The sequence below is a fragment of the Salmo trutta genome, chromosome 1, assembly GCF_901001165.1.
Source record: "Salmo trutta chromosome 1, fSalTru1.1, whole genome shotgun sequence".
Classification (NCBI taxonomy): Eukaryota; Metazoa; Chordata; class Actinopteri; order Salmoniformes; family Salmonidae; genus Salmo; species Salmo trutta.
In genome coordinates, this window is record NC_042957.1 from 42,581,854 (window position 1) to 42,726,032 (window position 144,179).

Below are 144,179 nucleotides of genomic sequence, written 5' to 3' on the forward strand. Positions count from 1 at the left end.
ACTATGCCTACATAACATTATGTTTCACTGTGAAAACTGTTCTCTCGGGTACACAAATCCAAAATAATACAGGCCTATGCCATTGCAAAATCGAATGCTTCTAACTGAAAGAGTCAACTATATATAGGCCTAGGCTACTTTCATTACCTTATAGCCTACTTGTTGGATGGATTGGATGCGTATTGGTGTCTAGATGTAGGCTGGTTGTCTAGTGATATTGTCGACCATCATCAGGTGATCCAGGAAATAAAAAACAAATACTGATAGAACATAAAGCAAAATAAATGGTCTTCTTCTTGTGGCCACAGACGACACAGGGAATTACAATGCCCACAAGGCACCTTAAAATCAAAGCAATGACTGCTCTAAACAACTGACTGACAAAAGAAAACAATGATAAATCATTGTTTAGAAAAAACATTTAAAAACGGTATAATCTTTGTTAATGATATCATAAATGCGACTGGTGGAGTTATGTCACACATGCAGCTAACAAAAATATATGAAAATGCCTACTCTATCCAAAATTACAACCAACTGACTGCATGCAGCATTACCGCAAAAATGGAGAAGGAAAGTGGAATCGGGAGAAGCTAAGGAACTTCTCTGTTGGCCCTGTATTAAAGACCAAAATTGGTAAAAAAAACGAAACAATCAATTGGCTACCAGATCCATTTAAGGACCAAAAAAAATGACAGCTGTGCTATACAGATTTCAAAATAGTTGGGAAGAGATTTTTGATATGCCGAATACATGGCACATGGTTTATGAACTGATATACAGAACAATGTCAGATTCAAAAGGTAAAGATTTTCCAATTAAATTATTATACAAAATTCTTGCAACAAATAGAATGTTATGGGGTATACAACCATTTCAGCTCTGCAGATTTAGCATCGAAGAGACAGAATCATTATATCACTTGTTTTCGTACTGCTTATGCTTGGTCACAGGTTCAGAAATAGCTGACAAATCACATTTACCTAGTGTAAAGCTAACTCTGCAAATAGCACTGCTGGGTGACTTGAAAAGCCATAGTCATTCTTAGCTAGCCAGCTAGGTGTGTCAACACACACTATGAGTAATGTTAGTTCCTCTTCAATGTAGCTAAACACATTTTGTAGTGTTAGCACAGATAGAACAATGGCCCAGCTGTTTCACAGGAAATATAAATGTGAAGTTTCCTCTCCCTGACAAATATGGTGGAGAGAGGAAGCTCATTGGTTGGCAGTGGGAGATAATTGGAGCGAGATGGAACTGGACATTCTGCTGATTAAACAGTCGATCTCAAAACAGATTTCTGTTCCCAAGACAAGAATATGTTACAAACAGCCTCAGTGGACTAAGTTTTGTAAACTTTACCCTTTGCCAAAGTTTAAAAAATGGGGCTGTTTAGAAGGAGTGCAAGGACGAATTGAGTTATCGCCCATGCACACTTCACAGAGCAGGGGTTCCCTAATGTAATATGATGTAACACAAGAACTAGCTAGGTAGCTTGCTAGGCCTATCTAGCTAAAGGCCTAAACTATAGAAAGCATGATGATGATAACTAGTATAGGGTAACGTAGTGTCTAATGCTAAATTGTCATAGATTCTTCTTCTTTACCATAGATTTCCACATGGTCTCAGACTCTAGGACAAGAAAGAAACAAAGGAGACAGAGACAGAGTTGTTGAATTCCATTGTTACTTGTAATATTAAAAAGGGGAGAAAAAGACAATTAGCTATCTGGCTACTCACCATTCTAAAGGCTACAGATTTGATTCACCACTAGAATAGTTATTTTTATGTTATATACCTTTGTTCAATCTAATTAATCTAATTATTAATCTAACAAAAAAATCCAAATTATTTGTAAGAAATGTAAGGTATTTTTACATGTTGCAATACACTTGACTAAAGTAGAAGCTCATCTATTGTTTGTAGATATTTTCACTTAATGAGTAATTAGTAGTAGGCCCAAGTAATTATATAGAAATGGCTATATCCTATGTAACACCTAGTAATTACATTGTACTTATGCAGATATTACATGTACTCTGTGGTGTACTAGTGTGTTTATTTATTACTTGCATGGCACGTTCAGAAGCAGATTATTAGATTGTCAGGACAAGTAACATATTTGTAGGTACACAATAAATACAAGTAAGTACTCCTCAAGATACACTTCATTTTAACTAGCTAAATTCTGTGTAACAACTAGTAATAAGTGTCTTATTCCTCATCTGGGATGACACTCGTATTAGATCTTTATTTGTAAGCTCAACCAAGTTAACCCAGATGGTATGCTTTATTTTGGGGGCAAGTGCTAGCAACAACGTTGACAGGAGATATATTTTGAACAGTGCACATTGATGGGTGGTAAGCAATTAAAGCCTATTGAACATAGGCTATAATCTCTCGGACACCCAGCGCATCCACAAGGGATCCCAACGTTTGTCACAGTTGTAAATGAATCGGAGCCAGCTGAGAAGAAGCGAAACAATAAGTTGGTGAATTTAGTGGAAACCTGCCCATTTATAACAAGTATGGTAACAAGCATTTGTTGTTACACTTCTGTTATTACAGGGCCCAATTACTGCCAGTTACATGTTGTTATTACACTGTAACTATGAGTTGATACAGTTAACTACAATGCTTGTTACATGTACACTGCGACAAGAACCCCTTAAAAGGAAGTGTTACCGTGTAGGTATTTAGTAGTTTTTTACGTTGAATTATATAATTATTCAGATATCAGACAGAACATGTGATATAAATCTAGTCTGCACGCCACGGGAAAATTCACTTCAAAGCTTTGCTGCCATCTAGTGGAGATAAGGGAATATTTGCGTAGTGAATCATGAGAAACCAAACTGAGAAACTGAACATTTTGTGACTTGAAGGTAGGTGATTGATTTCCCTAATGGGTTCACACCAATAAAATTGTATTTTTCATTTTATGGACATCAAGCTACTCACAACATCAATGCGAACACACGGGACAGCCACTTAGGGTTTGAACAGTGACGTCACAAAGGCAATTGCCATAGAAATATAACTCAAGTTCTAGTTACATGAAGTGTTTTCTAAAATAGGTTTATCAATCGCTTTTCTCACGTATGCAGATCTTGTATCTGTAGGCTGTTGTAGATTCGTATACTTTAAGCATCTTTTTAAGTGCTTGCATCAGCAGCTAAAGTAAGAAATTCAAGAGATCTCATGAGGAATAATGATAAATTATGAGATTAGGGTGAATGATGTTCTCTTGTTTTTAGCTTTTCTCACAAATTACTTTTCTTTTTTTAAATCCAGGTGCGTGTATGATGGATACAAACCCTTACGTGTTAGGGCTGGAGGACCAGCATAGACCTGTAAGTAGCCCACAATGTTTGATTGTTGTAATAGCAGATGCATGGTTTTGGAATCTATCAGGTAATTGACAGCAGTTGATCTCTCTCATCACTTTACTCAAATACAACTGACAGTTTTCTAACCCTTTGCCCATTAATGTAGGTGTTGGGTTACTTGACTGGACTGAGAAATATACCCTGCAAAAAGTCACAAGTTTTGTCTAAAATGGCACCCTATTCACTAGGTAGTACACTGCTTTTGACTAGGGCCTGACTACTTTTGAACAGGTCTGGTCAAAAATAGTGCACTATATAGTGAATAGGATACCATTTGGGATGTAACCGTGAGTGATGATACTGTCCACCTTCAGGCTTCCTCCAGTTCCTCTGGCTGTAGGGAGACAAGTCAGGCTGCAGTGACATCTGGATCCAGAGTCAGTGGAGAGCAGCGTCTTCCGAAACCCAGCAAACAGCGCTCCCAACAGGGCTTCAGTGTACTACAGAAACTGTGTGCGGAGTAAGTTCAGTTACAGTGTATCTACATTACCAGTCAAAAGTTTGGACACACCTACTCTTTCAAGGGTTTTTCTTTATTTTTACTATTTTCTTCATTGTAGAATAAAAGTGAAGACATACACTATGAAATAACACATATGGAATCATGTAGTGACCAAAAAGGGGTTAAACAAATGAAAATATATTTGAGATTTGAAGATTCTTCAAAAAAGCCACCTTGATGACAGCTTTGTACACTCTTGGCATTCTCTCAACCAGCTTCATGAGGTAGTCACCTGGAATGCATTTCAATTAACAGGTGTGCCGTGTTGAAAGTTAATTTGTGGAATTTATTTCCTTCTTAATGGGTTTGAGCAAATCAGTTGTGTTGTGACAAGGTAGGGGTGAAATACAGAAGATAGCCCTGTTTGGCAAAAGACCAAGTCCATATTATGGCAAGAACAGCTCAAATAAGAGAAAGAGAAACAACAATCCGTCATTACTTTAAGACATAAAGGTCAGCCAATCTGCACAATTTCTAGAACTTTGAAAGTTTCTTCACGTGCAGTTGCAAAAACCATAAGCTCTATGATGAAACTGGCTCTCACCAACACAGGAAAGGAAGATCCAGATTTACTTCTGCTGCAGAGGATAAGTTCATTAGAGTTACCAGCTTCAGAAATTGCAGACCAAATAAATGCTTCACAGTGTTCAAGTAACAGACACATCTCAACATCAACTGTTCAGAGGAGACTGCGTGAATCAGGCCTTCATGGTAGAATTGCTGCAAAGAAACCACTACTAAAGGACACCAATAAGAAGAAGAGACTTGCTTGTGCCAAGAAACATGAGCAATGGACATTAGTCTGGTGGAAATCTGTTGTTTGGTCTGATTTGAGATTTTTGTAGGTGAGTAGGTGAACGGATAATCTTTGCATGTGTGGTTCCAACCGTGAAGTATGGAGGAGGAAGTGTGATTGTGTGCGGGAGCTTTGCTGGTGACACTGTCTGTGATATATTTAGAATTCAATGCACACTTAACCAGCATGGCTACCACAGTATTTTGCAGCCATACGCCATCCCATCTGGTTTGCGCTTAGTCTGACTGTCAATTGTTTTTCAAGAGGACAATGACCCAACACACCTCTAGGCTGTGTAAGGGCTATTTGACCAAGAAGGAGAGTGATGGAGTGCTGCATCAGATGACCTGGCCTCCACAATCACCCGACCTCAACCCAATTGAGATGGTTAAAGATGGATCGGACCGCAGAGTGAAGGAAAGGCAGCCAACAATTGCTCAGCATATGTGGGAACTCCTTCAAGACTGTTGGAAAAACATTCCAGGTGAAGCTGGTTGAGAGAATGCCAAGACTTTAAAGAATGTTAAATATATTTTGATTTGTTTAACCCTTTTTAGGTTACTACTGTACATGATTCCATGTGTTATTTCATAGTTTTGATGTCTTCATTATTATTCTATGTAGAAAATTGTTAAAATAAAGAAAAACCCTTGAATGAGTCGGTGTGTCTAAACTTATGACTGGTACTGTATGTATTAACTGTTGTTTTTCATATGTGTAGTTTTTTCTTGTATATAACCACTCAACAAAAGAAGTCCCCCCCCCCAATGTACCCATTGATTTTTGAAGAATAAGTTATAAATGCCTCATGAGCTTAGTTTGACTGTCGTACCCCATCAGAACCCAAGATATATACTTGTTTTACTCTGTTTGTAAACAAAGTAAATGTAATCAAACAGGCGCGAAACATGGTTAAAACTATAATATTGATATCATGGATGGCCAGTCCTTGGCATCCTCTAATTTATGAATTTGAGAGTGGTTACATTTCTCCACACCCATCCCTCAGCTTTTTACTGAAACAGGGGCATTCTGTTTTGTTATTGTTTCTACTGCTGATTGCACCTTTAAGGTATTAGTTATTAGTATAAGATATTAGTTCAGAGGTTTCAGTAACTATCTTTTCAGTCACATTGAAAAAGTTTCCCATGTATCTCATTGCCGACTAAAGCGTTGGTTTTCTCCTTTCTTCAAAATTCAGATTAGTTTGGAAGCCCTGAGTCACGCCTGGAATGGCATCATCGACTGGGTGTTGACCGTGACCACTGAAGTTCTCCTCCCTTCCATCTTCCTGTGCAAAGCTCTGAGAAGCAGATCCACCTCCAGATACTCTAGGACCTCCTCCAGCACTAAGCAGGATCCACAGGATCCACAGAGAAGGACCCCATCAGAGGCCTCGCTGCTACAGGCCCCATCAATATCATCATCAACACCTCAACACTCTGGTACCTCCCCAGAGAGACTGAGTATCATCCGCAAAATGTCCAGCTTCCTTATAGGCCAGGGTGAAGCTACTGTTCCCTTGGATCCCTGTTAGGTGGAGAGGTGAGGACGGAGGCTGAGTTAGAACACATGGCCAGCAGGGTGGTGGCTGTGGTTCTACAGAAGTTCTGGACAATGACATCAGTAGACACCAGCGACCCTGAGATGGGGGCTCTTCTCTCAGGCATTCTCAAGAACATCCCCATGTTGTTGAATTCTGCTGCAGCTGCAGATAGAGAAAGCTCTGAAAGTCGGAGTCCCTTAGAGATAGTTGACATTGGGCAGAGAATCAATCCAGGGTTTTTCCTCTCAGACAAGCACATCAGCTGTATTTGCTCAGACATGGTGACCAGCGCGTACAGCAATGTCAGGTTCTCTGTGTTGGAGGACAAATCTCTAGGCTTCACTGATGACAGAACCTGGTCTCCTCCATCACCGCTGTGTCAGAAGTCCCAGTTCTGCCTGACTGCTGGGGAAGAGACAGACAGAGCTCCCTCTCTCAATGTTCCTCACACTGCAGACAGATGTTAGGGCAGAGTACTGCCTCCTCCTCCTCTGGACGCCTCTGAGTCCAGATGAGCTCCTCAGCCATGATAATCCTCTAAGGTGAAGCAGAGGATTATCATGGCTGTGGAGGAGATAATCACAAAGGGCGGTGAGGACGAAGCCTCTGGATCCACTGAGCTGTGTGAAGCTACCAGGCTCTCACCGCTCCACTCCCACTACCAGCCAGCAACATTTTGTCTGTTGTTCTGCATGGCCTAAAGGACACCATCGGTGCATTTCTGTCCAAAGAGGTCACAAGGCCAGAGTTGGAAAAGGCTATCAGCCAAAGCCTGGTGAACTCTGTGATGGTGACCCTGAAGAGTCTGCTGATGCTGGATGTCCAGGTTCCTGTGGTGCAGGGGGACAACTCCACCCTGAAGACCTCAGAGTAAATCCCACATGGAACCATGGAGATCTCAGAGCTGATCCCAGCTATAACCATGAAGACCTCAGAGCTGATCCCAGCTGTAACCATGGAGACCTCAGAGCTGATCCCAGACAGAACCATGGAGCCCCCAGGGTGTTCCTCAGACATAGCTGTGGATAAGAACCACATCTCCCTCCAAGATGAGGACATGGCTTATGAGGCCAGCATCACCACCACCTCTATCTTCTCCTCCATTGTGAATCTGGTGAATCCCAAAATGGACAGAAGGATCACCTCTTCCAGGGGTGGCTCTCAGTATCCATGCCCCATGCGTGCTTTCCTGGACTCCAAGGACCTAGCGGGGTTCCTTTGCAGCCCAAACCTCTGCCACTTCTCTGAGCAACTGATCTGGCACATGGCGCGACTGATCCTGGAGTCCAAAATGGCGAAGACGACGTCCGTGAGAAAGTGTTTCTCATACCTAACAGTGGCCAACCTGAGTGGAGGCCTTGACCTGTCCACAGAGTGCTGTACTGAGCTCCTCTACAGCTTTGTGGAGGGGGCGGTCAAGAACCTTATGGAGACCTTCCTGAGTGTTCCACCCAACCCTCCTATGGAATCCTTCATGGAGGATTACAGCTGCATGGAAGAGAGGAACTGGGTGGTCTCTCCTGTTCTCTCTCATGGCAGTAGTGTATGTCTGGCCTCTCCCACCCTGAGTGATAATGACTCTACAATCATACAACAGTCAGGTGAAGTGGGCATGGTCAAGCCCAGCTCTAGGAAAACCATCAATGCTCTTCTGTCTGACATGTTCATTGACAGAGTTGGAGAACTTCTCCAAGAGGGTTGTGATGTGGGTGAGGTTGAACAGACTGCTGCCAGAGTTGAAGAACGTCTCCAAGAGTCTTGTGATGATGAGGTTGAACGTACTTCAATCAATGGTAAGATATCTGTACAAGCATATTTGGTTTGATCAACATAGGCCTGTCCATAATGTGTCCGTACAAAGCTAAGATGATTAGTAAGTCAGATTGGCTGTATTAGAAGAATTTTTTTTTAAACTTTAGCAACATGGTATTTATACGATGCACAACCATAGCGCTGTCACATTTCTTTAAGATAAGTGAATGTATAGATTATTGATGGTATCAACATGACATAAGGACACCATTTTCTTTGTGATTTAACTGTTGTGCATTTCCAGATTGCATGATGCCGGACATGATGTCAGAGACTTCGTCTAAGTATTTTCTTGAAGCTGAGGCCACCAATAACGATGTCACTGGCTGTGAGAAGAACCCCAACTCCCTTTGGATGACAGGGTAACTGGATGAGTGCAGAGCTGAATCAGTGGACTCAGGCGAGACAGGGCACAGGACCTCATCCTTCTGGCAGTCATTTCCCAGCCAGGCTTCCTTCAAGGCAGAAGCCTCATCAGATGCTTTCTCACTGGAGACGGTGGTAAAACTCAGCTCTGCTAACAATGCTGCATTAACAGCTGACCGTCAGAACATGGTTGTGACTCAGAGCAGCAGGTCACAAAGGCTGGCGCTGCATCCTCTGCTGCCAGACTGCTGAGGGGACTCCCATTGAGATAGCAACACTATTATCACTATATTTCATAGACAATTAAACATTAAAATACATTGAAATTAAGTATCTTTATTTCAATTAATTGATTAGAGAAATACATTATAGCAAACAAATGAATGTCTGCGGTTAACAGCAGCGTAAGGTGCCTTCAACTCTATCAAAGACATCGAAGTGTCACGTTCACTATCTTCAAACTCCCGATCATAAATAAACCAAGTCGCAGCGTGCATGGAATTCCTCATCTTTTAATGAAGATGAAACTCACCAAACAACAAAACAGAAGAAAAACGAAACATGCCGTTCTGGGCTGCTCACAGGCAGCTACACAAAAACAAGATCCCACAATCACAGGTGGGAAAAGGGCTGTCTAAGTATGATCCCCAATCAGACACAACGATAGACAGCTGTCTCTGATTGGGAATCATACCCGGCCAACAAAGAAATAGAACACATAGAATGCCCACCCCACATCACACCCTGACCTAACCAAATAGAGAAATAAAACGGCTCTCTAAGGTCAGGGCGTGACATGAAATTTCAGAACAAAAGCCAGAAGAAATCTTCCAAGCCTCGTAAAGGAAAGATCTTCAATAATTCAGTGTCACCCCAGCCTGCGAATTTTTCCTAACATAACAAATGCTCACGTCACAGGTTACCTTTTCATTTTGTGTGGAATTCAATTAAATCCATTGTGGTGAATTGTGTTAAACTGTGTACCATTTAAATACAGGTGACAGTAGCTATTACAGGCCTGTCAGAGTACTGATCTCTTGTTGATCTGTAGTTTCAGCTGCTACAGAGAAACACAAGAAGCTCTCCTTTGGCTCCCGCTTGTCCGCTGCCTTCACCAGGTTCTTTTTTGGATGCTGTGGTAGCACGAAGAAGATCAGACAGTAGAGAATAATATCAGCCACAAAGGTTAACACCAGACATATTTCAACACTGGGTTTAAATAGTAAAACCCACATGAAGAAATAAACAAACATAATTGCACTCAAGTTCAACCATACCACAGCTTTTCCTTTATTGATCGTCTCCCGACAAAGTCCACCACATCTACATCAGATCTTTCACAAACAAGCAACAAACAGATAATAATTATATATCCTTAATTACTTAACTGATTAATTTAATCAAAAATCATCACATCAAAAGCATTACAACAATTTTTTTTCAACTCTGTAGTAGCACACAGAGACCAAATAATTCTTACACAATGTCTATATAATTGGTAGTTTTGTCCCATTATCCCAGTTTTTCTTTATAATTGTTGGTCACACTTTATTTGTATAGTCCCATATAGATGAACTACAGATGGTGATAGTATCAACTAAGTAGCTGTTGATAAGCAAATGTCTGCTAAGGTTACGTTTAGGGTTAGGTTTAGAATAAGGGTTAGGGTAAGGGTTAAGGTTAGGGCTAGGTTAAGGGTTAAGTGTAGTGTTAGGATAAGGGTTAAGGTTAGGGTTAGTGCTAGGGTTAGTGGATAGTTAGTTGAAATGTTTTTGTTAGTCATTGAACATCGACTGACCATCTACAACCCATCTACTTGGGACTATCCAAATAAAGTGTTACCTAAATGTTTCGCCCCAGAAAGGTTTGCAACAGTAAAACATGACAAAGTAAATGTTTCCTGATCAGAAAACAATGCCGTACCTCACATAATGAAAGCCGAAGATGTCAGTTCTTTTGAAACACACACACTTTAAATGCATTAATACATATAGACATATGCTATTTTAACAATAGGTACAATATATTATCTTTGTTAATAACATAGTAATATCTGGTTAATAATAATGTATTAAAAATGTTATTTCATACATATATAATTACATGTTGTTCATAATTACACATTTGTTATGTCTGCCACAAAATAAAAACATCCAGTTGTTTTTATAATATCTGTAGTATATACAGCACCAGTCAAAAGTTTTGGACACCTACTCATTTGAGGGTTTTTCTTTATTTTTATTATTGTCTACATTGTAGAATAATAGTGAAGACATCGAAACTACGAAATAACACAGTCGTAGTAACCAAAAAAGTGTTAAACAAATTCGATTTTTCAAAGTAGCCAACCTTTGTCTTGATGACAGCTTTGCACACACTTGGCATTCTCTCAACCAGCTTCATGAGGTAGTCACCTGGAATGCATTTCAATGAACAGGTGTGACTTGTTAAAAGTTTATTTGGGGAATTTCTTCCCTTCTTAATGTGTTTGAGCCAATCAATTGTGTTGTGACAAGGTAGGGGTGATATACAGAAGATAGTTCATATTATGGCAAGAACAGCTCAAATAAGCAAAGAGAAACGACAGTCCATTGTTACTTTAAAACGTGAAAGTCAGTCAATCCAGGAACATTTCAAGAACTTTGAAAGTTCCTTCAAGTGCAGTAGTAAAAACCATCAAGGGCTATGATGAACTGGCTCTCATGAAGACCGCCACAGGAAAGGAAGACCCAGGGTTACCTCTGCTGCAGAGGATACGTTTATTAGAGTTACCAGCCTCAGAAACTGCAGCCCAAATAAATGCTTCAAAGGGTTCAAGTAACAGACACATCTCAACATCAACTGTTCAGAGGAGACTGCTTGAATCAGGCATTCATTGGTCGATTTGCTGCAAAGAAACCACTGCTAAAGGAGACCAATAATAAGATGAGACTAGATTGGGCCAAGAAACACAAGCAATGGACATTAGACCGGTGGAAATCTGTCCTTTGGTCTGATAAGTCAAATTTGAGATTTCTTGTTCCAACCGCCGTGTATTTGTGAGACGCATAGTAGGTGAACGGATGATCTTTGCATGTGTGGTTCCCACCGTGAAGCATTGAGGAGGAGGTGTGATGGTGAGGGGTTTCTTTGCTGGTGACACTGTCAATGATTTATTTAGAATTCAAGGCACACTTAACCAGCATGGCTACCACAGCTTTCTGCAGCGATACCCCATCCCGCTTAGTGGGACTATCATTTGTTTTTCAAGAGAAAAATGGCCCAACAAACCTCCAGGCTGTGTAAGGGCTATTTGACCAAGAAGGAGAGTGATGGAGTGATGCATCAGATGACCTGGCCTCCACAGTCACCCGACCTCAACCCAATTCAGATGGTTTGGGACGAGTTGGACCGCAGACTGAAGAAAAAGCAACCACAAGTGCTCAGCATATGTGGGAACTCCTTCAAGACTGTTGGAAAAGCATTCCAGGTGACTACCTCATGAAGCTGGCTGAGCGAGTGCCATGAGTGTGCAAAGTTGTCATCAAGGCAAAGGGTGGCTACTTTGAAGAATCTCAAATGTACGTTTTGCCTTGAAAAAAACCCCACTCAGTTACACATACATGGATCATTACAAACATTTGGAAACAGAAATCACTAATCAGCTGTTGGCATGAAAGAAGAGATAACAAACACCGGTCAGTCTGAAATCAACTGCTGGTATTCTAGTGCTAAGTCAAATGAGAGGCTTCCGAGCCCACTTTGGGAGAATCTCAAATGCATACTCCTCGCGTCCTCTCTCATCACCTCCTTCGCTTTAACCCATTGGATGAAAAAAACAGAGATCCCACCCCTCTGACTCCAATAGATTTTGAGGACGATAGGAGAGAGGACAGGAGTATGCAATTGACACTCGCTTTGATTTTAAGGACATACACAATGTCAGTTACTAGTGTCAAGCCAGTGTTGGTCACATTTTGGTTGGCAGTCAAGGTTGGTGCATGGGGGTTGGTTATTGGCGGAAAAAGACTTGGCTTTTAAGTTGGTTAAGTACATTGGTCTTCTTAATTAGTGCTTACACGTCATCATTATATAATTTGGTGCCTGCTGATGGAATGCTTAAGAATTTAATTAAATGTTTACTGATTTATCTAGTTTGAGAATTTTCTGCTGTGAACAGTTGAGGACAATATCTGAGTTTGCGCTGGTGATGACGCAGCACATCTGCAACAGCTCAATTTGTGTTAATATGGCGTGTCTATAGTTGTGCTTTACTGTTAGTTGTTCGGTTCCTGTATGTCATACCCTGTCCTTTGTCCTGTATGATGGGATAACCTTTCAGATTTAGCACCGTTAACAGTTGGTTTGGCTTGTTAATTTGGTATAGATATGGCCAAGAGTAGACACCAAACAGTGCCATTTTACATTTGCCAAACAAAGAAAGCTAAACTGGCAGAAAAGGGATGGCAAGCAGGTCCTAGGTCATTGTGCAATGACCAGGCTGTAGTGTTGAGGCCCACAAAACACAGTGGTGTTTCGTAGGACTTCTGTTGTTCAGGTCTCATCACCTATATCATCAGGTGACTATCTAGTCCCTTTGTTTGCCAGAAAGTAGTTTTGCACACCAATTGCATTCCTAACGTTCCTTCTTTAATAAGTGTTGATATATGTGCTAGTATAGGTGTGTATGAGTTCCAAGACTGCATCCATTTCGAATCCCACCGTACCTTCTCCACTGTGCAATCCGGTTTCCGAGCCGGTCACATCTCAGCCACGCTCAAGGTACTAAACGATATCATAACTGCCATCAATAAAAGACAGCACTGTGCAGCCGTCTTCATCGACCTGGCCAAGGCTTTCGACTCTGTCAATCACCGTATTCTTATCGGCATACTCAATAGCCTTGGTTTTTCAAATGACTGCCTCGCCTGGTTCACCAACTACTTTGCAGACAGAGTTCAGTGTGTCAAATCGGAGGGCATGTTGTCCGGACCTCTGGCAGTCTCTATGGGGGTACCACAGGGTTCAATTGTCGGGCCGTCTCTTTTCTCTGTGTATATCAATGATGTCGCTCTTGCTGCGGGCGATTCCCTGATCCACCTCTACGCAGACGACACCATTCTGTATACTTTTGGCCCGTCCTTGGACACTGTGCTAACAAACCTCCAAACGAGCTTCAATGCCATACAACACTCCTTCCGTGGCCTCCAACTGCTCTTAAACACTAGTAAAACCAAATGCATGCTTTTCAAACGTTCACTGCCGGGCACCTGCCCGCCCGACTAGCATCACCACCCTGGATGGTTCCGACCTAGAATATGTGGACAACTATAAATACCTAGGTGTCTGGTTAGACTGTAAACTCTCCTTCCAGACTCATATTAAACATCTCCAATCCAAAATCAAATTTAGAATCGGCTTTCTATTTCGCAACAAAGCCTCCTTCACTCACGCCGCCAAACTTACCCTAGTAAAACTGACTATCCTACCGATCCTCGACTTCGGCGATGTCATCTACAAAATAGCTTCCATTACTCTACTCAGCAAACTGGATGCAGTATATCACAGTGCCATCTGTTTTGTCACCAAATCACCTTATACCACCCACCACTGCGACCTGTATGCTCTAGTCGGCTGGCCCTCGCTACATATTCGTCGCCAGACCCACTGGCTCCAGGTCATCTATAAGTCTATGCTAGGTAAAGCTCCGCCTTATCTCAGTTCACTGGTCACGATAACAACACTGACCCGTAGCACACGTTCCAGCAGGTATATCTCACTGATCATCCCCAAAGCCAACACCTCCTTTGGCCGCCTTTCCTTCCAGTTCTCTGCTGCCAGTGACTGGAACGAATTGCAAAAATCGCTGAAGTTGGAGACTTTTATTTCCCTCACCAACTTTAAACATCAGCTACCTGAGCTGCTAACCGATCGCTGCAGCTGTACATAGTCCATCTGTAAATTGCCCACCCAATCTACCTACCTCATCCCCATACTGTTTTTATTTTATTTACTTTTCTGCTCTTTTGCACACCAGTATTTCTACTTGCACATCATCATATGCTCATTTATCACTCCAGTGTTAATCTGCTAAATTGTAATTATTCGCTCCTATGGCCTATTTATTGCCTACCTCCTCATGCCTTTTGCACACACTGTATATAGACTTTCTTTTTTTTCTTCTGTGTCATTGACTTGTTATTGTGTTATTGACTTGTTTATTGTTTATTCCATGTGTAACTCTGTGTTGTTGTCTGTGTCACACTGCTTTGCTTTATCTTGGCCAGGTCGCAGTTGTAAATGAGAACTTGTTCTCAACTAGCCTACCTGGTTAAATAAAGGTAAAAAAATAAGAAAAATCCAGACTCCCCATCTCTCTCCCAAAGTGTGCACTTGCACACTCCCCATCAAGGGTTGGTGGAAACTCCTTCCAGTCAATGCTTACACCAATCCCATTTTATCCATGATGGGGAGTATGCAAGTGCACACTTTGGGATAAGGGTGGACAACTGGGACACACATAAGTGAATTAAGGCTGCAGAAAATAACCCTCTTCTGGTTAGAACTCTGTCTGATCCCATGGAGGTGGCCAACCAACACTGCACCCCCCCCCCCACACTAAAGGCAAACCGCTTCCGGACACCGACACACACACCGACCATGGTCTCTGAGAAGACTCTCGCTCTCCCCCATACCCTGCCTCCACCTTCCAAGCAATGTTGTAGAACTCTCAAGACTCACACACACAATGATTGCCAACCCTTGGTCCTGTGCCAACCCTTGGTCCTGTCCCACCTTGTTAGCCACCCAAAATCCCTGTCAGGTATTCCAGTCTCAGATCTGTTAGTGCTATCTTGCGAACTCCTACACTGCCTTCAGAAAGTATTCATAGCCCTCAAATTATTCCACATATTGTTGTGTTACAGCCTGAATTCAAAATTGATTAAATGTATTTTATCTACACACAATACCTCATAATGACAAAGTGAAAACATGTTTTAAATTTTTTTTTGCAAATGTATTGAAAATAAAATACAGAAATATTCACACCCCTGAGTCAATACATGTTAGAATCTCCTTTGGCAGCGATTACAGCTATGAGTCTTTCTGGGGAGGTCTTTAAGAGCTTTGCACGCCTGAATTGTACAATATTTGCACATTATTATTTTTTTAATTCTTCAAGCTCTGTCCAGTTGGTTGTTGATCATTGCTAGACAGCCTTTTAAAGTCTTGCCATAGATTTTCAAGTTGATTTAAGTCAAAATTGTAACTAGGCCATTCAGGAACATTCAATGGCGTCTTGGTAAGCAACTCCAATGTATATTCGCCCTTGTGATTAAGGTTATTGTCCTGCTGAAAGGTGAATTTGTCTCCCAGTGTCTGCTGTAAAGCAGACTGAACTAGGTTCTTCTCTAATATTTTGCCAGTGCTTAGCTCTACTCCATTTCTTTTTATCCTAAAAAAGTCCCTAGTCTTGCTGATGACAAGCATACCCGTAACATGATGCAGACACCACCACGCTTGAAAATATAAAAAATGTGGTCAGTGATGTTTTGTGTTGGATTTGCCCCAAACATAACGATTTGTATACAGGACAAAGTTAATTTCTTTGCCACATTTTTTGCAGTTTTACTTTAATGCCTTATTGCAAACAGGAATATTTTTATTCTGTACAGGTCTCCTTCTGTTCACTCTATCCTTTAGGTTAATATTGTGGAGTGCCTACAATGTTGTTGATCCATTCTCAGTTTTCCCCTATCACAGCCATTAAACTCTGTAAATGTTTTAGTCACCATTGGCCTCGTGGTGAAATGTCTGAGCGGTTGCCTTGAGTTAGTTAGGATGCCTGTATCTTTGTAGTGACTAGGCTTTGCATGTTGTATCAATACACCCAATTAATTACTTCACCATGCTCAAACGAAGCACATTTTTACTCCTGAACTTATTTAGGCTTGCCATTAAAAAAATAGGCTTGAATACTCACTTCAGCTTTTCATTTTTTATAAATATGTAAACATTTCTAAAAACATAATTCCTCTTTGACATTATGGGTTATTGTGTAGGCCAGTGACACAAAATTTAAATGTAATCAATTTGAAATTCAGGCTGTAACACAACAAAATATGGAAAAAGTCAAAGGGTTTGAATACTTTCTGAAGGCCCTGTATTTCATCATCACAGCTAACACAAACAGATCTGGGACTTGGATACTTTTAAGACACCCCATGTCCCCATAAAACACAAAAATGTCCCCTTAAACCACCCCTGATGCTGAGTAAGCCCATTCCTGGGCCTTTTCTTCCTCCATTTGCCCTCTGGCTCAGTACTCCTGGCCCTGGTAGCCAGCGGAGCCATCAAAGGCTGGCTCTGTGCTGGCCGCGGGGTCAATGTCGGCGGCGTAGCTCGTGTAGTCAGTGCCCATGGGGGACGCAGCGTTGGGGTCGGCGGTGGGGTCAACATACTCCTGGGAGAAGAGGGCCGAGTCAGCCCCCAGCTTGTACTTCTGAAAGCCCAGGAAGGCCTGCACCGCCTTCAGAGTAGAGAGGGTGTTATGCGGCGGGCGAACAATTGAAAAGGGAATGGGCAATAATATAGAGGCGATAGCAAAACAATGTATGCGTGGAGAAGGGAAGAGGGAGCCCAGACCATAGGGGGCAGCGAGCGATTGGAAAGGGGATGGGCAACAACATGAAGCAATAGCAAAAAAATATGTTGTGGGTGAGGGGGATAAACAAGAAAAGTGGAGACATGGGGTTGTGTGGGTTGGATTTGAATATGACAGATGGGCAGAATGAGATGACACGATAGATGCAACCAATGATAGTGGGGGAGGGGGGGTATATCAGGTAACATGCCATTGATTAAAAAAGGTATGAAGTAAGGTTAGGAGGATGAATGGTAGTTAGATAAGGGTGGGATAATAAGAGAAAAAGAGAGAGGGAATAAGAAGGAAGAGGGGAGGAGGATTAAGTCTGTTAGTCAGCTTTAAGTGGGGAGTGTGAGTAACCTTTCACCTGATCAGGCACTGTCTTTTACTTATTTATTTTTAATACAACAATTTATCATGAATAATAAACATTCACAAATCATCCCGGTGTCATATACAAAGCAAAAATACCCAAACGAAATAAAAAAAGTATTTTAATCCTAACTCATAATACAAGATAACAGACAGATTCACATAGTGGTTGCAGCCAGCTGGACCTGGTAACACTAAATGCATGTTATTAAGCTGTAGTAGTTAGCTACAGCATGTGTGTATGGGGAGCATAAGGCTAGATTAGAGAGAGGAGGTGAAAAGAGATCATAGCTTATCCTTCACTGATTTGTAGTTTTGGCATTGAAATAAAATGTGAACAATTCCTATATATCTAATATATAATCTAACAAGGTTTGGGGTCAAATTGGTATGAACTCTGAACATTTTCTGTAGGGCCACTTTGCATGGTTGGGATCAATCAGGAAATTATTAGAAAGTGATAAAAGTACAATCTAAATTGAATGGTACCATGAAATCAAATTATTTAATCAAAATAATACTTTACATAACAATGAATTGAGACAACCAGCAAAGGTGAACATAGCTAAAATGGTGGATTGAGAACCTGATATGTCAACAGTAGAGTACCACTGTTTTAACCCCACAAAGACACTCATTTTTGGCAATGGTTTGATATCAAGGCACTTTGGAAGGGCAATCTGAATCTAGCAAGCAGATCCTAGCTGTAAACACTAGCCAATCATAGTAAACAAATGCAAGGTACTCCTTCAATATGTTTGGCCATCTAAAGAGGACATCATTCAGACAGCCTGGATGGGAAGTTGGTGTGAGCGAAATAATGTGAGGGTCAGGATATCTATCATTAGGCTAGTGGTGGTGTGGGCTATGGAATGAACAGTTTGTTGTACTCTTCTTCGAACGACACTCTCTTTATCCTCTCCAAGGACAGCAGTGTCAGAGCACCCTAGAGAGAGACAAACAGGTCAGGGACAGTTATGGGATAGAAAGGGTGGTGAAGATGGGTGGTGAGGATGACCCCAATATTCACCAGATACAATCCTTCCATAAAGTTATGTATCATAATAACCTTCTAAGCTTTTTCTAGACTGAGACAGAAACAAAGATTAAATTGGCGAAGAGGTGGAAACTTAGATCTGAACTAACTAAAACAGAGATTAAGCATTATTGTATACAAATATACAGCATAGACAAAGATTAAAATTGAGAAAATTAGGAATCTAAACAGACCCAGAGAAGATAGAATTAGGAGAGAAACATTTAGATCCAGGTTACAAAACTGCAGAAAAACAGAAGACAGTAGACACTTCTAAATATGAAGAAAAAGCAGTGTTAAACAAAGCTAAGTTAAGACTGACAAAGAGGAGCAGAATGTTATGACCCAGCTTCAGACGGATCAGAATTAGATCCTGATGAAGAAGGCAGAGGTGATATGTAACCAATTTAATTGAAGGGGCACTGATGGAAAAATTTGATATGAATACATTTTGCGTAATATACATATTTTCTATTTTGTAGATGCACAAATGGCCATTATGCCAGACAGGAAGGTTGATGAAATGGAGGGCTGTTGTACTGTACGTACCCAGGTGAAGATGGAGAAGAAGGCGAAGGTAATGGCGGCTCGGGCTGCGTCTGCACCCTCCCTTAGAGGGTTGTCCTCCTCCTTGGCAACCTGCCACTGGTTGGCCAGGAAACAGAACCCCACAAACCAGACAAACGACCAGAATGCTACAGGAAGGATGGGGAGAGAGAGAGAAAAAGGGAGGGAGAAATACAAACGGAAACCAGTAATACTATGGGTGGTAAAACTAAAGAAAAAAAATCTGTTCTTGAAATGTAATATCATACTCAGTCATACCACATTACACATGTCATGCCAATAACAGACTGACATGAGTATGTTTGTGCATTATGAGCAACACCACAAAGGCCATGCAACAATATAAAAAAACATATCAACTACTGATTCACAACATATTTTGCAACCATTTTTACAAGCCTCAATAGCCTCACAGTAATCAAAGCCTCAAAAGGTCATAACGAGTATGTTAGGGTTTATCAGCCACACCACAGCTAACCAGAGGGGGGCACCTGTGCACATACAAAATGGCTCCTATAGTACTCAAGTCCGCCAATGTCCTAGAGCTGTGATTCAAATTCCAGGGCTCTGTTCCAATACTATTAATATGCATCCTTATCCTTCTTTAATCCTTTCCTTGAAATAATCACCCATCTGATATAATATAATTGGTGAGAGCAATGCAGTGAAAAGCTTGCTTCTATGCCAATCCAGTCACGTTGGAGTGATTACGTCAAGGAAAGAAGGAGGGATTACACATTTTAAGAGTATACAGACAGGGCCCAGTACGCCTAATGAAGAAACAACACCTTTATCAATGTCCATGTATTGATCAGTGTTTCCTAAGAGTTTAGAAAGGCTAAAGACAAAGGCCACATCCACCTCCCCACCCCTGAACCGAATCTTCACAGAGCACCCAGATAAACCGTGTGCCTCCAAACACACTCCAAACCTCTCAACTAAAACAACCCCTTTCTTTGCTGTTAACGAACACCTCCCGCATCCCCCAGTCAAACTCACACCAACAAGCCAAAACAACATTCTTTCTGTGTGGGGTGAAGTTGTCCATAGACGCTGATCTGTGGTCAGTTTTGCATTTGCCCCAGTAATGGTTAAGGTTCGGATTGGGGGAGGAAAAGCTGTTCCTAAATTGGTGCCTAGGAGAAACTACACCCCAGAGCTTACCAGACACTCCAATGTCAGCAAGCACAGCCTTCTTGCGGTCCTTGACGCTGCTGATCTGGGGGAAGTAGATGTCCAGGACCAGGAAGGCAGCACAGCTTAGGAAAGCCAGGGTTCCCATCCCCACTGCGTAGTTACAGGCATTCTGGTTCCTGTTGAAGATGCAGAACTCCTCAATCTCGTCAGGCCGGTTCACATAGCCCTCGTTGGCTATACAGCCAAAGATCACGATGGAGAAGAGCTGGAGGAAGAAGAGAGGGAGGGTGTGAGAAAGAAGTTGATTGAGGAGAGAGGGTAGAGCAGGGAGAAAAGGAGTAATGCATAGGAGCAAAAGCCTGCAAAATCAGTAGCTCCAGGAGGACAGTTGGCAACTGCTGATCTACAGCATATGGTAGTAAAATCAATGTGGATGGTACATCAATTGCACAAGCTGATCCTTTTTGCACCCTATGTAAATCTGTTATACAGGCATTTGGAAAGTATTGTCATGACGTGACAATCATTAATTCAATGACTTATCTTATCAAATCAATTAACTATGTTTAATTAAATTCAGTAACTTGGGGCACCACGGGAAACTAATTTAACGAGTTATTATTTCCCGAAATAAAAACTCTTATAAGATATATTCATATCTATAGATAAGTCACTTATAAATGTATTTTACCTCATATCAGTCTCATTCTGAACGTCATAATATTCTATAAATCTGCACGAACCCGAGTCTACATGATGACTCAGCTTACACAAATTGACTTAATTATTTATTTACTAACTAACAAAATAATTACACAGAAATACACACAGTATAGGTTGAATTGATTACTAACATAATGCATTGAAAAGTCCCCAGTGCACTAACCCGATATGACGGCTGGTTACACAATGAAAGGGGTGGGGAAAGAAAGAACGGGAGAAGAGGAGACCAAGGAATTCAACTATCGTACATAGTTGAATAATACGCTCATCGTAAATATGGATATTTAGCACCCTAACAACCACTCATTTGGATTTAGAAATGCAATGCAAATATTGACGCTTGTTTGTCTGTCATCTTGCTCTGTTGAAATCGCCCGATCCGTCTGTGACGAATAGTTCGACAGAAAGTCTCTGGATGTGCAAGTCTCTGGTTGGCCGCCAGAGATCACCATGTCCTTAGTAGTTGTAGTAGTAGCTTTCTTCGTTCTGGAAGTGTTCTTTAGACTGGATACATCAGACATTCCAATGATCGTTTGTTAAGATCTTCCTTGTGTCTTTGGTCAAAGTTCTAGCTTTGATCCTCACCCATGAGGGAAAGTCATGACAGCATTCAGACCCGTTGACTTCTTCCACCTTTTGTTACGTTACAGCCTTGTTCTAAAACGTACCAAAAAAATCCTCATCAATCTACACACAATACCCCATCATGACAACTCAAGGACATTCAGAGACTTGTCCCGACACCACTCCTGCGTTGTCTTGGCTGTGTGCTTAGGGTCATTGCCCTGTTGGAAGGTGAACCTTTGCCCAAGTCGGCGGTCCTGAGCACTCTGGAGCCGGTTTTCATCAAGGATCTCTCTGTACTTTGCTCCGTTCAGCTTTTCCTCGATCCTGACTAGTCTCCCAGTCCCTGCCGCTGAAAAACATCCCCACAGCAGGATGCTGCCACCACCATGCTTCACCGTAGGGATGGTGCCATGTTTCCTCCAGATGTGACACTTGGCATTCAGACTAAATAATTAAATCTTGGTTTCAGACCAGAGAATCTTGTTTTTCAGGATCTGAGAGTCCTTTTAGATGCCTTTTGGCAAACTTCCAGTGGGCAGTCATGTGCCTTTTACAGAGGAGTGGCTTCCGTCTGGCCACTCTACCATAAAGGCCTGATCGGTGGAGTGCTGCAGAGATGGCTGTCCTTCTGGAAGGTTCTCCCATATCCTCAGAGGTCACCTCCATGACCAAGGCCCTTCTCTCCCGATTACTCAATTTGGCCAGGCGGCCAGCTCTAGGAAGAGTTTAGGTTGTTCCAAACTTCTTCCATTTAAGAATGATGGAGGCCACTGTGTTCTTGGGGACCTTCAATGCTGGAGACATTTTTTGGTACCCTTCCCCAGATCTGTTCCTCGACACAATCCGGACAATTCCTTTGACCTCATGGCTTGGTTTTTGCTCTGACATGCACTGTCAACTGTTGGGCCTTATATAGACAGGTGTGTGCCTTTCCAAATAATGTCCAATCAATTGAATTTACCACAGGTAGGCTCCAATCAAGTTGTAGAAACATCTCAAGGATGATCAATGGAACCAGGGTGCACCCGAGCTCAATTTCAAGTCTCATAGCAAAGGGTCTGAATACTTATGTAAATAAGGTATTTCTGTTTTCGCTTTGTCATTATAGGGTATTGTGTGTAGATTGATGAAGAAAAACATTTATTTACTCAATTTTAGAACAAGGGTGCAACATAACAAAATGTGGAAAAAGTCAAGGGGTCAGAATACACTGTAGTAATGTATGGCGTCATGCAGAGAAGTCACAACATGATCATATCATCACACTTTGGGGTAAAATGAATCCAGAACCTACAAATCCACAGTCACATTTTCACCCAGTTGTCTACATTCAGATACATGTATGGCAGTACCTGATCTGACACGAGTGTAGATGAAGGAAGATCCTAATGACACGTGAAACAGTAAGCAAAATCAAAACTGGCCCATCTTGCACCAATGCCAGTAACTACATTATAAAACCATCTATCATTATATCAGCATTAAAAACTTCTACTCATTTAATTCACATACATTAGAAAAATTACTCATATACTGGAGTACATCCCAACTGCTTCAATCCAGGTTCAGGCCAAGGTTGATGTTTGTTTTGTTGATGATGAGATGGGATGATATTAGGGGGCTTGTGTATACTACTGCATCTATTGCGCTCAGGCACGTGCAGTTAGGAGTCAACCTGTGCCCAGCATATGCCCCTTTGAACTCCCATTCGACAAGTGCCCTTTTGCGTGGTGCTATAACTATTATTTTATGTAGAAGGTTTTGTCGTTGTTGTTCTGAACCCATTGCCCGCAAGTCGTGACGTTGTCAAGTTCGCCACCCCCCAACCCATCTGTTGCTTGCACCTGATGGTCTGCCCTGTACTGAGATTGCACACGCCCGGTATCCAAACATGTCACCGTTCGAGTGTGTGTAGCAAGTCAACTAGTTTAAATATCAACAGTGCTGCCTCAGCAGCATAACTTTTGGTTAACACTTGATTTACATCATTATTAATATTTGGTCTGGTTGGCTGATACACGCAGCAGAGAAAGGCAGAAAGACAGAGAGGAGCGGCTGCATCAACGACCCTCGCTCCGACCCAACTCCACCCCTTCCTCAGTCGTCAGCAGCAACCCAGGTAGTCTAGACTAGCTAACCACCCTGTACTAAAATATCCACACAAGACACCATATATCTAGAGTTAGAAGGTTATGAATATTATATTATGAAATGATCTTCAAGAGCATTTATGATAGCTAAATCACAAATCAGCAACAAAAAAAACCCAGCTAGTTAACAAGCAGATTTATATCAATCATCAACATCAATGATCAGCTGATAGCCCTCCCTCTTTTCCCAATGTCAGTTTGAGCACCTGCCCACTGAAAGATCTGTGCACGGCCCTGACTCCACTTGTGGTGTGTGTATAATGTGTGTATTGTGTTCCCCACCACAGGCAACCCCATCCAGCATTAGGCATGTGAGGAGGTAGCGTGGGGACCGTCATGGCAAAGTCCTGAGGTTTTAACAGCTGGCCTCTTCAGACAGCCCTGTGTATGCGCACGCGCGCACATATATGTGTGTATGTGGGAGAAAGAGAGAGCATGCATGCATGAGGGAGTGGGGTGGTGGTGTGACAGAGCGTCTCTGATGTAATACTGTATGTGTTGGTGAGGAGCGAGTGAGAATGCAAGTGTGTGTGGCTGGCAAGCAACCAGATGAGTGAATAAAAACACAATATGTAAGAGAGAAAGCGGAGAGCAGAGAGAGTGAGAGGAAGAAGAATAAAGCCAGAGTAATGGCCTTTAGCCTTCTTTCAATGTGCATCTTTCCCATTGAACTATCATTAGCTGTGCTCAAACTGGCCCACCTTGGTTGGCAGGAACTCCCCGAACACCTCAGGCTCAACAACCTACTGAGTGCTGTACGTTAACTGCTCTTTGACTAAACTAATATTCACATTCAATTTGAATATGCTACTGTCGACACACACACACACACACACACACACACACACACACACACACACAATATATATATATTGTATATACGAACAATATACACTGCTCAAAAAAATAAAGGGAACACTTAAACAACACAATGTAACTCCAAGTCAATCACACTTCAGTGAAATCAAACTGTCCACTTAGGAAGCAACACTGATTGACAATACATTTCACATGCTGTTGTGCAAATGGAATAGACAACAGGTGGAAATTATAAGCAATTAGCAAGACACCCCCAATAAAGGAGTGGTTCTGCAGGTGGGGACCACAGACCACTTCTCAGTTCCTATGCTTCCTGGCTGATGTTTTGGTCACTTTTGAATGCTGGCAGTGCTTTCACTCTAGTGGTAGGATGAGACGGAGTCTACAACCCACACAAGTGGCTTGGGTAGTGCAGCTCAGCCAGGATGGTACATCAATGCGAGCTGTGGCAAGAAGGTTTGCTGTGTCTGTCAGCGTAGTGTCCAGAGCATGGAGGCGCTACCAGGAGACAGGCCAGTACATCAGGAGACGTGGAGGAGGCCGTAGGAGGGCAACAACCCAGCAGCAGGACCGCTACCTCCGCCTTTGTGCAAGGAGGAGCAGGAGGAGCACTGCCAGAGCCCTGCAAAATAACCTCCAGCAGGCCACAAATGTGCATGTGTCTGCTCAAACAATCAGAAACAGACTCCATGAGGGTGGTATGAGGGCCCGACGTCCATAGGTGGGGGTTGTGCTTACAGCCCAACACCGTGCAGGACGTTTGGTATTTGCCAGAGAAAACCAAGATTGGCAAATTCGCCACTGGCGCCCTGTGCTCTTCACAGATGAAAGCAGGTTCACACTGAGCACGTGACAGACGTGACAAAGTCTGGAGACGCCGTGGAGAACGTTCTGCTGCCTGCAACATCCTCCAGCATGACCGGTTTGGCGGTGGGTCAGTCATGGTGTGGGGTGGCATTTCTTTGGGGGGGCCGCACAGCCCTCCATGTGCTCGCCAGAGGTAGCCTGACTGCCATTAGGTACCGAGATGAGATCCTCAGACCCCTTGTGAGACCATATGCTGGTGCGGTTGGCCCTGGGTTCCTCCTAATGCAAGACAATGCTAGACCTCATGTGGCTGGAGTGTGTCAACAGTTCCTGCAAGAGGAAGGCATTGATGCTATGGACTGGCCCGCCCGTTCCCCAGACCTGAATCCAATTGAGCACATCTGGGACATCATGTCTCGCTCCATCCACCAACGCCACGTTGCACCACAGACTGTCCAGGAGTTGGCGGATGCTTTAGTCCAGGTCTGGGAGGAGATCCCTCAGGAGACCATCCGCCACCTCATCAGGAGCATGCCCAGGCATTGTAGGGAGGTCATACAGGCACGTGGAGGCCACACACACTACTGAGCCTCATTTTGACTTGTTTTAAGGACATTACATCAAAGTTGGATCAGCCTGTAGTGTGGTTTTCCACTTTAATTTTGAGTGTGACTCCAAATCCAGACCTCCATGGGTTGATAAATTGGATTTCCATTGATTATTTTTGTGTGATTTTGTTGTCAGCACATTCAACTATGTAAAGAAAAAAGTATTTAATAAGATTATTTCATTCATTCAGATCTAGGATGTGTTATTTTAGTGTTCCCTTTATTTTTTTGAGCAGTATATATACACACAATATGTCAAAGTTACAAGGTGAACTGAAAGCTGAATACTACTGCATATAACCAGATCCCTTGACAGAAGAGAAAGCAAGGGGGCACTTCATGTTATTACATTCTCAATGCTTTAAGTGCTCACATGCTTGTTAGCATCTCTTCACAATGCCTAGTTCCAACCGTCCAGTATTTACAGTTGAAGTCGGAAGTTTACATACACCTTAGCCAAATAAATTTTAAACTCAGTTTCACAATTCCTGACATTTAATCCTAGTAAAAAATCCCTGTCTTAGGTCAGTTAGGATCACCACTTTATTTGAAGAATGTGAAATGTCAGAATAATAGTAGAGAATTACTTATTTCAGCTTTTATTTATTTCATCGCATTCCCAGTGGGTCAGAAGTTTACATACACTCAATTAGTATTTGGTAGCATTGCCTTTAAATTGTTTAACTTGGGTCAAACGTTCCAGGTAGCCTTCCACAAGCTTCCCACAATAAGTTGGGTGAATTTTGGCCCATTCCTCCTGACAGAGCTGGTGTAACTGAGTCAGGTTTGTTGGCCTCCTTGCTCGCACAAGCTTTTTCAGTTCTGCCCACACATTTTCTATAGGATTGAGGTCAGGGCTTTGTGTTGGCCACACCAATAACTTGACTTTGTTGTCCTTAAGCCATTTTGCCACAACTTTGGAAGTATGCTTGGGGTCATTGTCCATTTGGAAGACCCAGTTGCAACCAAGCTTTAACTTCCTGACTGATGTCTTGAGATGTTGCTTCAATATATCCACATCATTTTCCTTCCCTATGATGCCATCTATTTTGAGAAGTGCACCAGTCCCTCCTGCAGCAAAGCACACCCACAACATGATGCTGCCACCGCTGTGCTTCACAGTTGGGATGGTGTTCTTCGGCTTGCAAGCCTCTCCCTTTTTCCTCCAAACACAACGATGGTCATTATGGCCAAACAGTTCTATTTTTGTTTCATCGGACCAGAGGACATTTCTCCAAAAGGTACAATCTTTGTCCTCATGTGCAGTTGAAAAACATAGTCTGGCTTTTTTTATAGCGGTTTTGGAGCAGTGGCTTCTTCCTTGCCGAACGGCCTTTCAGGTTATGTCGATATAGGACTCGTTTTACTGTGGATATAGATACTTTTGTACCTGTTTCTTCCAGCATCTTCACAAGGTCCTTTGCTGTTGTTCTGGGATTCATTTGCACTTTTTGCACCAAAGTACGTTCATCTCTAGGAGACAGAACGCATCTCCTTCCTGAGCGGTATGATGGTTGCGTGGTCCCATGGTGTTTATACTTGTGTACTATTGTTTGTACAGATGAACGCGGTAACTTCAGGCATTTGTAAATAACTCCCAAGGATGAACCAGACTTGTGGAAGTCTACAATTTTTCTTCTGAGGTCTTGGCAGATTTCTTTTGATTTTTCCAAGATGTCAAGCAAAGAGGCACTGAGTTTGAAGGTAGACCTTGAAATACATCCACAGGTACACCTCCAATTGACTCAGATTATGTCAATTAGCCTATCAGAAGCTTCTAAAGCCATGACATAATTTTCTGGAATTTTCCAAGCTGTTTAAAGGCACAGTCAACTTAGTGTATGTAAACTTCTGACCCACTGGAATTGTGATACAGTGAATTATAAGTGAAGTAATCTGTCTGTAAACAATTGTTGGAAAAATTACTTGTGTCATGCACAAAGTAGATGTCCTAACCGACTTGCCAAAACTATAGTTTGTTAACAAGAAATTTGTGTAGTGGTTGAAAAACGAGTTTTAATGGCTCCAACCTAAGTGTATGTAAAGTTCCCACTTCAACTGTATATGAAGATTGCATCCTTGCCTCCTTTCTTCCATGTTCTGAAATAAAAGAGAGAGTGCTGCTATCTTTATAGCTCATAATTTAAGCATTTCATTGCACAGTTTACACTGTATCCTGTGCTGATGACAAACTTTGATTTGAAAATGCAAAGCGGATAGAGATTTGTTTGTGGACATGATCTTTGGTCAGGATCTGGTTGTAAATCTGTGAATTCACTACTCTGTAGTTGTCTGCAGGTGTGGTCTCGCCTCCTGGTCCAGACACCTACTCAGATATATAATTACCAGGCTAGCAGCACAGCTCTCAGTCCTGTCTGGATCACAAGGCCCCAGCACCTCATAGACGTATGAGAGCAGACATTGTGGCTGGCGCCACGTGGGGTCCTGATCTTGTGATCATCAGCAGCCTTTCATGCTCCATATTAAGCCTGAGGGAATTTAGTGTTTGTGTGTGTATGTTTATCATGTGATCAAAAAATAAACTTATGCATGACTTTCTCAAGATGAGCAGCACTGGCTTTCTGTTACATTTTCACTGCTGCACCACCACCACAGCCTAACAATTAAATGCATCCAATAGATACATGTTGGATTACTGTCAGAGTCCCAGTGTGTGCCTATTAGTGTGCAGGATGTCTTTCAGGCAGGCCTACCAGTCAATAAATCAATCAGACTTTGCACACCATTACAGCTAGAGCCCTTAGCTTTGCTGCAAGTTTCAACCGAGGCCTACAGATGCACTATGCTCTTGCGGTCATAGCAATATGTGAGCAGACTGCACTGGATGCACTCTCTCTCTCTGAATCTGCTTGTGCTAGTCTCCCTCAGTCAGTGTATTCTCCTCCATCATGGAGTACCACTGATACAGATGTTGATTGAGATGTACACAAAGGAGTCCTTGACAAACAAACATGGAAACACACACACACACACACACACACAGGTTGCTGGCCGAGCACCACATTTCTGCCCTCCCCCACAATAATTCCATTTTAATCTCTGTGACCTTGTGTTCACACACACAGAGAGACAGAGGGAAAGAGAGAGAGAGAGAGTGAAAGGCAGAACAACCAAGACTGCCAGATTCTTTCAGTCACGAAACCGGAAGTCTTTCTCCATACTAATGCACACATAAGTACTACCAGGAAACCAGAAATGCCAACTCCCTATTTAGAGATGGCTAGCTGAATATAGGCCTAACATGAAGTTACAGGTGTGCATGTTAATGCATAAGTAGCATACAGCTCAACAAAAACACAGGAGGAAAAGGCACATCTATCCTAGACAAACCAACCATCAAACCCAATTTTTGCTGTGGAAATATCAACAGAACAAATGTTATCAACTGGTTACAGTAATTTCAACGAAACAGTGCGAAAACAGAATGAAAACCGGTTACAAAATGAAAACCGATTGCTAGAGCAAGGTTAGTAATAGCAACTTCAAAACACTAAACAGTGTTTTTGAACACACCACTACATACTACAACCCTGTTCCTGGAAAGCTAAGAGAGGTCCATATTCTCCACTGGTCTTCTCGGAGTAGATTGGCCTCAGCTACTTACATCATAAGCCCTTATAAAATGTCCCAGTCCATCTGTACCTGAAGGCTGTGGTGAAAACTCTGTGCCCAGTAGAGCGTCTAGATCCAGTTGCTGGTTTTGGCAAGAGGAACAACTCAATGACACTAATGTCATCCTTGTTTTGGGTAACTGTATTTGAGCTCCGCTCCAACGAGCCGCATACACACAGAATCAGAGGTCCTCTCCACACTACGGAACAGCAGCTAAATGTCATTCTAAAACTGCACTTCACCTCCACAATAGCAATGCTATCTTTCTCTTCTTTATTATGAGCACTACATTCCCGACAGCGAATCATCGTCACACAAAGAACAAGAAGAAGAGAGGGAAGGAAAGGAGACAGCTAGTCGGGACTGTAGTGCTCATAATAGAGAAGAGAAAGATAGCATTGCTATTGTGGAGGTAAAGTGCAGCTTTAGAATGACATTTAGCTGCTGTACCGTAGTGTGTATATACATTCATGGCACACACACACACACACACACACACATTCAATTCGAACTGTCAAAAGAAAAACAGAACAAATGTTATCAATTTGCTAGCTAAAGAATAACAGAGATCATCCAAAACATGAAAACTAGATCACATTTCACCAGGGCAAAGTCCCAGCAGAGTCTTCTGGCTTATTAGCGCAACAGCTGCTGAGAATTATTAGATACCCTACCAACATAAGACTACTACTAATACTCCACAGACTTCCATTCGATCGACACATTGTGATATCCCTGGCCTCTAGTTAATATGTGAAAAATAAACCTCTGCACACTGGGGCTCTTGGTAACTCCAACAAGGTTTAAGGGGAGTCAATTAACGTGTCGGTCTAATGAGACCGTGGTCAATCAGGGTCATGTTCAAATAAAACAAATCGAATCAAATTTTATTTGTCACGTTTTGTTAAGAACAGGTGTACACTAACAATGAAATGCTTACTTACGGGTAATTTTCCAACAATGCAGAGTTATAGATAAAATGTCATCAAAATTAAATAGTGACACGAGGAATAAATACACAGTGAATAACAATAAAGATAAAAAATAACATGGCTATATAGTACCAGTACCGAGTCTATGTGCAGGGGTACTAGGTAATTGAGGTAGCTATGTACATATAGGTAGGGGTAAACTGACTAGGCAACAGGATGGATAATAAACAGTAGCAGAAACATATGTGGTGAGTGTGAAAGTGTGTGTGTGTGTGTGTAGTGTGTGTGTGTAAATTAGTTAGTGCAACAACAACAAAAAGGTCAACACAGGTAACGCCATTTGATTAGCTATTTAGCAGTCTTGTTTAGTAGTCTTATGGCTTGGGGGTAGAAGCTGTTCAGGGTCCTGTTGGTTCCAGACTTGGTGCACTGGTACTGCTTGCTGTGCGGCATAAGAGAGAACAGTCTGTGGTTTGCAGCAGGACACACTGTAGCAAAACGTTTTGCAACAAAAAACAAAAAGTTCCAGGTGGTAACTCCACATTCAAAAAAACATCTCTCCTTACTGAACATGGTTTGGAAAGCAAGCAGAGGTGAGGAGGTCAAAAAGCTCAACAGCCAAACCCGGTCACCTTTTAATCTTACATACCAAACAAACATTACGCATTGGCTGGAGAACATTTCAAATATGTTCTTATGTTCCCAGCATCACTGCCAAACACTGGTGCAAAGCCTGACCGTGGAAATGCACTAATAGTGCTCCGGTTATAGTGACTCCGACATCTGAATGAACATGCCACACACACACCTAATGCAGTTCCATCTACTATGGTGGATGCGTCATCAGGCCAGTGCAGTAGAGTTTGGCTCGGCTCTGCTCATTATTGTGAATAGGGTATAAGTGTCTATTTTTTTTATTTTTTATTGTGCCTCATTGGTCAATTAAAATCAGTTGCTAATTACAAGGTAACAACATAGACAAAGTAGCAGACATTGCAGCCTTCCAGGACCGGAGATCCACCAAAAGAAAATACTTCTTAATTTCCAGGTCTCCATCTACTGTATTAGCTCAATAAAGCTTGTATTGATCTGGTGACTGAGGAGTTTCTCAATGGGACACCATCATGTATCATCATCCAATATCACTTGGCAGATCCCAGTGACATCATTAACAGGAGTACTAGAGAAAAATAACTATGTTAATTTAATTCAGAGAATGATTCCATGGAATGAAGAAAAAAAAACAGACAACTCATTCCACATTTCCTCATGACTCGCAAGCACATGACTATTCTATTTGCTCAGACAAAGGCTTCACACTGAAAAGGCAGCAGATGATCGGACAAGGAAAAGAAAGCTGAACTAAAAGGGGGCTGATAGGATGTACTAAACTGTCATGTCACGTGACCTATAACACCCCTAGTTACAAGGTCGCCATGATACAAAGATTCAGCCATTCTAAAGGCCGTCCCTGTCCACTTCCTTTGGTGTATAATGTACTTGTGTCGTGAGCAAGCCTCCTCTCATGTGTCCCCATTCCTCCCTCCCATCCCTTTCTCATGAGTGGGCTTGCCGGTGACATCTTTCCGGTGGTCTCTGACAGTCGTCATGCCAACGCAGCAGACCTCAATCAGCCAATCAGGATCTCGGTTGGGGGGGTCCGCCTCCCTCTCATCCTGAAGAGAAAGCTGTGGTCCAGCAAGTTAATACTAACCTATCATCATCATCACACGGAGGGCTACAATGGCAGATTTTAAAATGGGAGGGGCTGAGCTTCCATTCCCCTTCTCAATATTAAATGGCAGATTTCTCTCCACCAAGACAAATGTGTTGGTGTCCATTTTTGTTTTGTTTAGCCTTAGTATTCATGAAAGCAAGTTGTCTGATCACACATTTCTGGATCTTAGCTGAATGAGGAATAAAACCTCTCCATGATCATTGGAGTTCCCTCCCCAATCTGCTGAACATCAAATATGCTGCATTCCTATAGTGTTGTACACCTTTTCTCTAATCACTATGACAGACAGACAGACAGACAGACAGACAGACAGACAGACAGACAGACAGACAGACAGACAGACAGACAGACAGACAGACAGACAGACAGACAGACAGACAGACAGACAGACAGACAGACATGGGAAGTATTTGTTACATGTATTTGAAATATGTTTTAAATGAATTCTGAGTATTTTGTCATTTGTATTGCACTGGGTTACACTACACTCCAATGTATTTTGTAACAAGATAGTTTCGAGAGTTGTCATTTGTATTTTCAAAATACAAAATACTTTTCTATACCATTGTTTTTATAGCGGTTCAACATTTTGTGACCCCCTTTCACCCTGCATTGGTATCAGAAGTCTGATACAACTATGGTATGATAAGAGTGTATGCTAAACGAACTGAATATAAAATGTACATGTAAAAATTGAACAATTGCAAAGCATGCTGAGTATTATTCTAACGAGCCCCCCCCCCCCCAACAAAAAGGCAAATAATAATAATAACCAGTGTGCTCTGCAGTTAATTTAGGTAGGTTCATTTTCACAACTACATTTAGGTAATTTAGCAGGCACTCTTATCCAGAGTGACTTAGGCACTGCATTCAACTAATCTAGATTAACAACATATCACAGTCATAGCAAGTAAATGTTTCTATAACCATTACTGAGAATGTTGTTGCTGTTTGGGCTGGCTACTTGCAAATGTATTTCTATATTTAAAAACATACCAAACACATGTATTTTAATTAAATACATTTCAACCAAAAAGCATTTTGTAGTTTATTTTGATATATTGATCTTTATGGTATATTTTCCCCATCACCCGCACTCACACATACACACACTCTTGAGAGATGCTGTGTCTTAGGCTTGGCTATTGATTACTATAGCTATTAGGCCTATTTGGAAACATCATTCATTATGCATGATGCAGGTCATTTCTCAGATCTAAATGAAACACCAGGACAAGAGCAAATTAATTATTTTTGTCTCTCTGTTCATTTTAGATACAAAATAATAGCCTTCATGTCCAATTACATCTGTTTGCAACAATAATGGCCTGAGAACCTACACGTGTAGCCTACAGCAGACAGGAATCTTTGTCTCCAGTAATTGAACCTTATGGTCCGCAGGCACTGATGAGGCGCCAGGCTCGTTCCGCCACTGTATCTGAGGTTGTAATATACAGCCTACAAAGCCTTGTCCTTACTAACACCTTAAATCCTACGCTTGCTGATCATTGTCTGTGTAAATACTAGCCTACAAAGGCCTTGTCACTAGTAATTGTGCACAAAGAGTTCAATAATAACGTTAAAGGGATACTTCGTGATTTTGGCAACGAGGCCCTTTATCTAGTCAGATGAACTTGTGAATACCATTTTTATGTCTCTGTGTCCAGTATGAAAGAAGTTAGAGGTAGTTTTGCGAGCCAATGCTAACTCGAATTCGTGCAATGACTGGAAGTCTATGGGTATCTACTAGCATGCTCATTGCTAAAATCCCCAAATATCCCTTTAACGAGAGGAAATCAAGCTCTGGTTATCACATTGATTTGTGGCGGACTGAAAATCCTTCCATGCTTGACTATTGAGTTCTGAGATGGTTCCAAAATAGCCTGTCTGTATTTCCACAAGTAATGGTCTTTTGACCAATCAGATCAAATTGGTCAAAAGACCTATTAGTGATTTTTTTTAAATCAGAATTGACCTGCCTGTGCAGGCTGGTCTCAGACTAAACGTAACATGCTAAACAAAAATATGTCCCGCTGAAATTAGTATGATATGTTACGTTTGGTATGCTTACCAGTACTCGAATTTCCTGGTGGCATTGATGGCCCGTCAATCCCCCCTTGTGTGACTGAACATATTAATAATAATTCCTTTCTCCTGGCTGCCAATCACCCTGCTCCGAAGCACCTCTCACTCATATGGCTCTCTCAGATATTTCTATTCTTATTAACCAATGCTGGTCACGTGATCAGGGACGTTCTCACAGGCATCGCCGCGCCGAAGTAGACTACTGGTGAAGACAGAGATATCGGGGATACAACAGTGCGCGTCCTTCTTGTTCTATGCTTGAAATATTACAAAATGACTCTGGGACAGGTGTGGGATGATAGAGCCAAAATTAATACAACCACTGTACATCAAAAAACATTTTAAAAGCAATGAGGCTGATGCAACAGATCAGATCGTTTAGCTTAAAATGTTGATAAACTATTAGACTATTTCTTCACATTATGTGTTCTTAAAATGACTTGCCTAGTTAAATAAAGGTTAAATAAAAAATAACAACATTAAATAAAAAATGTAAGTGCAGCAATGTGCACATGGTAGTAGGCTATAAGCGTGAATGTTCCAAAATGCAATTAGCGGGAAAACACTGTTCTACAAAGCGCACCACATGGGTTGTTAATATGACTACTGTAGGATTGTGTCTTTGGCTGCTGGACAACAGGAAGTTGAGAACATGAAAGAAATACTGGTATCAATGGGATATGAGGAAGTGTTTATAAAAGAATCCCCTTAACATTCCTATGGTTGAAAGTAGGGATGCACGATATATCGGTGAAAATATCGGAATTGGCCGATGTTAGCTAAAAATGCCGACATCTACATCGGCCCGATGTCTAGTTTAATGCCGATGAGCAAAACCGATGTCAAAGCTGACGTGCATACCTATATAACGTAGGTACATGACATAATGACGCCATGTAAAATGTAGCGCTACACGTGCAACACAGCATTCCTAACCTAGCCCACAATGTCTGCTGTGTGGATCGAGCAGTGAACAAGTCGAGCAGTCATTTGAAAGAGTCAGAACATTTCAGCGAGACAACTCAAAGGCGAAATCCATTAACGCCAAGATAATGGAATTCATTGCCATTGACAATCAACCGTTCTCTGTCGTGGGTGAAGTTGGCTTTGGCCAACTGGTCGAGCACTGGTACACACAACCAAGTGCCCTATTTTTCAGATGTTGCCCTACCAGAGTTAAACAGTAATAGCATCACTGCTGTTAGCTCACGACTGACATTTGGACCAGTGATATCAGCCCCATGAGCATGCTGAGTCTGACAGCACAGTGTGTCATTGAGGATTTCGTACTGAGAAAAGTCATATTTCATGCTCATGAATGTTGTGGTTCTCATACCACTGCTGCCACTTCAATGGCATTTGAGAACATGTTTGAAACATGAACACACTAACTAGCTCCATTCGAACAACTGACTTGAGAAATAAGCTCATCAACTGCGCCTGCAGCAGGCGTGATGCCCTCTGTCATTGAAACACCTGCTTAACAGGCATTCTCTCTTTACTGTGTCGCCACCATGCTCGATGCTATGTACAAGGACCGCTAATTGCAATTCGTAAAATATCGTAAATTGTAATTCATAACATATCATTCGAATTGTAATTCGTAACATATCATACGAAATAGATGGACATCCACAAATGAATAAATACTTTACCAAACGTAACAAATCATGCTTATTTCAATGTCACGGATTTTGGTTAAATATGTTACGTCTACCACTGATTCCACGTTGGCCTGTGTAAACGCAGCCCATGTTAAAAGGGGCAATCTGCAGTTACTACATCCATTTTTGGACAAACAAATGATTGATATGTACCTATTGTTCTTAAAGAATATAATTTATAAATGCCCCATGAGCGTAACTCAACTGTCAAAATATAAGCTTTTCTTACTCCAATGTTTGTAAACAAAATACATGTAAACAAACACTATACAGCCTCAAAAAATGGTTAAAACTATAATTGTGATTTCATGGATGGTCAGTCCTTGCATCCATAGCTCGGTCTATGAATTTGAGAGTGGTTACATTACTCCAGCCCCATTCGTCAGCTTTTTAGCGAAACAGTGGCTGGGTGTGTGGCTTTGTTATTGTTTCAATTACTGATTGCTACTTTAACTGACATTTAGTAGTCTATAAAATAGGGGTCTTTAATTCAGTGGTAGCCATAACATTTTAATTGAACACATCGTTTTCAAGACAAGGTAGCTATAGTCAGTAGTGTAATATTATGATAGTCTGAAAACAATCATATTTATTCTGTGCGTCCCATGAACGTCCTTCCACTCAAATGTGTGCGTAAGCAGGGTATATATTAACAGATTGCCTACGAATCAATCGGTTTGCTTTTAAAACCTACACATTGCTCGACTGTTTGTAGATATTTTTCTGTACACACACAAAACCACCCGTGTCATCCACTCTTGAATTGTTAAAATGACATGCTCAAATAAACAACACAAAACATGACCACTCACTCACCCAGCACACAAGCCGAAGGATCGTTTGAGGCTGTTGAAAGAACGTCAATGGGTCGAAGGCTCCTCCAGCCTTCCCCGCACCGTAAGCTTGCATCCCCTGCATCACCCCCTCCATCTTCAGCTGCTGCTGCTGGTGATTTAACCGTCTCCGAATTCAGTACCCAGTCTAAGGCGTTAAATGACGTGGGTTTGTGCGCTCGTTCAGTGTATTGACCTTGGTATTATTATAACGCTGCCCGTTGTAACGGGATTGACTCGGTTTTAATTGATTCTAGTCTCTGCTCTGCCCTTTTGCCAATCCAACACCTTCCGACCGTGGCTGCTTTCTGTGGTTTTGAAGCTAATTTAGTTCCATCAACAGCCTCTTCCTCTTCTCACTATCCCTTTCTCATCTAAAGGGTTGAGCGAAAAGAAGCCGAGCAGACACTCATTCTTGTGAGTAGCGAGCGCGCGCATACGGCACAGTCAAGTTTTTGACGCGCACTCACTCTCGACAATCACAGCAAGCTCCTTGCCATTTTATTTTTACTGAGGCGCGCTCCTAACAGAAAACATGATCTTATTCAATAACGGGAAAAGAAACCTATCACTATTTAAAAAGAAGCCTACACGCTAGGACTTGAAGTGGGGGAGAAACAAGCCCACTCACTACAGGCTCACATATGTATTATATGCATGGGTAATCAGCGATCTCTTCCTGATTTACAAATTGGATCAACTGCCCTGCTCAATCTGTTCGTCTCCCCAGTCTACCGTGTAGGAGAGGCCTATGCCACCTGGCGGATAACTATTGGCAGTGGCTCTCACTAGGCAAAACATTGTTCATGACTATGTATTGTGTTGTGTATACATCTAGAATATATAGTTCAAGTCATTTACTGACTAGTGTTTTTTAGTCCAGGGCCTAAAGAGCCACCCAGAGACATATCCAATGAAAATGAGTAAAGCCTACAAATCACGAGGTATAATTATATTTCATGAGAAATTGTGACATTACCACGAAAAGATAGACTTATAAGCCTATTGCTTTTTCTTCTTCAGAGCCAACTGAATGACATTAGGACAATAAATAAATAGAACAACTATTGTAAGTGAGCTGCTGATGCCAATCACACAGTACAAATTCCAAGAATGCAGATTACTTTTTAAATGCTTTAATTATTGGATTGTATATTAACATTATTAATAACAAGCAATAAAAGTTAGCAAAGATTTGCCTCAGAAATATAGATCTGAGAGGGAAAGGAGGTGACACCAGTTTACCATAACAGCACATCATCCCTCTGTCTGTTGCCTTGGAGACAACAACTGCCCTTGTATAAGCACTCAAACAGTAGGCTATAGGAATTATGATTAGCCAGGCATTCACATATATAAAAAGAACTGTGTAAAAAATTTAACAAAAAAACCTTGCTCAAGTCATATTTATTCAGAAGACAACACACCCCATTTACACCGTTTAACTTCCACTGACCTGTGTTTCCAGCACTGACACCATTGTGTGGTAGGCTGTGATTTGTCAGAATTCACAGATGCTGCACTTGCTAATATGGGGAGTTTCATCAGTGGCTTGCCCTGCACTGACAGAGGTGGAGAGACTTGACACACCTTCAAAGCTCTGACTGCCTTGTTTGTAGACATCAAACACCAGTATTATCCTTGACCTCAGAACAATTTCTGATGACAAATGTAAAAAACGCTCATTGAATTGAACACACCACATAGACCACACAATTCAGTAGTGCCTCGTAGGGCCAATAGAACTATTAGCGTTTTTGTGCCAACCTAATCCCTTAAATGACATAGGACGTTAACTTCATCCCAAAAACATACCCTGGACAAAAAAAATAAACAAACATAAAATCTCTGAAATAGTATAAGGAGATTCCATATCAGAGCTGAGCTGGTTTTATTCACAGAGACAGGTGGCTCAATTCTGCAAACTTAAGCATCAAACCATTTTGAAGGTGAGAGAAGCGGATTCTATGATGAACAAAACAAAACAAAAACACAACAGCCCAAATGCTTATGAGAGGAGGAACATGCATGTTTGTTGTGATCCTGAGTCTCAAACCACAGGGAAACCACTTCACATAATAGTATCAACTCTGTAAATCAAAACAGGGTAAGTATCAAGCCTTAAAAAGACACTTTCAAGGCTCATTCACATACATTAGAATGGAGAAAGGGGAGCGAGAGAGCAGTGACAGTGTTGTTATCAAATAAAAACATATGTGGGTTTACAACATGGATTGTGACAATACAGGTTTGAAATCAAGAGGACCATTGCTGTGCATCTTAGGCAAGGTCCTAAACCTGATTTGCTTTATACCGTGTTGTATATTAGTCCACAAGGCAACATGATAGAACTTCAACTGGACTTTATGAACCTGATAGCGAGTGTTTGGCTTGATTGCCTTCAAATGACCCCTGATCATGAAGGTTGAGTGCTGTTTGTTTAAATCGAAGTCGATTAGCTAACAATAGCTTGACATTGTGTATGACTCAATATCATAACCTGAAAATAATGAGCAAAACCTGTTACAGAGTATGTGTTAAACCCTTTGTTTAGCCAGTAGCTTTCTGAATGGTTGTACAATGGTTGTTACTGCTGGGTTTACATACCGATGCCTTGAATCCAAGCCATTATTTTTTATGCTAAATGAAGGCACTTAAAAGACTAATTGCTTGGTGTGATTTGTTGGACATTAACATTTTTAGGTCTGAGAAAACCTGGATGGATTCCTGTCTTATTTATCTGAAGGCTAATAATTAGATGTTTTGAGAAGATGCGCCAGTGGAGATTACTGGCAATCTAATATGGCACAGTTTATGGGAACATTAGGTAATTGTGATTTCCACTCAGTCAACTCAGTGTCTTTTCCTTTCACAACATCTTTCAAGTTTGCAATAATACCCAATTATTCTGTTTTTTAAGCTTTACATGTCTGTATCATCCAATCCATGTCTGACTATAAATTGATATTGCAACAAAAGGTACAGACTTGTAATGATAAGATAACAAAAATGTTCTAGCAAACGGTTCTGTGATGCTCTAATTTGTTTCCAGCTCCACTGCATAATGAACATTTCAAATAATTTAGTCAGGTACATGCTTCCATTGATGTTAATGTTACAAGTCAGCAGGTTAGCAAAGCAAGAACAAAATATGACTGTAACATATTCTGTCAGTAAGGAAAATGACAACCAAAACGGTTTGCATTATTCTCCAGGCTTCAGTGATAGTAACGTGGAGGTGGTTTTCTACCATTATCTCCAAAGAAATTTTACAGTACAAAATGAAACAACAACATCGTTGTAAACACTGGGTTTTAGGACTTACTTATTAGGATTTCACAATCAAAACAGCAACCTTTTTTCCAATGTTCAATACATCGATCTGTCTCCTCAATGACATTAAGTACCACTCAGTCATAAAAAGAAGGCCATCTGATCTGTTAAAAAAAACAAGAGTAAAGAGTGAAACAAAAATACTAATTAATTCCACTATGTCCATCAGTTCTGGCCAGACAGTCTTGATTTTCCATAGGAATCAAATGTTTCTGTTTGGCCAGCTGACGTCTCCCAAAAGGTCTGTAAAAATTACTTGAGGTTAATGCTAAGGTAACAGGAAAATCTGATAGGTAACGTTTCCAAGGAATTCTACTAACAGCACAGCGGAGAAAAACATTGTTGAGCATTTCTCAAGAATCTCAGAACACCAACCAGTCAGAGGAACTCTCCCACTTGTTCCTGTGGGCAAACAAACACCATCCACATGCTTAGGGATCATGATTTTGGTAATAAATAAATCCACAGCCATGTGAAACTTCTAGAGATTTGGATATAGCTACTGGTCTCAGTGACATTTTTCTCTTTATAAAATTATCTGCCGAAATTGTTGCAACCCCTATTACTAGCCTGTTCAACCTCTCTTTCGTATCGTCTGAGATTCCCAAAGATTGGAAAGCTGCCGCGGTCATCCCCCTCTTCAAAGGGGGAGACACTCTAGACCCAAACTGCTACAGACCTATATCTATCCTACCCTGTCTTTCTAAGGTCTTCGAAAGCCAAGTTAACAAACAGATTACCGACCATTTCGAATCCCACCGTACCTTCTCCGCTATGCAATCTGGTTTCAGAGCTGGTCATGGGTGCACCTCAGCCACGCTCAAGGTCCTAAACGACATCATAACCGCCATCGATAAGAGACATTACTGTGCAGCCGTATTCATCGACCTGGCCAAGGCTTTCGACTCTGTCAATCACCACATTCATATTGGCAGACTCGACAGCCTTGGTTTCTCAAATGATTGCCTCGCCTGGTTTACCAACTACTTCTCTGATAAAGTTCAGTGTGTCAAATCGGAGGGCCTGTTGTCCGGACCTCTGGCAGTCTCTATGGGTGTGCCACAGGGTTCAATTCTTGGGCCGACTCTCTTATCTGTACACAACAATGATGTTGCTCTTGCCGCTGGTGATTCTCTGATCCACCTCTACGCAGACGACACCATTCTGTATATTTCTGGCCCTCTTTGGACACTGTGTTAACAACCCTACAGACGAGCTTCAATGCCATACAACTCTCCTTCCGTGGCCTCCAACTGCTCTTAAACGCAAGTAAAACTAAATGCATGCTATTCAATCGATCACTGCCCGCACCTGCTCGCCCGTCCAGCATCACTACTCTGGACGTCTCTGACTTAGAATATGTGGACAACTACAAATACCTGGGTGTCTGGTTAGACTGTAAACTCACCTTCCAGACTCACATTAAGCATCTCCAATCTAAATTTAAATCTAGAATCGGCTTCCTATATCGCAACAAAGCATCCTTCACTCATGCTGCCAAACATACCCTCGTAAAACTGACCATCCTACCGATCCTCGACTTCGGTGATGTCATCTATAAAATAGCCTCCAACACTCTACTCAACAAACTGGATGCAGTCTATCACAGTGCCATCTGTTTTGTCACCAAAGCCCCATACACTACCCACCATTGCGACCTGTACGCTCTCGTTGGTTGGCCCTCGCTTCATACTCGTCGCCAAACCCACTGGCTACAGGTTATCTACAAGTCTCTGCTAGGTAAAGCCCCGCCTTATCTCAGCTCACTGGTCACCATAGCAGCACCCACTCGTAGCACGCGCTCCAGCAGGTATATCTCACTGGTCACCCCCAAAGCCAATTCCTCCTTTGGTCGTCTTTCCTTCCGGTTCTCTGCTGCCAATGACTGGAACGAACTGCAAATATCTCTGAAGCTGGAGACTCATATCTCCCTCACTAGCTTTAAGCACAAGCTGTCAGAGCAGCTCACAGATCACTGCACCTGTACATAGCCCATCTGTAAACAGCCTATCTATCTACCTACCTCATCCCCATACTGTATTATTTATTTATCTTGCTCCTTTGCACCCCAGTATCTGTATTTGCACATTCATCTTCTGCACATCAGTGTTTAATTGCTATATTGTAAATACTTGGCCACCATTGCCTATTTATTGCCTTAACTTACCTCATTTGCACTCACTGTATATAGACTTTTTGTTTTATTTTGTTCTACTGTATTATTGACTGTATGTTTTGTTTATTCCATGTGTAACTCTGTGTTGTTGTATGTGTCGAATTGCTATGCTTTATCTTGGCCAGGTCGCAGTTGCAAATGAGAACTTGTTCTCAACTAGCCTACCTGGTTAAATAAAGGTGAAATAAATAAATAAATAGAGATGCAGATATAGCTACTGATCTCAGTGATGACTACAAGGAAAAGTGGGACTACAAAACACCTGGTCCTTTCACAATTCATGTGACAATTGTGCTTGTTTGATTTCCTTTCTCACTTCATAATCTCTTTCACACAGGTCTTTCTCTTTGTACTCCAAGACAGACCTCTCACATTCACTGCTCTTCTTTCTTCTTCCTGGCATTCGTTGACACAGTGGTTCTTCTCCCCCTGTTCTCTTGTAGCTCAATGTTCCCTGAGAGCCCTAGGTCTACCTTACTTCCATACCATGAGGGGTCTCTCCTCGCGCTTCTGCCAGGGACTCTTCTTGTTCCCCTCCTCGTCTTTATCATCGGCATCCTCCCCATCCTCGGGGCTGGTGGCTGAGTCCCTGCGTGTCACCTCACTGGTGGAGGTAGTGGTGGTACTGCTCCGGGCGCTATCCCGGCTGCGGCCCTTCCGGGGGAACGTGCCACCGCGGGGGGTTGTCTCTGGGGCCTCATCCAGCAGCGGTGCCAGAGAATTCTCCTCTGGAGAGTACATGGCGGCGTGGCTCTCGCAGCTGCTGCTGGGGGGGTCTGTGGTGTCGATGCAGGGGAGTTTAGAATAGGTCTTCCCTGCGTGACCTTTCCTCTCAGCCGCCGCTGCAGCCTCTTTTGCTTCCTTGGCCTTCCTCTCCTCCTTTCCCTTCCGCTGCTTTATGTTGGCTTCACGAGCAACGTCTACCCTGTTGTCATGATGACTCCCAGTGGCTCCTCCACCTCCCCCTCCTCCAGGGATGCTGAGAGATTCTCCCCCCAGCTCGATGTAGGAGTGACGAACCAGGGAATTGGAGCGACCGTCCAGGGGGACGAACCAGGCCCGGGGGTGCGGCTTCACCCCCAGCTCAAGAAGCTTCTTCTCTGTCAGCGCCTGCAGCTCTCCGTTCATCTGAGATATGGTGTTGTCGTTGAACAGGACCGGGATGCGGACTGGAGCCGCGTTAGGGTCCGAGGCCCAGTTAGAGTGTCCCTCTGAGTCCTCTCTCTGCTGGCCTGGTTCTTCCCCTTCCTCATCCTCCTGTTGATGATTCTGTTGTTGCTGGTTCGGTTGTTTCTGCTGCTGGTTCTGGTGTACCTGTCCCTGCTGCCTTGGAAGGGTCATGCTAACCTGGATTCCCTCCATGTCATGCTGCATCTGTTGCTGCCTCTCCAGGGCCTGCTCCACGGCTGACAGGTCCGACGACAGGCGCATGTAGTGGGCCGGGATGACCAGCGTGGGCACCACACTCCGGTACATGCTCTCCTTCATCTGGTCCATGGAGTGGCAGAAGATGAGCTGGCCGGGCTGGGTGTTTAGAGAGTTGGGCCTGGCTAGGAGGTCCCCGGTCTGGGATGCTGAGTACTCTGGGGGCAGGCCAGAGTACTCCTGGTAGTGCCCAGCGAAGGGAGGCAGTAAAGGTGGTGGAGATGGTGGATCTGAGGAGTAACCCTGGTTGTCGTTGGCGTTGTGATTTTGGTGGTTGTGGCGATGTCGACGATCATGGGTATTATCCTCCGCTGAGCTGAAGCTGCGGGTGTCGTTGCGGAGCAGCAGCTGAGGATCCAAGTTGTTAGTGTTAGTAGAGCGTGTTGTCACCTTCATGGGAAAACTCTCCCCACCGCCACGCCTGGTGATATTGTCCGTGTTCACCTTGGCGTGGCGCTGGGCCTTTCCTGGGGGCGTGTGCCGGAAGAAATCCTCCCTGGAGCTGTGGAGATCCCGGGTGGAGGACAGGTCTGATTTGAGGGCGTCTGGGTCACCCCCGGTGGAGGAAGCAGTGTCAATGTGGATGTGGCCTGAGCTGATGAGGTTGAGGTGGGACATGGAGGTGCATTGATCTCTCTTGGAGCCGTCCAGGCCGGAGGAGACATGCATCTTGCCGTGACGGTACTGTTGCCGCGGTTTCAGACATCTCCGCCTTAAACAAAACATAACAGAGAAGGGTAAAGGGAGAATGCAACCAAACGCACATTTTAACACCCTGTAGACTGGAAATGAAACAACAAATAGAGTCCTGGAGTATCCCGGATTGGTTATTTTTTTATTTTACATTTTTGACCCAGCCCAGTAATAACACCACTGATTCAACTAAGCAAGTGCTTGACAGGGTTGGGGTCAATTACATTTAAATTCCAGTCAATTCAGAAAGTAGTTCCAAATTTTCCTTGTTGAAAAGCATTGAAGAGAATTGGCATTGTAACTTCAGTGTACTTCCTGAATTGACTGGAATTTAAATGGAATTTACCCTAAACCTGGTGATTGACGATTCGTTGAGTAGCTAGTTCAAAACTAGTGCTGGGTTGGAACAAAAATGTGCTATACTGGTATTGACTACTCCAGGACCTGAGTTGAGACACGCTGGGCCTGATACCAACCTGCAGTAGTAGAGCAGCAGACAGAGCAGCACCAGAACCAGCAGAGCCATGGAGCCCAGGATCGTCAAGAGGAAGATGGTGTGGTAGGTGGTGATGTCTTGCAGGCCCGTGGGGTTTAAAGCTGAGCCTGCAACATAGGGGTACACCGTAAAACATTTCCTGTCATTTTTATAGTAAATTACTGGCAGCACAGTAGCCTGTAGGTTACTGTAAATCTACAGTAAAATACAGGCAGCACAGAAGCCAGTAAATTACTGTAGATTTACAGGACCTTTCCTGAAACACACATTTACAAAATATTACTGTAACACTTGACTACAGTTACATGCTGTATTTCCCGAATTTATAGTGCATTACTGGAAGCATAGTAGTTAGTAAACTGTTGCACATTTACAGTGCAGGCAGCTAGCGCCAACGATGGGCAATATTTCTGTTAGGTATTTCAATAGTTTCAATACATATTTAGTCATTTGTATTTCACTGGCCTGAAGTACAATTCATGTATTTTGTAACCGTTTAATTATAATACATGTATTTTGTATTTTCTAATAGAAAAATAAACGTGCAAGTAGCCCGCTTAACTACAACACCATTCTCGTTTAAAGCACTCACTGTAAGTCACTCTAGATAAGAGTGAATTACCAAAATGTAAATGTAAAAATGAACACTTGCAAAGCACACTGCAGGCATTATTCTAATAAGCTTCGCCCCCAAACAAGGTCAAATTTGATAAAAATACAAATAGTTTGAGGGCGGAGCTCACAAGAATAATACCCAGCAGTGTGCTTTGCAAGTGTTCATTTTTAAATTGACATTTTGGTCATTTAGCAGACGCTCTTGTCCAGAGCAACTTACATTAACTAAGGTTGATAAAAAAAACACATATCACAGTCATAGCAAGTAAAACGTTTCTGTAACTGTTAATGAGAATGTTGTTGTAGTTAAGGATATATTGGTCTTCTATTTGTAACAAGATACCTTTTGATGTATCTTTGCCCACCTCTGGTTAGTGCCAATATTACGTTACTGTAATATTCACAGTAAGTTGCTGCCAGATTCCTGTGAGTTACTGTAATATCAGTGCAACGATACAGTACAATACTGTAAGAAAGTAAATGCTACTGTAATCGTAAAATTGGTATTTTACTGTAATTACATGGGATTGGTGCAAGCAGGTTGGCTGCTAGGTATGTGTATATTACAGCATATTTATGAATATTTTATGTTTTATATCACTTGCACTTCTTGAGGCCTAAAGAAAGGCTTCCAAACTGGCTGTGATTTAAGTATTGATGGGGATACTAAGCTTCTTGAAGCATTGAGGCTTTCCAGACAATTCTGTCAAAAACAGGTTAATTGTTCAAGGCTTTGATCAATACAGCGTACACTAGTGGCACCTGCTGGTCAAAATAATTCAGAACAGCCAAATTATATAGACGACGTCTTCTATCAAAACAGGTGGTTGTTCAACAAAATGAAGTTTCGGACGTCATTGATCACGTGCTTCTGATAAAGAGATAAAGGCACACTGCTTAGTGATATCGACGCACGTATTGGAGCGTCGGTATCAAACATAACATAGCTAGATTATACAGGGCAAAACAGACTTGGCAAAACACTCAAACAGTAAATGTTTAAGACTTGCTGCCACTCTGACCTGTCCCTATACACATTAAATTGTTAGGGCACTACTACCACATATTAGTTCAATCGGTAGAGCAGTCTTACAAACAGGTGCAAAAACATAGCTACTTACAAGGCATGCCTCGAAATATGTTAATGAGCCAAATATTCTTCCCCTCCCACAGCATTTTTCCACAGTGCACCATCATTTACAGAATGCTGCAGTAAATACATATTAAAACAGCAATACAATACTTTATTGTTAAATTGTATTGTAATAAAGTTACAGAAACAGTGAATATGTAATTATATATTGCAGCATACCAATGAATATTTGGTGTTTTTTTCACTTGCAGAGGCCTTAACAAAGACTTCTAAACTAGCAGTGATTACAGAGCAAAACCGATCAAAAGGACATAGCTAAACAATCAACCATTAAATGTTTGAGACTGCTGCCACTGATTTGTCCCTTACAAACATTAAATTGTTAGGTAACTAAATTATATATATTTATTATTATTTAACTAGGCAAGTCAGTTAAGAACAACCTATTATTTACAATGACGGCCTACCGGGGAACAGTAGGTTAACTGCCTTGTTCAGGGGCAGAACGACTGATTTTTACTTTGTCAGCTCGGGGATTTGATCTGGCAACCTTTCGGTTACTGGCCCAATGCGCTAACCACAGTTAAATTGGTACAGCACTCTCACTAACATTTGGAACAAATAGCCTCTTACAATGCACACCTCAAAATATGTTTATGACCCAGAAACAACAATAACACTAGAGTTCAAAAGGTGATTGGTGCTACAAAAATACAGTATGGCACTGTAACAAATTTTTTTGCAGTAAATTTCCAGCAATTTGTTACAGTGATAAATAAGATACTAAGACGGGCCACGTCTGCAACAGAACTTCCTACAAAAAGCTTTGTAAGATTGACCGACCACAACCCCTAGCTATACAGTGTCATCGCAAAAGTGCATAAACAAGTGTTCGTGACTCAATTTGTATCTCATATTGATATGGTCTTAAGACAGGGATCATCAACTAGATTCAGCTGCGGGCAGTTTTTTTATTGAGCGGATGGTCATGGGGCTGTAACATAATTAGAAATAATCAGTAGACTGCAAATTGATCTCAAAAAGCTCAAACAGATATAATATTTGACTAAAGCATAACCATTTCAAACCTTGCTGACAGTTGTATACAATCACATATCTTGCTCTATTATCTATGGGAATACTTTGTAACAGATTTCCAAAATGAAAAAGTTATTTTTTTTCTCAGAAAACTTGGGAGTCCAAATAAAATCAACTGCGGGGCGCTAGTTTGGGAACCCTGTCTTAATCCTTGTGTGGTGTTCATGTTTTTGTTTTTCACCCAGTGTTCGCGGGTCTGATGGACCCACACCATTATTGGGTTTTTAAAACAATACAGCCATAACAATTTACGTAAAAATACGTAATACTTACATGTTGACTTATATCAATTGCAAGCACTATAGACAGCATACATGGTTAATGTTTGCCATTTACCTCTGCTAGATCACATTTATCAATAAAAGCTCTGTTAGTTTTTTTTATAAAATGTGATTTTTGTAAACAAAAATCAATTATAATCAAGAAATGGGTGGAATAAATCATGTTAATCTTGAACAAATGATAAAACAAGGTTATCACTATTGATGTTTATTGCTTTGAAATGAACAAATTGAAAGCACACATTTTACGGAAATGATAAATGAGCCCCATTGAACACAAATTAAGGCCGGTCTACACACCACATGAGGAACAGAGTTTTACTGTGTGTGTGTGTGTGTTGCAAATGTATTTATTGGACTTCATGCATTTGTGCTGTGTCTTCTTGTCCTTCTTGGGTCCACACACATCGCAGTGCTTCTTCTTGTGTTGCTGCTGGCTGCAATCTAGAATGATGAAAACACTTAGTTCAGGAATTTTACTAACATCTCACTTACTCACATACATACATGTATATAGTTACAGCAGGCACACACACATGTGCAACAACATCACTCATACTTACTTCCAGTATTGGTGTTGTTGGTTCTGTTGGTCAGGCGGATGGGGCACCAGCATCCTCCTCCTGAATCCTCCTCACGGTGGCTGCAGAAGATGGGGTCCCTTGGATATGTTGGCTCCTCTGGATTTGAGGTCTTACCAATGCCTTGCCCAGCTCCCCGAGAAAGAGCCGTCTCCTCTGAAGCTTCCCTCTGTCCCAATCTGGGTTCAACGCCATCCAGGTAACAAACGCGTTGTATGTCAAATATGTTGAAGAATATCACAAGTGGCCAGCATAGGGTTCTTCTTTTGCAGCTGTAGCCAGTCACCAGCTTGTCTAAATTGTCCACCACTCCTTTTGTGGCATTGTAATCCATTATGATTTCTGGTTTTAGATGTTCGTGGCCATAGATTCTCCCATCCCTATGCAGTGTACTCATGGGTACCACATTTTTGCCTTTCTTTGGCACGTAAGACACTAGGGACGTGTCGGGCGTGAACACAAACTTAGAGGAATTGATAGGCCTGTTCCGTGTATTCAACAGCTGAGGTGGGAGCTCTGGCTTGTTTTTTTATGCTGTTCCTACCATCGTCAGCTTCCTCTTGAGGACCCCCCTCCAAATTAGTGCAGTCCAGTATGATTTTCTGAATGGTGTCTGGGATGAACAGTTCAAAAGAAGACTTTATGTCTTGCACATGAGTAACCGCCATCCGCGTAGGCCCTGGTTGCATCCTTATCATATTGGCAGCCATGCGGGGTGGCTCATTCCTTGGGCAAGAAGACCATTCAATTTCACAATTTTTTTACATCTATATTTTCCCTATGCAGGCTGCTGATGAGCTGGTAGGTGAAGGGCTGGTCCTGGGGCTGGCTGCTGACGGGCTGGTCCTGGGGCTGGCTGAGGGCCAATCTCATCCTCTTCTTCCAACTCACTGTCAGAATCCGAATTGACAGAGACATGATCCTCATATTCTGAAAATTCTTCATCTTCCAAAGTGGAAGACACTCCTTCCACTAGTTTCTCTCTCTGCAAAAATTATTTCTAAGGCCTTCTGAGCAGAGATTCTTTTTGCCATACTGATTGATTGTGGTAAGGAGCCACACGTGCAAAACTATTTATTTGTTGTGTCCCTCCCCCAATTTGCACCTGGCTGTGGTAGAGTATGGGAAAATACAGATTTCCTTACAATGTATCGAAATAATGTGTTGTAATAACATTGTGCAGGTTCCCACAATATTGCACACACTACAAAGGGTAAAGAGTGCAAGAAAAGTGGGACACAGGCAGACAGGTTCTTGGTGCTATGTTGAAACAGCAGGCCCAGCGAGGCACACAGCAAACCTTTTGTTTAATTTTTACTTGTTTTCGAACACCACACAAGGGTTAAGGGAACCAAGATGACAGTGGGGCTGTAGAAAAAATGTCAGACTGATGCAGTCCCGAGCTATGTCAACATTGTTGACATAGTCTGGGATGGGCAAAAATTTCAAAATACATTTACAAAATAGCATAAAAATCTGTTTCAAAATAAATGACGAAATACTTGTATTTTGTCTTGTATTTCATTAAAATATGTATTATGTATTTTAAAATACGAAAATGAATTTGGAAGTAGCTGGCCCGAACAGCAACAACATTCTCAGTAATGGTTACAGAAACGTTTTAATTGCTATGACTGTGATATGTTGTTTATCTACCTTAGTTTATCTACCTTGTAAGTTACTCCGGATAAGAGTGTCTGCTAAATGACCAAAATGTATATGTGATAATGATCATAGTAAAATGAAATGCAAAGCACACAGGGTATTATTATTGGCCTTGTTCCGGGACAGAGCTTATTAGAATAACGCTCAGCATGCTTTGCAATTGTTCATTTTTACATATACATTTATATTTAGTTCATTTAGCAGATGCTCTTATCACACTATAGTGCAATCAGACTTCTGATACCAATGTAGGGTGAAAGGGAGCCACAAAATTTTGAACAGCTATACAAAATGGTATAGAAAAGTATTTTGAAAATACAAATTACAGCTCTCGAAAATATCTTGTTACAAAATATATTGGGAGTGTAATTCAGCCCAGAGTAATACAAATTTCTAAATACTCAGAAGTAATTTAAATACACATTTCAAATACATGTAACAGAAATACTGTCCATCTCTGGACATAGTTACTGTACCTGTGGTTGAGGGAAAGGCAGCCAGCCAGTATCCTAGCTGGTTTGCCACAAAACTCCATGTCAGCTGTGCTCCTTCTTTCTTGATGTATCCGGTTCCTTTCCTGACCCAGAGTCCTGTTGAAGTAAAAGTCAACATTGAGGACAGAATTAGTTAGAGTAGAGTTGGAATTACATTATGCCAATGCTTGCTCATAATCCCTGTACACAATAATTTCAAGGATAATCAGTATATTATTTTTAATCCTGGAGTGAGCTGATGGAACAGCTCCATAGTTACTGTACTGAACGTGTGCTGTGAATCTATTGCTCTACATTATAAGGCCAGCGGTGTTTTGCATTCATATCCAGTGATGTCTAGCTTGTCGGGATAGAACGTACAAATGATGAGCGAATAACGTGATTCAGGGAAGGAAGACAGCTTTGAGTCCAGGTAGATGCTTTCCGACCCTAACCAAAATAATGAAATAAGAAAAAAAAGAAAAAAAAAGAAAAAAAGAAGAGAACAAAAAATGACAAAACAAATAAAAACTTGGCCACAAAAAAAAGAAGAAAAAAAAAGAAATTTCCCATAATGCCAGGTGCCCTGAGGAGAGGGTCAGGATTCGGTAGCATAATGTGTTTTGACAGGGTGACCTCGGCCCACAGTACACCCAAGGTCCCCTTCTACATCATCCTCCCTCTCCTAAAATAGTTTTAATTTCTGTAATTCTCGTTAGCGTTTTCACTTCGCAGAAAACATAAACACAGAGGCAGGTTATGATTAGGCCTACATGTTACTTATGCAAGTGTCCTGAATGATTTTAACACATTGTAGGGGAGAATGGAAACAGTGGCCTAAAATAAAAAATGTCAAGCTTACAGTGAGATATAGCTTATGATTAATAACATATTTGAAAAAATAAACATAACATTGCCTTTCAATTCGAATAAACAATATAACTATTACTTTAAATAACTATTAGATCAATATCATCTGTTTCCCTTAAGACTACAAACATGTGTTCGACTCCTCTTTTAGTGCTAATAACAGAGGCAAGGGAAGTCTGTGAATATACTACCTTTGTCATCATAGCAGCAATACAACCAGGGCCTGCATTAATCAAAAGTGTTTATCTAGGATCAGGTCATCTTATTCATTATGATCTAAAAGTCAAAACTGATCTTAGATCGGCACTTCTACTGACGCTTTGTGAATACAGGCCCAGGCATGAAAATCCATTAGGGCTCTATCTATTAGTCATGTCTGACATCTCTACTGCCCATTGGCTACAGCTATTATTAGACATTAATTGACGATCTGGCATCCACCACCTCAAACATTGAACCACCTGAGAAGTCAACCTAGGACTTCTAGGCTCCACTTTGAGCCAAGCTCTAATTAACACATCCTAAGTGGTGTGAATAGAAACACACTTGGCTAAAATGGTATATTCAAAAATCCTCTAAACTAGGGGTAGAAGGGAGGTGAGAGTGAATTGAAGTGTGATTGTGTGTCATGCCAGGTCACTTATCTAGGATGTGCCCGACCATGGATGTAGTGTTATATGTCGACCACTAGGGGTCATCATGCACACAGACGAACAGTGGTAGGGGCTTTTGTTAATCTCCTCATCATAAGGCAGGGGGATTTCCAAACCACCCCCCACTACCCCCTGACAGAGTATGCGCATTATACAGCCTCTGCTCGTCTTTCTGCTGAGTCCGTGTGTGTGTGATCCGTCTCCAAAACAAACACAGACTCATATCCTTTCCTCTGTCACAGCTGAGTCAGGAGAGATAATGGAGCCTCTGATCTAGTCTCCTGGGCTATATGGAACAAGAAACACTGTCTCGTCCTTCTTCCTCCTCCTTTCTCTTTTAAAGACGCCTTGAAGGAGGAGGATGGGAGGAGATCACATAGGAGGGGTCATCAAGGACAGAGAGAGAGAGAAAGAGAGATTATTCCTCTTGACTGACGAAGGGGTCATGTTCAACTTTGACTCAACTTTTTGGACTCATCATCACACTGTTCTCTTGTACTCATTTGTCATGCAAATATGCAAATGGTTATGCACAGACTGTACGCACACCCACATACAAAACAATTCAATTTCTCTCTTCAGTGGCAGCTCACCCTGGCCATCCACCCACGCCCAATATCTACCCACGCTCCATATTTCCCTCTAACATCTAATTTCCCCTCAGTCGCAATCCTGACTGACAGTCAGCAGCCTTGTATTTTAGCTCTCCCTTGATAGTCCTGTCATAGTGCCACAGTGTTCCACAGCGTTCCACAGTACCCACCAATTAAAGTATTCCGCTGCAGCACCTGATTCTATTTGCTAGAGTGTTCCGAGTGCTCCTGGCAGGTGTCCCCAACCTCCCCAAACATCTACAAAACTCATGGTGGATTTAAAGTCTTGCAAGTATAACCTGGCACGCTGGAGGAGTGGAGTGTGTGTGTGTGTGTGTGTGCGTGTGTGTGTGTGTGTGTGTGCGTGAGTGAGAGAGAGAGAGAGAGACAGGGAGAAAAATCTGGTGTCAAAGCTGACTCTGGAAGAGAGGCCCAGGCATCCAGACTTACAGTAACTCATAAATCTAGAGGAGCCCCTGGGGATACTAGACTAGAGGCCCATTTTTCTACTCAACACTGATCTAAAGCTGCACAGGAGTATATTTTATTGCTCTGTGTGGGATCCTACATCTGTAGTACTTGTTGACATTGGGTGAACCTGCGATGTTACTTGATTTGTTTTGAGTAGAAACTTTCAGGTTTACTGCTTCTGCAGAGGTCAGGGAAAAGAAGAAGGTTACTTTGTTGGACGTAAGTTAAACCATGATGGATACAAAAAATGATTTATGCCTAAATGCTGTCAACCAGAAGCTTTTATGTATACAATATATACTGAAATACTGTATAGAGCACTTGAGACATAGGACAGTACTTGCTGCAGTACTACATGAGGGTCAGTGGGGGACATTCTCCCTCTTAAGCAACTAAAAGCCCACACCCCCAGAGCTCTCTCTCTCTCTGTGTGTGTGTGTGTGTGTGTGTGTGTGTGTGTGTGTGTGTGTGTGTGTGTGTGTGTGTGTGTGTGTGTGTGTGTGTGTGTGTGGTGGGATTAGAGGCGAAACATTTAGAGATGACACAGTTAACAAAACATCCACCCTGGTGTCCACATTATAATCAGTAAGTTTTCCACCACCTAGCTAACTGTTCATTCGTTACTGCAGAAAATGAGATATGAGCTCTGCGCTGGCTGAGCCTCCCACTTAGTGGACGGTTGAATAAAAACCCATACAGTTAAATAATGCATGAACCTAACGCTGCAACGCTCTGTTTGACTAATCAGTTTGCTTAAATCCTATGCTGTATTGTAAAGATTTGATTTTACTCTCAGCTACTGTACAGAGTAAAACATTTTCATACATCGTATTTTAGCAAACTACTAAATTCAACACCCACAAATAACCACAATATAAGCCATGTAGTGCAGTGAGAGAGTGAGAAATGTTTTTTTTTTCGTGGGGGGTGCCTAGTCAATTGGCAGTAACCTGTTTTGGCCCAATGCTGAATGTTAGGGTCAGCACTTACTACAGAGAGTCACAACCATTAATCCTCACATCATCTTAGCCATCCTAACATGATGTGAGCAATAGCCTACAGCTAACTCCAACAGACAAGCTCATCACACCATTCAAAATCTATCCCTCCACGACAGCTTTGTTGTCCCCTTTCTCCTCTACTCAAAAACATTAACCCTCCAAATCCTCTCCTCCCTCCCTCCTCCCATCCATCCATCCATCCATCTGTGTCTCTGTTTGCATCTCATAACATGTTACCGTGGCAACATGAGACCAGAGAGGTGGGAAACATTGCCTCCATTGTCCCAGGGTTCCTAGAGCTACATAACAGGACTAATCACATCATCAGACTTCAGGACAACAACACTCTACAGCTGCAGTTTTACACAAGGTGTTAAAAAGGGATGTTTAGACAAAGTCTGTTTTCATGTTTTCTGCACATTGAACCCACAACTACGGTATCAGAATGACACACCCATCTTTTGTGCATTGGGATCCACCAATCAATGCATGTCCATGATTTCTAAATGCGATAGTTCCGAGTTGCACACGCATATTGCTCTCCGTATTGAAGATACCACCACAGAAGGATGCTGGGAATCCAAATGGATCCTGCCAGATAGGTGCTTCATCATCTACCCTTGGGAAGACATATCCAGACTGGTTGGCTATTACTTTTTATTCATTAGGCTTGCTCTTCTCAGTTCATTGTGCACTGTACCATCCTTGAAATCCCACTTCAAGAAGTTGAGGTTATCGTGGAGATCTGTAGAAATAGGCTTGGGGCTTCGTTAACACTTCCTATGAATACCCTCTTCATAACGCATCATAAGCACATTTAGAACGCCTGAGCTATGAATCATGCATAATAATGCACAACACGGGCACTAATAACTGCTCATAAACTTCTATGACTAAATACATAATGCGTTTATGAAGAGGGCATTCATAGGAAGTGTTTACCAGGGCTTCTTCAGCATAGTTATGGTAATGTGAATCTCGGTAGGGAAATGCCAGGCATGTCAATGAGATCTGCATGTCCCAGTTCAGACACACTGGAACGATAGCTACCATGGGAGGTCCGGAACGTTTGTCACGACAAGAAACAACCCTGGAATGGTGTTTTTAGGCATCGGTTCCACAAAGCAAGGGGGGAAAGTGAATGTATGAGAGAGAGAGAGAAGGAAAGAGATAGAGAGGCAGAGAGAGAGAGAAAGAAAGAGGGAGAGAGAGGGAGGCAGAGGCAGAGCAAGAGAGAGGCAAAGGGAATGTGTATGTGAGAGAGAGAAAGAAAGAGAGAGAGAGAGAGAGAGTGAGAGGGGGAGACAGAATGACAGAGAACAAGAGAGAAAGACAGAGGGAGACAGTGTGTGTGTGTGAGAGAGAGAGAGACAAAGAGACAGAAAGAGAGAAATGTGTGAGAGAGAGAAAGAAAGAGAGAGAGAGAGAGAGAGAGAGAGAAAGAGATGGAGAGAGTTGTGTGGCTCCCTCCCTATGAAAGCATGCACAGCAGTTGTATAACAGTTCTGTCAGCCAAGTGAACTGCAATATTCCAGACGCTGAGGAGCAGCGAGGAGGAAGATTAACCCCATGTGAGTCCGGATCAGCTAGCCTGGGTATACCACACTGAACTGAGGAAAACACTGCTGAGCACAGTGTTCAGGCTGGTTGAACCAGGCTAGCTGTGACCAGCTGGGAGTCCAGGCAGCCATAGTTAGAGCAGATGGACTGGAGGTTCCTCTTATTCGCCCCTTCCAAGCTCAGACCACTGCCATTTATATGCCTTAGAGTGGATTTAGCTGGGATAAACGATTTGTGGTTCGACGGGCGGTGGCTTACTGCTTAATGGCAGTTTTTTATTGACAGGCATTTTTCTGTATGTATTTCAGTATAGCAGAAAGCCCACTGTTGATGAACAAATGAAACTGGCAAAGTATGTACGAGGATGTTTCTGTATGTGTCTGTATACAAGGATATTTTTTTTAGGGAAACCATTTTCAACTGACAGCACTCAGAGTCGGCACTTTATCAAACAAATTGATGACACTTGTACATGGAGGGCTCACAGTATTGGTTAGCTATGATGGTGGGTGTTTCCCTTTACCTGTCTTGTCGTCGAACCTCCACACAGGGACACTGGTGGCTGTCTGCAGGGGTGTGTCTAAGGGCAGGGGGATGCAGATATGGACGGGGTCCCACACCTGAACACCGGTTCCGTTACGACTGAAAAGCTGGGCATTGACCGCCGCCACTGCTGTCAGCTCCACCCAGCTACTATTAGCCCCTGGGGAGAGACGACACAAAGGTCTTTAGACCACACGCCAGTGTGGTGTAGAACCCAACAGTAGAAAATCCCCAAACAAGGCTTGCTACCATGCTAATGCTACCATCATCGTGAAAATATCCCAATATTCATCATCATCGTCATGGTTGACCTGGTTTCCTAGTCAGAAGAGTCTTCCAACAGACACTATCCATTGGCTTCTCATCATTCATGACACTCAGATATAATACTATGTAATCAAACTTTTCCCCTTGTTTCCTACCATCACTTCTCATCATTCTGGAGTTTTTGACAGAAATCTATTTCGGTCAAAATCTCTGGATTTTCCACTTGAGCAATTCTACTTTTTCAGCCAGTCTTTACCCATGTACTTTCCCTCCATCCTTTCTTCTCTTCCTATCTCATCTCCTGTTTCCCTCCTTCCCTCTCCTTTTCAACCCTCGCTGTTCTCCTCCCTCCTTCTCTCACCCTCCCTCCCTCTGTCCGCCCTCTCTGCTTCCTCCTCTCTCTCCGTCCCTCCCTCCCTCCCTCCCACCCTCCATCCCCTCCCTTTATGTCTCACCTGTGGCATTGCTCTCCAGGCCCAGTGGGTAGGGGAAACCTCCTATCTCATACTGACTCTGTGCAGAGGTCAGCACAGCAGAGAGCTCTGGGTTGGTAGAGTTGAGGGCCAGAGCCACTGCTTTCCTCTGGAGCTGTATCCATGGCTGGTTTTTGACACCTGGAGGGGGAAGGGGTGAGAGAGGGGAAAAGTGGGGAAAGAGAGAGGGAGTCTGTGAGATTGGGGGTGCAACTGAAGAAGAAGCATAAAGGTTACAGCATTGCTGTGGCAATCATATGGCCTATGAAAGTTGATCATCCAAAGTGAAGAGTTGAAGACAGTTTTCATGAATTGTAGATAGTACTGTTTAGAATCCTAGTAATAATAAAATAAAAATATTTCCTCCCCACAAAACAGTTTAAGACAGACACTAAATAATGTATCTATAATTTATTCAGATTATACAGAAACAACCACAGGATCAACCCAACCCTCAAATTGAAATGACAACCAAGCACACATACAGTACAGTAGGAGCATCCAGGGATAGTGGCAGCTAGCAGGATTTGCTGGTCTATAGTAAGACAATAGAGACTAACCCTGCAGGTTGGACAACAGTCCCCTAGTCTCCCTGCCTGTCATACTATAATCCCATTCTCCCTGTTTGATTTGGCTTGCCACAAAGGAAAAAAGGGGCCTAAAAATACACTGGCACCTCATAACGGTTTAACATGTCTGATATGATTAGTATTTGGTGAGCATGGGGCCTGATCTGTGCAGACAGCCAGGCAAGCGTGTCCACGCAGAGGGTCTATATACTATACTGAACACCCCAGGTCGGCTGTATTGTAGCATCCATCTCTATCTCTATCTCATCTCTCTTTCTCTACTGAACTGTGTGTATCCATTCCATGCCTGTGCTCATCGTTCCATTCCACCTCATCTCTAGAGTAGCTTGTTGCCACTTCTTTTCTCAGGTTCTCTTTGTCAATCTCAGTGAAACATGTGACACTTTCCCTGTCCCTGAATTGGACATTACATCTCTCACTTATCTTTTTTCTACTCTCATTCACAGCATAGTTGTTGTTGTTGACATTGTCAAATAACTCAAGCATAGATTGGTCACAAATGTTCTAATTTGGCACACAGAAACTAGATGCCATAAGTAACTTGGTCAAAAAGAATGCCACCGATTGCTATAAGCGGTCTAACTTAAACCCTCATATCTAAAGACTTCAAACTTTATATGTAGGTGTCTTTCCTCATCCTGAACAAATTTGCCTCAAAGACCCCTTAGGTCTGTCAGGACGGATTTTCCTCCATCTTGGAACATCGTCAGACTCACCTGACTCCATCACTTCCCTGATTACCTTCCCTATATATGTCACCCCCTTTGGTTCCTTCCCCAGGTGTTATTGTTTCTGTTCCTGTGTCAGTTCTGTGCGTTGTTCGTGTTTCCTGTTTAATATTATGTTATGTTTATTTATTAAAACACTCACTCCCTGAACTTGCTTTTTTTTGGTTTCGGTGGAAATGATGTCAGGTCCGGGAGCTGCTACAGGCTCTCATGCCTCAGCCAGATCGCCAGGCTCCCCTGCCTCAGATGGCTCGTCGGGCTTTCATGCCTTTGCCGGATCGCCAGGCTCCCCTGCATTAGACGGTTTTTCAGGTTCCCGTGCCCCTGCCGGAGACAGGTTCCCGCACATCAGCAGGGGTAACCGGTCCGCTCCTGTTCCCCGGGATCGTCACTTTAGTTGGCATCCTGGGGCTGGAGCCGAACGTGTCGGGGAGGGGGTACCGTCACACATGCTCTCTCTCCGGCGCTCTAGGTCGCCATGTTCCCACGTCTCAGCCGGACTGCCAGGTTTCCCGTGCCTCAGCAGAGGTGACCAGTCCGCTCCTGATCCCCGGGATTGTCATTTTGGTCGGTGTCCTGCGGCCGGAGACGCACGTTGGGGAGGGGGTACTCTCCCCAACGTGTGCTCCCTCTCCGGCCTCTAGGTCACCAGGCTGCTCGTTATGGTGCACACCTGCCACCATCGTTACACGCACCTGCACATCATCAGACTCACCTGGACTCCATTACTTCCCTGATTAACTTCCCGATATACAGTTGACTGATGTTTTGAGATTCTGCTTCAATATATCCACATCATTTTCCTGCCGTATGATGCCATCTATTTTGTGAAGTGCACCAGTCCCTCCTGCAGCAAAGCACCCCCACAACATGATGCTCCCACCACCTTGCTTCACGGTTGAGATGGTGTTCTTCGACTTGCAAGCCTCCCCCTTTCTTCCTCCAAACATAACGATGGTCATTATGGTCAAACAGTTCTATTTTTGTTTCATCAGACCAGAGGACATTTCTCCCAAAAGTACAATATTTGTCCCCATGTGCAGTTGAAAACCGTAGTTTTTTTTTTTTTTATGGCAGTTTTGGAGCAGTGGCTTCTTCCTTGCTGAGCTGCCTTTCAGGTTATGTCGATATAGGACTCGTTTTACTGTGGATATAGATACTTTTGTACCTGTTTCCTCCAGCATCTTCACAAGGTCCTTTGCTGTTAACAGTTCTGGGATTGATTTGCACTTTTGCTGGAGGAAACAGGTACAAAGTACGTTCATCTCTAGGAGACAGAACGCGTCTCCTTCCTGAGCAGTATGACAGCTGCGTGGTCCCATGGTGTTTATACTTGCGTTCTATTGTTTGTACAAATGAACGTGGTACCTTCAGGCATTTGGAAATTTCTCCCAAGGATGAACCAGACTTGAGGTCTATAATTTTTTTTTCTGAGGTCTTGGCTGATTTCTTTTGATTTTCCCATGACGTCAAGCAAAGAGGCACTGAGTTTGAAGGTAGGCCTTGAAATACATCCACAGGTACACCTCCAATTGACTCAAATGATGTCAATTAGCCTATCAGAATCTTCTAAAGCCATGACATCATTTTCTGGAATTTTCCGAGCTGTTTAAAGGCACAGTCAACTTAGTGTATGTAAACTTCTGACCCACTGGAATTGTGATACAGTTAATTATAAGTGAAATAATCTGTCTGTAAACAGTTGTTGGAAAAATGACTTGTGTCATGCACAAAGTAGATGTCCTAACCGACTTATCAAAACTATAGTTTGTTAACAAGAAATTTGTGGAGTGGTTGAAAAACAAGTTTTAATGACTCCAACATAAGTGTATGTAAACTTCCGACTTCAACTGTATGTCACTCCCTTCGGTTCCTTCCCCAGGTGTTATTGTTTCTGTTCCTGTGTCAGTTCTGTGCTACTCGAGCCCAGGACCGCCTCATCAAGCTTCTTCACCTGCGGAATCATCTGAGACCAGCCAGACAGCTGATTAAACTAATTTCTGCACAAACTGTCAGAAACCGTCTCAGGGAAGCTCATCTGCATGCTCGTCGTCCTCACCTGGGTCTTGACCTGACTGCAGTTCAGCATCGTAACCGACTTTAGTGGGCAAATGCTCACCTTCGATGGCCACTGGCACGCTGGAGAAATGTGCTCTTCACGGATGAATCCCGGTTTCAACTGTACCGGGCAGATGGAAGACAGTGTGTATGCCTTTGTGTGGGCGAGTGGTTTGTTAATGTCAATGTTGTGAACAAAGTGCCCCATGGTGGCAGTGGCAGGCATAAGCTACAGACAACAAACACAATTGCATTTTATCGATGGCAATTCGAATGCATAGAGATACCATGACGAGATCCTGAAGCGTACTGTCGTGCCATTCAGCCGCCGACATCGCCTCATATTTCAGCATGATAACACACGCCCACATGTCGCAAGGATCTGTACTCAATTCCTGGAAACTGAAAATGTCCCAGTTCTTACTCACCAGAGTATGTCACCCATTGAGCATGTTTAGGATGCTCTGGATCAACATGTACGACAGCGTATACCAGTTCCCGTCAATATCCAGCAACTTCGCACAGCCATTGAAGAGGAGTGGGACAACAGACCCCAGGACACAATCAACAGTCTGATCAACTCTATACGAAGGAGATGTGGTGGTCAAACATGATACTGACTGGTTTTCTGAGCCATGCACCTATATATATTTTTTTAAAGGTATCTGTGACCAACAGACACATCTCTGTATTCCCAGTCAAGTGAAATCCATAGATTTGGGCCTAATGAATTTATTTCAATTGACTGATTTCTTATATGAACTGTAGCTTAGTAAAATCTTAGAAATTGTTGCATGTTGCATTATATTTTTGTTCAGTGTAAATCCTTTGTAAATCCACTCCAGAATCAACCTGCAACTTTTTAGGTGATCAAAGACATTACCATGATAAACAATTACGTTTGGCATTGATATTTTTTTTTTAAATCTGGAAACTATTAACAATTAACTTTTTTGACTATATAATGCTAAAAATAATCATAAAACATTTTCTTCGCATAGACTACAATTCAGATTCACTCCAAATTTGGTCTTTGAACTCATCACAAAAGTTCCTCAAGAGATTGAGAAAATAATGTTAATGCATTGAAAGACGGCCACACTATACCAGTAGATATAAAATATATAAATCTTCCTCTCATGAACCATATAACCAAATTATACTAAATGGTACATTTCTTAACATAGTTTGAGAAAAAAAGCTAAGGGATTGCCCAAAAGATGGCTGAGTTATTGACAAATAAAAAAATCACATTTTACATGTCCATTTAAACCACTGTAAATCCACCCCATAGTGGTCTATGAACTTGAAACTTGACATCGCTATAATGGACATCCCTAAATGAACCACACCGAATTTGGTATTGATATCTCAAAACACAAGGAAACTATTAACAACTCATTCTTTGCATGTGTAACGCTAATGCTCCAAATCATCTGCAATCATCTCCTCATGAACCATATGTCAGATTCACTACGGATTTTGTATTTAGACTCATTACATCAGTCATTAATGTTTTTGAGAAAAAATTGTTTCAGGACCGTGGACAGATACGTGATCCATCCCCGTTCGCCAAGTTTAGAATTGTCAACTAATAGAAAATAGTCATAGAAGACTATTGCGACCACTGCTCCAGATCACTTGATATCCACCACAAGGGTAAGAGAAGAGGGAGAGAAGGGAGAGGAACAGAGATAGGGAGAGGAACAGAGAGGGAGACAGAGAGACTTGACTCAACTCAAACTAAAATGTCTATCGTACAGCAGAATGTGTGTGTCCGACTCCAACCCCCACAACTGAATAGATAAGAGCATTAATCAGGAGCGCACCGCTTACAAAACAGAGCTCAGAGTTCTCCATGCAGAATACGGCCTGTGCCACCCAACTAAATCCAACAAAGTGGACTCACCTCCCACCAAAGCACACAAGCATTAGAAATAATACATTGCAGCACACAATACATTTTGTTTTGCATGTGATTTAACTTTGTGTTGTCTATGTGTGTCATTTGTTTAATTAAATTGTATTTTAATACAAACCTTGGTTGTCATCTCCTCCATGACGCTGTCATCTCTCAGTGTCCTTACCCATTCCCTCAGCACATTGGCAAATTCGAGGGTACCTAGTGCACTTGCCTTGGTGCTCTGTATGGTCCTGGCTACTGCCTCACAGGGCCCCAACAGTGCTTCCCTACACAGTATGCAAAAATACGTTATTTCCTTGATCGCATGTTTGTGCAGTCCCCCGATTCTTGCACTCATTTCCCCTTTGACACTCTTGTCACTCTTGTCATCCTTCAGAATGTCAAGTGTGGAGAGGAGAGCGCTGTATGCGGAGATGACACACAAGATTGGCTTTCGTGCGCATGCACCACCTGGATCTTGGTCACTACTTCTTCCACACAAAAAAGTGACTCGTACAACTGTTGGCGCTTGTGTGACTCCCGTATGACAAATGCCACACCCTGCACAAAGTTTACCGTGTCAGCCACAAGGCTCACCTCGTGTGCAGACTCACCTCGCACGCAACGTCTTGCTAAACCAGATCCAGGGAACACAGTTCACATAGGGTCGAGCCTGCACTCCTGAAAAGCGGTCTGACGTTAATTGCTCCATCAAAAGCAACCTTGGAGCCGTCACACACAAGAACAGAGTTTCAGCCGTGGAGTCGGGGGCATTATAGATCCCCAAAACCCGGTGTGACTCCAGGTTCTGGTCGACGTACTGGAGATTGCATGAATATTGTTCAGTGGTGCCAATCAGTTCATAGAAGGGACACTCTGGTACGCGTGGCACAATCTCCCTCTGCATGGCATGAGACAGTTGTTATATGATCTTATTCTGAATGGTATCCAACATCCAGTTGTCTCTTCTCATAACTCATTCCCGTTCCTTAGGTAGATTGTATGTGTGTTCTATGATCAACTTGTAAAGCACACCATTACGAGTTGTGTTTCGTCTCTGAACATGACTCCCTTGTAGGCTTGGGCGGTATCCAAATTTTCATATCGTCATAACGTCCTTTTCTCATTTATGTTATTAGCATTATTGCATACAAAAACGTAAGAAACGCCCATTGGGCCTCTATTACCAGAATGCTAATAAAATTAGCACAAACTTATAGAGAAATCACATAGACGCTGTTAGCTAAATGCTAACATAAACTAATTGCAAAGACAGGCAAATCCAGCTCATAAAGTTATACAAGCATAGCTAGTAGCTATGATGGAAGAGAATAACGTGTACACAAAGCAGAGGGGAGGTGATTGGAGGAGAGAAAAAAGCACAGGGAAAAAATGGCAACTGTACATATAACTCATCTAGCGCTCTTTGACTTCTGGCAGAAAACCATTATCAGATATCTAATGTCAAACATTTGGTACAGAATTGCATACAAGTATAACTTCAACACCTCATGTGCGCTGCACAACAGACTCGCCGATAGATATACAACGCTATGGACTCACCAGATCCCGCTTTCTCCCATTGTGCTATTAATAAAATTAATAATATTCCGACCGGGAAACCCTGTTTTCGTTCAAAGACTCAAAGTTGAAAATGGAGTCGTCTCGTGCTGAATAATTGGAGTGTTTTCTATCCAAAGCTATTAATTATATGCATATTCTAGTTTCTGGGCAGGAGTAATAACCAGATTAAATCGGGTACGTTTTTTATCCGGCCGTGAAAATACTGCCCCCTATCCATAACAAGTTAACCTGTTGGGGATAGGGGGCAGTATTTGCCACTTTCTACCACTCTAAATTCCAAGCATCTGCCTCTAACCCTAGGAAGCTCTTAAGGTGTCTGTGAGTATAACAGAACTCATATGGCAGTCAAAACCCTGAGACAAATCCTAACAGGAAGTGGAAATCTGATGTGTGGAATCACTTTCAAGCCTTTGCCATTGAAACACACAGGGACTTATTAATCATTTAGCACTTCCTAAGGCTTCCACTAGATGTCAACAGTCTTTACAAATTGGTTTGAGTCTTCTATGGTAGAAACTGACCCAAAGAGAGGCTTGGAATGTTGGTCACAGGGGGAGGGCCATTACTACTATGACGCGGGCGCCCATGGGAACCCTTTTGTTCCGAAACGTTTAGTAAGACAATGCAATCGTCCGCCTTGAATATTATTGAAGCTCTGGTTGAAAAAGGCCCTAAAGATTTATGTTATACAACGTTTGACATGTTTGAACGAACGTAAATATATATTTTTTGCACATTCGTGACGACAAGTCCAGCGCGCCTCGTACATTATGAGTAGCCTTCGGAACGCGCTAACAAGAAGGAACTATTGGGACATAAATTATTAACTTTTTCGAACAAAACTACATTTGTTGTGGACCTGGGATTTCTTGAAGTGCCTTCTGATGGAGATAATCAAAGGTAAGGGAATATTTACAATAGTATATTTGATTTTAGATGGTTCCAAGATGGCGCTAACATGTATCGCCTAGCCCATTTTTTCTGAGCATACCACGTCATTTATTGCAAAGTGTGATTTCCCAGTAAAGTTATTTTTAAATCTGGCAATGCGGTTGCATTCACGAGATGTTAATCCATAATTCTTTGAATGTCAATATTACATTTTAACAATGTTTTCGAATAGTAATTTTGTAAATTGTAGGAAAAATATCAGGGACAGACTGATATTCTGCAAAGGTACAGGGATTGGACTGTTGAGGACTGGGGTAATGTCATTTTCTCTGATGAATCACCTTTCTGATTGTTTGAGGCATCCGTAAAAAAGCTTGTCCGGAGAAGACAAGGAGAGCGCTACCATCAGTCCTGTGTCATGCCAACAGTAAAGCATCCTGAGACCATTCATGTGTGGGGTTGCTTCTTAGCCAAGGGAGTGGGCTCACTCACAATTTTGCCTAAGAACACAGCCATGAATAAAGAATGGTACCAACACATCCTCTGAGAGCAACTTCTCCCAACCATCCAGGAACAGTTTGGTGACGAACAATGCCTTTTCCAGCATGATGGAGAACCTTGCCATAAGGAAAAAGTGATAACTAAGTGGCTCGGGGAACAAAACATTGATACTTTGGGTCCATGGTCAGGAAACCTCCCAGACCTTAATCCCATTGAGAATTTGTGGTCAATCGTCAAGAGGCGGGTGGACAAACAAAAACCCACAAATTCTGACAAACTCCAAGCATTGATTATGCAAGAATGGGCTGCCATCAGTCAGGATGTGGCCCAGAGGTTAATTGACAGCATGCCAGGGCGGATTGCAGAGGTCTTGAAAAAGAAGGGTCAACACTGCAAATACTGACTCTTTGCATCAACTTCATGTACTTGTCAATAAAAGCTGTTGACACTTATGAAATGCTTGCAATTATACTTCAGTATTCCATAGTAACATCTGACAAAAATATCTAAAGACACTGAAGCAGCAAACTTTGTGGAAATTAATATTTGTGTCATTTTTAAAACTTTTGGACATGACTGTATATACTCAATAAAAATATAAACGCAACATGTAAAGTGTTGGTCCCATGTTTCATGAGCTGAAATAAAAGATCCCAGAAATGTTCCATACGCATAAAAATGTATGCCCCTACCTCATACAGAAACAAAGACAGGGCTTCGTACTAAATTGGTGCTGCTGAATAATTGTGCTATATGCCACAGCACTAATCAACATATAAAATTGATGCTGGGACATGGCTTGGCTTAGAGACAGCGGAATGAGATAGGACAAGTGTGATTTTTGTGAACGCTCTGTACCCTTTGTTCCCTCATTTCCATACCAACGGACAAGCCCAGGTGTTCAGTCCGACATCACAGAGCAACAACAGAAACAATGGAGGGGGCAGAGCATATGGAGGGAGGCATGATGGGAGAGCGTGACCACCGAGTGTAGCCGCTAAAGAGCAGCATATGCCAGGCGCGGAGGCTGCTGTAAATGTAAATAATGTTATGTGTGTGTGTGTGTTGTGTGTGCGTTGTGTGTGTTGTGAAGGCTTGGCTGTGTGTGTTGTAAAGGCTTGACATTTGAGTTAGAAGTGCAGCTGGGATGCGGTGATTGAATCACAGCATGATTCATGTTAGCTAGGTTGCAGTCACTTACTGCTGACATTGTATGTGCTTACCCATTTTTTGAGACAACCAATTGACTTCCCTGAAGGTTTTTCTGTACATGTGGACACATCAGGCTCAATGCCATAGCTGAGAAATAACCTTGTCGATATCCCTGCTATGGTCTCTATCATGAAGCACACAGATAAGACACACAACCACATGGCTAACAACCACTCATAGCAAAGTACCTTCAGAGCCTGAATATGCCTCCACCGAAGGGCTGTCGAGGGGATAACTAAGCCTCCCCTGTTGCTCCAATTAATTGTGTGCAACACTGCGTCATCCCCAGTAATGCATTATTATGACGTCTGAGCCAAGAGACTTAACACACGCTATGCAACACAAAATATAGGAGAGTCAACTCAACCATGGCCTGTTTCAGTAACTCTGTTCTGAACCCACATGGCAATGGGGAGATTCTGAGAGAAAGAGAAATGTAGGCTTTATGGGCAAAGATAGAGTGAGTGTTATTTTTTTTATTTTTTATTTATTTCACCTTTATTTAACCAGGTAGGCCAGTTGAGAACAAGTTCTCATTGACAACTGCGACCTGGTCAAGATAAAGCAAAGCAGTGTGACAAAAAACATAAAAAACACTACTATGGCCTACAAAAAATAGGCCATAGTAGTGAAGTAATTACAATTTAGCAAATTAACACTGGAGTGATAAGTGTGCAGATGATGATGTGCAAGTAGAAATAATGGTGTGCAAAAGAGCAAAAAAGTAAAGTAAATAAAAACAATATGGGAATGAGGTAGGTAGTTGGATGGGCTATTTACAGATGGGCTGTGTACAGCTGCAGCGATCGGTAAGATGCTCAGATTGCTGATGCTTAAAGTTAGTGAGGGAGATGTAAGTCTCCAACTTCAGCGATTTTTGCAATTCGTTCCAGTCATTGGCAGCAGAGAACTGGAAGGAAAGGCGGCCAAAGGAGGTGTTGGCTTCGGGGATGACCAGTGAGATATACCTGCTGGAGCGCATGCTATGGGTGGGTGTTGCTATGGTGACCAGTGAGCTGAGATAAGGCGGAGCTTTACCTAGCAAAGACATAAAGATGACCTGGAGCTAGTGGGTCTGGCGACGAATATGTAGCGAGGGCCAGCCGACGAGAGCATACAGGTCGCAGTGGTGGCATATGGGGCTTTGGTGACAAATCGGATGGCACTGTGATAGACTGCATCCAGTTTGCTGAGTAGAGTGTTGGAGGCTATTTTGTAAATGACATCGCCGAAGTCGAGGATTGGTAGGATGGTCAGTTTTAAGAGGGTATGTTTGGCAGCGTGAGTGAAGGAGGATTTGTTGCAAAATAGGAAGCCGATTCTAGATTTAATTTTGGATTGGAGATGCTAAATATGAGTCTGGAAGGAGAGTTTACAGTCTAACCAGACACCTAGGTTTTTGTAGTTGTCCACATATTCTAAGTCAGAACCGTCCGTCCAGAGTAGTGATGCTAGTCGGGCGGGCGGGTGTGGGCAGCGATCGGTTGAAGAGCATGCATTTAGTTTTACTAGCGTTTAAGAACAGTTGGAGGCCACGGAAGGAGTGTTGTATGGCATTGAAGCTCATTTGGAGGTTTGTTAACACAGTGTCCAAAGAAGGGCCAGATGTATACAGAATGGTGTCGTCTGCGTAGAGGTGGATGTGGTTGGTGGATGTGTTATGTGGTTAACGTCTATTGAATCATCTTTAAAACAATGTAACAAAAGAGGTAAACATATCAAGGTTGTGCAATGATGCCTTCATTACAGGCTGTCCTTGAATGATATACAGTAGCTGCTACTACTTGTGCAATGATGTTTCAACGATAATGTCAATAACACAGAGTGGAATAACACTTAAACAGGCTACAATGTTGACCAAATACCAAACATACCTTGTGATTACACAGCTTAATTACACCAATCACGTGCTGCATGCTTTCAAGTACACAGCCACACTAACAATCCCATTCTACCAAACACAGAATTTTGGGTTTTGTCAAACACAGCTTGAAAAACACCCCCCTCATTGGCATTCCTCCACCTCTTCAAAACTCTTTCGTTTCCTGCCACCGGTTGTCTCCATGGTGACCAGCCTTAGCACTGAGAGCTGCACTTTCAGATGGCCTCTCATCAGTTCCAATCCATCAGCACAGGGATCTACTGTCTTTCTTCTCCCTGTTACTAGGGCCCTCGTCGTGATACACTACCGTGCTTAGTCCTTCTGAGAGACTCGGCTCTACCGCTTAAAGAGACAGCAGTGTCACGACTTCCGCCAAAGTCGGCTCCTCTCCTTGTTCGGGCGGCGTTCGGCGATCGACGTCACCGGCTTTCTAGCCATTGCCGCTCCATTTTTCATATATCCATTGTTTCCATACACACCTGGTTTTCATTTCCCCAATCAATCTACTTGTATTTAACCCTCTGTTTCCCATCATGTTTTGTGTGTAATTGTTTCCTGTTATTATGGTGTTTTATTTACGCGCTTTACTTTTATGATGTTCTGTGTTTTGAGCGCGTTTTATTTATGTAGTGCTCAGGTTTTTGGAACTAAAATAAAGTGCGCCTGTTTACATCACTCTACTCTCCTGTATCTGACTTTGCCTCTAATACACCCGTTGACAAGCAGAGAAAACGTGCTAAACTGCTCCTCGCTTAACTGACTGAGAAAGAATACTCTGGAGGCATTGAGAGAGAGCGGGAGAGAGTGGGAGAGTGTGAGAGCCTGTGTGAGAGAATGTGTGTGTGTGTACACATGTGTGTCAGCAAAACGACCACATCCTCCATTCATGTCCCTCTATAAAAGTTGCCAGATGCTCCAACATGTTAACAAGAGAGTTGTGTAACTATATCTCATCCTGATTCAATTAAGTAGTATTCAAACCTGACTAACTAACTAAGAACACAAGGGTAGCTGGTCATTGGAGCCAGTTTGGTATTTTTTTGCATTTTATTAGGATCCCCATTAGCTTTTGCGAAAGCAGCAGCTACTATTCCTAGGGTCCACACAAAACATGAAACATAATACAGAACATTAATAGAAAAGAACAGCTCAAGGACAGAACTACATAAATAAAAAAAATGGCACACATAGCCTACATATCAATACATACAATACACAAAATATCCAGGTAAAATGGGGGAGAGGCGTTGTGCCGTGAGGTGTTGCTTTATCTGTTTTTTGAAACCAGGTTGGCTGTTCATTACAACAATATGAGATGGAAAGGAGTTTTATCTGGATTTGGGGACAGTGAAAAGACCCCTGGTGGCATGTCTGGTGGGGTAAGTTTGTAAAACAGTTGTACATACAACTACCTCAGGTAGACCCAAATCAATTGAACAAGTAAAGGATGCCTCTCCTTGCCACAGATCGCCAACACACTACTAAAACCCCACAGGGGGGTGGAGTAATATGTAGTCAATTATGTCATGAAAGGCCCTCTTGACAGAAGGATGAGCAGAGGAGGAGAAAAAGCTGTCTGGGGCATAATTAAAGGGGACAGACAGGGCTCTCATTGAGGCTGATGGTACAGAAATCAATGTGCTGCAGTCACAATAAATGCCTCTCATCCTGTCATGCAGACATACAGTCAAGTCAGTCCCAGATTCTGGGATCGTTAAGGAGATAAGGGAAAACTGCTGGGTCAGGGGCCCTGGGCATGACAGTTCAGAGAGGAGGGCGGAGAGAGAGAGAGAGAGAGAGAGAGAGAGAGAGAGAGAGAGAGAGAGAGAGAGAGAGAGAGAGATAGGAGGTTGGGGAGGTAAGGAGATTCAGTTGATAGACAGTAGAGAGAATGTGTGTTGTGTGGGTCTGAGAGAAAGGAAGAGAGAGAGAAATAGAGAGAGAGAGAGCATGAACTACAGAGAAAGTGTGAGCATGTCACGTGTACAGCTTTCCTAAGGGGCCTTGGTTGGAGCGGATTACATCATTCTGGCTCACTCATTGGACTGGACAGGTGACAGGACGTTGAGGGATGACGCCATGATTATATATTTAATTCACTCGGCTGTGGCACCACGTACAGCACTGTGCTGTCTGCGTAAGCAGAGAAACTGACAGAGATGAAGAGAATGAGGAAGAAGGAGGGCGAGAAGACAGGGAGGTGTACACTGTGATTATTACTAACACCTCATACTGTATTTTTAAGAGGAATATAGAGGTAAAGATAGAACATTATTTTCTTAAATTAGCGGGTATTGTTCCTAACCAGCATTACCCGAAACACATACCCCACATCCCCAACTGCAGGTCATGATTGTTTTCCTAGCCACTGTGCGTCTGCCTCTGCATCGCGTGCTCTTTTTGGTTTGAGGCTGGGTATCTGTAAAGCACTAGGTGACAACCGCTGATGTAAAAAGGGGGTTACAAATACATATGATTGAATTAGATTTTCACACCCAGATGCTATCATTAAACAGAGACTTATCGATCACATTTATCACATCCCATAATGTGGGCTATAACAACACAACAATAGTACGCACTGCTGCCACTGAAAGCAATTATTAAAATCATACGGAAATATGACTGGTGAATCTATAGGTCTTCCTTTAATTTATTTAATAGGGATGAACAAAGCATGCACTTTACACCCAGCCCATTCCTAAACAGGTGTAAATTCTGGAAGACATTTATAGCCTGTTTGGTTTGCCTAGAAATGCCTTGAGGCAGATACAGTGTTGCATCTAGGTCGATTTAATTTGGATGCTTCATCTTCTGTATTGCTGGTTTATTGGTACTATCAATAATGTGGAAAGTTACGAGTGTATTTTATTGGATCTGAGTAATAAACACACACACACACACACAAAACCATGAATGTATGTACACACACGTGCACACACACACATTACATTTACATTTACGTCATTTAGCAGACACTCTTATCCAGAGTGACTTACAGTAGTGAATGCATACATTTCATACATTTTTTTTTTTTTTCTGTGCTGGCCCCCCGTGGGAATCAAACCCACAACCCTGGTGTTGCAAACACCATGCTCTACCAACTGAGCTACAGGGAAGGCACACACACACACACACACGCACACACACACGCACACACACACACACCATCCACATGCGCATGCACGGATGCCCGCGCGCACACACACACGCACACACACAAAACTAAGAGCTGCGATTAGCTGATTTGGCAATAACAGCCTGTTTCTCTTTTGCTGTAGTTTAGCGGCCGGGTGATGTACTAGTGATGTAACTGGCATTGGATACAGAGAGGCTTGTTAGATGACAGCAAGCTCCATTTGTTCTGCCACTTACTCTGCAGCTCCACTATACGCGTGTCGCTGTTGCATTTTACCTGCTACACAGAGCTTTGTTTTGAGAGTGGAGAGGAGCAGAGGGGGAGAGCATCTTTATTCTATTTTGCCTACTGTACTATATTCATTGATTGTGCGTTAGTACAATAGCTTTGGTCCAGTTTTTCACAGGTACTCATTAAATCTACAATATGTACCTTTTTGGGCGACCTGACCAAATTCTCAAGAGTTATAGATCTGTCATTCTCATTAAAAGCAAGTCTAAGAAGTGGTAGATCTGCTCTACAGTATGTGCGCTATTTCTGTGCTTCCCATTCTTACGTTTTGTTTTTGAGTCTTTTACTTTTGGTTATGTACGCCAGCTTCAAAAAGCTGAAAATGCAATATTTTGGGTCATTCAAAATATATTTCACAACAGTTAAGATGGTAAAATGATTCTCTGTGTTTGTTTTGTCACATAAACTGAATTTTAGCAACTAGGAAATGGCGGAGTGATTTCTGCATAATGCACTTTTAAATTGTTGCTAGTGGTTGTCCTAAAATATCCTCTAATTTCACAACTTGCTTTTGTTTACATTGTGAACCTAGCTAGTCAATGTAGCTAGCTAGCTAGTAGAAGTAGCTTCTTCTGACATCATTATTTCAATTCACATGATAAAATGAACGCACGCGTCAGCCATCAACATTTTTTATAAAAACATTTACCTCATGCTGTAGCAACGCCGCAACACTGTGATGCAGTGCCTTAGACCAATGCGCCACTCGGGAGGCCAGACATCAAAAATGTTACCTTGCCGATCTTGAACTTGGATGCTGTCATTGGACATGACGCAACGTGAAAGCAACACGGGCAGTGAAGCAGCTTTCATTGATTTCAAAGGAAGCATTTCCTCAACGGTTGACGGCTGATGGCAATGCCGGACGCCCAATGGCTATAGTAGGGCCATAATACAGTATCTGTTCTGTCTGTGCTAGGGTGCACTGAACCCAATGCTATGCTTTATGTGTTATATCAAGCACTGCTACTATCCTAACAGTCCACTGTGAAAATCTATTTTGGCCCTCAAAATGTGTGATTACTGATCTAAGGCCATATTGAGAAGAGTTGAAAAGCCACAAGCCAGACATTTTGTAATGGATATTTTCCTTTGGAAGAAGAGGAGAGATATGTAAAAGTAGACAGTAAGTATAGTGTGGAAACAGGTTTATATTTTACATTTTTTGTATATGCCATTTAGAAGACGCTTTTATTCAAAGCGACTTACAGTCATGCATGCATACATTTCACAAATGGGTGGGCCCGTGAAAGAAACCCACAATCCCGGTGCCGCAAGTGCCATGCTCTACCAACTGAGCCATACAGAACCACATACAGGACCAGGCAGGTATAGGTAGGTAGAGTATGTAGAGACTCACCTGGGGATCCCAGCAGCACCTGGACTATGTCATCATACAGGATCAGGGTCGCAGGCCGCTGGGGGAGCAAGTAGAGGCTGACTGAAGCATACACTGAGAGAGAGAGAGAGAGAGAGAGAGAGAGAGAGAGAGAGAGAGAGAGAGAGAAAGGAAAAGTGAGGAGGAAAAGGGAAAGAGAGGAAGAGAGAAACAAAACAAACATGAGTTAGTTATGACAGATCAATCATCAATCAGACAGACACCTGTCTCTGTTGACTGCTGTTGTATTGTCCTCACCCCACCAGTCATAACAAAACAATGTTTATCAAACACAGAGAGACAGTCATGACCTACATTTCTCCCTTCACAAAGTGTTTCCAGCTATGCAGCAAGACAACAATGCACCTGGCTTGGGGTTATATAAAGAAACCAGCCCACCTCCTTCCTCAGCGGTCCACAGAGTATACTATATATGTATAGTGAGGTGAGGAAATCCTGATGCATCCCACCTGAGAGTTCCCTCCCTGTCAGTCAGACTGTAAGGAGTGTGTGCTCGTGTGTGTGTGTCTGCAACCCGAGTCCACTAGAGGAGGAGAGACAGGTAATGAGGAATAACAGTCTCCGTTCGTTAACATCTGAGCTTCTTTTTGAAAGGGGGATTGTGACGAGGCATTGAAATCCACCCAGAGGGAAAGCGCTCAGGATAGATTCAAAACACTCTTGACATTGACAAGACTCTCTATCCTTTCGCCTGTGTTCAGGGGGTGTGGAAGGATGTGTGCTGTCTTTACACTCCTGACATGTGTATGCGTTGCTGGTCAAGAGAGTTATATCTATTGGATTATATCTCGAAAAGGTGCAGACCAGTGGTTCTCAAACTTTTTATAGTCCTGTACCCCTTCAAACATTCAACCTCCAGCTGCATACCCCCTCCAGCACCAGGGTCAGCGCACCCTCAAATTTTGTTTTTTGCCATCATTGTAAGCCTGCCATACACACACTACACAATACATTTATTAAACATAAGAATGAGTGTGAGTTTTTGTCACAACCCGGCTTATGGGAAGTGACAAAGAGCTCTTATAGGACCAGGGTACAAATAATAATATAATAATATCAATAATTTTGCTCTTTATTAGCCATCTTACATATAAAACATTATTTGTTCATCAAAAATGGTGAATAACTCAGCACTGGTTAATAAGAAGGGTGTGCTTAAAAGGATGCACATTACTCTGCAATGTTGGGTTGTATTGGAGAGCGTCTCAGTCTTAAATCAGTTTCCACACACAGCCTGTGCCTGTATTTAGTTTTCATGCTTGTGAAGGCCGAGAATCCACTCTCACATAGGTACGTGGTTACAAAGGGCATCAGTGTCTTAACAGGGCAAATTTGCCAAGGCAAGAAACTCTCACAGAGCGCAACCCTATCCAGAAATCTGGCAGTGGCTTCTGATTAAATAACATTTTCACAGAACCGCTTATTGCAATTTTGTTGAGGATCTCTTGTTCAGATATCGGTAAGTGGACTGGAGGCAGGCCATGAAAGGATTAACGAATCCAGTTGTTTCTGTCGTCCGTTTTGGGAAAGTACATGTGCAATTGCGCACCCAGCTCACTCAAGTGCTTCGCTATATCACATTTGACATTGTCCATAAGCTTGAGTTCATTTGCACACAGAAAAATCATTCAATGATGGAAAGACTTGTGTTGTCCTTGTTAATGCAGACAGAAAAGAGCTCCAACTTCTTAATCATAGCCTCAATTTTGTCCCGCACATTGAATGCAGTTGCAGATAGTCCCTGTAATCCTAGTTTCAGATCATTCAGCAGAGAAAAAACATCCCCCAGATAGGCCAGTCGTGTGAGAAACTCGTCATCATGCAAGCGGTCAGACAAGTGAAAATGATGGTCAGTAAAGAAAACTTTTAGCTCTTCTCTCAATTAAAAAAAAACATGTCAATACTTTGCCCCTTGATAACCAGCACACTTCTGTATGTGGTAAAAGCGTTACAAGGTTGCTGCCCATATCATATTATATATCATTGCATAATGCAGAAAATACACTAGAGTTCAGGGGCCTTGCTTTAACAAAGTTAACCATTTTCACTGTAGTGTCCAAAACATATTTCAAGCTGTCAGGCATTCCCTTGGCAGCAACAGGCTCTCGGTGGATGCTGCAGTGTACCCAAGTGCCGTCGGGAGCAACTGCTTGCACGCGCGTTACCACTCCACTATGTCTCCCTGTCATGGCTTTTGCGCCATCAGTACAGATACCAACACATCTTGACCACCAAAGTACATTTGATGTCATAAATCTGTCCAGTACTTTAAAAATATCCTTTCCTGTTGTCCTGGTTTCCAGTAGAGGATGTCTTCCTTAATTGACCCCCCATAAACGTAACAGACATATACCAGGAGCTGTGCCATGCCCGCCACGGTTGTTGACTCATCCAGTTGTAACGCATAGAATTCACTGGCTTGTATGCGAAGCAGTAATTGTTTCAAAACATCTCCTGCCATGTCACTGATGCGTCGTGAAACAGTGTTGTTTGATGAAGAAATTGTTTTTTTGGCCTTGTCCTAGCCACTCAGTAGCTCACCATATAAGACGCTTCTAGCCCTTCTTATTAATGGTATCTGTTGCTTTTATATATGACTTACTACTCGAAAGTCGTCTTAATTCTTGCTCCAAAAACTTCCATGGCTTATTTTTCAAATTGGCATGTTCCGTTTCTAAATGTCTGCCCAAGAGTGAAGGTTTCATTGCGTTGTGAGATAGTACTTTTGCACAGATAACACACTGTGGCCGAGGAAAGGCACTACTCCCAATATAAGTGAGCCCCAAATCAATTTAGTTCTCATCATATTTGCGCCTCTTCGATGGTCCAACGTCCCTGTCTGTTGTTTGATGCTTTCCCGGTTAAGGGGGCAGCAGCTCTTCGGCTGCATCAGATTCACAACTGTCAGTGTCCATGCTAGCTGGGCTAGCAACAAAAGTAGAATTACTGACGATAGCATTGGATGTGCTCGTGGAAGCAGAACAACTTGTGTCAATGACAGGTGCTAGTGTAGTACTGCTGGTAGTAGCAGTACTACCAGTAGAGCTGGTATGTGTCTCTATGGACGCGGGCCATACTTTTCTTTAACCATTTATCAATTTTCGAGCAAACGGAATGAGCAGCAGCTACGTTTAGCTACATACGGACAACTTGTGATAGTAAGTTGAAAGCAGGACTGAGTTTTGGGGTGCCCCTCGAGCCCCATAGTTTGGGAACCACTGAAGTAGAGTAAGGTTATTGAATGGCATTCATTACTTGGCTCAGCATCAGCAGGAATGACAACTCAACTGTGTGGCATTTGGACATTATTTTCTCCAGAATGTGGGATCTGACTATACCCACTGACCAGAATAGCCTTGGGCTGTCTGGACCCTCTGAAGCTGTAGCAAGTGCTGGCTACTCTCCAGGACACATTAGCATGTTGGCTGGAGTAAGCTGCAGTGCCCAGTGCCTATCTAGCCTGGTTTAACCAGACTGAACCCTGAATGCACCATTGAGAACAGTGTTCAGTCTGGGTTAACCAGGCTAATGCCCATCTGTTATTGAGAAGAAGCAGGGTGCTGCTGCTACTGATATGCACACAGACTTATAGCTCAGGGAGTACAAGGCAGCAGAGACATCATGTACTCAAGGACCCAAAACATTTATCAAGCTTTTTGTGAATTTTGTTATTGCACAGATCCTCATAGTAAAACCAAGTGCACACTCATCTGCATCAGTCAATTGGTATACAGTTGTCATTTGCTTGATGCATTCTGCAAGAGCTAAAAATACAATAATTAAGATTATCATTATTTATTTTATTTGATGCACAATATGCCTACAGCTTGGTAAGATATAGACTGTGTACTGTACGTTAAATGCTGATCATTCCATAAAGGGAAAGCTTTGTGTGCAGATGTCTGTATTGAAGTCACTGTGGTTTAGAAAGAAAGTCGATGCAGCATGCAGTGTTTACACCGTTCCCTGCAGCTTGAATTATTAGGCTGTATGAGTATGCCCTTTGAGTGGGTGGATGCTTTCCAAGAGCTAAGAGCTACTGTTAGAGTGAGCCTGGCAGGTTACGCCCCCCCAGGTTCATAGATGCTGCTTTAACTGAGAGAACAGGGACATTCACCCCTTTCTCTCATGCACACACAGACACGCACACACGCACACAGATTGCAAATGGACACACGCACACTACACACACACACACACACACACAGAGATCACACAAGCACACACACAGATCCCACAGTGCTTAATATTCTCCACCCTGGGAAGCAGAAAAAAGGAAAGGTGACTGCTTGTCAGAGCAGAGCATATACAGCATTGGGCCTGAGGCACAGATGGGGGGAGAGACAAGAGCCAGAGCTAGAGCCAGAAAAGACTGTGGCAGAGGGATAAAAAAAACGGGTGCATTTGACACAGGGGAGAAGGAAAGGGGGATGGGGAGGAAAAGACAGATGGAGAGAGCGAGAATCCACATTAGGGGACAGAGTCAACATTACAATAAAACAATGCTAAAATGCCTCTGAGACACCAGTTTTATCATCCATCCTTCCAGGATGTGTCCAGTTCAGGTTTGGCCCCCTGACTTCAGCTGAGTCAATCAGAGCTCTGAGCAAGAGGCACCTCGTCTCGTTGCACAATGAAACATACAGTGCCTTGCAAAAGTATTCACCCCCTTGGCATTTTCCTATTTTGTTGCCTCACAACCTGGAATTAAAATAGATTTTTTGGGGGGGGTTTGTATCATTTGATTTACACAACATACCTACCACTTTGAAGATGCAAAATATTTTTAATTGCGAAACAAACAAGAAATAAGAAATAAGAAAACTTGAGCGTGCATAACTATTCACCCCCCCAAAGTCAATACTTTGTAGAGCCACCTTTTGCAGCAATTACAGCTGCAAGTCTCTTGGGATGTCTCTTTTACGCTTGGCACATCTAGCCACTGGGATTTTTGCTCATTCTTCAAGGCAAAACTGCTCCAGGTCCTTCAAATTGGATAGGTTCCTGCAGGTGTACTGCAATCTTTAAGTCATACCACATATTCTCAATTGGATTGAGGTCTGGGCTTTGACTAGGCCATTCCAAGACATTTAAATGTTTCCCCTTAAACCACTTGAGTGTTGCTTCAGCAGTATGCTTAGGGCCATTGTCCTGCTGGAAGGTGAACCTCCGTCCCAGTCTCAAATCTCTGGAAGACTGAAACAGGTTTCCCTCAAGAATTTCTCTGTATTTAGCATCATCCATCATTCCTTAAATTCTTAAAGTTTCCCAGTCCCTACCAATGAAAAACATACCCACAGCGTGATGCTGCCATCATCATGCTTCATTGTGGGGATGGTGTTCTCGGGGTTATGAGAGGTGTTGGGTTTGTGCCAGACATAGCGTTTTCCTTGATGGCCAAAAAGCTCAATTTTAGTCAGAGTACCTTCCTCCATATGTTTGGGGAGTCTCCCACATGCCTTTTGGCGAACACCAAACGTGTTTGCTTATTTTTTTCTTTAAGCAATGGCTTTTTTTCTGGCCACTCTTCTGTAAAGCCCAGCTTTGTGGAGTGTATGGCTTAAAGTGGTCCTATGGACAGATACTCCAATCTCCGCTGTGGAGCTTTGCAGCTCCTTCAGGGTTATCTTTGGTCTCTTTGTTGCCTCTCTGATTAATGCACTCCTTGCTTGGTCCGTGATTTTTAGTGGGCGGCCCTCTCTTGGCAGGTTTGTTGTGGTGCCATATTCTTTCCATTTTTCATAATGGATTTAATGGTGCGCTGTGGGATGATCAAAGTTTATGATATATTTTTATAACCCAACCCTGATCTGTACTTCTCCACAACTTTGTCCCTGACCTGTTTGCAGAGCTCCTTGGTTTTCATGGTGCCACTTGCTTGGTGGTGCCCCTTGCTTAGTGGTGTTGCAGACTCTGGGGACTTTTAGAACATGTGTATATATACTGAGATCACGTGACACTTAGATTGCACACAGGTGTTCTTTATTTAATTAATTATGTAACTTCTGAAGGTAATTGGTTGCACCAGATCTTATTTAGGGGCTTCATTTTGTTGAATTTTCATTTCACCAATTTGGACTATTTTGTGTTTGTCCACTACATGAAAACCAAATAAAAATCAATTTAAATTACAGGTTGTAATGCAACAAAATAGGAAAAACGCCAAGGAGGTGATACTTTTGCAAGGCACTGTATCAGTGATTGCAGTGAGTCATCCATCCCTGGGACTTGCGTGACAACCACAGATTATGGAAGGGCTGGAGGGGATGGCCTAGCCGGGCTGTTTCTTAGACCGACGACAATAAAATATGCAAGGAGAATAGAGGGTCAAACATAGTCAGTGATGAACAGAACACTACTGACGGAGACTGTTGAAGAGACATTTCTCAAAGGGGGAAGGAGTTTTGGGTTTGAAAGCATAAGGGACAAAGGATGCAGGGCCGACCCATATCCTCTCTCAGATTGTTGAGTCATGGTTATAGTACGTTAACAGTTTACACATAGTTAATGTTTAACTTGTGTTTATACACATATGATAGTTATTGTGATAGGGACAAAACGGCTGTATATCTCCAGCTTGGTCCCAGATACGTTTGTGCTGTCTTGCCAAATCCTACCCTATGATAACGATCATATGAGTTGACTATATAAACAGATCTGGGACCAGGCTAGCATCTCTTTTCAGATTTCTGCAATATCATAATGGCTTAAAAAGTGTCTATAAAGTTTGTGAAATGCAAACAGACCGAGTGGATTCTCATTATCACAATCATCAAAGACATTATTCTGTTCTGTTGTCAGCACTCTGCAGCCCTCTCCAATTTCCATACAGTGCCTTATTAAAATGGCTCAGGAATTTAAATGGACATACTGTAATTAAATAGAATAGGATTATAGTATTGACCTATAGAGAATAAATATATTGTGAAATATATTACAAATGAAGATCATTTAATCAATACAGTTCACTTCAGAATTGGGGTAATAGTCAGGGCCCAGGGGGATAACTTGGGAACATTGAAGTTTGTCTATTTCTCTATACCCATAATTACAATGCTAATTCTGCCGATAGTGTGTGTGCTCTGTGGAGAGAACTTGTTTGACAGAGACAACAATGGCTGGGGACAAACGCAGGCATGAAATAGAAAAGCAATTAAAAAGGTTTGTGAAAAGGAGAAACACAAAAAGAAACACAAATAACAGAAAACAAAAATAAAATCAAAAATACAAGAAAGAGGTTTACCACTTGGATGAACATTGTTTGTCATTCAATCATTATGACCATATGTCATTGAATGTAGGCTACAGTATCAGAGAGAGCAGGTAAAAAAAGCATTGGAACAAAAAGGTGCTGTGCTGCGGTTGGTATAATGGAGGAAAGAGCTACAGTAATGCTCCATCCCTTCTGAAGTAGCTCTCCGCCCGCAAATGAATGGCAGTTAAAAGCTTATTGGCCTTTTAAAAGCTTGGATGTCTCAGAGAGACTATCAACAAGAAATGTGTGCTGGATCAATCCGCCTGGCTGTTCGAGTGACAACAGATGCTTTCAGAACATGATCAACTCAAATGGCATGAGGTATGAATTACGACGATGGAAACAAGAGGAAATATTCCCACCAGCGTCTAAGGTAAGGAGCCAGATCAGTGAAGGGATCAAACAGGGTATGGGAGTATTCTTTTTCAATTCAGTCAAATCAGGAAGCCAACTTTTTATTCCAATACTAACTTAAACTTTACTTCCTGAATTAACTGAATTTATAATGTAATTGAACCCAACCCTGAGATCAGAGGGTGCACTTACAATGTACACTGCTTAATTTGTAAATTGTGAGGTCCTGGAACACATAGTGAGTGCGAGAGGGGGCGTTATCCGGGGGGCTCTGAGGTACCGGTGTCACGTCTACTCCCGCTCTTCCCCTCCAGCATTCGAAGTCACCTGGCATCACGCTGACTGGGTGGGCATTGGAATGGGCCACGGCTGTCTGGGAGAGAGGAGAGGAGGAGCTAGATTCTTATGAGGGGTTCATGGCTCTGTTTAAATGTGTCTTCGATCATCCCCTGGAGGGCAGAGAGGGGGGTGAGCCCCTACTCCAATTACGACAGGGGGACCAGATGGCTGCCGAGTACGCGCTCACCTTCCGGACAGTAGCAGCATCCAGCGGATGGAATGAGCCAGCGCTTCGTACGCTATTCAGAAGAGGTCAGCGCGAAGAGGTCCAGACGAAACTGACCTGTCAAGACGACAAGCACTCATTGTGACGCACTCATTGCGATGGCCATCCGTCTGGATAACCTTCTTCGGGAGCGTCGGTACTCTCATCGCTTCTCTCCCTCCCTCAGTGAACACTCGATCAGAGCCTGAACCCTTGGAGGAAGGGGTCACAAGCATCCCCGCAGTGAAGCGACGAAGACGGAGACAGCTGGGGCTCTGTCTGTGTTGTGGTCAAGGAGGGCACCAGCTCCAGCGATGTCCGGCACTTCCTAATCCGGGATCCACAAGAGCAGAGGGACGGTCACGTGATCTTCCACCTCCTGGGGAAAGAGTGAGTATTTCATCTTCATCACTCTTTGCTAAACTCTTTTTGGTGTCCATCACACTAGTTGACTGTCCCTCATTTACTGTGTCTACAGCATTAGTGGATTCTGGTGTCGCGAGGAACTTTATTGACCAGACCCTTGCCTCCTCTCTTAACATCATCTCATACCTGCTCTCCTCTCCTTTCAAGCCCTCGATAGTCGGCCACTAGGATCCGGAACCATTACACACATCACCCAACCACTCACCCTCACCGTGGAGTCCATTCATCAGGAGAACATCCCCTTCTTCATTACCAGTGCACCAGATCATCCTCGGCCTCCCTTGTCTTCAACACCATAACCCCAAAATCTCATGGTCGAGGATGAGAATCACAGACTGGTCACCCGAATCCCATTCCCTGTGGTTCCACGTCAGTTGAGAGTCCTGTGGTTGCACTTCAGGTTGCACTTCAGGTATTCTTCAAGACCCGCGCCACATATCTTCCTTTTCATCGCCCCTGGGACTGTGCCATCAACCTGCGTCTCCGCGCAGACACATCTATCCTCTGTCGGTGGCTGAGGCCCAGGCCATGGAGGATTATATCCAAGAGTCGCTCCAACAAGGTTTCATCCCCACGTCCACTTCTCCTGTGTCAGCTGGTTTCTTCTTCGTGGCCAAGAAGGATGTAGGGTTACGTCCATGCATTGAGTACAGAGGACTCAATGAAATCACCACGAAGTATGAAGCTCATATTCAGATTACCTTCACAGTACAGAACAAGTTTGTGAAGGAAAAATGTGTTCCTACTTTAGTTTTCAAATTCTCCCACAGTGACTCTCCCCTAGTCAAGTCCATTTAACTCCTAACAGTCAGTTTCTTGCTCAAAGCCAGGACGTTTAGACTCCTTGTAAGGCTGTTCAGAAGATTCTGGCTGTAGTGTCTATTTTTCTATTTTGAATGTTAACTATCCTCTTTAGCCTTGTCTACAATGCTTGCTACCACAAAACGCACCTTGGTTCAGGCATGTTCAAAAACGTGTTGTTTTTTTACGTCGGCGGCAGAGGACGTTGCTGTACATTCCACCTACTCTTTTGCTAATTTAATCCCTCCAGTCTTTTCTAGACCCAAGTTCCCTAACTGTACCTTTTTGCATGTTGTACAGTCCAGCTTTGAATTTTGCATGAAAAGCCAGGGGTTATACGTTTGCCTGCTCTTGAACTGAGCTTCCGTCCAAACTGCACCTGCTCTGAGCACTTCATCGGTAGATTTACTGTCCACCACCCCTCCCCAGCTCCCCGTCCCCCCTCTCCCGCCGAGTCTGACTCGCTAATAGGCCTACTAGCTAGTGGAGGTGCCGGAGGTGGTGCTGAAATGGCAGGATTAGCAGCGCTGCTAGCTAAGGCATCGCAATCAGGAGCAGTTTGCCCCTCACTCCTCTCCTCTGGCACTGACAGTTCTCCGGCTTGTTTCGGGTTCGATTCACCATCTTTCTCTTGATTTTTTTACTTAAAAATTTCACCAAACTTGATTTGTCTTTTTTTATCAAATTTTTTTTGTTTCATATTCAGTAGGAAGATGACTAGCCTAGGCTAAGTGACGAGATTACATAGGGACCTCTTCACTAGCTGATCACCACTACCAAGACCTATGTCAAGATCAGTTACTTACCTCACCGGCCTTCCCCATAACCTCTATGTGGAAATATGAGAGCAGGTCTGTAATCCATGTGGCAGGATAGGATAATTACACAGAAGGATCCATGCGCTTTGACATTATGGTTTTTCTGGGGGGAGGAAGAAATAACGAGGAGGCAACTTGACTAAACTCTGATCACTTTTATTAGAATGTTTATAGTGCGAACTGTGAAAAAGTTATAAATCATGCCATGAGAGGTACCGGATCCTGACAAATAGGTGCCGGAACAAACTACGTCAAATCTGTTCCGGCAGGATCCGGGTCAAATTAAGCACTCAATAAATGAAGTATAAGTATAAGACATCTAAGATGTGTCAAATAAATTATATCCAGCTCAGGGCACCAGCTATGCATTTGGTTTGCTAACTTGCTAGCTAAGTGGCTAGATGTCAAGATCAAGCTTCTTGGTTACAGCAGAGACATTCAATCCTCTCCTGGATCAAGATTCCTGTTGCCTAAATTGTTTTGTAATAATAATATATATATATATATATATATATATATATATATATATATACAGTATATTTGTTTTTTTATAGCACTCCTTGTTTGCATATTCAGCAATACCATATATCCTGGTATGGTACAGAAACGGTATAAGAGTATGAAAATCTGGATACTGCCCAGTAGGCATGAGCGATGTACAGTTTATACTGTATTTCCCGGGATATTTAGAAAAACCGTATGGTTTACACCCCTGCTTATAAGTTATGTATAACTATAACAAACCTAAGCGGTATGGTACAGAAACGTATGACGTATGAAAATCTGGATAGCGCCCAACCTTACCTCACGTGTCATCTGTTTGATTGCCCGGTCATCCCGTCAGTTAGCTGTTTGTTCCACAACTCAAAATTATAAAACTGGCTAGTTTGTCTTCCTCTCGTTTGTCCTTAGATAGGCTGTTAGATGTAAAACAGGATTACTTTTACTTTGCTGCTTTTGGGTAAAGTTTGTCGACTTGAATATGAAATTGATTTGAATTATTTTTTTTTTATTATATTAAAACAGTTATGACGGTTATTTTCTTTTCATTACGGTCTTCAGGGCTCCAGCTATGCATCGTCGATTACATGGTTATTAAAAAATCGTCACAGCCCCATCCATGGCATGATGGCATTGGCATCCATGCAATTCTACCCTCAAGAACCAGTGCCATGTCAGAGAGGAGACGCAAGAGACGCAAAAAAAAACACCACAGACATAGGTGCATCCCAAATGGCACCCTATTCCCTACATAGTGTACTACTTTTGACCAGGACCCATGATGCAGCCGGACAACATGCAATTCATACAGGCCTGGACTCCTGTCACTTTTTGGCCCTAATGCTAAAAGTAGACCAGCACTAACAGCTAAGTGGCTTCCAGCCGATAGTGCCGACAGGACAGCTCTTTCCCTTACGGATGAATTTGCAGCTCAGAGGGTGGGATATAACTACAGCAACAACTGGGTTAGATGGGGTGGGCGGGTGGAGACAGATATACTGCAGACGGTGGGAGTCATCTGGGGTGTGCAAACACAGGGGTAACACCCTGGCAGTGGACCCAGAGAGGAGGAGGCAATGGAGGGGAAATGGGGTGGGGAATTTGAGGTTAAACAACAACTGGGTAGGACTGTCCACACCCCACAGAGGACAGATCGGCAGAGACGGCTTGTTGGACATTCCTTTATGATGGCATCCTGGCCTCTGATTCCATCAAATGTCCCAAAGGATTCTGGTAATTATTATTGTAATTCATCCATTACTTGCATAGTTTAGCCATCAGTATTTAAAATATAACTTTGTGAGGATAAAGTTCTCATAACGTGACCGCACAAAGTAGTACGAATAAGACTTTGATGCAATGGTGGTAAACCACAACAACACAACATTCTTTTCATTCCTGAGGTGAAAAAGTGATAGTTATGGATGAAACACAATACTCACAGGGGATGCGGCTGGCATGCCAGGGGGCGGAGTTAGTAACAAAGCCCTGTTTTGTTGCCGTGACAATGACCCAGGTGCCAGGGCGGTACAGGAAGGTGACCATGACGACACCATCTTTGCCAGCCTTGCTGGTTGCCAAGGTAGACTGGTTCCCATAAACATCCACTGCGGCCTCTGCCAGAGGTGAAAGGTCACTGTTGTCAAACACCTGGACTCTGACGAGCACCTCTGTGGAGAGACAGGAACGAGAATGATTAAATTATTCAAACTAAACCAGAAACCTACAGGATAATTTGCAATGAATGCACAAAAGTATTGTTTGGTTTTGATTAAAAGTTGGAGGCTAAACTTCCACAATGAACTCTTATTGCAATCTGAGAGCACACAGATTGTTCTGCTTCTTCACATATAGTTGGGTTGTAGTTTCTAAGTTCCCTTGTAGCTAACGATAGGAAATGTGTTGCTTTTATACAACAAATTCGAGTGTCATCTTGCCCTACATATAGTAAATGACAGGGCAAGCTTGTCTCTGTTCAGGTGTTCTAGTTCTCAGCTGACAAGGCATGATGACTCATCGTTGTTAACCATGAGATCAAAAAGCATTTAATAGAGTTAAGAGGTCTAGTGCCCGACCCTATTAGGACATGCTGGGACTTCTGCCATCAGAATCGATTGATCCTCCAAACCCCAGCCAAACTGTCTGGAGGGACAGAATGGCTGGCTGATTCCAATACTACTCATAAGCTGTTCAGAACAATTCTAGTTATTGAGTTCAAGAATATATTCCATGGAAAACATCCTCTCTCATAATCATGAGATCACACACACACAGTCCAAGGTCCATTGACAGAAATGTTGCAATTAACAGTTGATTTTATTGGCTGTGATAGACACTTTCTCAACATACTGTGACACAGACTCTGTAGGGGGTAACACTAACACTATGTGCTTCTCAGAATAGTGTGTGTGTGTGTGTGTGTGTGTGTGTGTGTGTGTGTGTGTGTGTGTGTGTGTGTGTGTGTGTGTGTGTGTGTGTGTGTACCCTAGCCCATTCACATGACCATTGATTGGCCCAGTTCACATTTTCACATGCTACAGAGAGAACCCTTCATAAAAACCCAGTTCACATTTTCACATGCTCCAGAGAGTCCTTCAGAAAACCCAGTTCACATTTTCACATGCTCCAAAGAGTCCTTCAGAAAACTATTTTGATTCTAAATGGGTCAATGGCTCAATTGATGCATGTTGCTATGGATACTATGAGGTGTCCCCAGAAAAGAATGTTGGGAAAATGGGTCGCTTGGCAGCTCCATCTAGCGTGGAGGACAAGGCCCAGTGATGTGGCATACTGAGAAGATGATATCATCTCCATAATTAACATACAACATGAATCAACAAACACAACAACCCACATGAAGCTATAAGGGAAATCACATTGCATGAACTGGTACTCAATAGGGGTACTCAATTCCTCTATGTGCCCACATTACAAAAACGTTTCCTCTATGACTTCAGTAGGTTGTTGGTGGTCCACCATATAGTGCTAGGCAGAATATAATTTATTGTACCAATGTAGCAAGCTGCGGTTGTTGAGAGTGCCTCCTTGATATTTGGGGATACAAAGCCAAGAGCTAAAAGGTTGAAATCATGGCAGGAAATACAATGAGATGCCAATTAAATGTAATATTAAACCTGACACTGAACTGGCTTAGAGTACCCCCCTCTCTCTCGCTATCTTTCCCACCACCCTCTCTGAGACCGATCACTTTGGTCCTTTTTACATTGATGAAAGTTGAAGGAGATTCCCAAGAGGTATCAAACAAAATCCTGAGAATGGACTTATTACTGTAATGTAAACTTGCAAACCTGTCACGTCTCGACCGCAACCTCCCGAAGTTATGCACGACACTCGGCCCTCTCCAAGCAGGGCAATATAAACAGAATTGTCTCGTTGAGCCCAACACTGGTGCAGTAAAAATAGCAATAGCACAACAATGTTTTTGAAACAACTGAAATGTATAGACATGTTCATTATATTTGAGACTTGTTTTATTGCAATTTCACCTGAAATTGCAGTAGCTGCCTGTTACATTATGAAATTCTCACTGTATAAGAATCTCAATGTGTGTTTTCTTTCCTTGGCTGCACTGAGCCACCATCCAGGCAATATATTATCGAGCTAGCTATGCAAGCATGAAGCTCATTAGCTCCCCGGGGAATTATCAATGTTTTCAATGTTTTACATCATATAATGACTTCCATGATATTTATAAAATTAAGCCTGGTTTGTAAGGTAACTTAAAGTAAAAATCCACCCAAAACCACTAATTCCTTTAATTTACAGTGTAAAATATGTGAGAAAAATCATTTTGGCGTTATAATAAGGTTGTCCTAGCTAGCTAACAAAATTAGCTACACACAATACCAAAAACAATATCAGCATGTAAAGTAGCTAGTTAGTGCAGTTTGTTTAGGCGATTTTACAGCTATCAAAATAAGAGTCTACAATCTCAACATGTTCAACCTGCAGATCAATGTGCTTCACAGAGTGGAGTCCAACATTCGCTACGGCAGATAAACTATTGAGGAGATCGGAAACGTTGGTCACGCTACGCCAATGGGCTGCGCGTTGCATTCTGAACGATTCTGGCGCGCTCTCCTTCGAGGAGTGAATGGGAGTCTATTGGGCGCTAGCTCAAAAACCCAACATTAGCACAAATTTCGTCAACTTCGTAAACATCGTTTCTGAGATGTGAGATAATTAACTTGCTATCTGTAATATTGTATAGTTTTGGAATCACTAAATGATGTACTTCGAGATTAGTTTAGCAACCGCGTGACGCAGCATGAACGCGATTGGTCGGCAGTCGACAGGTCGGGCTTTAAACAATCCTTCATTCATTGGATTCCTATCTCCTTTCTATAACATCTCTGGCAACGGCACCATGCAATGCACCCTGGACTAAAGCGGCAGACAAATAGGAAAAATGTGCTAGACCCTCCATTAAATTACACATTTCCCAAGGTAGGAATATCGCAAAAATATGATCAATGGCTTATTCGAGAGAAGACATCCTCCCGAGTTATTACATCACCCAGTATTGAAATCTGTATGAAAGACATTTTTGCAATCTTAAAGTAGTATTCCTATTAACTTCCAGTGTAGTGACAGCGACTTTATCACAGTGATACATTATACCGGTGTGATTTCTGCTAGCTTTGAACGCCAAAAAATTCAGATACACATAAAAACAGGAAATGACCTAGGGAATCAATAGAACATCACTCAGAGATGCACAAAAACAATATAACATTCAAAATGGGTGAACCTTTCATGTAACACGCTGAAGTTGTAATGTAGGCTTAAGAGCTATCTAGCTATGGTTCAGCTAATGCTAGATAATGTCAACATTCAGCTAACTAGGTAATGCAGCTATTATGATGTAGTGAAGGAGAATGCAGAAATAATTTTGTTTAGTTTGCTACCTAGCAAGCTCTGTAGCTATTATACTATGAACAACACTATATGATAAATTTACTGTACCTTTATATTTGTATGAGGCGTCAACATTCATGTTTGATATGCAAACGTTACTAGCTAGCAGTAGCTAGCCAGCTGTGCAAGCTAATTTAATGCGTGTACGAACAAGAAATAAACCCTTTAATTGTTTGCATATGGTTGTGAATTGTTGCATTATTCAAGAGTGTAATAGCGTTATGTTTTAGATGAAAAGTTGCTTGCAGGGATCAGTGTGCTTAGCTTCCTCCACTGTCCAATTGCCTTATACTGGGCTCGAACCAGTGATCCTCTGCTTCGCAACACACACCCTCCTTGACAACGTACCAACAGTTTGAGACACCTAAAAGGTACTGATCGGATGGCTCCATCCGCAACATTTCCAGCTAACATTTCCAGCTAGGAGTGAGTTTATGGCACATTCTTAAAAACTTTTTAGTGACGGGACAGTATTCGGAAATTCGGATGAATGACGTGCCCAAATTAAACTGCCTACTACTCGGGCTCAGAACGTAGGATATGCATATTATTAGTAGATTTGGATAGAAAACACTCTGAAGTTTCTAATACTGTTTCAATGATGTCTGTGAGTATAACAGAACTCATATGGCAGGCAAAAACCTGAGAAGAAATCCAACCAGGAAGTGGTTTGTAGTTTTTCAAGACTGGGCCTATTCAGTATACAGTGACTTAGGGTTCATTTTGCACTTCCTAAGGCTTCCACTAGATGTCAACAGTCTTTAGAAAGTTGTTTGAGGCTTTTATGGTGAACAGAGAGTGAACAAACGAAGTTGGAAGTTGTTGACTCAGGAAAGGACATGGCCTCAATTGCGCGCATTCACATGAGAGGTAGCTGTGTTCCATTACATTTTTGAAGACATTTGAATCGTCCGGTTGGAATATTATTGAACTTTTATGTTAAAAAGGCCCTAAAGATTGATGCTATACATCGTTTGACATGTTTCTATGAATGTAAATATAACTTTTTTTGAGTTATCATCATGGCATTTTCGGCGCGCTTCCTACATTTGGAGTAGCTTACTGAACGCGCTAAGAGGACATAAATGATGGACTTTATCGAACAAAACAACATTTATTGTGGACCTGGGATACCTAGGAGTGCATTCTGATGAAGATCATCAAAGGTAAGTGAATATTTATAATGCTATTTATGATTTTAGATGACTCCAAAATGGCGGGTATCTGTATTGCCTGCTGTTGTTTTCTGAGCGCAGTACTCAGATTATTGCAAAGTGTGCTTTCCCCGTGAAGCTTTTTTGAAATCTGTCACAGCGGTTGCATTAAGGAGATGTTTATCTATAATTCTTTGAATAACAGTTTAATATTTTATCAACGTTTATGATGAGTATTTCTGTAAATTGATGTGCTCATTCACCGGACGTTTTCGGAGGAAAAGCATTTCTGAACATTACGGGCCAAAGTAAAATGGGTTTTTTGGATATAAATATGAACATTATCGAGCAAAACATACATGTATTGTGTAAAATGAGGTCCTATGAGTGCCATCTGATGAAGATCATCAAAGGTTAGTGCTTAATTTTAGTTGTATTTCTGGTTTTTGTGACGCCTGTCCTTGCTTGGAAAATGGCTGTGTGGCTTTTATTTTTTAGGCACTGTCCTAACAAAATCTAATGTTTTGCTTTCGCCGTAAAGCCTTTTTGAAATCGGACAATGTAGTTCGATTAAGGAGAAGTGTATCTTTAAAATGGTGTAAAATAGTAGTATGTTTGAGAAATTTGAATTATGAGATTTTTGCTGTTTTGAATTTGCCGCCCTGCTATTTCACTGGCTGTGTCCCGCTGGTGGGACTGTAGCGTCCCACATAGCCCAGAGAGGTTATCTCTATTACACTTGGTTACTGGCTAGTGGCTACTGTGATGTTTACGGTAAATTGGATCAGCAGAGCAAGAATGTCATGTTGCCAGCTACAACGAAAGGTAAGGCAAAGATGTGATGTATAAATTGAAAAGTGTATGTACATATTATGCCAATGTAAATCTCGTTGCGGTGCCTCTCCTTCCACTTTCATCAATGAGAATAGCCCCCCCCCTCTCTCTCTCTCTCGCACCCTCCCTCTCTGGTACCTCTCTCTCCCCCTCCACCTCCCTCCCTCCCTCTCTGGTACCTCTCTATTTTCCCCACCTCCCTCTCTCTCTATCACTCTCTCCCTCCTTCCTTTCCTCCCTCTGCAGATGGGTATTCAGGACAGGATGAGGGAAGCCGAGCAGCAGGGTGGCCTTGGAATAGGAAGATAAGTATTCCTGCATTCCAATAACGTCCCATTTCCATGTTTGCTCACAGCCAGCTCTTCCTGTATGTACAGTAGGCTCATTTCCATTCCATTGCTTAACACACACATTACCTACCACGATCTGATCTGAGCCCTCTCATTCTGGCTACGGGCCAAATCTCATCTAGGCACTTCACACCTCTCTCACACTACACAGCTCAATATAAATGAGTGATTTTGCCGATTGAGGTACTGTAGGCTATTTGAATAGAAATCAGCTGTTATTCAATGTTCACACACTTTCTTTCTTTAGCCTCCCCAGACATGATGCACAAACATATTCAAGCATACGTGTGAGTTACTAATGATGAGGTTCAGGGGGTGTGAATGAGTGACAGTGGCGGTCGGTGACGTTTAAAATGAGCATGGCCTTATTTCTATTACAGAATATGACTGTCATTCATATTCCATTCACCCAGCTCAATGTGACATCGATAGGTTTAGGCTACTACATGATACTCAAACTTCCCTATAACGATCATGAGGTTGCTACAACCTAACTTAGCCTATGAATGAAAGTTTACAACATACTGTAGGCTTGCTTCCATTTAAGAAACGTTTTTCAATAGAATCGGCGGAATGAATACACACTTGATCACACGCAAACACAGTTCACTTTCATAGCAGCCACATACAAACAGCATGATCCAAAGTGTAGGAATATAGGTGGAATCAGTCACTGACACAGACATGGTGGTGTTGTCATGCTCTGACCATAGAGATCCTTTTATGTCCCTATTTTGGTTGATCAGGGCGTGAGTTGGGGTGGGCATTCTATGTCCTTTTTTCTATGTTTGGTATTTCTTTGGTTGGGCCGGGTATGGCTCTCAATCAGGGACAGCTGTATATCGTTGTTGCTGATTGGGAGCCATACTTAGGCAGCCTGTTTTCCTTTGGGTTTTGGTGGGTAGTTATTTTCTGTTTAGTCATTTGTTACCTGACAGAACTGTTTGGCTGTTGTCTTTTGTTTAGTTGTAATGTGTTCTCATTTTCCATTAAATTTCATGATGAGCACTAACCACGCTGCGCCTTGGTCTACTCCATTCAACAGCCGTTACAGGTGTAGCAGGAAGAGGTTGTGAGTTCAAACCCCAAGTGAGGACGTTGAATAATAATCACTGTGTAAATAAACATATACATTGTTAAAATGTGTCATATGTAAGTGGGAAACACTGCCGCTATTTTATGACGTTCCCTGGGACTTCCTAACAACTTTTTGTTTGTAGGGCATCATGTTAACATTTTTATCCATGAATCCAAAATTTGTGATCACGTGAAAATCCACATGTGAAATAGCATCACAAGGGATGTTTTCCAAAGCCACATGGTTTTATAATTATTTACAATAATAATAATAACATTATGAAATAAATTGCTGCATGTGGAAATTTCACATGTGAAATCTGGTGATTTTACACATGTGAAATCATGTGTTTTTTTCCCATACGGGCTTCCTCAATCTGGACAGCCTTGTAAAGCTGTTTGGGGGAGTTTCCTGAGAGGGCAGATAGGATGGAAGACTGACGTGTCACAATCCCAGTCTGTCCTTCTCCTATGAGCAAGGTCAAACCTCCTTGGAAATATTTTGATCTAAGGAGACTCACTCGTAACCCAAATGAAACACAAAGGGTTTGAGGTTGAGGTATCAAGGGTGAGGATAGAGTTAAGAGTAGATAAATCTAACCAAATCACCTCCACCTCCTTCCTACTCACATAGACCAGCTGGAAGTCATCATGAGGGACTTCCTCAGGCTGCACATAGAGGGGAGAGGAGAAACAGAGAAAGAGAGTGCAGAGAGGGAAAGAGAGGGCGATCCACAGCTGGAGCACATCAGTAGAGAGTGTCTCTCTCAGGCCTCTGTTGTCTACCAGGGCCCAGAGGGAGAGTTATATGGTGTGTGAAGGTTTTTAGGGGTCCTTAAAGTTGGGTTACAGCTTTGAATGTCTTTCAGCTTGAACCCTACCACCTACAAGGCGGAAAAAAAGCTACCTTTGGTAACACACAAGAAGGGCCCCGAAAGCACTTCATGTGTAACATTGGGATCTTTACCAAGGCATTTCAGAATAACTACAGATCCACTATCCACTAATAGCCAGCATGAATTGTTAGCTTAGAAAGTGAATGGTTTTGTCGTAAAATACTTGGAAGTTTCTGACTAACTCAGCAAGCGATGATAGCTTAGCTTGTTGTTACTTAGCTTGTCATTACACGTGTAAAGGTTTCGATTCAATCAAAAAGATTTAAGCTTCCTCAGCAGCAGGTTGACAGTACAGTACACCCAGGTTGATATGTTAATATGGATGATTTCCAAGTGTTATAAACTACTGCTGAGTGTCCCCAGAGAGGAAACCCATCCACCATTTAGACCGTGTTGGCCCTGGTGCAGGGCATTGTTCCATGTGGAATCACAGCCTCACAGGACACATCAAGGCTGTTCTAGAACAGGAAAACACAGTTCCAAGTTTCAAGTCAAAGTCCACAAACAGTTCCCCCTACTGTGATCTCCTTTAGAGGCAGGATCCCAGTGGACAAGAGGCTAGTCCCCTAGATTATCACAGAGGAGAAAGGAGAGGACACTACATACACTTGATATGAGAAAACAGGATAAGACACACCAACAGATGGCACAATTTCTGATTGATAAAGTAGAAAAATAACTGTTACAATCAACTCAGATTTAACACAAAGTCCCTGCTTTATTTTACCAGTGTCATCCTTTTCCATATGAAACCAATAGTAATTTCGGATCTGTAATTATGAACAGTGATTCATATCATTAAGGTGTCATTACTTTTCATTCCTGGGTAACAGTAATTGTTTCTGCTCATTTGCACAAGGAAGTGGTGAACAATCCAATAAAATCACAAGATTTCACCACAACTGAGTGGCGTGTAAATTACCGATATTTCCATAGTTTACAGTCACGATTCCACAGAACCTAACGTCAACACAACAGGGTGAATACAGAAATTTGTTACCATGACAATCATCCAAGAACACGTTCACCCGCACCCACACCCACACAAAACACTGGCTAGTACATATTAATGGTATCAAACGTTTTTGTGTTACATAGTCCTACATTAGTCACAGAAGATTGTTGAATCTATGTGGTGTTCAGGCACTCATAGCACTGAGTGGTATCTGAATCAAACAGCTGCTGGATGGGAAAAAACACAAATGTACGATCTGGTTACACTAATCTATGAACAGAGTGAGGTCACGGGCAGGTTGCTGGGATGCAGTAATACAACTTGGTCATCATGTCCAGATGTTTTAGATCTCTGCAGCCTAGCCAAGATGTTTAAAACTGGCCTGGGACATCACATTGGCTTGTACTGTATGTGGTCAGTGAGAGGATTAAGAGGAGTAGCTAGAGAAACTATCATGTGGAGGTGAATTACATACATACACAGAGCCTTTCATACAGTATCTCCATACAGTGTATGGCACTGACATACAGCTGAAGTCAGAAGTTTACATACACTTAGGTTGGAGTCATTAAAACTAATTTTTCAAACACCCATTTGCGACCAAGCTACAACTTCCTGATTGATGTCTTGAGATGTTGCTTCAATATATCCACATCATTTTCCTGCCTCATGATGCCATCTATTTTGTGAAGTACACCAGTCGCTCCTGCAGCAAAGCACCCTCACAACATGATGCATCCCTTTTGCTGGCAGTCCTTGTTTAGAGACAAGGCAGGCTGTTGAGATTTTTTCAGGCTCACTTTTGATGTAAATTAATCTCATTCCAGAATAACTTGTCATCTTTGGCTTGCAAGCCTCCCCCTTTTTCCTCCAAACATAACTATGGTCATTATGGCCAAACAGTTCTATTTTTGTTTCATCAGACCAGAGGACATTTCTCCAAAAAGTACGATATTTGTCCCCATGTGCAGTTGCAAACCATAGTCTGGCTTTTTTTATGGCAGTTTTGGAGCAGTGGCTTCTTCCTTGCTGAGCAGCCTTTCAGGTTATGTCGATATAGGACTCATTTTACTGTTGCTATAGATACTTTTGTACCTGTTACCTCCAGCATCTTCACAATGTCCTTTGCTGTTGCCCTGGATTTGGCTAAGGTGTATGTAAACTTCCGACTTCAACTGTAAATACAACAACCTTGTACAGTGTCAGTATCTCATGATTTACTTATGGCTGATCATGCGTTAACCTAACAACATAATATATCAAGGAAAGATATCATGATCGTTATATGACAATGTCGCTCACTCACCATCACACCGAGAAAGGGTAGTTGAGAAACTGACAACATTATTGTGTCCATAATTTCCTGCAACTGTTTTGTATTTTCATTGCAATGTCATAAGGCGGCATGTAAGAGTCTTGGGCAAGTAACTGAAAGGTCGCTGTTTCGAATCCCTGAGCCAACTAGGTGAAAAACCTTTAGATGTAGCCTTGAACAAGACACCTAACCCTCATTACTCCTGTAAATCGCTCTGGATAAGAGCGTCGACTAAAATGGGTTATTCTCTTACCAGTATTTTTGTGTCATTCTTTCTTTACAAAATATGTTTAGCTCCAACTGTGTTTTGGGAATATGCAAGAAAATGATCTTCGGACATTTTCTAAAATGGGTATGTGTGGCAAATAGTCTTACATGCCAAATTAGTCAACTGTTCTCAAACATAATCCAGATTAAAATGTGGAAGCCCACTTAACAGGTGTGAGATAATACAGTACAAACAGAAAATAATGAGGGGACTTAGTCTTAAATGCCAGTCGACAAAGTATTTGATATAGTTTCTTACTGAAAGCCTTTCAAAACATCCAATTTTGCAAGGAGCAGAATTTCATCCAATACTAAGGGCGGGAAAGTTGTATATGAGCTGTGAGTACCCTAGCCAAACTGAATACTATATAGCAAGTCAATCGAAATATTTAAGTATTGTTTGCTGGCAGTCCTTGTTTAGAGACCAGGCAGGCTGTTGAGATTTTTTCAGGCTCACTTTTGATGTAAATGAATCTCATTCCAGAATAACTTGGAGGAAAATAAAGTCACAAGGCAAGAATTCGAGGAAAGAGCCATGGTTCAGGGATCCACCCATTGTGTTTTAGGCTGTCTATATTTCCAAAGGGGTGCTATGCTGTGCTACTATGCTATGTCTAGACAGCTCTACTAGTATGCTCTGAGAGGAGAGAGGGTGTTAGGTGTCAACAGTCGGATTCCTCCCACTGTACAGTTGCCTGAGCAAAAATTCCTCGGCAGACAGCCAGCCCACCTTCAATAGGCTACCACTACAGCAAAACAGCCTGGTTGGTCCTGGTCCACGGTGCTCTGAATCCTAATACAGGATGTCAGTCAGAGCAAAATTCTATGAGTCAGACAGACCCACTCTTTATAGCCTGGTCCTAGATCTGTTTGTGCTGTCTTGCCAACTCCTATGGTCATTGTGACCATATGATTTGGCAAGACAGCACAAACAGATCTGGATCCAGGCTACCACTCTTCAGTAGAAACAACCTAATTTGTACATGCCTCAGCTCCACTCCCAGCAGTAGAATGTATAATTAAAAAGAAATGACTGAATTGCTAATTAGAACTGACCTCTTCTTGACATTGCTTCCATATTTAACAAAACCACATATCTACTCTACACTGCCTGCTACTTCCCCTGGACGGTTTAGTGAGACAGCATTTTCACATCACAATATAGCCAGCCATTTTTGAGATTCTCAAAAGAGCCACAATCCAGATTCTTTTGTGGCTAATTATCAAATAATATGACCTGGAGACGTTGTACAGTCGTGGCCAAAAGTTTTGAGAATGACACAAATATTAATGTTCAAAAAGTCTGCTGCCTCAGTTTGTATGATGGCAATTTGCATGTACTCCAGAATGTTGTGAAGAGTGATCAGATGAATTGCAATTAATTGCAAAGTCCCTCTTTGCCATGCAAATGAACTGAATCCCCCAAAAACATTTCCACTGCATTTCAGCCCTGCCACAAAAGGACCTGACATCATGTCAGTGATTCTCGCGTTAACACAGGTGTGAGTGTTGACGAGGACAAGGCTGAAGATCACTCTGTCATGCTGATTGAGTTTGAGTAAGAGACTGGAAGCTTCAAAAGGAGGATGGTGCTTGGAATCATTGTTCTTCCTCTGCAATCATAGTTGTCTGCAAGGAAACACATATCATCATTGCTTTGCACAAAACGGGCTTCACAGGCAAGGATATTGCTGCCAGTAAGATTGCACCTAAACCAACCATTTATCGGATCATCAAGAACTTCAAGGAGAGCAGTTCAATTGTTGTGAAGAAGGCTTCAGGGCGCCCAAGAAAGTCCAGCAAGAGCCAGGACCGTCTCCTAAAGTTGATTCAGCTGCGGGATCGGGGCACCACCAGTACAGAGCTTGCTCAGGAATGGCAGCAGGCAGGTGTGAGTGCATCTGCACGGACAGTGAGGCGAAGACTTTTGGAGGATGGCCTGGTGTCAAGAAGGGCAGCAAAGAAGCCACTTCTCTCCAAGAAAAACATCAGGGACAGACTGATATTCTGCAAACGGTACAGGGATTGGACTGCTGAGGACTGGGGTAAAGTCATTTTCTCTGATGAATCCCCTTTCTGATTGTTTGGGGCATCCGGAAAAAAGCTTGTCCGGAGAAGACAAGGTGAGCGCTACCATCAGTCCTGTGTCATGCCAACAGTAAAGCATCCTGAGACCATTCATGTGTGGGGTTGCTTCTTAGCCAAGGGAGTGGGCTCACTCACAATTTTGCCTAAGAACACAGCCATGAATAAAGAATGGTACCAACACATCCTCCGAGAGCAACTTCTCCCAACCATCCAGGAACAGTTTGGTGACGAACAATGCCTTTTCCAGCATGATGGAGCACCTTGCCATAAGGCAAAAGTGATAACTAAGTGACTCGGGGAACAAAACATCGATATTTTTGGTCCATGGCCAGGAAACTCCCCAGACCTTAATGCCATTGGGAACTTGTGGTCAATCCTCAAGAGGCGGGTAGACAAACAAAAACCCACAAATTCTGACAAACTCCAAGCATTGATTATGCAACAATGGGCTGCCATCAGTCAGGATGTGGCCTAGAAGTTAATTGACAGCATGCTTGGGCGGATTGCAGAGGTCTTGAAAAAGAAGGGTCAACAATGCAAATATTGACTCTTTGCATCAACTTCATGTAATTGTCAATAAAAGCCTTTGACACTTATTATACTTCAGTATTCCATTGTAACATCTGACAAAAATATTTAAAGACACTGAGACAGCAAACTTTGTGGAAATTAATATTTGTGTCATTCTCAAAACTATTGGCCACGACTGTAGTCCTAATCCATAAGAAAATGGGGTCCCCAATGACCACAATGAAGGAAAAACTCCAGAATAACTGTATATGCATGCTGGAGGCATAAAAAGATAAAACACTAACTGATAGAGCAGGGGTAGGCAACTAGATTCAGCTGATGGACGATTTATTTGGAGCGTAAGGTCCGGTGGCCGTAAACCTAATTATAATAATTTGTACACTGCAAATTTACCACAACTAAGGCCAAAAATAGATTGTATTTGAAAATAACTATCAATTCATTCCTTGATCATATGACTTTTTATTTTTTATTCATGGGAATTGTTTTCCTAAATGAAACAAACTTTAGTGAAATTACTGGTGACTGTAAAGCTTTTTTTGGACCAAAAACAAACAAAAAAGTTTGGGCCCACTTCCCGCCTGTTGCCGACCCCTGCCATAGAGGCTCAAAGTGCAGCAGTGTACAGATATAGACAGACTACCCCTGAAGTGCAGCTATACAGAACAACTACCCTGTGACTGATAATTTTGCTTTAAAAAACCCACAGTAAAACCTAGATCTCAGGGTACAGAAGGGACAGTACTGCCAAACAATTACGATTCTGAACAATTATGAATTTGAGATTGTATGGTTCACCTGCCCAGCGGCAGTGGAGAGAAAGATGGGGGGGGGGGGGTACAGACAACACAAAGCAATGGCAGTCACCTCACATTAGACCCCTGCCTGGCCAGGCCTCAGCCGGCTATTGTCCTCACACCGGGGCAGGCTGCACAGGTTATCAGACCGATTAGGACAATCAGGTGTTGCTCATGCAGAAACAGCCCAAGAATAACACATTTTTCATGCTTTGGTTGTTGCTTTGGGCAGTGGGCACAGTCAGTCCGCAAGTATACATAGCTGATGCTTTTACATAAACCTCTGATCTCAACAACAGCAACACTGCCTCCATCCTCACAAAATAGTTTTTTTTTATCAATCTCAGGTGCTAAGTGGCCAGCAATACACCATAGATGTTTGATAATTCAAGGAGACGTACCATAGAAGGATCAACGATCGTATGAGTATCTCAGTTGTGATGGCACATGTCATTATTAGGGTTTCTTTCAGCCTTGAATGACAGACAGCACCTGGCTCTTGTAAGACAGATAAACATGAACTTCAGAAGAAAGCCACAAATGGACATGTGACAAACCGCCTCAACTGGGTAGGAGACAACATAGAGGTCACTGAGAGGGGAAGGGGCAGGATTCACCATGGACAGATTACCATGGCAATAACATAATGTGACAGAGGACAAAGAGAAGACATATTCCACTCAGTCACTCTGATCTGCAGAATTCAGCATGAAATAATGATAAGATAACCAAGATCAGTTTACATCAAACTGAAGATGACCTTGTGTCAAAGTTCCTTTTCAGGACAATAATTCAGATATGAGGATTTCTGATGTCAGTGAAAGGTGAATGTTTTTTTTTTTACATTTAAAAAAAAAAAATAAGACCATTTTCATATATAGTATTTCAAAGTACACTTAACTCCTCTAACATACAAACCTTCTCTCTGGGGATGTCAGGCTTGCATTGAATATTGCGCTATTAGACTAAATTATAACATTATTCATTGAATAAATAACACCCCCATGGCTGGTTTCAATCCATTCTTAATTCATTTCAACAGTACATCATTAATATGTATGCCTTGATACTGATGCTGCAGAGAGTGTGTACCGAAAATCTGCATCCCAAATGGCACCCTATTCCCTATGAAGTGCACTACTTTTAACCAGGCCATATCGGAAATTGGGTGCCATTAGTTGGGCCATTTGCCCATCTACCTGTAACTAAATATGCATCTTCAAAAGGAGCTGAGCTGATACAAGAAGACAGTCTGGCACAATTTGACTATGTCCACAGCATCACCCTCCACTGATCTCTGAAATAATTTCCTTTTTCTTCCTAGACCAAGCATTTAATTGGTAATAGTATACTTTTTTTGATAGGCTGTGGTGATTCATCTCATTCTTGCTGAGCTACTGAGCCGAAAGAACATTGAAGTCACTGTGCTGTTAAAAGAAAGGAATTTCAACTGCGATAAAAAAAAGAGACACTCAAGCTTTGTAACAGTCAGCCCAAGCTTCCCGGCCTCATCTCAATCCACAAGCGCCAAATTCTTTCAGCTACTCGACTTAGTTTACCATCCAAGTTCTCTGACTGCTTCAAAGGGACCTTTACTTCTGAGGAGAGATTGAGGTCATGAGCACTATGATAAAGTAATGAAAGAACACAGTCTGACAAATCAATATGAGGTGAAGGTGGGGTCGTGGTTGACGACAGCACCTTCAAATGAATGAATCAACATTTCCTGTCTCTCCAGTTGGGATACTTTTTATCAACCCATGGTGTAATAGCATGGTATGATGCTATTGACAAGGTGTTAGAGACTTTGATGTGATTTCACGTTTGAAAGTGTTTCAAGAAAGTTTAATCTATACAGCTAAACTGCAAGGCAGTGGCCATTTTAGTATGTACATCTTGGTGGGGCAAAAAATAAACTAAGTGGGATGTATGCCAGCAAAGCCACTACACATAAAAACCTAGTTGACATGGCAGACTTGCTTAAACAAATGTGGATTCTACTGACAATTGAGATGTACAAACTATGGCATGAGGGGATGACGAGCGAAGCGGATAAGAGGCAATCGGCAATTTCGATTAAGACATTAATGAGCAAGCGACGACGGACGTAGTCAATATAACTATTTGTTCAGCACTTTTGAAATGTAAAGCGACAGAATTCAGAACATGGGCCATTCTTACAGTGTACTCCCCTGTACCCGTCAGAACCATAGGATAAATAAATGGGGCATATAAACAGACAATGAAAGCTCTTACAATATTCTATGATTAAATTTCTCTAAAACAGGTTATAGGCTATTTGTGCACCACCAAGTTCGAACAGTAGGCGAAATTAAGAGGTGAAAATAGACCAAATTATTAGGATGAGGCATATTGAACGCCATTTGGGTCTTTGCGTGTCAAAAAAGATGCACATCATTTAACATTATTTGACTCGTTAAATAAACGTTTAATTTGACACGTCAAATAGCACAATTATATTATAGAATGTTGTGTGTAATTAATTTGTACGCGCAAGCAAAGCACCACAACTACTATCAGTAGCACTGTCAAAGCTGTATAAAAAAAGTTGCCAAACAATCACATACTGGGCTACGAACGATGTGTTTACAATACCGCGTTGGTGAAAATAGACCAAATTATTAGGGTGAGGCACATGGGCTAGTAACAGCTTACTACACAATATACACCTAGTATTACTTTCTTAGCTACAGCATACATTTCTCCCTTGCATATTACATCATTTATGCAGCAGCATACAATACATTTTTGGACTCACCTTGTGAAGGTGGAGCAACCGTCCTTTGTTGGCAAATTTTGTCATCAAACTTTGTCATCAAAGTCTGGCATTCTCTGGATTTATGGTGGGAACTCGGGGGGGAAAAAACACAGCCACTCCATTGAATAGCAGGCTAACGTTAGTGGTTTCTTTGCAACGCTTGCAGTTAGCCACTGATTCCTTCCAATCGACTCATTGTTGAATTTGCATTTTTTTTTTAATCTATTATTTCTCTTCAAGGATTAAAAAGGATTTGCCAGTAGATTGTCGACTTGATGACAACTGATGATGGCTGCTACCTAAGACTTTGAAAGTTAGATGTTGACATGTTGTCCAATCAAAGCTACTGTAGATATAACGTGATTTGATGTCATTCTATCTGTGGCCAATTACCTTGAGCCTTCTTGGATGGGCACCTGTATTATAACTCTATGACAGAACCCAAGCGCCTAAAATTATTGAGCTCTAACCTTAGAATTGGGCATGACGTACTGTCCCATGAGTGACAGGAAACAGAGCCAATCATGACAGAAAACTGAGCCAATCAGGCGCAACGCTCTGTATTTTCTGCTGGCTAGCCCCACCACCACAGAAAACACTGAGCTAGGCTGAAACACAAGCATTTTGGAGCTGCCTTCCTCAAAAAAGCAAAGAGACCATGTTTGTATGCGGCTTTATTAACTCAATGACCTTTTTTTTTTACATTGTTTGCAAACTGATATGTGACAAGCAAAACAGGCAAGCCCCCCCCCAAAAAAAATATATAATGATATATTTTTTTATATATTTTTTTTACCTAAAAGTGTGGTGCTCAAAACCCCACCTGCCCTGAATGACGGGTCGCCACTGCTGCAAGGACAAACTATTAGACCAACCACAACCAGTTTGCTCAGTCGGTGAAACTAGTGGTATTCACATGGATAATCTATGATTATTCATAGATAACATTAGAGAAGCTAAAAGATTAAAGTACACTGAATTTGACATGTATGGGTTAAGAAGCTCTACCCATTTTAACAAGCGTGTCCAAAGCACTAAGCAATAAGCACATCTTCCAGAAATAGGGTTCTTTGGTTGCAAAAAACTTAGTTAATGAAATATAGATAATGGACACAACTTCTTAAAAGCCTGCTTAGCTATAAAAAGAGGCATCTACAAGGAATTGCAACATATTGAAAGCATCTGAACTAAACCGTGCTTGGCCCAGTTGAAGGATAGGGAACTGTATGGGAGAGGGAGGCTAAAGCACTACCAAGCATTGACACTAGCATCCACTTCAAGCACCATAGTCTACTGTCCCAGGACAGCCTATTTAATAATAATAATAATAATAATATGGGTATAAAATTGTGAAAATATTCCTGCAGAGAAACTGAATTGAAATAGGATAAATGAAATGTATCAAAAGTCCTGGGAACCCAAAACAAACATTGTTCAAATGATAATGTCCTTTGGCCATTCATGAGGCCTCTTGGGACATAACAACAACAGAAACAACAACAATGTCAACAATGGGTGCGTGCAGATGACAGTAGCCAACACAAGCTTGTCGACCATCTGGCATTCACAGATGCACATGAGCCCGTGCTATACTCTTATTGGCCTATTTTTCTAGCGTGGAATTATTTGATTGATTTTGATTAAAAAAATAGTTCTACTAACCATTGGTGTCTGACAATTGACCATTTGCTAATTGAAAATATCTAGTTGGGATCTTCCAGAGTTACATAAAGTTAACGGGCTGGGCATTGATAGAAGTTTGAACTAAGCAGACGCCTCATCATAACCTAATTGCTATCGCACAACTCAGATCGCACATGGTAACGAAATAATGCAACTGCTATTGATAGGCTATATAGACTAGCGTTAGGTTAGATTGACCTACAGATTTAACCTACAGATGGCCCATCAGGGAAGGGGGCTGCAGTTCAGGATCCTTTGTTTCCAAACTGAAGCCCTATTCCATTCTCGAATGCAAAGAAGTAGCCACAAGACTAGAGCATGCGGCGACTAAATTGTATCCATTCATGCTTAGCTCATTATAGCTGAATAAATGCGACGGTTACATAATAACTCATCCTCATCACTGACAAGGGACACAAATAATAACAACAGCCAATGCGTTAGCTGTGGCAGCCAATTCACCACCACAGACTTTCCCCTCAAAACTCGAATCTTGCCGAATCTCTACGAATAACTCACCAAGTGCTCCCTGGTCCGAAATGGATTTAGCAAGTCCTTCCCAAAGATTGCCGAGAAAAAGAAAGAGAAAAAGAAGACGAGATGTGTGCGGCGGTGGCATTCTTACTGCGACATCATCAATTCCACTTAGGTGGCCATTCATCCATATTGCTTTTGAGTTTGGCATTGACTGCTCCCTTTTCGCGCTGCCTCGGATGCCCACTCCTTGCTCGGCTCACGCTCTGGAGTAGCTTCACAATTCCATTGTCCTACGTGGGAGGGGACGCTTGCTCTGCCTTGTTGGTGGTCGTGATCGCCCCCTAACGGTATCAAAGTAGAGTGTGTTTATAGATGGGCCCTTATAAGTCCATCTCAAACCCCATTAGGAGGACAGTGTAATTACAACGTAAGTACACAGTGTTCCAGTTCACTTAAAAGTAGGCTACCTATCTGTTTGCCTGCACAATAGCAACTATTCATTCAAATTTGTTTTGAAATGCATATAAAGTGTCGGTGTAACAGAAAACCACCAATAAGTACTGTACCCTTCTTGCCATATCTGGGTATTTATTTCTTATTATTTTTCGATGAGCTGCATAAACAGTCTATGCATAGTCACTTCACCCGTACCTACATGTACAAATTATACAGGTACCCCCTGTATATAGCCTCATTATTGTTATTTTATTGTGTTACTTTTTATAATTTTTTTTACCTTGGTAAATATTTTCTTAACTCTTCTTGAACTGCACTGTTGGTTAAGGGCTTGTAAGTAGACATTTCATGGTAAGGTCTACACTTGTTATATTCGGCGCATGTGATAAATAACATTTGATTTGAGTGTTATTGTCACTCTAGGGTCTCCCCTCTTCCCTCTACAATAACAGGAAGCTGGCTCAGCCTTCAGTGAGTCATGATGGTCTCCCTAACACAATGGTTGCTTATAGAGCATGCCGATGCCATCACACTAACAAGGATATCCCCTCTGTGAACATTGGAAGGCCAGTTTGGCTTCAAAAGGACACTAAGTGTTAAATCAAGATGGTAAAGATGATATGTTTATTTTAATACAAAATAGAATAGCTACAAGATACCCTTTAAAAAACATGTTCTTTTTTAAATGGGGCATCTTTAGAAAGTGTGCAGTTATAGGGAGTAGAACAAGAAGCCAATTGCAACATTTACAAACCATGTGAAACAGTTTAACACTCATAAAAAGGGAGGGCGTCTGTGTCAAAACAAATAAATACAACACCAGGGTTTCCAGGGTGATACAGTAGTTGTTTATTCTTGCTTGTCCTCTGTGTTTGGAGGCATCTCAGCGTATTCAGGCTGTCCAGCCCCAGCTAGCTGTTCTGCATTGTCATCATCATCATCACACGGGGGACGGTTGCGATTAAAGAACCCCACCTGAAGCATAAACACGAAACATTTACATTTCCACATATTATTTTCTGATTCAGGTTTCCTTTGTGTGTCATTGAGGTCATTATCCTTTATGTCCCCTCCTTTTTGTCTCCATTCGAACCAATAGTTACAGGTTTCAGAAAAACATATAATTCAAAAGACTGAGTGATCAATACTTAGATGATAGCTGAATAGCACCCTCTAAATGCTACCCAGTTATGGCGCCGAATCTTGCGCCGCCTGCTGTTTTAACTATGTCAGTACATTACCTTCCAGAAGATCAAAGCTAGCAGAGTGAGGAGGAATAGGCCAGAGACCACAGCCAAGACGTTCCACCACACCGGCACCTCCTTCTCTCCATCAGGAGCCCTCCACACCACACTGGTCTGGGTCTACACACACATACACACATGGTCAACTGGCTCCAATTAAATTCGTCCAATGACTACTGAAGAAATGGTTGCTTTGTGAGATATGGTTGTGTGTATATGCCTCAAGTAAGTAATTTACGTCATTAGTAAATACATGTTGTCTACACAGCAGCAGAAGTGGAAAGGGGAAACTTTGGTTCATTTTTTACCTCAGCCACTTGGCAGCTCTTCAGGCTGGATCTTAGAGGGCATATCTATAACCGCATAGCGTGCTGAAGAGTGGAGGACATAATTCTCATAAGGCCTCTAGGGGAAACAGAATGAGGGTTACATAATCATTACGGAACTAGGTCAAAGAAGTAAAATCCTACAAAATGCTATCTCAATTTGATGCAGAGCTGTCTTGGAGCGCTTTTCCTTTCTGCCTATGATTGTAGCTATAGTGAAAGATTGTGTGGAAAATATGTCACTGTGATATGCTATAGGCTCCCGTATTAGTCTCTCTCTCTCTCTCTCTCTCTCTCTCTCTCTCTCTCACTCTCGTTCTCTTTCTCTCTCTTTCTCACCTCCAGGAAGGTTTGTACCCAGAGTCGGGACATCACCTTCACTACAGCGCTCCAGCCTCTTTCCAGACCTTTGGCCTCACACACAAACCTCAGACAGGTATCTCCACTGGTGCAGTTCTGTGGAAAAATCGAGAGGACCACACCGAAGTGTCAACGTTTTCCCCCCATTACACATCAGTGGAATGTCCCCATCCACCTGAGAGATGCAATATTTTGTTGTACAACCCCCTCTTGTGGCATATATAGAATATTGCAAGTTGTCTCTGAAATTGCAGTAAAATGGAACTGGCCTACTATACAGCATCAAGTAAAGACAAGACAGTTTGATTGTACACTGATGCATGTCATTATGTTAATCGCATGAAGTGACACTTGTTTACCACATGAACGGTCTCTTTGTGCTGAGGCTCCGGTCGTTCCACCTCATTCTGTTTAACCTTGTACACTGTACCAACAGTAGGATTCCCGGTCTTAACCAACTGCCAAAACAAAAGAGTGTACTCCAATTTCATATAACCAAAACATCATCAAAAGAATAATAGAAAACATGGTTTTGCTTTCCCTTTAAATAAAACATAATGAATGGAAAAACAACATGGTTTTTCCGTTACAGAAAGATTTGCTGTCTGGCACACTGCAGGGCCACAACATGGCTACCTCTCTCACCTGATATGGGTCGATGTCAGGGGAGTCAGAGTGGCAGGTGAGGAAATCCTCGGAGGCGTTAGCGAACACATAGAGCAGTAAGTCTCCATGGTGATGTGTGGGGAACTCTACTACCACCCTGGCGTTGACCGTGCTCGGACCCAGGTTTCTCAACTGAGTGTTTCAACACAAAAACACATGCTTTCAGATTTCACTCACTAAGTTGTATCTCACTGTCTTTGTATAAATATGAAATAACGTATACAAACATACTCTATAACGGCCTTATGGACTCTTCAAATATATGTTATGCATTTTGGCGTAAAACTGCACCAACCTCAGAGAGACCGATGTCTTAAACGCTTTGTTTCTTTTCTGAGTGAACCACTGAGTGAACCATATAAGGTTACCTCATAGACGTGTTCCACTAGCGGGCCAACCTCCTCCAGGTCAGCAGGCTGCTCCTTCTGTTCCCACTTGGCAATGGGCAGGACACACTCAGATGGAGAGGAGCCCCTGTCCAAAAAACAACAGGCTATAAGGGTGGACCAAACGCTGAGGACTACACTGAGAACATTAGCCTGGTCCTATCTTAGTGGGATATAGGGATCAGACTGCTTCAGGATGCTTAACTTGCACCTCTTAGTCATATAGTTAAATAGTCCTGGTGATAATTAGTTACCACATGTCCTGGGAAAGCCAATAACTACAAGGAAAATAGGAAACCATGCTGTTACTGTACCGTAATACGCTTGCATTAGGACAGCATCTTCCAATGGCAAACATCACTAATCCCTTTTGGATATTAGATATTCGGTCTGCTACTAGTCTGGCATGGCAGCTCTGAACTGTCACACAGAAAGTGTGTCTCAGGAGTCAGAAGGAGTGCTCATTTCCATGGTAGAACAAAACAGCACAGTTTATGGCTCTGATGATAATTGGAGGATAATTGGAGGACAATAAGGGAGGCCCACCCACCCACCCCCGCATCTCCAGAGTTGCTTCATCGCTGACATCGATCCTCAGATGGGCCACATTACTGTCAGGGTTCTGGCTGTTCTTGCTAGAGATTATAAAGGAAGGAAGAAGCTGAATGAATGTTGAACATTTCCCTTGTGTCATTAGAAAAGCCATGAACCTTCAGCTGACACCTTGAATGTCTAAAATACAGACAACTGGATTAACAAGCATGTCAACTATATGTATTTCAGAGACTCCAAATATGCCTTACATTGTGTTGATTTACCCATTAAAATGTTGTTTTAAAAACACAAAAACAATGCCTTGGTAGCATTGAGGGCATTAAAATCACAAGACGGGACGAAAGTGTTATTCTCAACCTTTTGATCTGTAATGTGAATGACACGTGGCTCTCCACCTTCTCCAGGTTCCCCACGCTGAAGAACAGACCGGCCTGGAGCTACGACAGACAGAGAGAAAAACATACTGTACAGAGCTATTGCAAACACATAGTCACATGTCATCCACGCCCGTTGACAGTAAAGACCCAGAATGGCCGGAAGCCTCCTTGATGCTTTCACACATTCACAGGAACCCAGAGCACACAGTGACATGTCTGGGTAACACATTCACACCTACCACTCCCCTTGCACTAGCTATGGTTAAATCCTATTGAATTACTATTATTCTATGTGCAATTCTATGCCAACTCAGTGTGTCCGGCCAGAGTTTGGAAGGTTGGGAGTTCGATCCCCAGCCAAGTTATACTACAGACTGTAATAATTGGATCCGATGGGTCTCTGCTTGGCACTCAGATAGCATTAAGGAGATTGGGGTTAAGGCCCTGTGATAGATTAGTGTCCTGCCTTTCAAGCTGCCTCACGCTACAGAAACAGGAGATAGGCTTTTGCTCCAATGAGCTGTTCTGGCTCGTGCAAGGCACGTGCAAGGGTTTTTACTTTCACTATATTTAATTACATGGTGGTTACCTTCTGGCCCTGCTTCATAGGGTTTCCCAGCTCACAGACCACCACCACCGTCTGGTTCTCCTTCTTCTGAGCACAGATCAACCTGCTGAAGCCCTGGGAGAGTTGGAAAACTCATTATATAGTACACTATTTTTGACCAGGGCCCATGAGGCTCTTGTCAAAAGTAGTGCACTACTGTATATAGGGAATGTAGGTGAATATAGGTGAATATAGGTGAATATAGGTGGTGAATATAGGTGCCATTTGTGAATATAGGTGGTGAATGTAGGTGAATATAGGTGCCATTTCTCAGACAGTGTGTTTTACATAGGGCCAGTAGGTAATGCTGACCACGTAACCTGACCAGCAAAACGCTGGGCTCATAGTTTTTCCTGCAGGTCACATGCGTGGGACAGTTGATGTCACTCTGTTAACAATTCTCTTTTATTATGAACAGGAGAGTCACAGTCACCTCTCTGTCAGTCACCATACTCTGGTAGTGTGTGTTGGCTGGTGGGCGTATCTCCAGCTCGGTCTCGTAGGCCCCCTCTCCTCTGTTCTCCGCTGTGATGACCAGCAGGGCAGGGTGGTCATCCCCTATCAGAAGACGGTCGGTACCTCTGAGGATGGGTCAAAGGTAGAGGCGTAAAGGGCTGTATAGTAGACAGGAATAAAATGCTCTAACTAGACAATCATTTCCCTGATATTCAGTTACCTGCATGGTTCGTATTACAAATAAAAAGTCAAATGTAACCTTATTTTCCCTCACACTGATCCCATGAGATGTCACTTGGCCAATGTCTTGAAAATGTAGAGTGACCAAGAAAACAGATGACACTACTTAGTGATGTGGAACTCAGGGGAGTTTGACACTCACTCTTCAGAAGTCAGCCTCAGGTCAGGGACACAGACATTGTCCTCTCCGCAGTCCAGAATGATTCTGGTCTGCACAACACACAGATACATACACACATTTTTATACCCAAAGAAACAAACACATTTGCTAATTCATAGGTTGCAACTATGTAATTACCACTTATAAAATGTTATTCCTTTGCAAACTAAAATGTATAAATACATTAAGAACGTAATGTGTGATGTCACCTGTGCGACCACAGCTCTCTGGCCATGCAGTATGGTCTCCTGGGAGTTGGAGTTGGACAGGCTGTAGTTCAGGGAGATGAAGATGGGGCTCAACTTGTCCTTGAACTCTGACTCATGCTGGAAAGAGAGACAGGATGCAGTACTGACATTGATGCAATTTACCCTCGATTCAATTGAAATTCAGTAAAGATCTACTGCAGTTTAGTGGATCACGTAGTGTTAAGACAATATCAATCTACTCCCCTTTCAGGTTTTTCTGTTGCCACTGACAATGGCAGTGTACACAACATTTTTGTGAGGTTACTAATTGTATTGTGATTGGAGCCTGTTGTAGTGTCACGTCAGTGAATGGCCACTTGGGAGCATCAGCCTGATAAGAACACTGCTGTAACATTATGGTTTTATTTCAGGTTTTGAGCTCTGACCATTGTAATACAAAATACAGGCCTATAAATTGGCTAAATTGGCACAAGCAACCCACCCTTAGGTAAGCGGTTTGGTTCCTGCAGACCACTCCCACATCTCTCTGAATGGTTAGCTGGAAATACTCTTGGGGCAGATTTGTGTGCAGCAACAGGGTCCTCCGGGCCATTGGCTGTTTCATCTTGTCCAGCTGAAGCTCTGCATCTAGAACTACAAGAGTGGATTTAGAGTATCTTGAACAAACAGAAAACTCAAACTCAAGGAGAATATGTATGTTTCCTCAGGAATAAATTACTTCAGTATGAGTCTCCTACCTATCTCCTCTGGAATGCTGTGGCCAGACACACTAAGGCACATCATGACTGTGAAGCTGTAAGGAGAGAGACAGACCACATCAGTCATAACGTCATTCTGAATTTACAATAACAAATTCACACAACACCACGGGAAAGATCAGTCTAACACAACCAGGAACTGTCCAGGCATGTCACACATCTCAATAATATGTTAGGCACCTAGGACACTACAGGAATTCTACATAGTGCCAATACGTGCATTCTTGCCGTGCCCACCAACATTTGTCCATCAGAAATGTTCTTCCCAGTTGGCCAAAAATACAATAACATTCCTGCACCAGTGAGTTGGGTTAATGACATAGCCACGGGAAGTAGGGTTGCTGAGGGTGCTGCAGCACCCCCTGTAAAATCGGAATAAAAAATAATATTGATAAAAATAAAATAAAAATGGTCACAAAAGTATTGCGCTGGACCTTTAATAGTGCTGTATTAGCGGACCGATATAGTGTCTGTAGTGAAGGGCAACACCCTACCCCTCAAAAAAAAAATCAAATATCCATCATAATTAACGCAGCACCCCCACCCCCAAACAACTTCTCGAGGCTATGGTTAATGCCTACACTAGCGGTATGATACTCTGGTATGAGAATAATCTTTACCAGGCCACAGGCTCGTTGGTGGTGGTGTGCTCACACTCCTTCACATCTGGGTTCAGGAAGTCAGGGTAGAGGGAGAGTTGGGTCTTTGCCATCACCACGGCTTGAGCCCTGGTACCACCCCACACAGACAGAGAATAGACATTCTGGGTACATTGTGAATGCAAATGTTAAACTTCTACAGATAACATTTCTCAAGTTAATTTAAAGTAACAAATAAACTGTTTGTTTATCTCACAGTACTGTACCTGTACACAGCAATCTTATTGACTCCCCATGCACCAACAATTAGATCTGTGAGGCAACAAAGATTGATAGTAACAAGTTGCAAACTCTTATTTTTCTAGTCTTGAAACATAAGAAATATAGGGTCATGAAACAGCTTTGGGGAAAAAAATTACATTTTTGATAGCACTTTCTCATGAAAGGGTACCAAAAAAATAGTCCATGGGATTGATCGCCCTTTGGTAACAGCCAGAACCTCTGCTTTCATATCACAGTGACTCCTAAGAAACTCAAGTAGGAAACAAAACTATTTTCAAGGAAAGAGGTCAGCTGAAAAAAATGAAATAGTTTTCACAGTGACCAGTTTGTCTCAAAGAGTTGAACTGTAATGGCCTCACTGGGGAGTATCTTTAAAAGCCAGAGGTGTTGCACATCAAAAAGCATTGCTGTGTTGAGAGTAGCTCACTAGTCTCCAAGAGACACCAAATGTATCTCCATTTAGTTCTCTCCCCCGACAAATGTTGGCCCCTCCACTGGATGAGTGACCTTTCTGTTTCTCTCTCGTGTGTCCAAGAAACTTTGCCTTTGCCTCAAGGGGACGTTTTAACTGGGACTGAAAGGAACAAGGACTTTGTTAAGTAGTGGCAATATGTCCTTGGGTAGTAGTCAGCTACAAAGAAAAGGACAACAGAAATCTTTGCTGCTGCTGTTGTTGAACTGCGTCAGAGGCTGATAGTGGAGACGTAAGGGAACAGAGTGACCTCCAAGTGATCTTACAGTTTGACATCTCCAAGTGGTCTTGGCAGGATTGACACTGTGGCTTGACAAGTGAGGTAGGGACATTGTTGGGAATGGTTGGCGGAGTAAGGTTTGTTGTTCCATAACTTCTCAAATCTTGATGAGATTATTATTTCACGATTTTGGGCTAGAATCAATTATTCAAGTCAAAACACATGTATAACCCAAATATAATCAAATCCACATCTATTCTAAATCAAGGTAAGCAAGCCCACAGTTTCCGAAGAGTTTGTTTTCAGACTAACCTGGGTAGCCATTTGAATCAATGTCAGTGGCTCCTCTCAGGGTGAAGCCAAACTGTGCTGGAGAGGGACCTAGGGACCGGAAGGGACTCTCAATGACCTGGGTATACTGGGGAGACAGTCCATCGCTAGTTCCCATGTAGATGAAAACCCTCCCTTCAATGCCTGAGGATGGGGCTCCCACACCAACATCTGAGAGAGAGGGGGAGAGCGAGAGAGACAGAAAAGCTTTATAGTGATGAGTAATCCATGGACAGAGTGCATTGAAACACTGCTATAACAAAAGCATTCCCCACCATTAGAAAATGGAGCATTCAAGAGAGATTCATGAAATCAAAAATTGTTTCAGAAAGGAGATTAAAGTGTTTTGGAGAGGATATTTTCACATTTAATATCATTCCTTGTTTACAGAGAAAAGCAGATACTACTGATTCTGCTGCCCCTGAGGCAGTTACTATATTTGAAGGGAAGATACATATATTATAAGTCAAATGACTTTATATCAGAGCTTCACCATTAAAACCGTCATTGTCCAGGTCACTGAGGGGGGCGATGGTGCTGCCAAAGCGTCCGTACACCTGGGAACCTGTCAGCTTCTGGTCTGGCTTGGAGTGGAAGGTGGAGCGCCCTCTCTGCAGGTAAACACTCACCTGGGAAAGGATTACACACATCCATTATCTCGGAGCAAGTGCTGGGCATAAAAAAATAGTTAATAAAAGGTGAATGGAGACAGCACACTATGCTCACATGTTCTAGATTTATTTGATAACATTTCAACCACCCAGGGCTCATCAGGTTTTCACTCACCTGGCCCACCTCCTGCAACTGCTGGCCCGACACACACTCCATGAAGAGGGGCGCCCCGATTAGGATGTCATCTTGTCTGTAGTAAACAGAGGACAGAGCAAGAATGGCTGGACATTTGATCTCTTTTTCATTGTTCCTCGAGACAGCAAGCCGGCGACCAGTGGCTTAGATGTTATCAGATGGTTAATTCATGTTTAATGCTTCAATGATTATGGACTTAAAAAAGTAAGTACGAGAGTTCTGACATACCCATCATTGTTAATATCAGTCACTGCAACGCTGTGGCCAAAGTAAGAGGCCACCTGCAAGATGAAAGTTGCATGTGGTTTTGAGTGGACTACATTGCTCATCACTCAGATATCAACACAAAGCCCTATCTGTATAGACATGTCACATAGTGATACAACAAACTGTTCGCTGCTCTGGCACCCCAATGGTGGAACAAGCTCCCTCACGACGCCAGGACAGCGGAGTCAATCACCACCTTCCGGAGACACCTGAAACCCCACCTCTTTAAGGAATACCTGGGATAGGATAAAGTAATCCTTCTAACCCCCCCCCCCCCCTTAAAAGATTTAGATGCACTATTGTAAAGTGGTTGTTCCACTGGATATCATAAGGTGAATGCACCAATTTGTAAGTCGCTCTGGATAAGAGCGTATGCTAAATGACTTAAATGTAAATGTAAATGTGATTACTTCTTCATCACTCTCCTGTAAACAAGTAAATCAAAATAAAATATGATTATGTAAGTATAGTCTCACCTGAGAGCCTAAGAATGTGTGTTTCACTCCCAAAAAGTCAATTGTAATTCCATCATAGATTTTGACCTGGATACAAAACCAAAACATTAGCTTAGATCACTCTCTAATAAATGAACATGAAAAGTAAATGATCATAACACCATCGGGAGCCCTTACTGAACCAGCTGTGTTGCGGTCATTAGGTACTCCAACCACATAATCTGAAACAGAAAATACATACTTCTACTGGATTTTAAACACAATAAAACAGACTTAATTAATAAAGTATTGAGAAATGTTTCAACCTTTTGTATCCTTTACAGCTGTCACTATCTCTACCAGTCACATAAAGTGTAGGAAGTGTAATTTTCTAGCCTGGGCACCACTCTGTGGCCCAATGTGCTAACATTCCATTCCTCGTCATGGAAAACATGAACAAATGTTTAGCATGACAATGAGTTGGAATGATAGTACAAACTGGGACCAGGTTAGTAATTATCTGGTTGTGTGGACACTTTTGACGGAAACTTTCTCACCTGGTATTGAGTCTCCAGTAAACTCGCCAGCGGCCACAGAATACCCTGTTGGTGAACCAGTGTAATGCATCAAACTTTCTGGTTTATTGAACTAATGATAATGTCTCTGATTATCAGAGGACCGAATATTTTAGGCCAGCGGTTCTCAAACCTCTTCTCGGGGTAGCACACCTGATTCAACTTGTCAACTAATCATCAAGACCTTGATTAGGTGAATTTGGTTTGCTAGCTCAATCATCAAGCCCTTGATTAGGTGAATTTGGTTTGCTAGCTCAGGGCTACAACAAAATTGTGAAACATCTGGGCGTCTCTGGGAAGAGGCTTGAAAACCATTGCTTTAGACCACAAGTCTTGCGTGTAACTCTCTTACCATGGTAATGATCGTATCCACCAGTCTCAGGGGAATGGGTTTGTCCAGCCACATTAGGTTTGGCATTCTGGCTGTTGGCACTGTTGACAATGTCAGGTAGTCCTGCACTGATGATCTGACCTGCAACAGAAAGGTTAAGCACCGCAAACAGCATTTGGAGAAGACACTTTAGTAATGTTTATACATATTTATACATATTTATTTCATAATATTCCATGGTAATATTAGTAAACTAAAGCAGACAGGTTGCCTTCCACATTAACAATGTTTGACATTATTTACGAGACTAGTAATTTGATAACTCATCATGCTCAGTTATCATCAACCTTCCCGGAGACATCCTAACAACAGGGCTATTAATGTACACATTTATCATAGGAGTGTTGATGAATGCAATAATGGAAGCCACCATAATTATGGAAGCAATAATGGAAGCCACCATAATTATGGAAGCAATAATGGAAGCCACCATAATTATGGAAGCAATTATGGAAGCCACCAGCCTAAGAACCATAAATGGTGACATTTTATATTTCTTGTATTTTAGTGTTTGTCCACCCCATTTTTGGTCAATGCTCCAGCAGCAGAAGCAACCGACCCCCATATCCCAGCAGCCTCAGCAAGTGTGGCATCCAGCTCCAATGACCCAGCAGCAAATGTTATGCCCCAGCAATTTTATGCCCTAGCAGTTTTACATCAGTGTGGTAGGCAATCTAGTTTAACCAGGCTAATCATTTTGTTTACACACTACGAAACACAAGATGGCACATGTTACCTTGAAAGTAGTAGCCTCCAGGGGCACCAATAAGGAGCCTTCCCTCCTAGAATAGTACAGCAAGAAACAAATCAAATCATTGTTATAGATGGTATCATAACACTGTTGGTGTAATTACTAACTTACAGTATCATAAACTATGTGGATCTAACCATTACTGATCTAATCTGCTACATTACTGTGTAATATATAACCTTATATGACTCAACAAGATAAAGTTTGATGAGAAATGTTTGGAGTGTGGGCACCTTTGTTATGTCGGAGCTAAATCCCACTTCACAGTATCGTCTGTCTTTATCTGAGAATCAAGATTAGGATCAAAGATGAAAACACATAGAGTAGAAAAAAAACAGCAGGCAAACTTGTGAACATGAAGTCAACTGCTGTTTTAAGAAGGAATACCCTAGTAGTTCTGTGGCATAGCAGGGACAATAATCCTCATTTACCACCACAGTTCTGACTCGATGCTTGTTTGGCTGCGTTTACACAGGCAGCCCAATTCTGATCAAAATTGGGCTGCATGCATAAATGCAGCCTTTGAGTTTTGAGTGGACAACAGAGGAACATGCTACTGTACTGTACAGGTACTACTGGCATGACTAATATCTCTTACTGTACTTCAGGACTTTGTAAACCTTCTCAGTCATGATGTCTCTGCAGGGGGAGAAGTTGACCGTTTCCCCTGTCAGTGTGTTCAACACTAGGCAGTTCCCCACTGGAGTGTTCTGGGCCTCATCACGTTCACCCACGTCTATCACATTCCAGTGGAACAGAGGGGCACAGGCCTGGCGCAGGGGGATGGAGACCGAGAGAGAAGGAAGTAGAGAGAGAAAGAGAAAGAGGGGGAGAAGGAAAGTGATATAGAGATAAAGAGAAGGGTAAGGGTAAAACAAAGTGATGTAGAGAATGACAGCAAGAGAAAGAAAGTAAATTAAGAAGGACCAGAGGCATACAAACATTGGTAGAAAAAGAGAGGGGGTCGGTGGTTGGGAGAAACAAAATGTTAGAAGGAGAATGACAGTGCGAGAGGAAAGAAAATAAATTAAGGGAGGGAGAGGGGTTGTGTAAAAGATTTAGAGGATCAATATCTGATACATTCTATACTGCACGGTGGCTGTATACAGCGGCCTTCAGACTCAGCACAATGAATGACTGGTTTATGAGAATTCAAAGAGTCAGAGACAGTGGGAAGTGTAATGTGCTACAATGGCTGGAAAAACTCACCACAATGTAGTTTCCAGAGGATCGCACAGTAGCGCCAAACCACTGGTGGTACTTTGAAGACCTTATCACTAAGTTCTGGTGAAGATAAACCTCATCACCTGTATTTACATCAGACAGCTCAGTTTGTCAACCTGTTTTTTAATTGAGCCCAGAATAAATAAATAGCTACTTTACTTTTTTACTGATCTACAGTATGCTAATACGTTCACAGCATCAATAAAAAAAATAGAAATGCATGAATAGGACTTTTGATACTTAAAGGATTACCTTTTGTGTCAAAGGTCATGGTAGTACAGGCCCCTCCTGTCTGTGCCCAGGGACAGAGATACACAGCCCCCGCCTCTGTGACTCCTGGCTGACTGGTGTTGGCTCTGGGGGCCCCAACCACAACACCGATGCTGTGGGACAGAAAATACTAGGGTTAAAATATTCTCTTCAGGATTTCAGACAAGCATCTGATGAAAGGCCATTCAAACTCCACATACCTTTCCCAATTTAATATAAGACTAATACCAGCATATACACTACATCACCCAAAGTATGTGGACACCTGCTTGTCAAACATCTCATTCCAAAATGATGGGCATTATTATGGAGTTGTTCTCCCCTGTGCTTCTATAACAGTCTCCACTCTTCTCAGAAGGCTTTCCACTAGATGTTGGAACATTGCTGCAGGGACTTTCTTCCATTCATACACAAGAACATTAGTGAGATTGGGCACTGATGTTGGGCGATTAGGCTTGGCTCGCAGTCGGCGTTCCAATTCATCCCAAAGGTGTTTAATGGGGTTGAGGTCAGGGCTCTGTGCAGGAGAGTTCTTCAACACCGATCTCGACAAACCATTTCTGTATGGACCTCACTTTGTCAATGGGGCATTGTCATGCTGAAACAGGAAAGGGCCTTCGACAAACTGTTGCCACAATGTTGGAAGCACAGAATCGTCTAGAATGTATGCTGTAGCGTTAAGATTTTCCTTCACTGGAACTAAGGGGCCTAACCCGAACCATGAAAAACAGCCCCAGACCATTATTCCTCCTCCACCAAACTTTACAATTGGCACAATGCATTGGGGCAGGTAGCGTTCTCCTGGCATCCGCCAAACACAGATTCGTCTGATGGGCTGCCAGATGGTGAAAAGTGATTCATCACTCCAGAAAACGCATTTCCACTGCTCCAGAGTCCAATGGCGGCGAGCTTTTCACCACTCCAGCCGACGCTTGGCATTCCTCATGGTAATCTTAGGCTTGTCTGCGGCTGCTCAGCTATGGAAACCCATTTCATGAAGCTCCCGACAAACAGTTATTGTGCTGATGTTGCTTCCAGAGGCAGTTTGGAACTCAGTAGTGAGTGTTGCAACCGCGGAGAGACAATTTTTACGCACTACGCGCTTCAGCCCTCAACAGTCCCATTCTGTGAGCTTGTGTGGCCTAGCACTAGCACTTGTTGCTCCTAGACATTTCCACTTCACAATAACAGCACTTACAGTTGACCGGGGCGGCTCTAGGTGGGCGTAAGTTTGACAAACTGACTTGTTGGAAAGGTGGCCTCCTATGACAGTGCCACATTGAAAGTCAGTGAGCTCTTCAGTAAGGCCATTTTACTACTAATGTTTGTCTATGGAGATTGCATGGCTGTGTGCTCAATTTTATACACCTGTCAGCAACGGGTGTGGCTGAAATAGCCGAATCCACACATTTTGACTTAGTTTTATATATACAGTGTAGTTTAACAGATACCATAAAAACGATGCAACGCCTACTGAATGATGCAAAGCCAAAACTTACAAAATAGTATATTGCAATACTTACGTTTTGTTGTTAAACTGCTAGAAATCTGCAGAGAAGCCAAAGAAGCTTCCCTCAGGGCCAGAGAACTCAGTGAAATTAACCAGGTTTAGATTTAAGGTGTCAGAGTAATGTGGGAGAGCAAACAGCAGGAGACCCATCATTTGTATTGATGTATGAATGCGGTGTTCCTCCATCTTTTTCAGCTATAACGCTTCTCTAGCTCCGTCAACTCCCTCACCTAAAGGAAAGTACCCTCACTGCAAGTGAAACTGTAATCCAAATGTGTTGCCAAATGTGTTCTTCCTATGTGAGTAATTCTTATCATCTCCGTTTGTTTTCCGCAAGGCAGGGAACTTACACAGTAATGTCGAGAGGGCTGTCATAGGTAGTGCAGAGTTGTTGATGTGAGTTGAAGGATTTTTTTCTTGCTAAGCTAAATTTGTTTGCGGCTCTCATTGCATTGTAGTGAGTGGAGTGTAACTAACTGCTTCCTGTTGATAGGACTTTGCAGAGAATATTTTGCGCAATGAAGTGAAGATATGTGAGTCTGTCAGAACAGAACTGCAGCTCTCACACACATTAGCACATACATTTATAGTGTTATATTAACTTGTAAACAATGTCTCTCATAGTACATACATTTATTTAAAAAAAATTGCATTAATTACACGATTCAAGACTGTGCATAACCAACGTATAAAACTATCGTGATGTGGATCCAAATACAATGTTTTCTATTGTTTTCTCTCAGTTGGGAGCGAGAAAGAGAGAGAGAGAGGGAGAGAGAACGACAGAAGCACACAGACACAGATACAGACACACAGACACATGCACAGGGCGGGTTGCTGGGTTTGAGAGATTAAGGAGACAATGGTCAATTACACCCAACCCTTCTCTTCCCAGATGAGTCCTCCCCAGGGCATGACAATTCATGGAAACAGATGGAAAATTTAAGTGGACCTGACACAAAATAGCCTGGTTCCTCTCTAGGTTTCTTCCTAGGTTTTGGCCTTTCTAGGGAGTTTTTCCTAGCCACCGTGCTTCTACACCTGCATTGCTTGCTGTTTGGGGTTTTAGGCTGGGTTTCTGTACAGCACTTTGAGATATCAGCTGATGTAAGAAGGGCTATATAAATGCATTTGATTTGATTTGAAAATGACTCCTGTAGCTTCACACTCACTTAACCATCCCCCTACCCTGTACACATGGTAGGACGACTCATAAGTTTGGTGTTTTCAGCTTTAATAAACTCTTGCACAGATTACATGAAAAACATTACAGTATGTTCCATTTCAACATAGTGAAAAACAAACGTAAAATTAATTATATAATAAAGAACATTTTACTGAGTTATTCAGTTGTCATTTAAATATGTATTACAGGACAAACCCCATGATAGTGTTACATAAAAACACATATCATAGTGATCTGTCCCATAAAGTGAATGATTACACAGCTGGTACCCCTACTTTAACTGACTTGACTGAGCTACAGCCTTCCCTGTAGCTCAGTTGGTAGAGCATGGTGTTTGCAACACCAGGGTTGTGGGTTCGATTCCCACAGGGGGCCAGCACAGGAAAAAATAAAAATAAATGTATGAAATGTATGCATTCACTACTGTAAGTCGCTCTGGATAAGAGCGTCTGCTAAATGACTAAAATGTAAATGAATGAAATCACCTTGGACACTCATTAACATTTCTAGACTTTGGTCTGATTATAAATTCTCTGCTTCTATAGATGGTTCAACACCTCAGAAGTACAAAGATGCACAAAATGAAGTCAAACTGACAAACATGATTGTGAAGAACCTGAGATGGTGGATACGTGTTTTGGTCAGTTCTGAAATATCACAGAACTATACAGAAAGAAAACTGGTCAGTACATTCAGGAAAAGAGAGGAGAGAGCAGTCTCCCAGAGAATACAGCAGAGTATATTTTCATAGCAACATTGAAGATGTGCATGAATACTAAAGATGTGTACAAATGTTGAGTTTCTTCACTCAGTGGTACTCAACCCAGCTAGCACGATCACTTGTGTAAACCAGTGGTCAGATATCAGAGAATGGTGTGTGGTAACCTTTGCTGAATGGTCAGAGAATGGTAAGAGAACTGCCTCCATCTCTACTCCACTGTGTGTTCCAAGGTGGTGGGCTGTTTGAGTGGATCCTTGGGAAACAGTTCCTTAAACTCAGCCAACCAGTCACCAGGCAAACCCCATCTTGGGAAGAGCACAAGGTCATGTAGTAGGCCAGCTAGTAACGCCCCCACAAACAGCCCCACACAATACACCTGCAGAGGAGAGAGATACTTTTTTGTAAGTAGATTTGTATGTGTGCACTGTTGTGTGATCTTAGTAAACAGCGTCAATATACTTTTATAATTTCATGGAGCACAATGAAAGATAGTCAACTTGTGTTTGGCCAGACCCAATGGTCATTCAATTTTAAAGTGACCACAGCTGGACCAAAAGACCTAGCTGGATTCATGCCACAGCCAGTGTACCAAATCTGGTCAGAGGTAGAAGGTAAAGAGAGAGAGAGAGGGAGAAAATGAGTGAGAGAGAGAGGGGCATGAAATCAAAAGATAAGTCATAGCAAAAATGTAAAGATCTACAAAATGTTTTAATTGGCAAAATCCATCAAATTACCCATATAAACTCTATTATGGTCAGACAGCATTAGAACTAACATAAATAGGATTTGGCATCTTCCTTGCCGCTACTAGATTTCCCAAAATGACAGACAAGCCGACCACTACAGGACCCAGGAGGTGGAAGGCTGATTTGGGTCGAGATGTGGTGAGGACACAGACTACCAGCTGAAAGGTGATGGCTGTTTCCACTGTGAAGGCTTGGCATGGGTGGACACCCAAGGCTACCTGGAAAAGGAAACATTTTACAGATATCAGACCTGTACTCATTGAGTAATGTATTTTTTTATAAATCAATTTTATAAATGTATAAATCAATTAAGCCCACACAAAAATACAAAGACACTTTTAGCAAAACATTTCCTATAATGACTTTTCGGAAGCTATAATAACACAGAAAAACAATAATTCAATACAACCTGGAATCAAATAAAAATGAATTAGACGTGACTCACCTCGTTCAGCTCCAGATACCTTCTGAGCGGGGCAGGTACCATTCCCATGAGAAGGGCACAGGCACAGAGCGCACCGAGGAGCTGTGCCCCCACGTAGAGGACAGCTCTCCAGGGGCTCACCCTCAGTCCTGCAGCCAGAGCCAGGGTCACAGCCGGGTTCAAGTGGACCCCTCCTCCAGAGGTAGCAGGACCCAGGCACACAGTCACCAAAGCCACAGAGGCCCCAAATGCCAGGCCCACATGCAGGGGGTCAGGGTGGCACTCGGAGAGGGACTGGGCGTCCGAGAGAAAGAATGGGTCTGACTCGGAAGACAAGGCATGGAGATGATGATCACTGGTGGGACTGGAGAGGTTCCCATCCCAGGCTGGAAGCTGGGGCCATAGCACCACCGAGGCCAGACTGGCGAAGAGGAAGATGGCAGTGCCCGCAAATTGACACAGAAGGTCCCAGAGGAAGGAGAGTGTCCAAATGTTCTTCAGAACCAGCACCAGACTGCAAAGGACTTGCATGATGGATGAATGAATCTCTGTTTCTCTGTTGTCCTGTTTCTCTGTTTGTTTGTTGTTCTGCCATGAAACACATCCAGGAGTCAGCAGCAGCAGAACCAAACAACCACAAGGGACTGCAATGGGAACCTATATAGAGGGGGCACCTACTGCTGTGTGACACATATATCAGGAAGGTGGCCTCTTTCTTTTCCCGCTGAGATTATTTACCTGTCCCCTCAGTATACTGCTTGTATTGTGATGTGTCCTGTAGGTGGGTAAGGCTGGAGGGGAGGTGAGGAAGCTTACATTAGCTTAGCCAATGCATATTTTGGCTTTCTGCTTTTCCATACTCTCAGATGGCTGCCGGTAAATGTCGAGTGGTGTCTTCTTTCCGGGGGGTCATAGATTTACTCATAGGTAATGAGGGGCCACTAGCTAGGGGACGCTAGCTTCTGGTCTCTCTTTGCAGCTGGGGGTCTCCCCTCTTCCTTCTTCTAACTCTCTCATATACACCCTTGCCTCTGTTTCTCAAAGAAAAGTGCTTCACCAGAGAGGATTATAGCGTTACCTGAAGCTTTCTATCTTTCAAATAGAAGAGGAGTGTGGCTGAGGATTGAGCTGAACAAGCCAAAGCCAACTAACTGATTTGCAATTAGTGATTTCCTGGGATTCATCCAAAATGTGTACTTTCCTGACCTGGGTCAACCAGAGTTTAGGATCAATTTATGTAATTTTAAATAAACTGATCAAGATACTGTATATTCTGTCCACTCCAAAACAAGCCAAATACAGCATTTTAAGCCAGCGTAGTATGTAAAGGGTGCCAAGAGAGGGAGCTCTCTCATCACAGAGATTGGCCAGGGAAGTTTTACTGTAACAGGGTGACTAAGAGAGGGTGGGGGAACTAAAAACGACCACAGTAAAGCATGTAAAGGTCAGTTAGGACCAATGGCAGTACAGGTATACAGGTATACTGAGATTCACCTACAGAGAGCTTCCTACCAAGGTCATGGAAATTGATACAGTAGCTGAGACTGGTTGAGTCAGGACAGGGATAATTCTGTAAAATATGGTAAGGAGAGATTGTGTTTCAACAAAATGTGGAGATGGGGATGAATGTAGATGACAGGGAATGTCATAGTAGGAGACTACAGTATGAGCCTTTAGACTACAAAGTATAAATTGGTGTGTATGTGTGTTAAAACCTGTTGGGGCTAGGGGGCAGTATTTTCACGGCCGGATGAAAAACGTACCCAATTTATTAGTAGATTTGGATAGAAAACACTCTGAAGTTTCTAAAACTGTTTGAATGGTGTCTGTGAGTATAACAGAACTCATATGGCAGGCAAAAAAACGGAGAAAAATTGAGTCAGGAAGTGGGAGAAATTCGAAATGTAGTTTTCTTTTGAATCCCTTGAAAAACTACAATGACATAGGATTTACATTGCACCTCCTGACTCTTCCATTGGCTGTCAACAATCTTTAGGAACTGCTTTCATCCGTCATCTGTAACCGGGCAGAAAATTCTGGCTCGTTCAATCCGTGGCCAGTCTGAGAACAGGTGTCTTATGACGCGCATCCATGTGACTTAGCTGTTGTTTTACTTTTCTTGTATGATGAATACCTATAGCCCGGTTGTAAAATTATCGCAATTTTACGTTAAAAAAATACCCTAAAGGATTGATTGCAAACATCGTTTGACGTGTTTCTACAAACGGTAATGGAACTTTTGGCCATCGTCTACGGATTTGCGTCCACGCCACATGGCATTGTAAAGTGTTCTGGATGGGTCAACAAAACGGACGTATTTGGAAATAAATTATGGGCTTTGCAGAACAAATGAACATTTCTTGTGGAAGTGGGTGCCCATCCGAGTGCATTCCGCCGAAGATCAGCAAAGGTAAGTAAATATTTCGAACATATTGTTAGAGATTTGTCGACGCCGTGGTTGTAGGCTAACTGTATAGCTTAGCATTGAAGGCTAAGTTCTGTACTCAGAATATTGAACAATGTGCTTTTTCCGTAACGTTATTTTGAAATATGACAAAGTGGTTGCATAAAGGAGTAGATTATCTCTAATTATTTAAATAATTGTTATACATTTTTTCAACGTTTATGAGTTCTTCCGTAAATTAAATGTGCCTATTCACCGGAAGTTATGGGGAGAAAACATTTTCTGAACGACACGCACCAATGTAAAAATTGGGTTTTTGGATATAAATATAAACTTGATCGAACAAAAAATGCATGTATTGTCTAACATGATGTCCTAGGAGTGTCATCTGATGAAGATTGTCAAAGGTTAGTGCTTAATTTCAGCTGTATATCTGGTTTTGTGATGGCTATCGTGCTTGGAAAATAGCTTTTTTTTGCTGAGATGCTATGCTAAAATAATCGAATGTTTTTCTTTCACCGTAAAGCCTTTTTGAAATAAGACAATGTGATTGGATTAACGAGTAGAGTATCTTTAAAATGCCGTATAATACTTGAATTTTAATTTTGAGATTATTTTGTTTTGAATATCGCGCCGTGCTATCTCACTGGTTGTTGTCCAACCAATCCCGTTAGCGGGATTGTATCCTCAAGAACCTGTCTGGGCTAGGGGGCAGTATTTTCACGACCGGATGAAAAACGTACCCAATTTAAACAGGTTACTACTCTGGCCCAGAAACTAGAATATGCATATTATTAGTAGATTTGGATAGAAAACACTCTGAAGTTTCTAAAACTGTTTGAATGGTGTCTGTGAGTATAACATAACTCACATGACAGGCAAAAACCTGAGAAAAATTCAAGCAGGAAGTGGAAAGTCTGAGAATTGTAGTTCTTCTTTTGATTCTCTATCGATGCTACAGTGTCTGTGGGGTGACGTTGCACTTCCTAAGGCTTCCATTGGCTGTCTAAAGCCTTCCGAAAGTGGTTTGAGCCTTCTCCTGTCACTGGGCAGAGTATAGGAGCTCATTCACTGAGTGGTCTGCCTGGCAACAAAGGGATTGGATATGCGCAGTCACACGAGCACGCCGTTCCTTCTTTTTCTTCTTGAATGAATATGCTATTGTCCGTTTTGAATATTATCTACATAAAAAATACCATAAATATTGATTTTAAACAGCGTTTGACATGCTTCTAAGTACAGTAATGGAACATTTTGACTTTTCGTCTCTCGTTCCGCGCTCGCGCGTTATGCCTTTGGATAAGTGATCTGTACGCACGAACAAAACGGAGGTATTTGTACATAAATATGGATTATTTCGAACAAAAACAACATTTCTTGTGGAAGTAGCAGTCCTGGGAGTGCATTCTGACGGAGATCAGCAAAGGTAAGAGAATATTTCTAATACTAATTCTGAGTTTAGGTTGCCCCGAACTTGGCGGGTATCTGAATAGCTCACCGTGATGGCTGAGCTATGTACTCAGAATATTGAAAAATGTGCTTTCTCCATAAAGCTATTTTAAAATCTGACACAGCGCTTGCATCCAGGAGTAGTCCATCTATAATTCTTTAAATAATTGTTATATATTTTGTCAATGTTTATGAGTATTTTTGTAAATTGATATGCACATTCACCAGACGTTTTGGTGGGAATACATTTTCTGAACATCACGTGCCAATGTAAAATGCTGTTTTGGATATAAATATGAACTTTATCGAACAAAACATACATGTATTGTGTAACATAATGTCCTAGGAGTGTTATCTGATGAAGATCGTCAAAGGTTAGTGCTTCATTTAGCTGTGTTTTGGGTTTTATTGACACATGTCCTTGCTTGGAAAATGGCTGTGTGATAATTTTTGTCTATGTACTCTCCTAACATAGTCTAATGTTTTGCTTTCGCTGTAAAGCCTTTTTGAAATCAGACAATGTGGTTACATCAAGGAGAAGTGTATCTTTAAAATGGTGTAAAATAGTTGTATGTTTGAGAAAGTTGAATTGTGACATTTTGTTGTTTTTGAATTTGCCGCCTTGATATTTCACTGGCTGTGTCCCGCCCATAGAAGTTAATTGAATTAGTGTAGAATCTGCTATCCTTCAGTTATTAATCATCTTTCCATTGTCACATTTCTCCATCATCTGTACTGATTCCTGCCTCCTTGTCTCCCCATTCTCTTGCCTTCCTGTCTTAGTTTCGACCAGACGTCATCGCGCACATGCACTGCAACTGAGTTCATCTCTTTTTTACCGATGCAGATCTTTTCAGCTCTTTCAGTCAAAAGACTGAATCAGACATAATTATAACAGGCAATATCTGCGCTACTCCATTCAGAATCACTGGAAGCAGCAGACATAGCAATCCAATATTCGCCTTTGCTATTTTTATTGTCCATGGAACCCTGGACTAGGCAATTCATCAATAGAAGGAAATAACAATTTCCGCTAATATCGACCTGCCTCTTGCCTGCCCCTTGTTGTACAATAAATATTGTAGACTGAAACCATCTGCCTCCTGTGTCTGCATCTGGTTCTCGCCCTGTGTCGTTATAGTACGAACTGGCCATGACAGACCCAGCAGACTCGGACCAGCTCCACAACACTGTGTCCATGCACAGTGTTACTATTGGAAGACATGAGGAGCTTCTTCTGAACCTAATGGAGGGGTTCCATTCACTCGCGGAATGCCACGACCAGGGGTTCAAAATGTTACTGGAGTAATTTTGTGGATTTTCTCACAGGCAGGATGCCACAACGGAGACCTCCCAGTCGCTCAGTAACTCCCCTACCAGTGGTGGGTTTGTACAGCCTACCCCGGCTCCCCGAGAACCCCACTTACCTCCTCTGGAGCGATATTATGGGGATCCTGGAACCTACCGGGCGTTTCTTTCTCAGTGCTCCCTCATTTTTGAGCTGCAGCCATCTTCGTTCCCTTCGGATCGGTCGAAGATAGCGTATCTGATTATGCTAATGGCTGGAAGGGCGATCTCCTGGTCTATGGCAGTTCGGGAGCAACAATCCGCTATTTGTTGTCAACTTCAAGATTTCATGGCGGAGGTGAGGAAGGTGTTCGATTCTCCGGTATCCAGGAGAGAGGCGGCCCAAAAACTACTTCGATTACGTCAAGGCTCCTGTCGTGTGGCAGACTACGCAGTAGATTTTCGCACGTTGGCCGCCGAGAGTGCCTGGAATCCGGAGTCCCTATTCGATACATTCCTTCACGGATTGTCGGAGGAGATAAAAAAATGAGCTCGCAGGTCGGGAATTACCTTTGGACCTTGATTCCCTCATTGTCTATGGGAACGCAGGAGGGAGAGGGGGTCTGTTCTCGGTCACACACGCTCCTTCGCTGCTGCTTGCTCCTTTCCCGAAGAAACCCAGAAGTCCCCAACGTCTGGATTTCCGAGAGGAGCCGAAGCCACCCGAGTTCCCTCGGGAGTCATCGGTGACGGGGGACTCGTGTACTCCGGAGCGTATGCAACTGAGCAGAGCTCGATTATCGCCTAAGGAACATTCACGAAGGCTAAGCTCTAACTGTTGTCTGCATTGTGGTGCCACGGGCCATTACATAGCCACCTGCCCATTAAAGAGACCAGGCTCATTAATAGGAACGAGTACACTGGGGCCCCAGACTGGGAGTTCTCTAACTAGCTCAGCGACTCTGGGACAGATGAGTTTTATGGATGCTACCCTGGTATCTGAGTTAGGTACAGTATCCCCACTCAACTTCTCTCCGTTCCCATGGACGGCCGCTCCATTGGCAGGGTCACGCACAGCACCGTTCCCCTTAATCTGCGGGTATCTGGCAATCACAGTGAGTCAATACAGCGTCTCCTCATTGAATCTCCCCACGTTCCTGATGTTTTGGGATTTTCTTGGCTCCAGAAGCACAACCCCGATATTGACTGGACCACGGGTTCAATCCTGTGTTGGAGCCCGTTCTGTCACTCACGTTGCCTTAAGGCGGGCTCAGACTCCCCCTGGACGTCCTCCTTCAGGTTTAAGTAAAGCCTCAGATCTCTCTGCCGTTCCCGCAGAGTACCATGACCTCCTGGAAGTGTTCAGCAAGGCTCGTGCCACCTCTCTTCCTCCACATCATCCCTACGATTGTGCTATTGACCTCCTCCCAGGCACCACACTCCCTTGAGGCCGGCTATATTCCCTGTCTGGCCCTGAGACTGAGGCCATGGAGGAGTACATTGAGGACTCTCTGGCTGCTGGGAGCATTCTCCCTTCTGCCTCCCCTGCCAGTGCAGGGTTCTTCTTTGTGGAAAAAAAGGACAAGACCCTGCGTCCCTGTATCGACTACCGGGGCCTTAATGACATTACATTAACCTGTTAGGGCTAGGGGGCAGTATTTACACCGCCGGATAAAAAACGTACCCGATTTAATCTGGTTACCACTCCTACCCAGTAACTAGAATATGCATATACTAGTGTTGGTGACTCCAAACGGCATGACCAGGTACTCATAGTGTCCACTGGCAGTGTTGAAGGCTGTCTTCCACTCGTTTCCTTCGCGTATTCGAACAAGGTGGTAGGCATTCCAAAGGTCCAGTTTGGAAAAGATGGTAGCTCCCTGGAGAGGTTCAAAAGCAGAGAAGAGGCCTTCCCTGTGGCTCAGTTGGTAGAGCATGGTGTTTGCAATGCCAGCATGGTGTGTGCAACGCCAGGGTTGTGGGTTTGATTCCCACGGGGGGCCAGTACATAATTTTTTTAAAACAAATTATTTAAAAAAATGCATGAAATGAAATGTATGAAATGTATGCATTCGCTACTGTAAGTCACTCTGGATAAGAGTGTCTGCTAAATGACTAAAATGTAAATGTAAAATGTCCGATGTGCTTTTTCGAAATGTGTGTTGCAAAATTCCAAGATCCCACTAAATTTGTTTTGGTGTTGGTTCTAGAGCTGAATTGCTCTCAGACTCCGACATTTACTGAAAAAGAATGTCAGCACATAAAGTACCTTCAAAGGGTATTCCTTGACTTATTCTGCGTTTTGTTGTAATAAAGTTATTAAATAGATTTGTCACCCATTTACACACAATAACCCATAACAACACAGTGAAAATGTGTTTTTAGAATTTTTTTCAAATGTTTTGAGTATGAAATACAGAAATATCTAATTTAAGTAAGTATTTCTACTCCTAAGTTAATACCTTGCAGAAGCAGCTTTGGCAGCGATTAAAGCTGTGAGTCTTTCTGGGTAAGTCTCTAAGAGCTTTCCACACCTGGATTCTGCAATATTTGCACATCATATTTTTTTTTAATTCTTCAAGCTCTGTCAAATTGGTTGTAGATCATTGCTTAACAACCGTATTCAGGTCTTGCAATAGATTTTCAAGTAGCAAATCTGTAAAAAAAATACAATAAAATTATAATCTGTACCACGGCCACTAAGGAACATTCACTTCATTCTTCGTAAGAAACTCCAGTGTATATTTGGACTTGTGTTTTAGGTTATTGTCCTGCTGAAAGGTGAATTCATCTCGCAGTGTCTGGTGGAAAGCAGACTGAACCAGGTTTTTCTCTAGGATTTTGCCTGTGCTTCGATGACAAGCATACACATAAGATGATACAGACACCACGATGCTTTAAAATTGTATTGTTGTATTGAATTTTCCCCAAACATAATGATTTGTATTCAGAACAAAAGTGAATTGCTTTGCCACATTTTTTGCAGGATTACTTCAGTGCCTTGTTGCAAACAGGATGCATGTTTTGGAATATTTTTATTCTCTACAGGCTTCCTTCTTTTCACTCTGTCAATTAGGTTAGTATTGTGGAGTAACTACAATGTTGTTGATTTATCCTTAGTTTTCTCCTATTACAGCCATTCAACTCTGCAACAGCTGAGAGCTGCCCAGTGACACCAGACTACCAGACAAGCTAAATAACTTCTATGCTCACTTTGAGACAAGTAACACTGAAACATGTATGAGATCATCAGCTGTTCCGGACGACTGTGTGATCACGCTCTCCGCAGCCGATGTGAGTAAGACCTTCAAACAGTTGAACATTCACAAGGCTGCAGGGCCAGACAGATTACCAGAACGTGTACTCCGAGCATTAATTGTGAATTGTTAAGCAGATTTTTACTCCTGAACGTTTTAGGCTTGCCATAAAAAAGTGGTTGAATACTTATTGACTCAAGACATTTCAGTTTTAAATGTTTGATTAATTTGTAAACATTTAGAAAAACATAATTCCACTTTGACATTATGGGGTATTGTGTGTAGGTCAGTGACAAAAAAATCTCAATTTAATACATTTTTACTTCAGGCTGTGACACAACGAAATGTGGAAAAAGTCAAATGATGTGAACACTTTCTGAAGGAACCGTAAACATCAAATAGGTTGATATTTATTCCTGACCAGCCGATGTCACTAGTGTATGGATGCCCATTCCTGCCACCCATTGTTTAAAATATAAACGTCAATACCATTTAAAAATGTCGAGGTGGGAGGTTATTCTCATGGGGCCCAGAGTTTTTCCTGATCTGGTAGGCAGGTAAAACTCTGGACCCTAGTAATAAATCAGCTGTGAAATGTTTTTATACGGGCAGACGTTATAAATCCTGTTGAGCTGACAGCCATTTTGAATTGTTTATCTATGGTTTTAGTCATCAATCTAGCAAGAGGGCAATATTGTATTAATCCTAACTCAGTTGCTGGAGAGGAAGGAAAGCCCTCAGGGTTTCTCCATGAGGCCAATGAGAACTTTGAAGGCCATGATAGAATAAAACTGAGGATGGATCAACAACACTGTAGTTACTCCAAAAAAACTAACCGAAATGACAGAGTGAAAAGAATGAAGCCAAAACATGCATCCTGTTTGCAATAAGGCACTGAAGTAAAACTGCAAAAAATGTGGCAAAGAAATGAACTTTTCCCTGAATACAAATCATTATGTTTGGGGCAAATCCAACACAACACATCACTGAGTACCACTCTTTATATTTTCAAGCATGGTGGTGGCTGCATCATGTTAAGGGTACGCTTGCCATCCGCAGGGACTAGGAAGTATTTTAGGATAAAAATAAACAGAATAGAACTCAGACACTCTGAGATAAATTCACCTTTCAGCAGGACAATAACCTAAAATACAAAGTCAAATACACACTGGAGTTGCTTACCAAGATGATAATGACTGTTCCTGCAATTTTCCCTCCTCCTGTGATTGGAGCATCCCCTAAAATACTGTCTCTTTCATTGCAGTTTACACCCTCTGCCTCCTATATAAGCTGGGGTGCACATCTGTTAGGGCAGTTTAGGGAGCGGGAGTGTGCTGGAGTACAAGCTGGCAGGCCAAACTACAAAGGTCTGAGCAGGGGAGCTCTGGCTGGAGCTAGCTCATAGTGGCATCCGTCCTAAACATAGCTCACCCTGTGTTCAGGGTTGCAGGCTATCGTTTGTAGTTCTTGCTCCAAGCACCACTCCCTGTGCTCCCCCGTACTTGTGATGATGGTGGCTTCACCATGTAGATTTGTTAAGATAATGACAATGTAAGTTATTGCTTTAAAAGTGACAGTAATGTGATTGTAGTCTTATTTATAATTATCAGAGTAGTGATTTTTAGATTTTTTTGCACATTTATGAAGAAAAAATTAATAAATTGTATATATATTTTTTACATTTACATTTTAGTCATTTAGCAGACGCTCTTATCCAGAGCGACTTACAGTAGTGAATGCATACATTTCATACAATTTCATACATTTTTTTTTTTTTTTTTTTTCCTGTGCTGGCCCCCCGTGGGAATCGAACCCACAACCCTGGTGTTGCAAACACCATGCTCTACCAACTGAGCTACAGGGAAGCTATATATACATTTATTTATACGGTATACACACACACCTTATTTACATAAGTATTCAGACCATTTACTTATAGACTCGAAATTGAGCTCAGGTGCATCCTGCTTCCATTGATCATCCTTGAGATGTTTCTACAACTTGAATGGACTCCACCTGTGGTAAATTCAATTGATTGGACATGATTTGGAAAGGCACACACCTGTCTATATAAGGTCCCGCAGTTGACATTGCATGTCAGAGCAAAACCCAAGCCATGAGGTTGAAGGAATTGTCCGTAGAGCTCCAAGACAGGATTGTGTCAAGGCACATATCTGGGGAAAGGTACCAAAACATGTCTGTAGCATTGAAGGTCCCCAAGAACAAAGTGGCCTCCATCATTTTTAAATGGAAGAAGTTTGGAATCACCTAGACTCTTTCTAGAGCTAAGTACAGATAGATCCCTGATGAAAACCTGCTCCAGAGTGCTCAGGACCTCAGACTGGGGCAAAGGTTCACCTTCCAACAGGACAATGACCCTAAGCACACAGCCCAGACAATGCAGGAGCGGCTTCAGGACAAGTCTCTAAACTCCCCAAATACCGGTGTGTCAAGCTTATAACGACATACCCAAGAAGATTGTGTGTTGCTTGATGAGGAAAAAAAGTGATTTGATACATTTTACAGTAAGGTTGTAAACTAACAATGTGGAAAAAGTCAAGGGGTCGGAATACTTTCCGAAGGCACTGTAACTGTGTAGGAGTCCACCTTGGGGCCCTTCAAACAAAACACAATAATTTCATTGATACAGGCCTGGTTCGGGGCCCCTGGTCTCTCCTGGGTTGGGTTATGCCAAATGCAAACAGCTTGTAAATTGTGATCAGTCCCAATGACACCTGTTCCAATGTACGGTTTATGGTCTGATCGTCTCTGATTACGTCTTTCTACTCGGCTGGAAATGCTGAGTCACAGGGTGCGTCTCAAATGACACCCTATATAGTGTACTTCTTTTGACCAGAGCCCATAGGGCACTCCTACTTTTGACCAAGGGCTATGGGTGCCATTTGTGACGCAGCCAACATCATTTAGCAGCTAAGTTGTATTTTGTTAATGGCTTTATGACCTTGTCAGCAGAGTCAGAAGTCGTAATGTACACTGCCAGAACCATTTGAAGATGGAAATGGTCAGACCTAAGCGGAGCATTTATTATCAAGCTTCTCTGGCTTTTTTATTGCAGTTTAAATAATCTAATGAGGGAATCATAAACACTTTATTGAACGACAGGAAAGCTTTTTTGAAAAGGCTTCTGTGCTGTAGTATGCCCATCATAAATGTGGTAAAATGTCAATGTTTCATTAACTTGTTTTCATGCAATGTTTGGTACACTAAAGAATCATTGAAATCATTAGCTATCCGTCAGTCAAATACCCTTGATATTATTAATATGGAAACCAGGGATGGAAATGGATGACTGCTTAAAGTGTGTGTGTGTGTGCACGCACTTGTGCATACATGTATGCATATGTGTTCTTATCCCTTAGTTTTCTAATGTCATCAGATGTCTTTCAGACAGCCAGTAAACCAGCTTAAAAGGACACGTTGAACAGCATGCTTTTAAAGACTATTTTCACTAAAGGGCAACGTTACTTCTTTGAAACGGACCAACTCAGTCAGATATACTGTAGTAGTATTCACCAAAACTTGTCCCGGAGAACTACAGTAAGCAGGCTTTTGCTCCAGCCCAGCACTAGAATGCTTAACTGAACTGATCATCTACTCATCAGGTCCTCTCTCAAAATACAATGCAGTTCATTAATCTGTTCCGTACGTTGATATAGTGCTCCAGATTTGCTTTGCAAATAAGCTGTGCTAAAAACATGACAACAAATCCCTCTCCTACAGTAAGTCTGCACGTAATTGATATCACCTTGGTAACATCTGCATTCGTTTAAAACAGAGCTTCATCGCCCCCACCAACACAAAGCAGTGAGCCTAATCAAACAACTCAGGGTATCCATGATCTTGTTTAAGTGTACATGTCAATTTATAAAGATGACATGAAAAGCCAATTAATTGTACAATGTGTTAATTCATATTTCTTATGTTACTTACTATACAAGAGAGTGAAATAGAGATTGAGACAGGAAGAATCCAAGAGAGGCAGGCTGTTGGATAGAGAAAAAGCAGTGGTCCAGCGGAACACAAACAATCCTATGGTGCCTCACATACTATTGTAATCTGACATTACAGTGAAATAAGAGCTGATGGGGAGAGAAGCTTATGTTGGCAGGCAAGTGGCATGTGATCAAGGCCCGAGGCGCCAGGCTGCAAGGTCTCCAGTTTGTCTGGCTCTGGGATGATTAGTGATGGCCAGGAGTGCTCACATCACAATGACACTGGACCGGACCCTAATTGCTGAATAAATAGTAGTGTCGCTAAGGGGTGTTGTTCAACTGGTCAATTGTTTGATAAATAGTGATTCCCATGGCTAAATGGTAGATGGTGATCATCAGCAGAAGCCCTAGAGAGGTTTTACAGTGAACTGTGGCAGAATATTAGGGCTTCTATCAGTCACTCCTCTCCATTCAGTTGCTTTAGTTACAGGGTCTGTGGTTGTCTTTGATATCTATAAAATCCCTGATTTGGAACAGAGTGCTCAATAGTTCTTGAATAATACGTACTTTTTTCAAACTGTTCAAAACACTTACGTTCAATTTGCATGAGCTAAATACGGTCTGAAATTTCCAACTTAAATGGACATTTTCAGCACTAGAAGAACCGTTATGTCCGTATTTGTAAAATATCATATCATTAAGACAAAAGTAGATACATTTGCACAATTATTCACAAGTATTCTGGTAGCCTTTGTCATGTTACATGTAGTCATTTTCAACAGTGATAAACAATTTTTTACGTTATCCTCTATGGTCAAAGATTCTAACCCTAACACATACCATTAACCAACCACAATGTGCTCGCTGAGATACATTGGCCCTTTGGAGCCACTTTACGGTGATACTTTGAATCCTCCCTGAAGCTTCATATCACCATGAAGAGTCCAAGTAGAAATACAGTATATGACACATACTTGTGTGTCACGTCCTGACCAGTAAAGGGGTTATTTGTTATTGTACTTTGGTCAGGAGGTGGCAGGGGTGTGTTTGTTTAGAGTGTTTCAGGGTTTGTTGGGCTATGTTCTTATTTAAGAGGGGTGTTTGTTTAGAGTGGTTCGGGGTTTGTTGGGTTATGTTCTTGTTAGTCTATTTCTATGTTAGTTCTAGTATGTTTATTTCTATGTGGTGTTTGTTGGGTTGACCTTCAATTGGAAGCATCTGCTCCTAGTTGCTTCTAATTGAAGGTCCTATTTAAGAGGGGTGTTTTTTCTATGGGATTTTGTGGGTAGTTGTTTCTTGTTTAGCTGTGTGCCTGACAAGACTGTTATCGTCGTTGTTTTTGTATACGTGTGTTTTGTTTCGGTTTTCCTTCTTTCTGCCTATTAAAAAGAAGATGAGTATACACATTCCGGCTGCGTTTGTCTAATCCTTACGACACCCGTGACATCGTGTTAGACGGACATTCTAAAATTATGGAATATTTAGCTAGACTCTCTCCAAGTAGTATACTGTACCTGCTGAGTTCCAGGTATGTACTGTATGCATACTATGCAAAGACACTCCACTCACAGAAATAACGTGTTTTCATTATTATTTCAAGATTGAGGACCTTTCTCTGATGGGGAACCCAAAAATTTATCAGGGACTCAATAAACCGCTCAGCTGGTCTCCAGATTGTTTATACTGGAGAGAGACTTATCTTCACCCTGTCCGTACAGGAGAATAGGTTAGTGTTGGACACCGGACACAGAGGATACTCCAGACCAGTCTTCTAGACCATTCTTCATCATCTGGCTCTTCATGACCAGAATGACATTAAATCAGAAGGGATATTCAGGGCTTATTTCCAAAAGAGACTACCTCAAAGAGTGAGGGCTGGAAATTTCAGTCGACTGTGTTTATGTGATCCTGGAACCATTTCCTTTTGTGACCAAATGCTTTCAGGACTGGTCGTAGCGGTACATTTACTTCCTATGCACAGGGTTGCTCATGGGAATGGAATATTTCTTTAATCACTGAGTTTGACCTTTTTGACCTGAAGATCACAAATGCATCCAAGCTACATACTTAAAAGTTTATTAAAGGATAAGAAAAAAAAAATCATGAAATTACATTTGAATTCACAATGCAGATATGATCCTGCGTATGACCAATGTGGTTACAATACACATCTGTGTGAGCATTTGAAATTAGATCAGGATAAAAAAATGTAGTTAGGTAGTCCAACATTCTCCCCGACATGCAACCATCCCAGGGGCAGGGTAGAAAGGAAGGTGATCCGGCTGCTTCTGCCTGCTAGCCAGCCACATCCCAAACAGTTGCACCTGATTCATTACAGCTAGTCAAAGTACAGAAAAATAATCAATCAATCATTTTGCCAACATTTTCCCTAGTACTTTGACTTCGGTTGCAGTATGACAAAGCCACTCACAAGTATTGTTTATACAGATGTTATTAGCAACTTCTGGGGTAGCTACAGTGCCTTCAGAAACTGTTCATACCCATTGACTTATTCCACATCTTGTTGTTACAGCCTGAATTCAAAATGGATTAAAATGACAGGTGTGGCATATCAAGAAGCTGATTAAACAGCATGATCATTACACAGATGCACCTTGGACAATAAAATGCCACTCTAAAATGCACAGTTTTGTCACACAACACAATTCCACAGATGTCTCAAGTTTGAGTGAGTGTGTAATTGGCATGCTGATTGCAGAAATGTCCACCAGAAATGTGAATGTTAATTTCTCTACCATAAGCCACCTCAGTAGTTTTAGAGAATTTGGCAGTACGTCCAACTAGCCTCTCAATTGCAGACCACGTGTAACCACACCAGCCCAGGACCTCCACATCCGGCTTCATCGACTGCGGGATAGTCTGAGACCAGCTGATGAAACTGAGGGTTTGCGCAAGAATTTCTACACAAACTGTCCCGTCTCAGGAAAGCTCATCTGCGTGCTCATCTTCCTCACAGACTTCAGTGGGCAAAAGCTCACTTTCGATGGCCATCGGCATGCTGGAAAAGTGTGATGTAAGGATGAATCCCGGTTTCAACGATACTGGGCAGATGGCATGTATGGCGTTGTATCGGAGAGAGGTTTGATAATGTCAATGTTGTGAACAGAGTGCCCCATGGTGGTGGTGGGGTTATGGTATGGGCAGGCATAAGGTATGGGTGGACAACGAACACAATTGCATTTTATTGATTGCAATTTGAATGCACAGAGATACCGTGACGAGATCCTGAGGCCCATTGTCATGCCATTCATCCGCCGACATTAACTCATGTTTCATAATGGTAATGAACTGCCCCATGTCGCAAAGATCTGTACACAATTCCTGGAAGCTAAAAATGTCCCAGTTCTTCCTTGATCTGCATACTCACCAGACATGTCACCCATTGAGCATGTTTGGGATGGTATGGATTGATGTGTACGATAGCATTTTCCAGTTCCCGTCAATATCCAGCAACTTCGCACAGCAATTGAAGAGTGGGACAACATTCCACAGGCCACAATCAACAGCCTGATCAACTCTGCAAATGAGATGTCTCGCTGCGTGAGGCCAATGGTGGTCACACCAGATACTGAATGGTTTTCTGATCCACGCCACTACCCTTTTTTTTTTTTTAAAGGTATCTGTGACCAACAGATGCATATCTGTATTCCCTGTCGTGAAATCCATAGATTAGGTCCTAATGAATTTATTTCAATTGACTGATTTTCCTTATATGAACTTTAACTCAGTTACATTTTTGAAATTGTTGCATGTTGCGTTTATATTTTTGTTCAACATAGGTATCCACACACCTAAGTCAATACTTTGTAGAAGCACCTTGGCAGTGATTCCAGCTGTGTTTCTTTCTGGGTAAGTCTCTAAGAGCTTTCCACACTTGGATTGTGCAACATCTGCCCATTATTCTTTTCACAATTCTGCAAGCTCTGTCAAATTGGTTGTTGATTATTGCTACAGAACCATTTTCAGGTCTTGCCATAGATTTTCAAGTAGATTTATGTCAAAACTTTAACTCGGCCACTCTGGAACATACACACAAGATAGCGCCGACGAAGATGGCAGCATCACGACTAGCTCTTAGGAAACTTTGCAGTATTTAGTTTTTTTATGTACTATTTTTTAACATTATTACCTCAGGCAATGTATTGTGTCATTACATAAAGCCAGGAAGAACTATTGGGTTTTAGAGTGGCGGTAACTCACCAGAACTACCAGCATTATGACCAGGAATACGACTTCCCTGGATTAGATCCTTTGATCACTCTCCCCAGATCAATTTAACTTATTCCACAGGCCGACCTAAAACATAGGCGGCGGAGGAGAGGCACTCGAGGCAGCCTGCTGGTTCGACTTAGGAGGCGCACACACCACCGACTGCTTCCGAGTATATTACTCGCTAATATTCAGTCTTTGGATAACAAAGTTGATGAGCTTAGAGCAAGGATATCTTTCTAGATAGACAGCGGGGCCTGTAACATACTTTGTTTCATGGAAACATGGCTCTCTCGGGATACTCTGTGGGAGTCGATAAAGCCAGCAGGATTCTCACTACATCGCGCAGACAGGACTAAATATCTCTCCGGAAGCAGAAGGGCGGAGGGGTGTGTTAAATGATTAACGACTCATTGTGTAATTCTAGGAACATACAGGAACTCAAGTCATTTTGTTCACCCGAAACTAGAATACCTCCCAATTTAATGCTGACCATATTATCTCCCAAAAGAATTCTCCTCCGTCATCACCACGGTCGTTTACATCCCACCTCAGGCCGAAACCTCGACAGCCCTCAAAGAATTTCCCTGGACTTTGTGCAAACTGGAAACCACATATCCTGAGGCTGCATTTATTGTAGCTGGGGATTTTTACAAAGCAAATCTTAGGACTAGGCTGCCGAAGATCTATCAACATATCGACTGGTCTACTCGCTACTAAGTCTCTCGAACATTCAAACTTCCTGAATGCTTACAAGGCCCTCCCCCGCCCTCCTTTCGGGAAAATCTGACCACGACTCCATCTTGCTACTCCCGTCCTATAGGCAGAAACTCAAACAGGAAGTGCCCATGCTTCGTACTGTTCAAACAATGTATAACTATTAAATGTAACTATTAAAACCTACCCTAACCAGAATCCGTGGATAGATGGTAGCATTCGTGTGAAACTGAAAGCGCGAACTGACGCGTTTAACCATGGCAAGCGACCGGTAACTGGCGACTGGTAATAGTATAGTTATTCACTCCAAGGCAATCAAGCCAAACATCAGTATAGAGATAAAGTGTAGTCGCAATTCAACGACTCAGACACAAGACGTATGTGGCAGGGACTACGGACATCAAAAGGAAAACCAGCCACGTCGCCAAGACCAACGTATTGCTTCAAGACAGGCTAAACGCATTCTTCGCATGATTTGAGGATAACCCAGTGCCAACGACACAGCCCGCTAACAAGGACTGTGTGCTCCTTCTTCGTGGCCGATGTGAGTAAAAGGTATTAAAAGTGTTAACCCTCGCAGGGCTGCCGGCCCAGACAGCATCCCTAGCCGTGTCCTCGGAGCATGCACAGACCAGCTGGCTGGTGTGTTTAGGTGCATATTCAATCTCTCCCTGTCCCCACATGCATCAAGATGGCCACCATTGTTCCTGTACCCAAAAAGGCAAAGGTAACTGAACTTATCTTCTTTGGGAACAGGGGGCAGTATTGAGTAGCTTGGATGAATAAGGTGCCCAGAGTAATCTGCCTGCTACTCAGGCCCAGAAGTTAAAATATGCATATAATTAGTAGATTTGGATAGACAACACTCTAAAGTTTCCAAAACTGTTAAAATAATGTCTGTGAGTATAACATAACTCATATGGCAGGCAAAAACCTGAGAAAAATCCAACCAGGAAGTGGGAAATCTGAGGTTTATAGATTTTTTTAAGTGATTGCCTACCAATATACTGTGTCTATGGGGTCAGATTGCACTTCCTAAGGCTTCCACTAGATGTCAACAGTCTTTAGAACGTTGTTTCAGGCTTCTACTGTGAAAGGGGAGCAAATAAGAGCTGTTTGAACCAGGGGTCTGGCTGAAAGCCTAGAGTTGTTTATCGTGCGCAGCTCCGTTCCCTTTCTAAAGACAAAGAAATTGTTCGGTTGGAATATTATTGAAGATTTATGATAAAAACATCAAAGATTGATTATATACATCGTTTGACATGTTTCCACGAACTATAATGGAACTTTTTTGACTTCTGGACTCTGTGAGCTCGCCTTGTGCATTTGGATTACTGGACTAAACGTGGGAACAAAAAGGAGGTATTTGGACATAAAGATGAACTTTATCGAACAAAACAAACACTTATTGTCTAACATCAGATGAAGATCATCAAAGGTAAGTGATTCATTTTAACGCTATTTCTGACTTTTGTGACACCTCCTTGGTTGGAAAATGGCTGTATGGTTTTCTGTGGCTAGGCACTGACCTAACATAATCGCATGGTGTGCTTTTGCCGTAAAGCCTTTTTGAAATCTGACACAGCGGTTGGATTAAGGAGAAGTTTATCTTTAATCGTATGTTAAACACTTGTATCTTTCGTCAATGTTTATGATGAGTATTTCTGTAATTTGATGTGGCTCTCTGCACTTTCACTGGATGTTTGTTTGAGACAATGCATTTCCGAACATCACAAACCTCATTTGAAATTGGCACGTTGACATAAAGATTAACTTTATCGAACAAAACATACATTTATTGTCTAACATGGAGTCCTGGGAGTACCATCCGGTGAAGATCATCAAAGGTTAGTGATTCATTTTAACGCTATTTCTGTCTTCTGTGACACCTCTCCTTCTTTGGAAAATGGCTGTGTGGTTTTCTGTAGCTAGGCGCTGACCTAACATAATCGCATGGTGTGCTTTTGCCGTGAAGCCTTTTTGAAATCAGACACTGTGGCTGGATTAACAAGAAGTTTATCTTTAAAATGGTGTATAATACTTGTATGTTTGAGGAATTTTAATTATGAGATTTCTGTTGTTTGAATTTGGAGCCCTGCAATTTCACTGGTTTGTTGACGCTAGCGTCCCACATATCCCAGAGATGTTAATGACTATCGCACCATAGCACTCACCTCTGTCATCATGAAGTTCTTTAAGAGACCGGTCAAGGGTCATATTACCTCAACTTACCTGCCACCTTAGACCCACTACAATTTGCTTACCACCCAAATAGATCCTCAGATGATGTAATCGCTGTCACTCTACATACTGCCCTATCCCATCTGGACAAGAGGAATACCTATGTAAGAATGCTGTTTATTGACTATAGCTCAGCATTCAACACCATAGTACCCTCCAAGCTCATCGTTACGCTAAAGGCCCTGGGTCTGAACCCCACCTTGTGCAACTGGGTCCTGGACTTCCTGACGGGCCGCCCCCACCTCCAATTTGCTGATCCTCAACACTGGGGCCCCACAAGGGTGTGTGCTCAGCCTCCTTCTGTACTCCCTGTTCACCCATGACTGCGTGGCCAAGCACACTTCCAACTCAATCATCAAGTTTTCAGACGACACAACAGTAGTAGGCTACATTAACTTCTCTAGGGTACGTGGGACGGTAGCAGACAAATCATTACAAACAGTTACCAGCCAAGTAGTAGTAGTAGTCAGAAATAGCGATAAAATTAATCACTTACCTTTGATCTTTATATGGGTGCATTCACAAGACTCCCATTTACTCCCATTGTTCGTTTTGTTCGATAAAGTCCCTCTTTATATCCAAAATCCTCTGTTTTGTTCACGCGTTTTGTTCAGTAATCCACAGGCTCAAAGGCAGTCACAACAGGCAGACGAAAAATCCAAAAAGTATCAGTAAAGTTCGTAGAAACATGTCAAACGATGTTTAATCAATCCTCAGGTTGTTTTTAGTCATAATAATCAATAACATTTCAACCGGACAAAAGCTTTGTCAATATAAAAGGAAAACAAGAAAGGCATGCTCTCGGTCGTGCACATGAAAACCTCTGGGACACTGCAGTGTCAACTCATTCAGACTGGTCTTACTCCCTCATTTTTCAAAATACAAGCCTGAAACAATTTCTAAAGACTGTTGACATCTAGTGGAAGCCATAGGAAGTGCAATTTGAGTCCTAAGTCATTGGAATCTGTATACGCAGTCTATGGAAAACTACAAACAAATCAGTTCTGTTATACTCAGACATTATTTTAACAGTTTTGGAAACTTTAGTGTTTTCTATCCAAAACTACCAATTATATGCAAATGGGCCTGAGTAACAGGCAGTTTACTTTGGGCACACTTTTCATCCGGATGTCAAAATACTGCCCCCTACCCTAGAGAAGTTAACAATGGTGACGAGGCTCTGGGAGTGTGGTGCCTGGAAAACAACCTCTCACTCAATGTCAACAAAACAAAGGAGATGATCATGGACATCAGGAAACAGCAGAGGGTGCACCCCCCTTATCTACATCGACGGGACTACAGTGGAGAAGGTGGAAAGCTTCTCCACTGAAATGGACCACCCACACAGACAGCGTGGTGAAGAATGCGCAACAGAGCCTCTTCAACCTCAGGAGGCTAAAGAAATTTGTCTTGACACCTAAAACCCACAAACTTTTGCAGATGCACAATTGAAAGCACCCTGTCGGGCTGTATCACCGCATGGTACGGCAACTGCACCGCCCTCAACCGCAAGGCTCCCCAGAGGGTGGTGTGGTCTGCCCAATGCAGAAGGCGAGGTCAGTACAGGTGCATCAAAGCTGGGACCGAGAGACTGAGAAACAACTTCTATCTCAAGGCCATCAGATTGTTAAACAGCCATCTCTAGCACATTAAAGGCTGCTGCCTATAGGCACACTGTTAATCACTGGCCACATTAAAGTGATTAACAGTGTTCCATTCCTTAATGTTTACATATCTGACATTACTCATCGCATATGTGTATATACAGTATTCTATAATATTCTACTGTATCTTAGTCACTTAATGTTTACATATCTTGCATTACTCATCTCATATGTAAACTCAGAAAAAAAGAAACGTTCTCTCACTATCAACTGCGTTTATTTTCAGCAAACGTAACATGTGTAAATATTTGTATGAACATAACAAGATTCAACAACTGAGACATAAATTGAACAAGTTCCACAGACATGTGTCTAACAGAAATGGAATAATGTGTCCCTGAACAAATGGGGGGTCAAAATCAAAAGTAACAGTCAGTATCTGGTGTGGCCAACAGCTGCATTAAGTACTGCAGTGCATCTCCTCCTCATGGACTGCACCAGACTTGTCAGTTCTTGCTGTGAGATGTTACCCCACTCTTCCACCAAGGCACTTGCAAGTTCCCAGACATTTCTGGGGGGAATGGCCCTAGCCCTCACTCTCTGATCCAACAGGTCCCAGACGTGCTCAATGGGATTGAGATCCGGGCTCTTCGCTGGCCATGGAAGGACACTGACATTCCTGTCTTGCAGCAAATCACACACAGAACAAGCAGTATGGTTGGTGGCATTGTCAGGATGAGCCTGCAGGAAGTGTACTACATGAGGGAGGAGGATGTCTTCCCTGTAACGCACAGCGTTGAGATTGCCTGCAATGACAACAAGCTCAGTCCGATGATGCTGTGACACACAGCCCCAGACCATGACGTACCCTCCACCTCCAAATAGATCCCGCTTCAGAGTACAGGCCTCGGTGTAACGCTCATTCCTTCGACGATAAACGCA

The 144,179-nt window shown here is 42.3% G+C and overlaps 4 protein-coding genes across 5 annotated transcripts; all 4 read right to left on the minus strand.

The window, feature by feature from the left end:
• Window positions 1-16,551: 16,551 nt before the first annotated feature.
• On the minus strand, window positions 16,552-37,344 carry LOC115196389 (synaptogyrin-1-like). Of its 2 annotated transcripts, none has more exons than XM_029757178.1 (4): window positions 36,692-37,344; window positions 20,177-20,414; window positions 18,995-19,140; window positions 16,552-16,920 (listed from the first exon to the last, which is right to left on the minus strand). In XM_029757178.1, the coding sequence occupies exons 1-4, from the start codon at window positions 36,803-36,805 to the stop codon at window positions 16,711-16,713; spliced, it is 708 nt and encodes a 235-aa protein (XP_029613038.1). In that variant the 5' UTR covers window positions 36,806-37,344; the 3' UTR covers window positions 16,552-16,710. The 2 variants fall into 2 exon arrangements, with proteins under 2 accessions (XP_029613038.1, XP_029613046.1); XM_029757186.1 differs by lacking the exon at window positions 16,552-16,920 and adding an exon at window positions 17,417-18,355 and having other exon boundaries at window positions 36,692-37,342.
• Window positions 37,345-42,533: 5,189 nt separating this feature from the next.
• Window positions 42,534-104,337, minus strand: LOC115196393 (protein FAM171A2-like). The gene is made up of 8 exons (XM_029757193.1): window positions 104,129-104,337; window positions 85,388-85,615; window positions 73,208-73,300; window positions 57,051-57,209; window positions 56,309-56,488; window positions 50,641-50,754; window positions 44,812-44,938; window positions 42,534-44,354 (listed from the first exon to the last, which is right to left on the minus strand). The coding sequence occupies exons 1-8, from the start codon at window positions 104,292-104,294 to the stop codon at window positions 42,692-42,694; spliced, it is 2,730 nt and encodes a 909-aa protein (XP_029613053.1). The 5' UTR covers window positions 104,295-104,337; the 3' UTR covers window positions 42,534-42,691.
• An 812-nt stretch (window positions 104,338-105,149) lies between these two features.
• On the minus strand, window positions 105,150-119,460 carry LOC115196399 (integrin alpha-IIb-like). Its single transcript, XM_029757206.1, has 31 exons — window positions 119,369-119,460; window positions 117,491-117,621; window positions 117,224-117,321; window positions 116,613-116,784; window positions 116,248-116,297; window positions 116,000-116,045; window positions 115,225-115,344; window positions 114,855-114,899; window positions 114,496-114,539; window positions 114,340-114,405; window positions 113,825-113,877; window positions 113,576-113,651; window positions 113,283-113,418; window positions 112,772-112,960; window positions 111,752-111,797; window positions 111,507-111,614; window positions 110,866-110,921; window positions 110,610-110,761; window positions 110,129-110,245; window positions 109,902-109,969; window positions 109,497-109,644; window positions 109,046-109,138; window positions 108,437-108,516; window positions 108,079-108,159; window positions 107,507-107,612; window positions 107,118-107,270; window positions 106,832-106,930; window positions 106,452-106,568; window positions 106,095-106,191; window positions 105,784-105,906; window positions 105,150-105,517 (listed from the first exon to the last, which is right to left on the minus strand). The coding sequence occupies exons 2-29, from the start codon at window positions 117,507-117,509 to the stop codon at window positions 106,096-106,098; spliced, it is 2,634 nt and encodes an 877-aa protein (XP_029613066.1). The 5' UTR covers window positions 117,510-117,621; window positions 119,369-119,460; the 3' UTR covers window positions 105,150-105,517; window positions 105,784-105,906; window position 106,095.
• Window positions 119,461-121,133: 1,673 nt separating this feature from the next.
• Window positions 121,134-122,626, minus strand: LOC115192878 (aquaporin-5-like). The gene is made up of 4 exons (XM_029751842.1): window positions 122,117-122,626; window positions 121,728-121,889; window positions 121,439-121,519; window positions 121,134-121,301 (listed from the first exon to the last, which is right to left on the minus strand). The coding sequence occupies exons 1-4, from the start codon at window positions 122,624-122,626 to the stop codon at window positions 121,134-121,136; spliced, it is 921 nt and encodes a 306-aa protein (XP_029607702.1).
• Window positions 122,627-144,179: the final 21,553 nt, after the last annotated feature.

What these genes read in the sequence shown, in the direction of transcription:
- LOC115196389 (XM_029757178.1), bottom strand. Translation starts at nt 36,805, where the DNA reads ATGGAGGGGGTGATGCAGGGGATGCAAGCTTACGGTGCGGGGAAGGCT. An exon ending in TGCTGACATTGGAGTGTCTG is followed by an intron (nt 19,141 to 20,176) that starts GTAAGCTCTGGG and finishes TCCTTCCTGTAG; the next exon opens with CATTCTGGTCGTTTGTCTGG. An exon ending in TCTTCTCCATCTTCACCTGG is followed by an intron (nt 16,921 to 18,994) that starts GTACGTACAGTA and finishes TCTACTCTGAAG; the next exon opens with GCGGTGCAGGCCTTCCTGGG.
- LOC115196393 (XM_029757193.1), bottom strand. Translation starts at nt 104,294, where the DNA reads ATGCCAAACTCAAAAGCAATATGGATGAATGGCCACCTAAGTGGAATT. An exon ending in CCTGGAGAGCAATGCCACAG is followed by an intron (nt 56,489 to 57,050) that starts GTGAGACATAAA and finishes GTCTCTCCCCAG; the next exon opens with GGGCTAATAGTAGCTGGGTG. An exon ending in CTGCTGCTCTACTACTGCAG is followed by an intron (nt 44,355 to 44,811) that starts GTTGGTATCAGG and finishes GTTTTGTTTAAG; the next exon opens with GCGGAGATGTCTGAAACCGC.
- LOC115196399 (XM_029757206.1), bottom strand. An exon ending in TGGATACGATCATTACCATG is followed by an intron (nt 114,900 to 115,224) that starts GTAAGAGAGTTA and finishes GTTCACCAACAG; the next exon opens with GGTATTCTGTGGCCGCTGGC. An exon ending in TAGTGGAACACGTCTATGAG is followed by an intron (nt 107,271 to 107,506) that starts GTAACCTTATAT and finishes TGAAACACTCAG; the next exon opens with TTGAGAAACCTGGGTCCGAG.
- LOC115192878 (XM_029751842.1), bottom strand. Translation starts at nt 122,626, where the DNA reads ATGCAAGTCCTTTGCAGTCTGGTGCTGGTTCTGAAGAACATTTGGACA. An exon ending in GGTATCTGGAGCTGAACGAG is followed by an intron (nt 121,890 to 122,116) that starts GTGAGTCACGTC and finishes TTCCTTTTCCAG; the next exon opens with GTAGCCTTGGGTGTCCACCC. An exon ending in TAAAATTGAATGACCATTGG is followed by an intron (nt 121,302 to 121,438) that starts GTCTGGCCAAAC and finishes TCTCCTCTGCAG; the next exon opens with GTGTATTGTGTGGGGCTGTT.